The 121,896-nt window shown below is 39.9% G+C and overlaps 2 protein-coding genes across 2 annotated transcripts; one reads left to right on the forward strand and one right to left on the reverse strand.

The window, feature by feature from the left end:
- Positions 1-5,129: 5,129 nt before the first annotated feature.
- LOC134510843 (collagen alpha-6(VI) chain-like) lies at positions 5,130-63,561 on the forward strand. The gene is given in 38 exon segments (XM_063324068.1): positions 5,130-5,220; positions 6,303-6,908; positions 9,159-9,725; positions 10,767-10,786; positions 10,789-11,404; positions 12,412-12,963; positions 14,236-14,799; positions 16,973-17,548; positions 18,366-18,929; positions 20,663-21,009; positions 21,122-21,200; positions 23,332-23,477; positions 23,714-23,806; positions 27,138-27,191; positions 29,428-29,499; positions 29,604-29,630; positions 30,022-30,066; positions 30,153-30,206; positions 31,612-31,674; positions 32,071-32,136; positions 33,525-33,578; positions 33,967-34,002; positions 34,503-34,565; positions 34,663-34,725; positions 39,770-39,832; positions 41,236-41,298; positions 42,274-42,324; positions 43,658-43,693; positions 46,923-46,985; positions 47,866-47,928; positions 49,036-49,071; positions 49,170-49,206; positions 49,868-49,879; positions 52,519-53,012; positions 56,209-56,302; positions 58,149-58,820; positions 59,053-59,125; positions 61,098-63,561. Coding segments are annotated over 37 exon segments (7,167 nt in total). The 3' UTR covers positions 59,118-59,125; positions 61,098-63,561.
- A 6,001-nt stretch (positions 63,562-69,562) lies between these two features.
- On the reverse strand, positions 69,563-97,690 carry PIK3R4 (phosphoinositide-3-kinase regulatory subunit 4). Its single transcript, XM_063325290.1, has 20 exons — positions 97,572-97,690; positions 96,579-97,373; positions 95,094-95,227; positions 94,325-94,907; positions 91,910-92,044; positions 89,781-90,002; positions 87,040-87,213; positions 85,727-85,872; positions 83,479-83,682; positions 82,086-82,287; positions 80,317-80,516; positions 79,111-79,321; positions 76,992-77,157; positions 76,045-76,209; positions 74,652-74,863; positions 74,253-74,384; positions 72,752-72,852; positions 71,653-71,741; positions 71,110-71,218; positions 69,563-70,188 (listed from the first exon to the last, which is right to left on the reverse strand). The coding sequence occupies exons 2-20, from the start codon at positions 97,306-97,308 to the stop codon at positions 70,018-70,020; spliced, it is 4,086 nt and encodes a 1,361-aa protein (XP_063181360.1). The 5' UTR covers positions 97,309-97,373; positions 97,572-97,690; the 3' UTR covers positions 69,563-70,017.
- Between the last annotated feature and the right edge of the window lie 24,206 nt (positions 97,691-121,896).

Genomic DNA, 121,896 nt, shown 5'->3' on the forward strand with positions numbered 1-121,896 from the left:
GTGAACGTGGTGTGGCTTGTTTGCTTCTACCCTGGCTGCCCCTGGATCCAGAAAGCATTTCAGGATTTTGGTAAAGCAAGGCATTAATTTACCATCAAGTTCTTATAATGGTGAAATTTTCTTTGAAATCAATGGAGGTAAATAAGTAGTTAGTCCTGTCAGGCCCATCACTCTATGGGATTATTTAAAAAAAACTTCCTACGTCCTACAATATCATCAACTAGCAATCTGAAGTGGAAGTAAATGTGAGAACAAATAATTGCATTAAAAAATTAATTTTGACCGCCTACAAATGCTCTACAACTCTACAAATATTTTCAGATAGCTGCAAAGGCTCTAGATAGATTAATATATAGATTTTCTTCTTACAGTGCTTGATTTTAGGCATAAACCCAACAGGTTTCTGTGTGTTACATAGACAGAGAGCAACTGCAGCTTTTGACTAACTGTTCATCATCTATATACTAAATCTGTTTTTTAAATTCCTAGAAGTCACTGTGATACTACAGATGTATTGAATTCTGAGAAGTGAAACCATGAAAGTGCAGTCCAAGAATGCAGGACAGCACTCGGTCCAGAGCAAAAGGGGGTGGGAGATGAAGGAGGGAAAAGGGAAAGGAGGAGGGGAAGACAACAAATATGTATTTTTTTTTACAGGCTTCCAAACCACCAGAATGTATTTATTAAATACCATTGTGGGAGGATTTCCCATGTGCAATTAATTGAAACCCTATAAAAGGGTATCAGCATAAGCCACTTAGGAACCCTGATGGTCTGAAATGTTCCATTCAGACACCTTTCCCTTTCTCTGGTAAGTGTTACAAACTGTCTGTTCTGCTCATTGGAAAAGGTTTTCTTTAAAAAAAACAGCAGCAACAAAAAAATTCTCCTTGTGAGAAATTTATCTCTTTGTATTCATTTTCTAATATGTGACTCTGCAAAAGCTTTGATTTGAGTTTCTGAAATTGCTACTGATTTTCCCTAAAAGCTATTGGACTTCGTTTAGTTTGGGTTTGGTCGTGTCCCCCCCCGGCTTTCTCCCTCTGCGCTTTGCATATATATTCGTGTTTAATTGTGAACACATACACACCCAGGCTAAAACTATGCACTCAGGATTTTCAAAGGATTATGACTTGAGGAAAGTAAATGAAGTCTTTCGGATTGTATCTATTATACACACTGATGTAGTTATTTGTGAATAGTGGTAAAATTTTACAGACCTCCAGCACTTAATAAAAGCAGTGTTATTATAGGAAATGAATGGTATCCACTGGCATTAATTGTGTTTGCTGTGACGGCCTAGCCATGAGGACAATGCTGGATGATCCTTTTCTTGAAAATTTAAATATCTAAAATGTAACTGAAAGCTAATTCATTTGGATTTGATAAATAGAAAAAAAATAGTTCTGTGAGTGGGAGGAACAAGGAATAGTCTATATAATAACAATGCATGGAAATCAGTAGTGGGTATCACTTTCCAGGACACCTGACTGAAAAAATGTAGAAGAACAAATATAAATATAGCAAAGAACAATGAACCTTAGACTTACAAATCCTACTCTATTATATAGGGACAATCTGGAAAAAATATCACTTCTAAGGGCACTGGAAGAGCAGAAATAGGTTACATAGGCTGTCTTTTGCTGATGGTGTCCTCCTGAACATGCCTCTTAGAGACTTGTGCTCTCTTGTGGCTTGATAGGGATTCACAAAGATTTGGCCTCTGGTTAGTATGTTTTTTTTAAACAGCTACCTACCTGCTTGCTAAGATCTTCCAGAAGGAGAGAGCATCCCCCACCTTCTTTGCCCCTCTGGAGGAGTTGCTCACTCCAGTCCTGGCCAGTCGACCTGGCTCCTGCAGAGGTGCAGGTCAGCATAGGCATGGTGCTTCTTGCTTCTCTTCCTCTCTGTTATGGGAGGAAACCTGAATGGAGCACCAGAGCTCCCTCAAATTCCCCAGCAAAACTATGGAGAACTTCAGCTCAGTGGTGCAGAAGCAGAGAATCACTTACTCCTCCCACAGCGACTTAGGGCTGACTAACTTCTTTTATTGCACTCCTTCTAGGGGGAGTCTGCTGTCTTTCCAAATTATGCCAATTGTTTCCTAATCATTTGTATACCTATATATGTGTGTATATATATACATATTTAGTAAATAACATACTAATAATCCTGAAAATAAATGTATTATTGCAGCAAGGATTCTGTCATCAGTAGACACATAGGAAACAGTTTTTCTTCTCTATCTCTGTACTTGCCTTACGTGGTATAAAGGATGAAAGAATAGGTTAGAGATGAAAAACAGCACCCTTAAATACAGTCTGAACCTCATGATTTCTAAACCTTGGGAGCACATGTGTGCCTTCACCCTTCCCTTTCTCTGGGCTTGCTCTTCTTAAGAGTAACCCTTAAGAAACAAACCTCCCTTTCTTCATGCGAGTGTGCTTTACATAAAAACATTGCTCAGTAATATGAAAATTCTCCTTCAAGAATCTTTTAAAAGAACAGTAGAATTAACACTATTTCTGTGTCCATACAGAGGGGCAGGCATCCCTAAATTAATTACACTTTTTGGCCATTTGTACAAATATTTCAAAGTTTTACAGTGGCATCATTTGTTGACTACTTTGATTATTACCTTAGTTCACAGAGGATAAAAAATTGAAGATATTTCTATTAGTCCTGCATTTGCTCTGCTACGCTTGACAGCAGAATTTCAATTTAGATATTCAATAACTAAGCTTACTATTTTTGATTACATAGAATGTTTATGAAGTCAGATAAAATGAAAACAATGAAAACAAGCACAGTTTATACTCACTATTTCAGCTATTATTTTGGATTTCATTGATACTAAAACATTTTTAGAGCAAGCATGGGCCAAACAATATTCTCAGTAAATCAAGAGCAGATCTATGGAGGATGGTGGACAATCACTGGAATTTCGCCACATATGTGAAATAGCAGTAAAGTAAAAGACTAACAAGTTGTACAAACACAGTATCCCATTTAAGCTATCTGAAGTGGCAGCAAAGATTTTCTACAGAGCCACTTGCCAAAACTTTCATCACCTGGCACCTGAAGATGACCATTTTCCTTTGGTACTGGGCAAGGACTGCTCCCACTGATGTTAGAGGTTTGTCCACATCAGGTTTTTCAGTGTTCCTCCTTAGAATACAGGGACTGAGAGCTAGCTTTCTTATATGGTTATGCAAGAGACTGTGTTTTATCAATGCTGTCAGAAAAAGGAAGAAATGTGGCTTTCCAGGAATTTTTAGGGGAAAGTGTCTAATTACTTAGAGCTGTACCACAAGTCCCGGCTGATGACGCTGGTCCAAGGGCAGTAGTGTCCTGCGCTGGGGTCCAGATGAGGAAGGTGCCGGCCTGTTGCATGCCTGCAGCGCAGAACAGGGATGGACTGAGGGCGAGGGACCAACGTGCAGTGCAGCCCCCAGAGACAATGGGTGGAGGATCCAGGCAGGGCTTCTTCGGGACCTTTCTCAATCAGCTCTTCCTCGCAGGTGAGCGGTTTTCCCAGGAGCCAGACCCAGCCTGCAGAGCTGCTGGCACCAGCTGTGGGTGTGGTATTTCCGTAGAGCAGGATGTTTACAGGAATAGGCAGATCATGGCCTGAGATTGTGGGGAATATTTACAAGATAACTTAAAATTTATTTACGTGAATTATTTTCCTGATTTGACCAACACAGGACTAATTTCTCTTCTACTTCCTGGGAAAACTGTACTTTTAGAAGACTCTAGTATCTGAATTTGTGAAAATATTTACTTTATAGCCAGCTATGGTATGCAGGCTTCAAGCTCTCAGTGGTTTTGAGTTAGCCAGGTGCAAGGATGAGGAGGAGCGTGACCCGGGCACTTTACCCAAGCTGGCCAACAGGATTATTTCATGCCATGAATGTCACATTCAATATAAATTAGAAAGTTAGCCAAGAAGTTCTCTCTCCCTTGATGTCCGTGATCCTGTGAACTTCTTGCCCCGGTGCTGGACCCCTGAGCCCTTCCCATTCTCCTGAAGCCGTAGCACTTGCAGTGTCCAACATTTACTGTCCACTGCTGGGAGTGCACAGCTTTCTGCTGATAGAATTGGCTGAGTATAATCCTTGTATATTTTATATTGGTATTGGGAGGGATCAGTATTGCTTCTTTTAATATTATTAATGTTAATTATCTAGTCTTACTCTATTAAATCTGTTTATATTTCAACCCTCAGCTTTCCTTGTTTCTCCTGATTCGCCTTCCTGTGTGGGGAGGGATCATTGGGTGATAGAGTAATTGTCTAAACAACAGTAAATTGTTGCGAGTTTCTTAAACCATAACAATTATTTTTGCTTTTAAAAGCCTGCTGGCTGGCAACTGAACTGGCATGTGGAGGGCTTCAATATATAGAGAGGGTCATGACTGACTGATCACTCACAGAGACATTTAAAGTGACATTTTCCATGCAGGGCTGTAAGCCCAACACAGCGCACACTGAAATAGTCTTTATCTGGCACAGGTTTACTCCTGCAGCACTTCAAATTCAGTCTAGGGCAAATAAAAAAGCTCACTGTTAAATGGTACTTTTCCACCTCCTTTCATATTGGCTATCAAGAGCAGGAGCAATGTTCAGGAGAGCAATGACTCCTCTGGTTGTTAGTTTAGTTCCATAAATTTTCATCTGAATATCAGCTAAAATAAGTTCACACAAATCAAGCCTCAGACTGCAGTCTTACTCCCACTAAAATCAGCGGAAGCTGGATCATCTGTCAATATTGTGTTAAAAGCTTCTCACCATGGATTACTTTAAAAAACAGAATTAAAACCTGTTGTGGAAAATAGTAGTATTTCAATAGAAGATACCCAGCCTTCCTCGAGTCACAAACATGCCCATTCATTAAGGGTTAATAGCTTAGTCAATAGTCAAAAGACACTGTTTTTGTAATAATAATTACCATTTCATTAACAAGTGGCTAGTTAAGTGCTTTCTACTTTCCCCCAAATTTAAAAAAATTTCAAAGCAGGATGCATCTGGAACTCAATAGAACTGGCTCTTCCTGATAAACGTGTGTGGTTAAAAAACAGCTTCTTCAGCTTTCTGACTGTAGCCATTCCTTTCATCTCCCTCAGAGAGGATGCTCAGAGGATTCTGCCTTGAGATGAAGATGCTGCTGGCTTTGTTCTTCATCCTCTTTGAGACACATGCATCGATTCCCCAGAGCACCGGTATTTTATTATCTCTTTTTTAAATGCAATTCTTAATGGGGGAAAAAATCTTTGCTTACCATTTTTGCACTGATAGTCACCAGAAGCTTGAGAGCTTAAAGAAACTTCTGTGCACAGTAGCTGAAGCTGTATTTGGATGTCAACGTGTGAAGTTTGAGGTGTAAGATATGATATGGGATATAAGGTGAGAGGTGATGCATGAGGTAACAAGGGGTGAGGTGAGGTTTGAGGTGTGATGAAGTTTGAGGTGAGGTGTAAGGCAAGGTTTGAGAGGTGAGGTGAGGTTTGAAGGGCAAGTTGAAGGGTGAGGTGAAGTGTGAGCTGAGATTCTGGGGGTGAGGTGGAATTCAAGATACAAGCTGAAGTGTGGGGTGTGAAGTGAGGGCTAAGGTGTGAGCTGAAGCGTGAGGTGAGGTATGAAAGGAAATGTTCAGGGGAGGGAAGGTGTGAGGAGTGAGTGAGCTGAGGTGAGGTTGGCCATTTTCCAGAGTGCAGCCTTGCCTGGAAGTGGGCTGCAGGAGGTTGGTCCCTGCCATGACCCCACCATGCAACTCATGCCCACAGACATGCAGCGGTAGTGTAGCTGCCAGTCACCCCCATACAGGGCTCCTGGGCATGTGTAAACATTGTTTGCTCTGGCCCTTTTTGCTGACTTTTTCATGCTAGCAATCTACCTCCTAGCCCATTCCTCCATGTTTTTCATGAAACAGTGAACTCTCTCGTTCTTGGAAAAATTTACCTACATAATGACCTTGTGTGCAAGAGAGACCACCTAGGACTGGTTTAGGTGTAAGCAGGCAAAGCAGAATGGTAGAGGTTTTATCTTAGTCCTTCATTTGTATGTTGTTGGGTTGCTAAGTGAAACTACAACTTGATGGAATATCTGGTTAATTTTGTCATGGTGCAGTTGACTAGATATTTCCCAATCTGCAAGCAACCATTTTTCTATGTGGTCACTATCACACATAAATGAGGTGCAGAATTTCTTTCAAAGTCTCATTTCTTGACAGTTGCAATGTCCGACTATGTTATAGCTCCAGAAGAGAAAGGAGATGTAGCAAAATAAGTTTTCTGTGTTTCAGTCCCTACAGATATTGTCCTCTTAGTTGATGGCTCTGACACTATGGAACCTTCATCTCTTCCCTATGTGAAAAATTTTATGATCCGTATGATTGACAGCCTACCAATAGAGCCTAACAAGTTTCAGCTGGCGCTTGCTCAGTACAGTGATGATTTTTCCACTGAATTTATGCTGGACGCTTACAGAAGAAAGGGTCCTATGGTGAAGTATATCAGAAATGAATTTACATTTAATGGTGGGAGTTCAGTACAAATTGGAAATGCCCTCTATCAGGCTTATGAAACCTTTTTCCAAAAGTCAGCAGATGAAAAAGAAAAGCAACAAATCATTGTGATTTTGACATCAGCACATTCAGAAGATGATATTCAAGAAACTGCCACAAGCTTGCAGAATCTTGGAGTAAAGATAATAGCTATAGGGATAAAAGAAGCACCATATAATGAACTTTTTGAGATGGCCACCCCACCATTCCATTACAAAATTCCAGTGATAGAGGAACTGCCTAAATTCTCAGAATATATGCCACAGATCATTGATGATATTATCCAAGAAGACATCACAGACTTAATAAGTATACCTGATTACAATGACACAACTGTGCAAGAAGGTAAGCTGTGATACTTTTGGCATGAAATGTGTGTGCACTATCATTTGTTTTCTTTTATTACGTATGGCCTTTGTACAGAACCACATGATTTTCCATAATGTGAAAAACAGTGATCTATATATAACTTAGGTGATGCGAACGTGCCAATTTGCTGGATGTTCCTCATAACTACATTGCAAATACTGGGATTTTCTGTTTTTATTTTACATGGCCTTGACTCATTTTTCCAGTTCAGACTTGTATAAGTCTGAACCCCAGGGATACCTCATCCTGGAGGTATTTAAAAGGGGGGTAGACATAGTGCTTAGCGATATGATTTAGTGATGGTTTGTCAGAGTTAGGTTGACGGTTGGACTAGATGATCTGAAAGGTCCCTTCCAACCTAGGTGGTTCTATGATTCTATGATTCTATGACTTAATGTCAGTCTCACAGAGAGTAATGATAATTTTCAGTGTTCTAATGAAAAAAAAAATCAGAAAAATTGGACTATATTGCACTGTATTTCCAAATGTTAAGATAACTTTTGTATAGCATTAAAAAAGGAACATCAGTTAGCAAATATTTCACCTCGGCTTGTGGATAGATGTCTGGTTCTGAAGACTAGTTCAATATTGCATGTGTGATCTGTAATGTATATTGCGTGGTCTGTACAGAGAGGCAGCTGGAAGGGAGAGAGAAGGAAAGAGCACAATGTCACCTGTGGGCTTTTCCTTGATGGTGTAGGCTCCTTACCATTCAGCTGGACTAAGGCAATAGCTCTGTGGCAGATAAAATGGGAAGACTGCTTGTAGTCTAAGCTTTTCTCTCCCCTCTTTAGACTACACCTGCTTTTTAACTGTGTATTGCATTTCTGAAACACAGGTTTTGGCATATGCAGTAGACTGCACCGGAGCTTTAGTGCATGCCATATTTCTTCCCTAATTGTATCCTCAATGAGAGCTGTCAGAGTCAACAGGCATGCAGGCTCTTGAGCAGCACAGTAAATTTCTGGGCTGAAGATCAGACTTTGCTGATGTAAGGAACTTCTTACAGATATTATGACAGTGTATAATTTTCGTATTTCAATTTACAGTACTGGAGTTCCACAGGATGAAGGCATTTGCAGGGAATTAGAAGATATTACTTGGAGATCAGGGCAGCTTTTTATTACTTTTATTGCGTTTAAGATATTTGTCAGATAGGTGGTCCTAAACCATGCATTCCTTGCATGGAATAAACATTATTTTCCTGGAGTTTTTCTACCATCCAGAGGGACATTAGGAAGGGAAGGAGGGGAAGAGTTATGATTTGTTACAGTAGAAAGAGATTGATCATGCCAAGTGATCTCATGTCCAATTTCAGGCAACCCCCATGTGGTTGTGCTGCCTCAGGGTAGTGCGACTTTTACTGCTTTGAGCATTTCTGGCTGGCAGTTGTTTCATCCAGCTGCCTAGATTCTCCTTGGTAAGAGCTGCAAAGTAAAAGAAATATTAATTTTTAGCTGTATGCAAATTTCCTAAATCTGGATAAAACTTTTGTGGAATAAATCTGTTTTTCCACCTTGTCTGAAAGGGCTACAATAGACAAGGATGTGTAGAGTTTCCTTTAAGAAAAATATCACTGAACGTTTTTTTGCTCCATGTTTTATTCCATTCTTTGAAAAATTAGTTTCCATTTCCATAACAACTGATATTAAAGGGTCTGTGAAGAATTAGTTAGTTGTACGAGAACTCCTGTACTGGGTTTTCCTATATGAAATATTTCAAAATCTGAACCGAATCCAGGCCCTTGGTATTTGTAACTGAAAGAAGGCACAGCAATTAAATTGTTTTCAAGAATTCAAATTCTGAAAGAGATTGAATACTTGAAAGCATTTTCTTTACTAGGAGTAATATAAAGAACTCATTTCCTTAATAAGAAATGTAAGATCTCACCATTTCCTCAAAATGAAGTTACAGTCTGATCTCGAGGAATCACAGATGTAGCAGCCACTATTAAAGTCAGCAAGAATTTCAGATGTTGGGCAAGTCAGCATTTGTCTAGAACCCTGTTAGGTAAATGTTGTAAGAGTGAAAAGGCTTTTTTACTTTTAAAAAGTGAAAACTATGTAGAACAGCTTCTAGGTATAAAAACTGTTTAAGCTTTTCTATTTCTCTTCCCGGACTATTGCTGAGTAAGTACTACGTCACTTTATTGCCTCAACATTGTGTTTTTTGTGTCTGGAGACTTAGTTAAAAATTGTTAATGCTGTTTTTGTGTGGCCTCTGCAGATACTACAGATATTGTCCTGTTGCTTCCCGGCCAACAGGACACAGAAAATGACGCATTTTTTTACATGAAAGACTTTATTAGCAAACTGATATACGATCTGCCACTGGAATCTAACCAATACCGTCTTGCACTTGTCCAGTACAATGATGATGTTCATGAAGAGTTTAGACTGGACAAATATAAAACAAAGAAGCATATGTTGATGCTTGTGCAAGAAATGCAAGCACTGCAAGATGGGCCACTAAAAACTGGCAAGGCCCTCCGGTACATTTATGAAAGGTATTTCAAAGAACCGGTTAATGGAGCAGATAGAAATCAGGTTTTAGTTGTCCTGTCTTCTTTGCCTTCTGAAGATGATGTGGAAGAGTCAGTGAAAATGTTACAAGACAATGGAGTAAAAGTGATAGCCCTTGGGATACGTGAAGCTGTGAGACAACAACTGAGCTTGATGGCTACGCAGCAATTCTCTTCTTATATTCCTAAGGAATGGGACCTCCCTATGTTTTCTAAAAAGGTCTCCAATATTATTGCAGAGTTCCAAATGGATAGCATTAAAGAAGTAGAAGGTAAGAAAATCAATAATGTGGGAGATGACATTTAAGGACTTTGACCTTCAGTCTGATGCTAGCCACTCTAGGCCTCATGTACCTTCTCATCTCCAGCAACTTGTGTAACGTTCAAGATACACAGGCTGCTGAAAAACAAAGAATAGGAACGTGTTATCCAGGGCTTTAAATACTTTGTCAAGCCTTAGCATGCTTTAAAATAGGGAAGTAGGAGTATGAATGAGATGGACATACTCTCATGCCCATGAAGTTTTGTGCTTGGAATTATTCTTTAAACTTGGTGCTTTTACATGTGTAGGTGTGTGTGAGACACTTGTACTCTTGGATACTAAAAGGAATGGGGATGAAGTAATCTTTTTTTGCTTTTACTCATTGATATTTGATACAACTAGCATCTGTTAATGAAGTACAACTCCTTATGAGACTATGGACCCTCCACAATTAGTAAATTAATGAATAGTCTTTGACAACCTTTAGCAAGTGTGAATGAAAGGAATTACATTAGACTCTCCATTATCAAATCCTTAATGGTACAGCTGAGAAATTTATACTTTTCATGTAGTGTTGAAAATAGGTTTGTGTATTGGGATTTTTCTTATATATATGTGTGTGTAAATATATATATATATATATATCTCAGGTGAGTGATTAAAAAATAAATAAAACCCCCTGTACTTGAAGATTTTTAGCATGCATGATCCAGCCTGTATCCTTACATATGTATCTTCTGTATCAATACACTAGAAAATACGGGCAAGAGTTGAAGTTACAAAAATATGCTTCATATAAAACCCATAAACACTTCTGCTGTTATATCTCCTAGCTTTTCTGGTCTTTTGGTCTTTTATTTTAACTTAAAATGAGGTGTTATCAGTTTGTCATTTGATAACTTATCATTTTTGGTTAAAAAACATTTTTGCAAACTTGTTTTACTTGAAAATAAAGCAGAAACCCTTGTCTTTTAGGAAAAAAAAAGGAACAACAGTCTATATTTAGTTAATTATAGAAACAGCGTAGAAGATGGCCACTAACATTGTTTTGTTCGCATCCATTTTCCACTGCAGAATGTGACGGAGACTTGGTTGCTGACATTGCATTTATAGTTGATCAGGGTACTTCAAAGTCAAACTTCGAAGAATTAAAGAAATTCCTGCAAAACCTAACATCCTCATTTGATGTGAAGGAGAAATGCATAAGAATTGGCCTGGTGATGTACACTGATGGACAAGAAGTGGTGTCTTATCTGAACACAGATACAAACAAAGCTGAAATTCTGCAGATAATAAAGGACCTTTCCGCTGGGTCAGGAAAAGCCTACACTGGTGCAGCTATTAATGTCACAAGGCTAAAACTCTTTACTGAAAATGCTGGGAGCAGAAGGAAGCAAGGTGTAGAGCAAATAGCTGTTCTGGTTAACCACAGGCTCTCTCAAGACAATGTGACTGATGTTGCTACTCTCCTGCGGAGAAGTGGCGTGACAGTGTTTGCCATAGGTCTTGAAGATGCTTCTGATCAACAGCTGGTCCAGATAGCCTCTTATCCTCAAGAGCAGTATGTTACCAGTCTCAAGGTGTTTTCTGATCTGCAAAAGCAAAATACAATTTTTCGAAAGAAGCTCTTGAATCAAATACAACACGAGCTCTATGTCCAGTCTGAAAGAAAAGAGGTTCTCAAAACAGGTAAAGCTTTCCAGATAACTTTGATTCTTTCCAGATGAAGGGGTTTTAACTGAAGACTGTCCTGAACTATGATTGAGGTTTTGAGAACCTTCTCACATTCTCAAACTGAACTTTTCAGTTTGAACTTTTGAGAAGAAGAATCTATATTTAAAGTTGAACATGGATTCACATTTTTCTCATTAGCATACTGCTAAAGTTCAGTAGTATTAAAAGCCTGTTCATTTGTACCGTTATTTAATAGGAAGGACTAATACTGGCAGAAAGTAAGTTAAGAGTAAGTTAGAAACCTACTAAGGAGCCGTTAGATCTTGATCTGTTGGAAGATGCTGCATCCGAATGAAATTTCCCTAGGAACGTTCACCTTCCAGTCAGTCTACTTTTATTTTGATCAAACCTAGAAAATAGCTGAGAATGTGTACATCCATGGGGTTTTTGGTAGATCTTAAGCCATCAGGGTGTTTGTCCTGGAAAAAATGGAGTGGCTGAAGTTTTCAGACTGGTCTAGAAGTAGTAATAACAATAGAGTAGCCTTAGATATTTTATTAAAAATTGCCAGTGGATTTATGCTTAAGAGCACTTAAAGTCAGTTGTTTCCTGCTGTGGACTATCAGAACATTAAGTGACTGCTCCTGGTCCACGGAACCTTATTCCATGTAAAACCAGTCATACTGGTTAAACGTTTAACATGGCTGTGTAATGATGCATGATGAATTCTGATGACTCAGAAGTCAGGGAATTGCTGGACGTATTTTCTTAAAAGCATTTCAGTGGTGTTTGAAAAACTCCAAGCTATCAGTTTTGTTTTCTGGTGAGGAAAGTAGTCACATAGCCGAAGATAAATAGTGTTTTGTTTCTTGCTATCACACCTAAGATGCCTAGCAGGTTAAGTTTGCCAACTTTTTTGTTACCAATGTATTAGTTTATTATATATTACAAAAGGAGTGGAGATAGGTGATCTGTCCATGTGTACAACAGTGGTGTAATGGAGACTTTCTCATTCCACATAGGATGCCTGGACACAGAAGCAGCTGATATTTATTTGCTCATTGATGGTTCATCAAGTCTTAACTACTTGGATTTTGTGGATATGAAGAATTTTTTGAAGGAAATGGTTAGGCTGTTTGACATAGGAATGAATAAAGTGCGATTTGGACTTGTGCAGTTCTCACACTTCAATGAACTGGAGTTTAAACTTGATAAATACACTTCAGCAAGTGATCTGATAAAAGCGATTGAAAATATTCGGCAAATAGGTGGAAATACCAGTACAGGGGCAGCTCTAGCTTACATGAAGCCTTTGTTTGAAGAGGCCAGGAGACCAGGAATGCCTTGCCATCTAGTTGTTCTCACAGATGGACAGTCACAGGACAGCGTGAAGGAACCAGCCATGAAACTCAGGGAAGACCAGATTAACATTTATGCCATTGGTGTGAGGGGAGCCAATAGAACTCAGCTTTATGAGATTGCAGGAGTGAAAAACAGAGTGTACTTTGTACATGATTTTGACTTGCTGAAAGACATTAAAAATGAAGTTGTCCGAGAGATCTGTACCATAGAAGGTAAGACCATGCTTTCACTTTGTCCTGACAACACAGAAAATAAACAAATTCCTTTTGATTTGATAGAGAAATTATTTCATTAATAACATAAGATACCTTTTTTTCTAGCTTGAACAATTTCACTGTCAGTCGGTTGAGGTTTTCAGAGGGTGATGGTGATTTTTGTGTAGCTTAAATGTTGGCCAATATAATGAAAAGGTCTTATGTTCAGAAAACACCAAGAATCTCTTGCCTGTATATTACAGACTTTATTCTCTGGTTGCCCAGAGAAGTTGTGGATACCCCATCTTTGGAAGTGTTCAAGGTCAGGTTGCTTGGACCTTTGAGCAACATGATCTAGTGAAAGATGTCCCTACCCATGGCAGGGGGTTGAACTAGGTGATCTGTAAAAGGTCCCTTCCAACCCAAACCATTCCATGATTCTATGAAATTGAGTTACCAATGTCCAAGGCACCCAAAATCACATATCACTGTAGAACAACTAGGTCTGTGAATGTGTCTAATTTTGAACATATCTTCCTTACAGCTAGCTATTGAGCTTGCTGTTTTCCTTATCTGAAGCAAGCCAGTCTCTTTTATCAGGGGTAGATAGGTACAGCATATCCCTCAAATAGGATTCTAGAATTGAGATTTGAGAAGTCAAAATAAGACAGTTTTACAATTTGAAGTAATGATGTAGAAATAAGTATTCTCTAAACAGTAGCATTCACCAGGGAACAAGCAAAGGTTTTGTTGCACTAATGCCTCCATCCCTGCTTAATTTTTTACAACCCTATAAAATGTTAATGAAAGAATATGCTTAAATGTGACCCACCAGTATGCAGGCTGTCCATTTGTACCTATCTGTCGTTTGGCTCACCTCTTTCTGTAAAACAAGTTGCTATTTCCTACCTCACTGAAATGAAGAGAAAATTTTCAGCTTTCTCAGGCTCCAAAACTTGACCAGCCACAGGCTTTAGATTTTTATTTTTGAAATTTCTTGCTGATCTTAAGACACTGCTTCCGTTGCTGCTGTGATTTAATGCTGACTGATGGAATTCCAACTGATGAAGATAATAATGCCCTTGGTCAGATCTGAGGGCGTAAAGTAATTTAGTCACAGTCATAAATTATTGATGAACTAATAAAATCTAGAGTTTGAAAAGGCTTGTGCTGAATTTTTTTTCTTTCTTTTGTGTTTCTAAAGTTATTCTGTCTTTTTAACCTGTTTATGTTTTTTCTCAAAAGAAAGTAAAAACCTGTAAGCTTAAAAACCTTTTTTTTCCTTGACAGCCTGCAAAGAAATGAAAGCTGATGTCATGTTTCTATTGGACAGTTCTGCAAGTATTGGAGATGAGAATTTTAGAAAAATGAAAAACTTCACAAGAGAGCTGGTGAACAGAATAGATGTTGGTGCAGACAGAATGCAGATTGGTCTTGTCCAATTTAGCGACAAACCAAAGGAAGAGTTCAAGCTCAACACCTACTCCACCAAAAGAGATATCCTCAGTGCTATTGATAGGATATCTCCCCTTCAGTCCGCCACACTGACAGGAGAAGCACTGAAGTTCATGCTTAAATACTTTCAAGCCAGTAGTGGTTCACGTCATGCGGTTAAAAAAATACTCATCCTGATCACAGATGGGGAATCGCAAGATGAAGTTGAAGCCCCTGCCAGAGGACTCCGACAAACGGGCATTAGTATCTACTCTGTTGGAGTTTTTAATGCAAACAAAACTCAGCTTGAAGAGATTAGTGGGAAGCGTGAGAGGGTATTCTATGTTGAAAATTTCGATATTCTAAGCCAGATAAATAGCAACCTCATTTTTGAAATGTGCAGTAGTCCTCCTGATGACAGTAAGTATGATAATCTTCAGTGAGTTAGTAATGCATGAGCTATCATGGGGTTTTTGTTCTGAACCGATCAAGTGTCACAGTCACAGAGCTGACTGTCTCTCTCTCCTAGTGTTAGTTTGTCCCATGTGAATTTTCTGCATCCCATTGCTCTGTCTCTGAGGGGGACACTTCACAGGTCTCCTAGGGTACCACTCTGGGTCACAGGGCTCTGACCACTCTGTTCACACCCTGGAGATCTAGCTGAGCATGGGTGCCTCTGATTCTTTCCCTTGGGTATATGAGATTAGATACCTGCATGGAAAAGTATGGGTCTTCACTTAGGGCGAATAAACCTTACAGAGAAAAGGCTTCACTCACTCCTTCCTTTGAAGTCTAACTGTCATCTCATTGTGCACACCTTTCAGCTGCTATTTCTGTGGACTTCACACGGGGCAAGAAAGGGAGCTTCTCATGACTCAGTCTGATTTTTTTCTGAGTAGCAGTGTTGGAAGAGCCCACATGGTCACTGAATGCAGTTCTTTGGGGCCAGAGGCAACTAGGGTGCAATCAGTGTCTTTGGAAACAGTGTATTTGTAATCCCGCTTGAAATTCCTTATTCTTCTGTGTTCTCAAATATTGTCTTTTCTGGACAAAACCAATTAAGAATTCACACCATTATCTTCTTTAATTATTTTTCCCCCATATGCACATTAAATGAATGTAGTCATATTAAACCACACTGGCAGGCAAGCTTGCATACAGTATTTATACTCTTTACAGACCTGGATGACTAAGTGAACTGGGTTGGTTTTTCTCTTGGGGTGATACCTTTAGCTGAGGGTGTAAATGGGGAAAGCGGTCAGGCTGCAAAAAGAAGCAGATGGTGTGTCCTGCTGCTCTGGGCTCTCATGGATGTCAGCCATGCTTGTAAACATGAGATAGATAGGATTTTATAAAGCACTTGAGTAGCAGCTATGCATTGTCTAACTCAGTTGCACTAAGGCATACTGTATTTCTGTGACAGTGCAAAAGACTTTACAGGGTGTGTACTTCCTGATCTCTCTCTGCTATGTAAAGGTAGAACATAGAGTAGCTTGCTAAAACTTGGATTCAAAGTCGCTGCCTCAGTCATGGAAATAGCACTCATTTAAAAGAGGTGGGCTTAACTTGAGTTCAGTACTGAAGTCTATCCAGCATCCAGGTTTTGAGCTTTCAAAACTCCCTTTCTTCGCCTAGGGGTGAGGGGAGAGTGGGGAGAAAAGCAAAGCGTTAAGGCATGCAAGGTGATCTATTCAGAGCCCTAAGAGGTCCAAACAGCCTGTGTTCATACATGTGACTATGTCTTTGCGCTACTGCTATACAGAACTTGTAACTAAGGAGAGTTTTTTAAGTACTACTACAATTAGCCAAGATACTAAGCATCATTTTTTCTTCTCAGCAGTTTTGGAAAAGGCATCATAGCTTATGTAGTGAGAAAGATCGGGTGTAAAGAGGGAAGCATGAAATATAATGAGTCACCAGCTATCATCTATGCTGCTTTGTATGTCTGCAGCTGGGAGAATGCTCTCCTTCAGATGGACTAAACTGTTCTTCCTCCAGGGAGTGAGCTGGAGGAAGGGTGTTAGCCCAGCTCTTCAAAGCAATAGTTTACAACACTGAGACTGTAGGAGGCAAACCCACTGCCTCAATTTCAATTCAGATAGGAAATAAACATTTGGATTTTTTTCTGCTAGATGTTAAGTAGGAACTGACAAAATGTGCTGTATGCAAGAGGGAGGAAAGTTTCAGTTAATCCTGTGGAAGGATAGATTTAGGTATTGTAAGCTAATAGAAATATTTCCACAATATCAACTGAAATATGACCATTTGTTTGCTTTATAAGCCCTGTACTGTGATGTCCAGAACAAAAGGATAGCATTTATGATAAGTAAGAAAACATTCAGTTAAGTCTAACTCTGCTCTGATTACCGGAATCATGAAGTTCACTCCGAACAGTCTCAGAAGCAACAAGAATCTGTCATATGTGCAACTTATTGATAGTAACAAGACAGTTATCTCTGCAAACACCATTCAGTTAGCAAAGTTATACAGACATTGCATAGATCTCTGAGAAATGGACTTGAGTTATAATAATCAGTAAGATTCTGCATAATTTTAACATGAGGTCTTCACTTTTCTCAATTTGCTTTTACAGAATGCAGAAGAGTGGAACGTTTAGACGTTGTATTTGTTATGGACAGCTCTGGAAGCATAGGGTCCTCACAGTACCAGGCCATGAAAGACTTCATAATTGCCCTGGTGAAACAGTCTAATGTTGGCCCAGATGGAGTACAGTTTGGAGCACTGAAATATTCTGATAAACCGGTAGAGCTCTTCTACCTCAATAAGTATACTACAAAACGGGATATTACTGAGGCTATCCAGAGAGATGACCCTCTAGGGCAATCAACTTACACGGCAGAGGCACTGTTCCATTCAGAAATGTTCTTCACTGAAGAACATGGCAGCCGCAAGAACAAAGGAGTTCCCCAGGTGCTGATGGTAATAACTGATGGGGAATCCCATGATAAAGACAGGCTGGATGGTGCGGCCCAGAGACTAAGGAACAAAGGAGTTACCATCTACGCAGTTGGAGTTGAAGGAGCAAATAGAAACGAACTTTTGACAATGGCTGGATCAGAGGACAAATGTTTCTATGTGGATACCTTCGAAGGACTTGAGAGCTTAACCACAAATATAACAGATAATATGTGTGATATTTCAGTACAAGGTAAGTATATACTCACTATTGGCTGTTGTGTTCAACTTCCTCTTGCCCTACAACTGTGTTTGAAGAAAAGTTTTGCAAAGGCATTTATCAGATCAATACAGATAACATAATCTGATCTGATTAATGTGATTTAAATTACAGCAATCTCTGTTTCCTGCTTGTTCAGTTCAGCTCTTCTAGTGGCTACTTTTTCCCTCCTTCTCCTTCTGCAGTCTTTCTGAATGGAAGTAGCTATGGCTGCTGTGCTTTATTTGGAAGTTGGTCTTTTTGGGCTATGGTAAGCGCGCTTTAGTTCTCGGACAGTGGAGACACCTCATCTGTGAATCCTGAAGAGTCTCAATTTTGTATATACATGCAGGATGGGATTTATCTTACTTAGCTTTAGCTGTCTATACCTGCCATGTCTAGTCACTGTAGTTTCCCTTTCTAAGCAGCATGGAGAGAAACAGGCATTTTTGGTGTGTGTGTCACCTGACCTCTTTAGACATTTGCATGAGGCTGAGATGAAGTGTGCCCTTGCCTGGTGGACATTTTGTTAGGCCAATGTAATTTTCTTTGTTTAGTAGGTAAGAGGGAAATGTACCTATGGTTTTCTGCAACATACATGCTTACAGGAGTGTGTTTTGTGTTTGGGGACTAGATGTCTGAATTTCCATGTACATTACATTTTATGCGCTTAACTTTCTTTTGTAGATCTATTTGTTGGGGTTTTTTGTCAATATCACCGGTAGGATGTGGGAGGTAGAGGCAGGATTACTAATGATAGGCATAGAGTTATGTACTTTATTAATTATATTTTTTCCTTTATCTTCTGCAGACTGTCCAAAGAAAGCAGATGTTATTTTCCTAATAGACGGTTCCAGAAATATAGATGAAGAAAACTTCAGGATAATGATGGACTTTGCGACAAGTGTAATCAATCCAGCTGTTATTGCTCAAAATACCAAAATTGGCTTTGCACTGTACGGTGGTGTCTATAAAGAAGAGTTCAACCTAGGCATTTTTCCAAACATATCAGAGCTAGAATTTAAAATTCAAAGCATCAAACAAATTACAGGGCACAAAACTAATCTTGAAAATGCACTTGAGAAAGTGAAATTCAACTTCCAACCAGAAAAGGGTAGCAGAATACATGAAAATGTCCAACAGATTTTAGTGGTAATCATGGCTGGACGAACAACCAGTAGAGCTGCAAGAGCAGCAGAAAGCCTGAGGAAGAAAGGTGTTGATATATATGCCATCGGCGTGGGAAATGTTGATCAGTCCCAGCTAACACAGATAACTGGATCATCAAGTAGGAAATATGCTGTTGATGATTTTTCTAACTTGAAGACCATAAAAAAAAGACTGGTTGATGTTATTTGTAAGGATAATAGAAAAGGTAAATATCCCCTAACCAAACTGTTCTAAGATCTGTGTGCTGCTTTAAGTATGCTTCCCAGTTAGAGTGGTTCTTTAGAATACATTTGGTTGATCTTCTGCAACACTCCGAAAACAGAATTGAAAACTTCTTCTGACTCACATGAAGATAATGATCTCTGTGGAATAAATTAACTACATACATTAGCTACATCTCTCTAAAATTGCTGAAAGAAATTACTCGGATGTTTCCTCTTTGCTCCCTCCATAGAATAAAGTGTATGATCTGACAAACAAATAACCACCCACTTCAGTTTGCCTTGTGTTAGCTTCTGCCTTGCTGCACATGCAGATACTCTCCTTCCCAGGTACATAAGGTATTTCCCATTTTCTCCCTTTCAGGAAGGGTAGAAAGACACACGTGAACAGTTACTGTGAATTTAGTAAGTTTTCTACAAGCTCAAACCCTACTGTACTCCTCATTAATTTATCCAGGTACTTATGTTCTCATTTGTGCAAATTTGAGCTGATTGACTGAGATCACACATCACAGGCTTGAAGATTTTAGTTTTAATTGTTTAAACATGTGTCTGAGCTTTAGACTGTATAATTTTCATCCGCTTCCTTACTCAAAGTACAGCTTTTGTACTTTGAGTACTAAAGTACTTTGTGTACTAAAATTGGTTTTGCTTCTGAGTTGACAGCAACTCTGATGCCGTATCATCCAAACACTAATTTGAGAAAGTTAGAAGCAGTTACCACAATTGCAGAGCAGAAATAAAGCGTTACTAGCAATAGGTGCAATTCTTAAAAATGTCTGTTTTCTCTTCTGCTGAGTTGCAGACAGAAATAACATGAGAAAGACATTAATCCCATAGAATACCCATGCAGTGGCTCAGTCATACTACAGATTAGAGTGACCTCACATCTAACTAAACAAGGGACACGGTGGCAGTACTTCTCGTTTTGTGGCATGTGCTTTCATTTTGCTTCTGGTTTTCCCATTACCTCACATGCAGTGAGAAATTATGCTGAAATGCATATTGAGAGTTGGGGGCCCCTGCTCTGTCTGCTAACTGTGCAGAGCTGTCCATGCCACAATGAATGTGCAAGCACAGGTAAAAAGTATAATGAGGGGCAAAGAAGGGAAGTGATTTGGTATTGACCCAAATCTTAAACATTAGGCATAGCATTTTTTTAAAGTAATGAAACTACTACGTCAGTTATGTGTTAACTCTCCAGCACAACATGTTAAAAACAAACAGCCCTCTGATTTAAATAATACCTGCTCAATTGCCTGTAGATGGGGAATAAGGGCAAAGAAGGGGCAAAACCAGATGAACTGAGAAGTACCTCCAGTGAAATAATTTCTGAAACGGATGCTGACATTGCTATTAAGAGGATGGGCTCTCAGATTTGTTATGTAAGGATAATTACAGAACACATTTTCAGTTAAAGGCATTTAGGAATTTTTAGCAGCTTTATCTATCCAATATGCTTTTCATTTCCACAATTTTTCTCTAGAAATTAAAAATTCGTCTGAGTGGGTTTAAGATTAACATATCTCTAAATGAATTAGAGACCTAAAGATTCATTTCAGATCATCTACCTGAGGCTTGGAGATGACAGATTCCAGAGGCTCCTGCCTACTTAGCTGATGTGCATTGGTCTCCCCTTGTTGTGTTTTTTCCCTTCTGTTTTTCTTTACCTGAAATGAAAATTGTTTGATGCATTTCTTTGTGATTTTTCCAACAGTGGCTTGTTTTGTGGATGTCACTGTGGGATTTGACATTTCGTCACAGAGGGAAGGCCACCACTTATTTCATGGACAGACCAGACTGGAAAAACTTTTCCCTGAGATTTTGCAAGCCCTCCTGTTACTAAGTGATGTGAGCTGCGTTGTTGGGTCCAAGACACAGAGCAGCGTGGCTGTTCAAGTGAAGAATAGTGTTACTCCAATATCCACAAAGTTCTACATTGACAGTGAATCTATCTGGCATAACCTGTCTAATGCTGTGATCAAGGGACCGTCCCAACTTAATGTTGAGTTCTTGCAGTCACTTTGGGAAACGTTTCAGAACACGGATGAGACCCGACAAAAGGTAATGTGATGACTTTAGCAAAATCCTTTGGTCAAAACTGAATAAGAAAGATTGAAATACAGTTGTTCTTCGCTTCTTTATGATTTAAATTGTCACTTTTATGTCTTTGTAGGTATTACTTGTGTTTTCGGATGGTGTGGATGATGACTTAGAAGCACTCGAACAAAAATCTGAAGAACTTAAGGAGAAAGGTATCTTTTTTAGAAAAGTCAGAATGTTTTATTTCTCCAGTGGCCTAGCAATGGGGTGAGAGAGGTATTTAATTTTTTCTGCAGAAAGAGAAGAGGGAGTTTAGCAGCAAATAAAAGGAGTTATATGCTCAGTCAATGTAAATCAGAATAGCTCCATTGAAGTGAGATTGACAACACCAGATAAGACTGTCCTCCTACCTTGGCCGTTATCTTTCTCTGTGGCCAGTTGTGGATGGAAACACCTAATAACAGGGCTAAGTAAATAGTAATGCTTCTTTGGGATGACTTCCCCGTTTAGAGATTTTATGGTCTGAAACAATCTTTCTTACAACGTTTAACTTTCCCACAGCCACACGTATCTGTTGTGTTTCACCAGTCGATCATCTGCGTTGTCCTCAGTATCTGTTATCACCCAGAAACCTAGCAGAGTGGGGAGAAGATAGAGTAGTTATCTTCCCCTCTGCCCTGTAGGCTTCAGTGTCTGCATCAGCACCTGATTTCAGAGCCCAGGGTCAGAGAGGTAGGGCAGCAGGAATGGAGAAGCTGTCACAGATGCGAAGCCCTTCTGATGTGTGCAGGAGACTGTCATGCATGAAACAGTGAAAAACAGAACTGGAGATGGAAGGGCTAGATTTGCTAAAGGGAGATGCAAGGGGCTTCTCAGTTGGTACCAGTCCCTTTGGTGTGTGCTTGTCCCTAATCCCATACGGACATCCATTGTCTCATATCTATTGTCTCTTCTCTCTTTTCCCAACAACAACCTTGCAAAGAATTCCTTTACGAAAAGCTGGCAAGTGACAAGAAGAGTGGAGTACAAGGGTGATGAGTGCAGGCAGTAAAACGGAGCACAGAAGTCCTATTAGCGAAGATGCTATTAGCTTCAGAGCAGTAATAATGGGGAAAACATGAGGTCTCTTTTGACACAGTGGCAGCTGTATGGGAAAGATGAGAAGATGTATAGATAATGCCTAACAGCTCGCTCAACCATACCAAAGACTGTTTCCTTGGGATGCTGTGTAGTGTTGGTCAGTTGTCCTATATCAATAAGCAAATTAGGTGTAGAAGTGTGATTTGGGCTTGAGTTTTAAAATAAATTTTAAAATGTCTTTGGTCTTAGGTTTGGATGTTTTTTGTTTGTTTCTGTTGTTCTTTGCTTTCATTTGCTGGGACTGTGCAGCATCATTCAGCTAAAGACTGCTCTCGTCTCCGTTCAAGTGAGTCAGCAGTCTGGCTGCTAGATTCAGGGAATTTAAATCAGAGTAAATTCAGTTTGTTTGGATTTGAATATGCTGATATTACCAGCTGTGTTGTACAAATGTATAAAAGGAAGGGACTCAGTTGCTATTGCTGTGACCAGCATACTCCCCTGTGCATATCTCTCCTTCCCTAAGTCTCACTGTGGAATTGCAATATAACTGCATTTTCAACCAAATTGTTGCCTCACTGTGCTTTTTTTCCTTACAAAAGGAGATAGACTGTTCTCTGTTGTCTCTCTGAATGATCAGAGTTCAAGGGGAGCACTTCAGGACATTACGGCATAGGGTATCTCTTTGCCTCTTTTCTTCTTGCTTTGCAACCTGAGGAGGTGTCTTGTGGCCACTAGCTTACTCTGATTTCACACTGGTGTCATTCTAGATCAATGTAAAGACATACATTCCTACAGTAAAACTGGGCTGGAGAAACAGAGAATTCAAACCTGCAATTTCTCTGGCATCTACCTCAGCTTTAGATCTGCTGTTGTAGCAGATGGAATGATGACTTGGAGCCACCAATATTTGTTATTATTTTAATGTAAAAAGAAATGCACGCTAAAACTTTTATTTTTCCTGAGAGGTACATGATTAAGTGAATATTTATGTCGACACCCAAATCAACCATATGGTTTTGAATCATTAATCATTATTCAAATAGGAAGGTTTTTATGTTGAGCCTTTTCATTGTCATTAGCACCTCATTTGAATCACTTACATAATTGTATACCATCAAAAGTGCGGCTTTTACAGCTGGTATTCCTAGTAGGTATCGTTCACTTGATGCATGGGATAAGTCATATCACGATGCATGTATAGATAAGGTACAGAGACCATTTTTCAATGGAACTTAAATTTATTTTCATATTTATTGTACTTAGGTTTGGATGGTCTTATAACTGTTGCTCTGGAAGGAGCCTCCAACATTCAAAACTTCCGATCCATTGAGTTTGGAAAAGGATTTGAATATGGAACTCACTTAGATATTGGCATGACAGATATCGCTAGCAGGCTATCCAAGTTCTTGGTAAGTTTTTTGATAAAGAACCAATGCACACAGTAAGATCTTATGTAAAAGAACTGTACAATCAGACCGTAAGTATCAAGTTTGGTAAATACGACTAACAAAGGAGTCATGCTATTAATAAACATAAAGTCCAGTTGTATTCTTATGGTGAGTGCTTCCAGTAAGAGCAGGAGCAGAGTCAATGAGGAAATTTTTGGAAAATACATTTTTATCCGCAGTAACTTCTTCTTTTTAAGAACAATATTGCTGAGAGGACCTGCTGCTGTTTGGCTTGCAAATGTGTCGGGGAAGAAGGTGACATCGGAGATAGGGGAAAACAAGGGATAAAGGTAAGAATGCATCCTAGCTTTGTATTGCTAAGTTTGAGTTGTAAATAATAACGTAAAGATGTTTATCTACCTATGTTTTATGGCGTGATTTTGGTATATCTTCCAAAATAACAATATACCCTCTGTCTAACAATGCAGGAGGAGGAATCAGTCATCAGTTATGAGTAGTATGGAGGATGGGGAACATTTCAAAATTGATGAGCTTATCTAAAGATTCTAATACAGGTTTTGCTTAGCAACTTGCCTGCTTTTCCCTAAAATGTGTGTCTTTCAGAGATCTCTATTCAGAGCCATCAGAAAGTTCCAATGACTGCTTGTGTTCCTAGTGACTGCATTATTTATCAGTCTGGGTAGCAATAAGTGGTTTCTGCAGGAGTTCCAGAAAGAGCCCAAATCTGATGAGGGCATTGCATTTCATTTCAATAGTAAAGATTTCCATTAAAGTCAATGGAAAGATGCCAGTGAAATCCTACAGGCTAGGGAATTAAAAGCTAATCCATACAAACAAGCAAAAATACTTTGAATGAAATTATTTGTCTTGGGATTTTTACTTTTTTTTTTTTTTCTCACTAGACTTCCAGTTAAGGAATGCAACAGAACCCTCCTAAATCTCAGACATTTGTGACTTTTATTGTATTCTTTTCCTTTGATGTAGTTAAGAAATAATAGAAGATTCTGTACTGTAGTTCAGTAGTGTAACATTTAATTCTATTCAACTTTAAGTAACTTATTTTGACAGCTTCCATAATAACTGAGAGTTCTGTCAAATGTGTGCATTAATTTTAACTAAAAACATGCTCTACCATGTGGGTATTTGAAGAATATACTTTTTCAAGCTATCAGGAGTGCAAATATCGTGGAAGAATGTCCCCTGTATAAATGAAACGTTACTTTCTATACAGTCCCGATGTCCCTGTGGACATCCCTGTGGATGTTGACTAGTCACTCGGCATTGGGTGTTGCTTCTCACCTGTGTATTTCAGCAGCCATCAACACTGCTGCAGGAGGCTTCAGATTTTCTGCTTCCAGCAGATGACAAAATGGACAGCTCAGGCAGATATAGTGTTAGTTCACATACATTTTTTGCGCACCCATAGCTTTATTTTGTCCTCTTGCTCTTCTCTGCTTTTCCAGAGTTAAAGAATTCCCTTGAGTCTTTTCACACTCATATCTTGTCTCCTGCACAGCATCTCTTCCATCCTTGGTTCTTCTTTCATTATAAATATTAAGCAAAGTCCAAGATAGGTCTGCAGGTGCAGTCTCAGGACAGGTATGCCCTGCTGCTATTTCTAATGCTTTACCAGGCCAGATGATGGGTTCCTGCCTTGCCAGGGCAAACCACAGCCTCTGTCACCTGCCAGCGTGGCATTTGTGATCTGATATTTTGCTTAATGCTGTCAGTTTTTGCAGGAAACTGAGTGACGATAGAAGAAAGTGCTCCTTTGCAGCCTCAGTTCACAACAAGAATAAACTTTGCTACTCCAAAAGTCAAGGTATAAAGGAACCTCTTGCAGGGTAGCACTTCGCAGTGCTGATGACTAAGTGGGGTAAAATTTGGGGGATCAGACACACTCTCTTTTAGCCTTCTCTCCCTCAGGAGAGAGTATATATGAAGGCTTTTCACTTTCCAAAAAGCTCTCATAAAACATTGTGCCAGGGTCAGTGGCTTCTCCCACCTGGCAGCATACTCTAGGCACACAGAAGACCTACCTCAGAATTCAGTATAAAGGCTGTTGTGCCAGGCTAGATTTTTACTCTCCAAATGTTACCCTCTTGCAAAAGAGGCCTCTGAATTCAGGTAGGAGCTTTTTGGCCTATGAATCTTTTTTGCACAGGGGAAGGGGAATGAGAGATTGAAATAATATTCTCTCTTATCCTCTGTGCTATACAACAAGGGTCATTTAATTCTGAAACATCAGGAGCACTCATTAAGCCTGTGCTGGGACTCAAAGCCCAGGACAGCTGTTTCTGGTGCAGCTTTCATCTGTGTGGAATCATAGGAAAATGGAAACGCCCGCCTTGGATTCAGAATGGGTTTTGCTGATTATATCTCTCCTGAAACAGTTATCATAAATCATATACATTTTAAGATACTATCCCCACAGCTTATTTGTTTACTAGTGTCCCTTTTTCCTAGGCGAATCCAGGGCGAACAGTGCCCTCTCAACTCTTCTATAAACATATGTTACATGAACTCCTTCAAAAATAATTGGACTGGAATAAAAAATAATATGAAAGAACAATGTAAAATCAGAAACATTAAGGAATTTTGTAAGGTTTGTGGTTATAAGGAAAATAGTCTGAAAAGAGATTGACTTCTAAAAATCTGCCTGGACTACACAAGGAAGGAATCTACATAGAAGCTCTAAAATCTCTGTCATATCTCTTCAGAAGTATTTCCTGGCTAACATCTATTTGGGGCTTGTTTTTTAAAGTACACCCCTTTCTTACAAGGACAGATACCAGACTCTCGGGTCAAATCTTAGTTTGGCGTATGTCAAAAGTAATGGCTTGGAGAAAGCAGGTTTTATCCTGTGGATGGCAATAGTTCTTTGGTCTTCCTCAACATACTTTCTTGCTCATCCAGACTGACAAATGTGGAGCCATTAAAGCAATCAAGTTCATGCCAGTGTGGAGAAGCTCCAATAATACAGTCGTAGAATGGTTTGGGTTGGAAGGGATCTTTGAAGATATCTAGTCCAATGCCCCTCACCAGCAAAGATGGAAAAACAATTGGTGGACTACTGTTGATAAAAAGACATTCAAGAAGAAAGTGTTTGAAGCAGAAGTAGCCAATGACATTTGCTTTCTACCCAAACCAATGAAACATTCTTCATAAAAATGCAAAATAAGCATTTATGTATGACAGATTATGAATCTTGTACAAGATTTTATTTTTTTTTTTTCTATCAGCTTTTAAAGAACCAGTAATTAAGGTATATCTCAGTGCTGTCTTGAAATGTTTAATTAATTGCTGGAGACACTTTTAACTTCGGAAGAGCTTTTCCTGGGGCCTGCAGTGAAAAAAAATTGTTCACCCTGGAGCATCTAATAAAACATTGCGCAACCTTCAAATTCAAATGTGGGACAAATAATGCATTATTGATGACTTAAACTGTTAGTAACATTAGGGGAAGCGTTAGGAGAAAAATGATCAGGAAAGAAGTTGTTTGTTATTCAAGTTTTCAGCAGTGTTTGAAGCCCAGAGTAAGCAGAGGGACTGAATATGCAAAGAACAATATATTAGCCCATTTAGTTTTTCTAGATTTCCCTGACAGTTTCTCAAGGTCAATCAAGTATTACAGAATTATCTCTCATCTTTTAACTTCAGGGACCCAATGGTGTTAAAGGCAACCCAGGATATCCCGGAGATGAAGGAGTACAGGTAAGTTTTAACACTTTAAAAACCTGTGCTTGTGAAAACTGAAATTTTTGAGCAGGGAAACAGATAAGGGTATTTAAACTAGCTGGATAGTGAACTTACAAAGCTCTGTTACCTTTCAAGGTGAGAACTCCCTCATATCACTTGACTAAAACAGAGACAATATTGTGACATTTTCAGTAACGTTTCTTGGGGTATAATGGACATACATTACAAAAACCTGAATAGCTTATATACGTGGCTGGATGGGTGCCTACTTAGCAAAGTTATTTGGGAACTTATTTTTACTCCTCTAGAAGACTTCTATGAAGAGTATTTTTTTGTTTTCCTCATTATATTTTTTTTGGTGTGTTTTCCTAAGTTAATAAGCCAGTTAATAAGCCAGTTCTGGCCAGTCAAGACCAGCTCTTTGATCTAGGCATCCATGTCTAGATAGTTTTGTTTGTATCTGAATTAGATGTGCTTTTTGAAGGCCATCCAAACCATATCCTCTTGATTTGATCCAGGTGTTGTGGTTTTGGCCAAATTGGCCAATGGCCGACAACAGATGCTCTCCCCTCACCTCTCACACATGGAGAGGAGGAGGAGAGATAAAGAGATTTATGAGTTTAGAAGAAACTAAACTACTTTAATGAGATATTAATAATAAAATAAAAAGGAAATAATAAAATAGATACAGTATATACAAAACCGTATTAAGCTCCCAGGATGACATCACCGGCAGACACTGAGGAAGTCCCAGACTGGACTCAGCAACAGGTGGGAACTGGATTCCAGAGCTGGAGTCAGGAACACACAGATCAGGATGAAAGGCAGATGAACAGAGAAAGTCCTCCTTGGACATCGGCCACTGAAGAAAGAGCACTGACCCTTTCTTTCCTTTCTTTGATCCCTCAGCTTTTATACTGAGCGTGGGGCAGATGGGATGGAATACTCCTGTTGGTCAATTTTGGGTCACCTGTCCTGTCCGCTCCTCCCTGCAGGTGGGACCCATCTATGCTTTTCCGTTTCCAACCCTCCAGCGGGGCAAATAACAAAATTCGCTGACCTTGGTTGTTACAGCAATAAGTATAAGCAAGAGCCTCTCTGCGTACCATTCCTTGGCACTAACTGTAAACAGGTCTTATCACCCTAAGAATGAACAGTTTTCTGCACAATATGCTGTGAATTTTTGTGAGTTGGAAGAGGCCTAGCTAAGAAGTAAAATTACTGAACAGAAAGTTGGTTCTGTTTTACCTCAAACCAGGACACCTGGTTTAATATTTTTTGTTGCTGGTAGGTTACTGAAACCAAAAACATGAAAGGGAAAGAGACTGGGAAATCTACTGCAAGGTGATGACCATCTCTCAGGTTGATGCATACATTTGTTTGCTTCCAAAAGAGCAAACAGTTTTCATCCATAGAGCTTTTGTTTCAAATTTAAAAAAATGTAAATGAGCAAAGACCCATCAGTGGAAACTAAAAATAACTACAGTGACAGTAAGGAAGTAGCATAGCAGTGTAATGGATGTTAGAAAGGAGCCTGGCCCAAGCTGTCATCAGGAGGATGCAGTAACTGTTCTGTTGCTGATGTCGGACAGTTTGTAATAGTTTGTAGGCATTGATCTGGAAGACTGTTTGCTCAAGAGCAAGTCTTGATATATCAAGATGCAGTACTCCAAAGACAGGCCTGCAGGTGTATAATGGCATCATCACATTGTATTTGCTTTACTTTCATCATACTATGCAGGAAGAAATTTTTCATGGAAATCCTGTCAGCCAGACCCACAAATATTAGGTCTTCTCTGGGAGATTTCTGTACTCGTATGTAGTTTCAAATTTAAGAAGAACTAGTATAGTGATACTTTTTTACAGGAGTCAGATTTGTCAAAATGGTAGCTGGAGACTAGGCATTGTAAGTGTAATGTGAATATTAACAGAGCAATGCATATGGCTAAAAAGAAGTCAAAATTATAGCAGGGGAGATTAAAAATATTTTAACATTTGCTAGGATACCACTGATATATTTGATCTTTCCTAGAAGGTCACTGAATTATGAGGATCTTGCAGTTGCACTTTTCTTTATTGTTGCAACCTCTTTAATCTGCAGTCAACCAGGGACTTTACTGGGGCTACAGTTCTTGAGAAGAAGTCTTTCCAGGACTACAGGACCAGATCTCTCTACCAGATAAATTAGCTGCCAGCTTGTGTAAACCTCACGTATATTTAAGCAATTGGTTTCTTCTTTTCTCTCTTTCAGGGCCCAAGAGGACCACCTGGACCTCAAGGACGACAAGGCAACATGGGGTGTCCAGGCAAAAGAGGTTTAAAGGTTAAACAAGAATTCTGAAAATACTGCTTCATTGTGATTTAGAATAATCCTTCAATGTTCTTATTACCTGTTTTTCTGACTTTTGCCATCTTTTTTCTTTTCAGGGATTTCGAGGATTTGTTGGAAAAAAGGTACAGTATGACTCTAGGCAGTCTGAGTTTCTGACTGCAGTATTCTTTAGGGCTTTGTCCTGCACTGAAATAGAGATTTTGACAGTTTTGCAGAGATGTCAGTGAGTGTAAGTCAATATTACTTTTTTTTAGGCTGCTTTGCAGATGTCTGCTGCAGTGCCCAGTTTATGGTTGTGCCTAGGGAACATACAAGAAATGAAAGTTCGAGCATTAATTCCTGTGTCTAGTTTTTCTAATGTTTTTTGGGGTTTTTTTTGTCAGTTTTAGGTTGGGGTTTGGGTTTGTTTGGGTTTTTTTTAATTTTGGTCTATGTCACCCTATTCTTACTGGAGTATGTAAGTGTGCACTTGTTTTTTATGCAAAAAATTCATGCACATTTGTACTATTTCAGGGTGACAATGGGGAAGATGGGAGTGATGGAATTAGAGGAGAAGAGGTATGTTATTTTCTTTCTTTCTTTCGCCTTCTTGACCTCAAAGTTACTGAGTGATAAAAATGAATATACCATATTTTGTCTTTAAGGGATCTCCTGGGGTTCCTGGAAAGAAAGGAGAAAAGGGTGACATTGGATATCCGGTAACATTTTGTTATCTTTTATTGGTCAGGGTTTGGATTTAAGAACAATAGTATGGCTATTTCATGAAACTGTCCCTGTGAGAAATGTCTTTAATAAACTCTCAAGCACAAGGAGCAGACCTTGTACTACAAAGTTATTTGCACATTTTTTGTTTGAATTCCTATCAGGAAGGTATTATAGGACTTCTAGCTTCTGAAGAAGAGCAAGCTACTGATGAATAGCCAGCAGGTATTTTTGTTAATAGGGTATATACCCAGAAAATGGTTGCCTGTAGGATGTTTCAATTTAGAAGAGAATTTGAAAAATAATTAGACCTGTACTTTACAGTCTTCTAGGGTGGCATTTTCTTGTATTTATTGAGGGATCAAGTAATTTCTGCGTACGACTAATTTTTATTTGGCTAAAGATAGATATGAAGCCTCCTACCTCTGTAGTACCCTGTCAGGTTCACATACATGAGACAAGAGAGTTTTTTGATTATCTGTGTTTGCCAACATCAGATAACTTATTTTTCATAAAGTATGGAGCAGCCCTGTTGCCTTTCCACTTACCTTGCCGTCTGAAACAAGGTGTAACTTAGGACTCCAAATTGCAGAAAGAGATACTGCCTTGTGGAAGCTTCAGTGGACAGTTGGAGAATTGACCATTTGTCTTTTCACTGAGGAGATGCCATTTGTAGAATGGCTAACTGAAACAAAAAACCCAGCTTGGTAGACACCAAACATTTTGACTTGGTCCATGTGATAAAAACAATCCTCAGTGGGAACCAAGGTGATCATTCAAGTGATCAGTTACAGTTTAGCCTCCACAATTCAATGCCTGCTATTAGGAACAGCAGGCTGGTGGGCAGCCACCATGCAGGTTTGAGCTTGCAGGAGCAGCAACTGGAAACCTGTTTCAAGCCTGGAAAACAATACTCTCAAATAACTGCTTGGTACTTCACTTCCAGAAGAAAGCTTCTTATTCTTTCCGCCCTTATACAGGTGCCCAAGGAGGCACAGGGTTGATTGCTGCTCAGAAGACTCTGGTTATTCACAGAAAATGCACCATTACATTCAAAACATGAAATGTATGTTAGCATACACCTTTCAATGATGTAGTCTACAAACAAAGTTCTTTGATATTTGGAATAATTTCTGTTTAGTTGCAATAAGTATTTTGAATTTATTCCTTAGTTAAAAAAAACCCCGAAGACAAAACAAGAAACAAAATGTCGAGCACAGTGCCTGTTTCTATATTGCTTCGTGTCCAAGAACCTCCAGGTTTCTGGTTTTTTGGGGAGTGGAATTGGGAAAGAAACTGAGAGTGAAACTACTTAAAAACGAAGGTTGAAAGGTTGGAACTTGGCAATTCCTTCATGAAAGTATTGTTTCAGGTTCCTACTGAGGTATGTTCTGCTTTCAGGGGAGTCCAGGACCAAGAGGATCCCCTGGAGACCGTGGCCAGAAGGGCTTTCGAGGAGATCCTGTATGTTTTTTCAAGTGCATCATTATTTTCTAGATGTTGACTGTCTTCTTATGTGGGCTCATAAGTCTTCATACATAGTCTCCTGTGCACCAGGGCAAAACGGAAGTGTTCTTCCCGTGTGTTCACGTGCTATCACAATGACTGTAGCATGTCTAATACATAGGCTTTTTATTAACCCTTCATATATGTAAATCTCTCTATTGTTTTGCTAAAGAAGAATGTTTTACAGTTTTTAAGAAGTTAGTACTACCAAATCCTTGATCTGTTCTTTCTAAACTGAACTCCTTCTAATGGTGACAGAAATCATATGTATTGACTAAGGACTGACTTGTTTATTTAACATCTCATATTTTGTAAGAATAAACACCCTTACTGGGAGGTGTTTCTTTTTTTCAGGGTAACCCTGGACTGAACAATGCAATAACAGGACCAAGAGGCTTTGCAGGAGAAGAGGGGGAAGAGGTAATTGTTTAGAAATATGTGGAATTTCTGTAGGATACCTGCTTACCAGTTGTACAGTTTCCTCTTCCTATCTGCACTATTTAAAATATATCTTTGCCAAGGATATGGGAACTTATCACTTATGAAGTATGATGCTAACAAACATCTGAAACGCCTTTGATCAGAAATACCACTGGAAAGGAATGAGTACCACTGTCAGTATCAAACCCGCAAGGCAATGACAAACAGCTGATCTGAGTCCACTGTGCAAATCATTGCAATTTTAAGAGAAGATGTTATGGTAGCCATTGAATCCCATGGGCTCTGGGACCTCGGAACTCCTCCTTCCCAATCACTGAAGCCCAGTCAAGTGCACACTAAGACCTAGAGGGTCTTTCTGTCCCAGTCCAATGGATGCTGCTCCTGCAGCTCCTGTTTGCAGCTTTGGCAAGTAATGAGGTTCAGCCTGTATTCTAGAGAGATATGCACACATAGAGGACACCAGTGCAGTCAGACACACAGACAACCACAGAGAGAGCACTGCCTTTAGCAGCATCCACATGTAACACTATCAGAATTCATGTGAAACATATGTACAGATAGCAGAGACATGTTCCTCCATGAACATATGCTCTAACTGCTCAGATTCACAAGCGCAACCATATTCACAGATGCCTCAAATATCGGCATGGCTCCTAAACTCCATCTAAGACCCATGCCTGGACCGTTGGCAAGGGAACTGAATACTCTCCTTTCCTTCTGAAATCAATTGCGGGGGAAGCTCAGCTACCTCCATGGAAAAGGAACAAGCCTGCTTGCACTTAGAGTGAACTAAAACCAGATCTTGTCATGCAGATGAGAGACCTGAGAAAAGGGGCCTGGTGTAAATCCCTTGCTGCTTTCAGGGAGAGTTAAAAGACTGGATGAGCCTTTTTTCCTGTGATATAACAGTACCAATGCTTGCCTCTTGTGCAATGCTTTCCAGCATTGCTCTCACAAGCGGTCTGTGTCATTATCGTCACTGCACCAAAGGAAGAAATTGAGGTACAGGAAAAGGAAGTAACTTGCCCAATATCAAAGAGCAGACTAGGAGTGGAGCCAGGAATCTGCCAACTCTCTAACCCTCAGACCTGTGCTCCTAACAACGGCCTGCAGGAATCTTTCTAAGAGCTGTAATGGTATTCACCAGTTCTTAGATAGTGCTATCAGCCAGGCCCATTCAGAGATGTGTAACTGGTTGCTTTTGATGGTCAATGCTATTTACTGAAAGACTTTGACAGAGAATGTTTTCGTGGGGAAGTCCTGCAAGACAGTTTTTGTCAGTCTTAAAAATTTGGCATGGAAAAACTGACAAAAGAAGAAAGGAGAAATTGCAATGATGCTAAGGAAATTAAATTTTTCGTGTACAGGGTGAGAGAGGACAAGAAGGCTCACGTGGCTTACCAGGAGGCCTAGGCAACCCGGTAAGTTCCTTTAACAGAGAAAGCTTGTACACAGTGAAAATGAAAAATAGTTCTTAACTTGCTTGGGCTTGATTCAGTGGGAGAATGTTTTTAAGCCTCTGCCTTGCATGCACTTTTGATAGCAATATTTAATTTGGTGAGTAGTGATACTCTTATTGTTAAATAAAAATACCTTTTCCTAAGCGATATTCAGGATGGCACTGGAGGCCAAAACTGGACTGCTGTTTTTCTACGTTATTTTTTTTTTAAAAAAGCAAAAATTTTGCATTTTTTTATCTTTTAGCTGAAAAGTTTTAATGAAGTAATTGCAACAAGTTATCCACTTTTAACAGCATTCAGATGATACCTAACTTGGCCTCACAGCCTTTTTTTTTTTACATTGTCTTAGGGAATACCAGGACAAAGGGGACAACGGGGACCAGAGGTAAGAACTATTCTTTTCTTATTTCTGCCCTTTTCCAAGTAGCAGCCTAATCAAGAATTTTGGAGAAAAAGAATTCAATGTAGTTGCAATAGATATGTTTGAGAAACATTTTTTTTAATTGATCCAGGAGCCTTATCTGGACTTTCATGTGTGTGCTTCATGCTATTACACTAAAACACCTGCAGGAGTATGTTCCAAATGTTGCACAGATAATACTGCAAATTGTAGGTATTTATAGCTTGCATGTAAGTATTGTTAAATACATAAAACTTCTTTCCTCATTTTTTTGTATCAGTTTTCAGCAGTAGGCCTTCAAAAGCAGAAGGTGCTGCTTTTAGTGCTCAGCTCCCGGTGACTACAGTATTAAATTATTTTTAGTGCCTCACATATTGTCCACACACATGATTTTATTTCAAGAACATCATCACTGCATGGTTTCAGGAGTACTGTCTTTGGATTATTTTTGCTGTGTTGTGTGATGTGTTGTCATTTAAAAACAGGGCAATCGTGGACAGCCTGGTCAGTCTGGCTTGCAAGGAAAACAAGGATACAAAGGACCTCAGGTAAACTTTATCATTATTCACAAAAGGAAAAACAAAACCCAGCACTAATGGGTTTTGTGTGTGTTAACTGAACTCTTTTGTATACTTTGTTTTTTAGGGACGAGAAGGCATTAACGGTCAAAAAGGACAGAAAGGGAGACCAGGACCTAAGGGTCCTCCAGTAAGTAATATAGTGAAAACATGCCGTGTTGTTTAATTGTAAAGTACTGGATGTGTAACCAACTGAGGATTGCCATCTGAATGCTTTTCATTACATTGATTTTTCAAGTTACTTTTCAGTACATGGTATTGACCAGAAAAGGAGATACATATAGCTAAGAGACAGAAGAAATAAAGAATTTCCATAAAACTTAATTATTACTGATAAAATATTAGCTTTCTAATAATTCCACCTTCCTAGCAGTAATGGAGAAAAGGCACTTCTCCTGCATCAGTATTTTTTCCAAACCGTGATAAATTCTGCAGTTATACCTAATAAATTGTTGTAGATATCTATAACAAGCTATTAACAAAGGACTTGACACTTTTATTACAGTAAGCTAAACCAAAAAAAAGTGAAGAAATGTCACAGATCTGGTCATGCAGAAATTATCAAGTATGAATTATGTTATTAATGTAATAATTATCATAATTTCAGTTCATAGGAATTCTAGTTTGTTCTTTGGCAAAAACCTGTCTTAGAGAGGTTTTCTGCCTTTGCTCCTTAGTCTCCTTTCTAGGTGTAAATCTTGTTCCAATTGCTGTAGCACAGTGGTTTTTTATAAGGGCTTGCTTTCAAGAGCAGTGATGGTATGGATGTTTGTTTTGAGTCTGTTAACCTTTTTGTTGTTCATGCTCTGACTCCCTACAACCTCCTGTGCATTGTCAACCGATCTCTATAATTGTAGTTGAATACTTTAATTCAAAAGCAAAGTAAACAGACTGATTTTCACAATCCAGTGGAATGATTTGATAAAAGTAGGTGGTTAAACACATTAAGTAATATATAAGAACTAATACCTCTCAAGTGTGTGTTCCCGTAAGCCCTCTTATTGACTTCCCGGTGACAGGCTTCCCAGTAACAGACAAATCCCAGGAGGGTCCCTTGCTCGCTCACTTCTTTCTCTGAAACTACCATTCCTTCCTCTGTCAACTGCCAAAAATTTCCCATCTCCCACACAGCTGTGCATTTTCATGAGCTCACTTCCCTTGTACTTCAGATATTTTTAGGGGGATGTGGAGAAAGGGAAGTATAGCTGCCGCCTTTTGCACTGGGCAGATCAATGGTCATGAAACCAGCTTAAGCTCCTGCTTTCTGGTCTGATTGCCCTTGCTCTGAACTTACCGGCAGGGGTGCTGGGTGGAAAGCAGGAGAGGGGTGAAGGATGTTAACTCTCTGAAGGTATTTTTTCACCCAGCTCATTTTTACAGTGTAGCCCCCACCCACAGAAATTTTCCCCCTTCCTGATGAGGACCTGTCTGGTAGACTAAGGAGATGACGCTGATTTCCTACCCGTAGCAGCCTTCCTCATCTCCCTCTGTCCCTCACTTTGCTATTTCCTATTGTCCTTTTGAAAATAAATACTGGCAGAATTCAAACAAATTGTTGCTTCTCAGTAAAAAAGAGTGAAAATACTAGTTGCTCTATATGAGGGAATACAAGCTAAATTGCTTATGTGGCTCCACTTTGTTGAAATGGGAGTCAACTAGTGGCTTTAAGGAGATGAGTCTTGTTTTCATTGTGATGTTGTTCCTTGAGACTTTGGTGTTGAAAACATAATTACATAGATGAAAGGGAGGGGTCATATTGATGAGAGCAGAAGGTTTCTCTCTATTTAGTTACCTCTGTGTTTTCTACCAAATTAACATCTGATTTTTTTAGAACCTCATCCTGTAGAATTTGAAGCTATATTTTAGCTGGGGACAACCTTGGTGCTGCAAAGTCACAGTCTCTGTAAGCCTTTTTTTGGAATAAAATACAATACACTGGGACTATCATGTCCTACCCTGCTTCTGATGTGAGCGCCAACTTTCCAACAGGCTGTTTTTTAACTGTAAATGTCCTGTAGATCACTCACATATGTCCTCTTTGCTATTCTGTTGCCAAATTCCAAGACTGTCATGGAAAAGAAAAAGTGTTTTCACTTTTTCTTTTCAGAGGCCACTTGACATTGAAGTCTAGATAATATTTTTTCTGTTGTGTGCTTATCCATAAAAATGCTGTCTTTCTGTCATGAGAACAAGACTCTTAAAACAATATTTTCTGCAGGCATGAAAGGCTTACTGTTATTTTGGAAACACATCTTGAATGCTTCATTGATGTGACAGTTAATTAATTTTTCATACGCGGTCATTTAAAGATATGTTTCCCCGCAACAATTTACCATGGGAGCCAACTGCTTATCTTTATCTTCCTCTGCCAATAGTGAGCTGAGTAGGCTTCAGTTTGACTTATGAAACACGTCTCTTGATTTAATTTCACTTATTTTTGTCAGTTCTGTCCAGAAGGTGTCCATTTTTCACACTGTCTTCAGTGTTTTGCAACCAGTCCTAGGCATTTTGATTGCACGTACTGTGTAGATGTTAATGTTGTGTTTATTTGCAAGTGTGGTGTTCAGTGACCAAAAAGGGAATTGATTTCTTGTCTTCCAATTAGCACTCAAATTGTAATGCTGTGTGAGGTGGGTCACAACCATCAACTAGTGACTAGGAATCATGTCTGACCACTTTTTTTTCCTTGCCCAGTATTTGAAAACCATTTCTTAAAGAAATCTTGTATCAGAATATTTTATATAAAACATCGTGTGTTGGCATAGGACACCCAGGACTGCTATTGTGTTTTTAATGATGTCCCTCGTGACTCCTCTCCTCCCCCTAGCAGAAGGGCCATTATTCTAGGAAGCGGAGTCACACCCTGTTAGAAAAAACATCTGAGATCCAAATAGTTAGTCCTGGGCTGATCGGCAGCAGAGGAAGGAGAGGCAGAAGCAGAGAGCCAGGGGTAGACTTTCCCAGGAACACAGAGTAGGTCACAGAACCACATTAAGAGCAAAGGCTTAGTCAAATTACTTAATCCATTAGACTGTGTTTTGTCCCACTTTCTTTCCTGCTGTAATTCACCACAAGGAAAATGCCTCTTGTTCTGGTAATATCATTTTCCCTCAGGAATGAATGCCATGTGATTATGCAGTTCCTTATACCCACAAAGCTGCTTATTGCCCATAATAGTTTTGTTACCTGACCAAATCAATTTACTTCTGTTTGGAAAAAAACTATTCAATTTCCTTATACTCTAAAATAGTCTATGCTAGATACACTGTCATTTGAAGCATTTCAGCTGAAAATACAATTCGGTATTACAGAAAGACATTTTATTCTTCTGTTTTCATGGCATTATTATCTGGAATGATTCTAGCCTGTGGTCTTTTAATCTCTTCACTGAAGTTAACCGTTCCAGTTTTCATTTCTGCTTCATGTATTATGTGACATGCTGGTCTGAGCGCTAGAGAATTTCCCTTTCTGATGCCCCTTCCCCTAACAACTCAGTGATATGCAAGATACAAAGAATTTTTAATATTTCTGCTCTGTGTTTTAGAGTACAAATATTTAATTCACACCATTCCAATCCTCACGTAAGTCCACTGAACACCACTCCGTGTTGCCGGGTTTTTGTTATTGTTGTTGTAAAAGAAATAAAGTTACTGCAGTTGTTTGACAGCTTTATGGTGTAAGCCTTACTTAGGACATAGTCAAATCAATTTACAGTCCCACTCCACACATTTGTAAATACCCCAATAGATGATAGAGATAGAAATCTCCACGTATCTGTCCTGTACACAGAAAAATGTGCTTGCCTCTGCATCCATTGTAAAGACAATGCAGAATAGTACTTTTCCTCTTCATTGCCTTATAATGAGACTTGTTCATTTAAAAAGATGCTAAAGAAGTGGAAAGGGCTCTGTCTTCCTATCTGTGCATTTTCTACACCTGTTTAAAGAAATTAAAAAATGCACGTGTGTCTTTAGAAACACATTAGTTTTGGTCTTTGAGATCTGTTACATACAAAGGTTCATGGTCACATTCAGTAACAGACGGAGCCAATCACAGCTTGTGGAAGCCAGCTGTGAAGGGCTGGGAGGGTAGATCTGCCTCTGCTCTGATGTATCATCCGAACCTCACATCTGTTGATTTTCTTCACAAAATGTTTAGAATAGTGTGGCTTTCCTTAGACTAGTGTGGCAGCTGCTCTTTGGCTACAAATATGAGGCCAAGATGCTAACCTGGCTTACTAAAGCAAAGTTCTCATTGCTACTGATGCAGTACAGGCTCTCTTGTAACAGCAGTCAGTATTTTGCCCTGCATGTTCTTAAATGGCCATGTTGATGGACAGCTGCTAGCAATTTTATTAAGATATTTTTGCTAAGTATACAGTATAAAGACAAAGAATAGTACTTGTTTGGAACTGGCAGAAGAAAAGATTGGCATGATGAAGACTAGAAAAAACGTGCCATCCCAATAAAAGTAATAATGGCCTCTATGTTTTTAAAGTTTCTGCTATTTAAGGGAGGGGAAAGGAAGAAGTGGAGTGTGCTACTTTACAACTAGAAAGCTGAGTTTTATTTACATTGGCTGACTGATCCCTGCCAAATGCCTGGAAGAAAGCATTTAGTTGGTACTATATGAGTTGGTTATTGTCATTGTGCAGTCAGATGTTTCAGAGAGAGGATATACTAAAGGATGTGGTAAAGTTTGGTTAAACCGAACTCTTGTTATCAAAAACACCTACATTGGATTAAAGTCCTGGAGAAAATAGGATCCTTTTCTCTGACCCACTTTCAAGACAAACTCTATCAATATCCTTAATTTTAACTTACAAGTAATAGATTAGCACCTACAGTTTTCTTCCATTTAGTTTCCTCCTTCCTAGTAATTCTGTTCAACTGTGGATTGCAGATGAATCCCAGAATCAAACGGGAAGCTTGAAGTCGAGGTAGAAGCTGGTCTTACTGATATTTCGTCTTGTATGTTATCTGGAAGATCAACCTTTTTCCTGGAACCTTGAGGGCTACTCTCTAAGGAGACATAGATAGTGGTTGTGTAGCCTACAAATTCTATGGCATTAGTCAATTTTTATAAAATGTAAATCCAACCTTAAAAAGAATCTGCGTGTTTTATCTTTTTTCTTATTTTACATAAAAGAATTTGTCTCCTTTCATTTATTTCAGAACGAACCAGGACCTATGGGTCTGGCAGGGACTCCCGGAGCTCCTGGGAAAACAGGAATTAAAGTAAGGTTCCCTTAGTTAAATTACTGTATTAATTTTGTCTGTTTAATTCCCTCTCTTAATGTTGTTGATTTAAAAAATGGCTTGCCTATTCTGTTGTTGGGATTCACATCTGGAACTATTTCCCAGGCAAAGGTCCAGGGGACATCTGCAGGATCAGTCTGTTGATCTGAGTAGCAGTTGTGTGTTGAAGTTTAAATAAGCTTTATCATGTTTCTTTTTGGATTGCAGTTTGTATGGTACTTAAATACCTTTGAAGAAAATCCAAGCAAGCACAGCCAGCACAGTATGCATGTTAGCAACAGCTGTGGCCACAGCTGCACAGAGCTTTTCAAGAGTGTAAGCTTCTTAGGTCTGGACTTTCTCTTATTTGAAAAGCTTCTTTCTGCTGAAGTGTGGACTAGAAAGTTCAGGGAAGCAGAGTTCTAAATGAATTTTGTTTCATCTATTAAGCCTTTAGATGTAACTTTTGCCCCCTGGGTCGTTTGTTAATTCTGTGAATTGATAAACTGTTCATAAGCGCTTTATAAAGCTGGTATCATTTGAATGGTAAACCACGTTGTGTTGTGTAGTTCTTCCATTAGGACCTAACGGTTCAAATACATTTCATTTACTCTTCCCAAAAGAAATTGTAAGCTCTGTGCCAGGCTAAAATAGCTATTAAAGGGTGTGGGAGAAAGCTTCAGATAACCAGAGATCAGAAGAAGTGATTCCAATAAAGATATTCTAATGGAATAACAGATGCTCTCCCCTCACCTCTCACACATGGAGAGGAGGAGGAGAGATAAAGAGATTTATGAGTTTAGAAGAAACTAAACTATTTTAATGAAATATTAATGATAAAATAAAAAGGAAACTTGGGTTTAAAGTACTTTTTTACCTGCAATCCTGAGACTGCTTATCTGATTTTATAAATCGTAAGAAAGTATCTTGAAGGTAATAGTGTTGTTACATCTTCTTTCAGATTCATCAAATTCCTTCATATTTGTTGATGATTGTGTGGGGTTTGTCAACTGGTATAGTCAGATAGTTATTCCACAGGATGAAGGAAATTCTTCCATGCCTTTTGAAATTCAGTTGTAAGATCATAAGCTGACTTCTTGGAGCCAGTGATTTTACCCCTTTAATAGTCATAATTTCATATCCTTTAATAGAGGCTGTTTGACCTGACACTCGAAATGTTTTGTTCTTTGGTTTGGAAATCATATATTTTTTTAAAAATCTAGTTGTCTGCCCATATTATGAAAATCTTTCTTTCAGTCAGTATTTAGAAACTTGAAGAAGGACCTTAAATACAATATTTCATTTCCTTTGCTGAACCTAACTTTGAAATTCACAGTACCCCTTTAACCAAGCATGATTCAAATGAGTATGGCAATGGTTTATTTAATTATTTTTTTTAATAGGGACAACCTGGTGATCCAGGACCAAAAGGAGAAAGAGGTCCATATGGTTTGCATGGAAGGCAGGTTTGTACTTTTATTTTTATCCTTATGCTGCTTATTTTGACTACACCAGACCTAAAACAGGAGGGCTGTCCTGCACTTTGGTCAATTAAGACCTCATATTAAGTGTAATAACAGAGATAATATAGATTTTTGTCTTTCAGAGTAACAGAGAATATAGATTTTAAACTACTTTTTGCTGTGAGTCTCCTAACAATTATATTAGAGTTGTTCTAAATGAATACAGGTGCGAATTACAAGTGCAGATCTGACCCCAAGCCCTTGGTACATTCTGCTGTAATGTTACAATATTTTTATTAGTAGTATAGGGAAGAAAAATAATTTGAGTTAGTAAATGGAGAATGACCAGGTGCTTTAGGTTTTCAATTTGAAACTTTCTGATGTTTTGGAATATGGTTCTAATTGTGCTGGTTGTGTGGAGAGCATACACAAGATTTTGATAGTTTTCTAGTAGTAGTATAAAAATGCGGTTCCTTTTGGGGCTAGATTTTCTAAAGATTTGCTTTGAGGTGCAGTTAGAGACAGTGCAGTGGTATTTTCAAAGCAATCAATGAATGCAGGAGGATTTTTTTTTGTGGACTTGGCTTTCTCCTCTATGTGTAATACCTTCCCTTCTGTTAGGTGGGGTCAGCTTCGGAGACAATGTTGTACATATTCTCACCATCCCTCCTGTCTTTGTGGGTCAAGCCAGGATCAGCTTCCACCTTTGTGTTCACTTTTAAGATCTTAATTCCCATGGAATGCAGAGATCTCGCTTCCCTTTGGACCGGATCAGGGGCACAGTGTGCATACGTATGGGGTGAAATGGAGTAGAATTCATCTTGCTCCTCCCCAATGTATTGCGGTTCCTTACATCAGACTTCCTGTGATTCTGTACTCCAAGGCACTTGAATTAACACTTGGTCAGTAAAATAAGGTGCAGATAGACACAAGAAGAGTACAAATGCAAATACTTAAATAAAAATGGTCTGTTTACAGGGAGAAGATGGTGCTTTTGGGTATGGTCTACCTGGAGAAAAAGGAGTAAAGGTAAAACTGAAAGAGGAATCATAAGGAAATTATTACTTTGTCCATTATTTTAGAAGTGATTTACAACAAGAGGGAAAGCTGGGGGAAATGCAAACAACAGGCACCTTTATAGCTATTTGAATTTCATGCTAAGGCATATGGGATAGAACTCTAACCTACACAACTACTGATTTTATTTCTAATTATCACTCACTATGACTAATTCTCTAGCTGTCCTATGTGAGCACATACCTGAGACCAAACAATGAATTGCTAAAATCAGTGTGATTCACAATGGGTTTTGCATCCTTAACCTTAGACTGCAAGGGCCCTGGGGGCATTTGTCATGTTGATAAAGCTAGTTCATATTGTGATTCTAGAATATATTCCTGGTAGTTGTTGTAGGATGCAGGAGGCTTCAGTAAATTTTCAGATGGATCTTGATGCTTTCAGACATGGGATTATATGATGTTTTGGCAGAAACACCAGTCAAATCGCATATCGTTTTTCCTTCTAGTTTTATATTCCTACAATTTATAAGAGCTGGTGGCTGAAAAACTGTCTTTTATTCAGAACATGTCTAAAGAAGCCATTAAGCTCCTTTATGCAAACAACTGAAACACAAATAATGCTATTCAAAAAGTCATTAGCAAGGTCCTGGTGAGAAATGAGCAGCGGTTCCCTTGGGAAGAGCCAGAGACTGTGGCAATTGTTGATGAAACTGTGAACAAGGAATGTGCAAGAAGGAGAAGAGAAACTGGAGATGCTCATCCCACACACTGACAGAACATTATTGACTTTGTCCTCAGAAATTCTAGAGGGAGATTTTGGATTCAGCGATGGCTGAATGAGCCATAAGCCTGTCCCTTGAATTCAAAAAACTAAGAGTTGTTACATCCTTAAATATTGCTCATATAGCACATTGTGTCCCTATAAGACAATGTCTTCAGACCAACACCAAGCTCTTGCTAGTATGTTTTTTGGAAATGAAAAATACAAATTGGCATATCACCATCAACAAATACCAGCCTCTGACCTACATCTAATTTGCTAGAAACGTACCTCAAGAATTTTCATGTGCTAAGATTGGTCCCCTTTAGCTGCCAGTGTAATGACAATTTCACTCTTTCTTCATGACTGGGACAAGCTAAAGCTATAAGCAGATCCTCATCATCAGTATTTATATATATATGTGTATCTTTCCATATATTTCACATATGCAGTGTATATATTATACCTAATTATAGTATTCATACATATACATACAAAACAGCATATGACTTTCAAATGCCAATTAAAAAAACACATTGGGATGACAGTGTGAATTTAAATATCTCTATTCTCTACTTTATAGGGAAATAAAGGATTTCCTGGCGATTTTGGACAAAAGGTATATGCTGGGTTTTTACCTCAACTGTTCTCTGGCTTTCATATATGTTAGCTTAAATAATCTGTTCTTTACTGCATTGTGGTTATATGGGTGTAACTCAGATGTAGCTGAAAGAACTATGCCATTCCAAAAATGGCAGATACGATTGCTAATATTTATTTTTAAAAATTAGAATATTTTTTGTAGATAACTTGCCATGCATTGAGTGAATTTTCCTGGCATTTTGCGAAAAGAAGCAGGATTTGGTTTTGTTAAAGGAGTGGGAGGGGGTAACCTGTGTCTATTGTAAATGACTGAAAGCTTTCGTCTGCCATTCTCCCTGCTCCAGCCAGTGAGCACTAAATGAAAATGAAGGTGTTTTGATGGGAAGAACAATCTGATGCTGGCTGCTATAAAATGAAGCAACTTTCACAAAGACATGGAAAGGGAAGGAAGGTCCAAGTGTCCTGAAACAGCCTGGATTGAAATGGTGTTTGGAAAGCTCACCTATTTTTTGCTTTATCCCTCTTATAGTTCACTCCATAAAGTTGCTCTGTGTGCAGTCTTTTCAGGAAGGTTTGAATTTATTGCATCACTTTAGTAATTTAATTTTTTAAGCAAAGACAGTGTTCGTAGGCAAAGGTTTCTTCTGACCTCCAAGGATCCAGAGGCTGCCACATAAGTGGGACCAGCAGTGTTTTTTTCTACTCCTGAAACTTCAGATGAACTTTTCAAACATTTCAAAACCAGCTTCTAGCTTCCCTACAGTAAATGTAGATGGACGTAGGAGGTCTTGTTCTGCTGCATTGTGTGACCATGTTGGAGTGAATTAATTTAGGCTAATTCTGTGCTACTAATATATGGACAAAGGAGAAAGAATTTTGGGGAGTGTCATGGTTTAGGCCGAATTGGCTAATGACGAGACAGATGTTCTCCCCCCACCTCTCACTCCAAGGAGAGAAGGAGGAGAGATAAAGAGATTTACAAGTTTAGAAGGAACTAAACTACTTCAATGAAATAATAATAAAATTTAAAAATGAAATAATGAAATAGATAGAATACATACAAAACCGTATCAAGCTCCCAGGATGACATCACCGGCAGACACTGGGGAAGTCCCAGACTGGACTCAGCAACAGGTGGGAACTGGATTCCAGAGCTGGAGTCAGGAACACACAGATCAGGATGAAAGGCAGATGAACAGAGAGAGTCTTCCTTGGGTGTCGGCCACTGAAGAAAGAGCACTGACCCTTTCTTTCCTTTCTTTGATCCCTCAGCTTTTATACTGAGCGTGGGGCAGATGGGATGGAATACTCCTGTTGGTCAATTTTGGGTCACCTGTCCTGTCTGCTCCTCCCTGCAGGTGGGACCCCTCTAGGCTTTTCCGTTTCCAACCCTCCAGCGGGGCAAATAACAAAATTCGCTGACCTTGGTTGTTATAGCAATAAGTATAAGCAAGAGCCTCTCTGCGTACCATTTCGTAGCATTAACTGTAAACACAGGTCTTATCACTCTGAGAATGAACCATTTTCTGCACAATATGCTGTGAATTTTTGTGAGTTGGAAGAGGCCTAGCTAAGAAGTAAAATTACTGAACAGAAAGTTGGTTCTGTTTTACCTCAAACCTGGGCAGAGAGAAATAAATTGGAAATTTATCAGCAGAAGCCCTGACCTTCCTTTACTTTCAAGTGCCTAATTTTGCAAGTCCATTACAGTCTGTTGACATCAAATTTTATATGGCAAGAGTTTAAAAAAGAGAACTAAAACACAGAAATAATAATTTTCTGCACATAAAAATATAGTTGGTAGTTTATAAAGTAAGATAACAAGCTAGCTTGTTGTGTATTTCTGAATCCAGCTAGTTCATTCTGGCAGTCTTTATTTAATAAGTTTGTGTTTGATATATGTCAACCATTAATATCCTGATGGGCTTGTTATGAATTTTAGGTTTCTCGTATTGAAACGCCAAAATACATTTAGTTGGGAAAAAAATCTTTTGTCTCTCCACTGTTTTGCAAAACAAAAGTGGTGTTTATAGAAGTTTTGAATGGACCTGTTTTCCTAATAGGATATCCATGATTGCTCAAAAAATTACAAGTGGAGGATTTACTTCAGTTAATTTGTTAAGTAATACAATAATGACAACTGAGTGAAACAAAAAATTTCTATTGCGTGGAAAAACACAATGAATGCTTCCTTTTTCTTTTTTTCTTTTTTCTTTTTTTTTTTTTTTGGTCCCAACTCAGAATCACGAATTTTAAAATCAGACTTTCCAGAAAAAGATTGAAACGTTTTTTCAAGCTGAATGTGAAATACAAAGCCTCATCTTGTTCTAAAATCAATGAAAATGCTGGAAGACCAGACTGCATAAATAGGACTGAGCTGTGAAATTGGTATTATACATTAGGCTTCAGCTACTAGGGCTGCTTAACATCTGTACTCTCTGTGGATGCAGGGCTATGGCCACAGCAAAAGCAGAGTCTCATTCTGCTGATCATGGCTTGGAGACAATGTGGGACGTTGCATGCCAGGTCCCTGACCCAAACCTTCCTGGTAAATGGCCATTTGTGTATGGAGTAAAGAAGAGTAAGGAGCGCCTCATGTTCTGAGAGTTTGCTGACTGATACACATTCCCCCTTAGATGTAGAAAATCCGACAGGGGCTTGTCCTTGTTGCTATCACTGGACATTTTAAATTATCTGTACACAGAAATCGGCTGTTAACATTTTCTCCAATATTTTCACTTACACAGTAAGTATGGAGTGACTAGAAGTTTTGTTAAATAAATTGAACTGCCAGCTCTTCACTGTTCTCATGGGAAATCAGCCTGTGCTTTAGTAAACAAGTAGATAAATCATATTTTGGAAGCAGCACACTTCTGCCATAGAAGGCATTGTTTGGAGGTAATACACCACGGTCAACAGTATGGTTTTGGCAGATTAGAGGGAGAAGTGCTTTCACTTGTGTGAAGCAAGAAGTTGCATGTCTTTTGTTATCTTATGATGTCGCATTGAACAGCTGCACCTCATTTTCTTCTTCCCTGGTAAAAAAATCATTGGCTGGTCATTATGTAGGTTTGGTTTGGTTTGGTTGGTTTTTTTACATGAGTCTATGACTAATTTTTCATATGCAATCTTTCATACCCGTGTGTTTCAGTAGAAAAATGCTGTCATAATTTCTTGAGAAGTTTGCATTTTTATCAGAAGCGCCTTTTTTCACATTGTAATTACATTTTTTCCCGATTAACTAGGGTGAAGCTGGGGACAATGGAATTCCAGGGGAACATGGACTAAAAGGATACAGAGGCAGAATGGCAAGTACCTTATCATTGTTGCTCTTTAACGGATTTTTTTTTAATAGGCTCCTCCTTGATATGTGGATTGTACACTTGTAGTGATTTTTAGATGTCTGTCATTTTCAAAGGCTGCTAATGCTGGCCATGCTCTGTCCCTGTGTCCATCCCACTAAACAGAAGCAAAGACTATTTCTGAATGTCCTACCTGTGGTTCCAGTTCACTTTTGTTTTATGCCTTTTAGATAAAAAAACGCTGTAGAAGAAATTTGCTGGTTTAAGAGCAGTGTGATGATCCCGTTTATTCTCCATTAACTTCTTTGTCCTGCCTTTTCTGGCTTCTCGTGTGTTTCTTTCTCCCTTTTTTCACTAAGCTTTTCCGTGGCTGAATATTAATTTCAGATCTCCTCTGCAATAACAGGGGACAACGAGGGCTGGCAGAAAAGCTGGTAGCTGTGGGTGGTAACAAATCAGGAAGAATTCAGTCCCACTGAACTGTTTTTACTCAGCACTGCTTTTCCAGAAAGGCCAGAAATTAAACAAGGCTCTTGCCACCAAAAGCAAAGATGTGCATGTGCTAATTTTATTTTGTGGACTGTATTTCTAAATGGGCTTTGAACATATTGGTTGAGTAGTACACTTAACAAAAATTAGCTGAACTACTACAAGAAAATAGGTGCTTTGATGCTATCAGGTTCTTTATATCTTAAAAGCGAAAATTATGTCAGACCTGATGCTCTTCTTTCTTACTTCTCGTTTATACTTAAGTGAGTGGAACTTAACATGTAGCAAATAAAGGAAGACAGAAGGAAATCTGTTGATTTCCAATAGAAAATGTAAATTCTATGTCACCTGTATATGTTCTTTGAATACCACATATTTAACATGCTACTATTCACAGGGTATTCCAGGACCTGCTGGTCTGGAAGGCAGTCCAGGAGACAGGGGATCTCCAGGACGCAGGGTAAGACCTAGACTCCATATATTTTACCATATGTAAAATAAGTTTCTTCTTTTTAAATTTGAAGGGAAACTAAGGAATGAAACAAAACATTTTGTTCCTGTTATGGTGGTGTGAAGTGGTAATATGTGCAATGTTCTGATGGTTCTGATGACTGCTGCTGATGTGTTATGCATATATTGTAAATGGCATGATTGTATTACGCTGTGAGCTTCAATATTTTATTAAATAAAAAAGATTGTGAATTCATCTGCATGTAAGCACAAACCAGGTACTTCTGAATGCAAATGGCTAATTGTATACCTATAAATGTGATTTTCATGGGTCACCATCTAAATGCCTAGCCTGTGCATGTTTGAAAAGTGTACCTGACTCATGCTTTGAGACTCTCCTTTTAACTAATGCAAAGGACAATCCTTACTGTATTTTTTGACTGTCAGTAGCACAGTAAATTTTGCAATTATGTGTTTGTAACAAAGCCCTTAGAAGTACCATTGTGGGAGTTCAGTGGTGTGTATCTTAAGCCTCAAATGAAAGAGGCTCACTGTAGAAATATTTATTTCCTCTTTGACTTTCATTTTCACAAATTCAACATGGAATAAAAAAGAGATTTGTTTCATTTTTATGTTGCTAATTGTTACCACTGCTAAGAAGTCTGCAGCTCATGCTAAGCTGATATTTTCCCTGTCCTTCTTTGTCAGATATGAAATGATACACTGTGAATGTCTTATAGCTTCAAAATAGGATCATAGCTGAAATTAGTTGCAACAGCCATGTACAAAAATTCATCAAAGTACTAGAGGTCTGTCCTTGCAAACCAAAATACTGATCTTTTCTCACCTTACTGAAATAAAAATGTACACAGATAACAGGTAGCAGAAACCTTCATTTCCACTGTAGACTTTCAATATCCCCAAATCATGGTAGACACTAAGTAAAATATATAAAAAAGTGTAATGCAATCAGCCCTTGGCTTTGGTTGGGGTTTTTTTGTTTGGTTGGTTGGTTTTGGGTTTTTTTTTATGTCCCTGTGATTAGTAAAATATCTGAGCGATTAGGTGAGATGATGACTGTAATCTTTTTCTTTTTTGTTGTTGACTTTTTTTTTAGGGGAGTAAAGGACCGAATGGACAAGCCTTATTTTCTGTATGTATCTAGCACTCTCCATGTTACAAACACACAAAATGCACCATCTCATTGGGTAGTCATGTGTTCATGTATGTCTTTTTTGTTCTTGTCTGCAGCCATGTGAACTCATTGACTACATCCGCAAAACCAGCCGTAAGCATTCGATCTTGTTTTGATATTGTAAGCCCAAGTATCACTCCTTGCTTTCTTCCCTGTCTTATTAATATCACATTAGTTCTGTGTTCAGCGTGCCTGAACACAGAATTCATGGTCTTAGCAGGCCAGTGCTTGAAAAATGAAGGTAGGGTTCAGAATGCAAAAAAAAAAATTATTTGTTTAGAATAATTTCTTTTGCCAATGTTACTGTAATATAATTTCTTAGAAATGTTAAGTGTCTTGGTATCGATTGGTTCCAGCTAATGTGAAGCAAGTTTGCATTATTTTTTCCTAGTTTATCTATCCTAATTCCTTAGAAAGTGACTGCGCCAAATAGTGGGAGTTCCTACAATTAATGATATGTTTTATCTCTAAACTGTAGTGTAAACCCCTCAATGAAAATGTTTGGTCTAAAGCAGGGCCGTGTCCTGGTTGAACTTTTACTCCGTTCCCCAGTAACACCAAAGAAATATTTTGCAAGCATCCATAGCAGTGGAAGACAATAATGCACGGATCCTAAGTCACTGAAAGTCTTAAAATCTGTAGAACTATGGAAACTAAATTCCGGTGTATGTTCCACCACTGCTTTTGGCTTTTATTTTGAAAACTCTTCAGATGCAAAATTTTTCAATTAAACTTTCTTTTTCTCTTTCTGTAGCTTGCTGGGATGGTGAGTACTGCTTACTCCTATGTTACTGTTACTAGATGGGTAGAATGGTGCTGTTCATTTGTCAAACTGACCTTGCGGAGACCTTATAAGCTGTGAACTACTTTGCCTTTGTAGCATTAGGCTCCTCTCAACCAAACATTCAGAGTTGTGTGTTCTCTTCACAGGGGTTAAATTGTACGTCAAGAGTCATGTGTTTACTGAACTGGAGCTTTAGTTTTTTAATCCATGTGTAGGATGAGATATATCCTCCTTTTAATTTAGCTATCTAAAATGCAAGTGTTTAGTCACCGGATGCTTCCTCTGCAGTTTGTCTCTCTCCACTAGTGACTCAGTGAGGCTAAACATGTCAGTATTCATAGCTGTGGTAGGTGTTTTTAAATAAAACCATCAGATATTATTTGGCCATCGCTAGCTCAGCTTCAAATATCACATCTCTGTGACTGGCTATACCAAGCCTAAGCAAACTAGGGCTTCATAATTTCTATATGCTCTAAGATACGCACACTGTAACACAGACATTTCTCCTAGTATGCGTATGTGCTCTTGCCATCTAGATAAATTCTAGTCCCGTTCTGCACGTGGAGCGGCATGGCATAGAAATGCTAAGCCTAGGAAATCTGTGGAGAGCAGAGAATTAAAGTCTTTAAAGTCCTAGAACACATCTGCTGAGACACCTAGCACAATCTGCTTCCTTCTTCCTCTGAAAAGAATGTTATTTACTCATCTTATTTATTTACTTACCTTCTATTTTTTGACATTTTCAACATTATCCTATCCCCTTACCTCGCTGTTCTGTAAAACTTCTCAAAAGCTTGCATTTCTTTACTTGTGATAAATTTCTCCTGCATATGCTTGGCTGCTGTGAGTTTCAAATTCAAGGCATACCCTTTTTGTTTAACGCCAATACTTGTGATTATCTTAACCACTACTTCATTTATGACCCTCATTTCCATTCCCTGAAGAGTAGGTGTAGTATCTAGCAGTTGCAGATTCTCCCTACAATAATATGGTGCTTGACATATTTGTCCCTATTTTATACCCAGTGCATGTATTTGGATGGTATAGTGTGTTGTGCACTGTTCATGTGAAGGTAGGTAGGAGAACATGAACGGAAAAAGAGCATTTAAAACTTGATGCAGTTCCTTCAAATCTTTTATATATCACAGATTTGTATTTGTAATAGAGGTTCCCAGGCCTTCTTAGTGCCTTGTATCCTTTTGTTACAGCAGTACTTGATTTAACACCACTGTTGGCAATAACAAAATAGCACGAGTTCCTCCTTTGTCATTTTCCCCTATTATCTATGTGGTGATGTTCAGTTCCTGTGCATATTCTTTCTTGCTGTTTCTTTCTACTTGTCCCTGAGTGATCTAGCTAGCATTATCCTTCTCTGACCCTTCATAATTCTAATTATCTTGCGGTTTCAGCACTGCAGATTAATTTTCTTCTTGTCCCTTCTCTGACCTTCTTTGTTCTTAACTTCAGTCCCGCCAGTTCTTCCACTGCTTTATGCTGAGCTGCCAAATAATTTTATTACATGTATTACTTTAAAACTTTCTCCTCTTTATTGTTCTGATTTTAATACTGCTCTCCTCTGGTTGTCTTTTTGCTTCATAACTATCCTCTTTCCATTATGGCTCAACATCACTCAGTACTTGGTGTGTTCCATGCCCAAATGTTTCTGATACCAGTTATGTATAGGGAATGATAATGAAATTTTTGTCCTACACGGAATTTGCCTGGAATAGTGAGTCTGTAATCTCCTCCCTTCATGAGTGCTAGATAAATGGTCCTGTTATTGCTGTAGTTATGTTTCCTGCTATAGCCTGTAGGTTTTTTTTAATTACATTTTTCTTCATGCTGTGGCAGATTATTTTCTTCAACAGAATTTCTGACTGTAGATGTAATATCGTGGCTGGAGTAATTACAAGATGAAATGTGTTTTACTCCAGAAGCGTCACATGCGTTATCAAATCTTAACAGAGCTCCTAAGAGTAATGTAGTAATAATAGCAGCAAAACAGTATCTGAGCCACACGGCAGGCCCACACTGTGCCCAAGGAGAGCTTTAAAAGAGAATATTGTGTGCTGGAAATACAGGATAGTGCTATGCAACCCAATGCAGACTGTTGCAAGCTCGCTTTGAAGTCGGTAGTGCGGGTTCTGCCTCTGCAGGCACACCCAGCAAGGGGGGCACAGACTGCAGCAGACTCGCATCCCACTGGTTCAGAGTGCAGGTGAACGTGGAGCCTGTCAGAATTTGGGCAAAACCCAAGATCATTTCTTCTCCTGGCCCTGTTGTTGTCCTGCTTGGGTGGTGCTGGAAAAGCCACTTTTACTCTCTGTGCTGCAGCTTCTCCATCTGTAGAATAGTACTAATATGATTTAGCACTACTTTTCAAATATCTTTGTGAAACCTCTTCATAAGAATGAGAAATTTGTACTCTTCTATGCCTCACTTCAGTATAAGTTAGGCAGATTTTTGTTTGGCTCCTTCTTTTTCTTTGTGCATGTATCAAGTGCAGGATGTAGTTTAGTATTATGTCATTTTATGTATGGCTTTTATGTGCATTACTCTCCATGTCTGACATGCAAGGGAACAAAATAATTTGGTGGTGGTTTTTGTTCTTTTTTCCCTAGGAAAACCCAAATGCCCATTATATCCAACAGAACTGGTGTTTGCCTTGGACATCTCTAGGACGCTCACTCCTGAGACGTTTGAACTAATGAGAAAGATTATAATAGAGATAGTGAGTGAGGCCAGAATCAGAGAAAGCAACTGCCCAGTGGGAGCCAGAGTTGCTGTTGTTTCCTACAACTCGGTTACCCACCACCTGATCCACTTCTCAGAGTTTCACAACAAGAATAAGCTACTCCACACACTAAAAAATATTTCTTACCAGAGATCCTCCAGTGAGAGGGACACCGGTGGTGCCATGAGATTTATTACCAGGAACGTTTTCAAGAGAACTCTACAAGGTCCTAATGTGAGAAAAATAGCTGTAGTTTTCAGCCATGGACCAGCCACAGATGCATCTTCTGTTAAACAAGCTGTCCTGGAGATGAGTGCAGCAAAAGTCACTCCAGTAGTTATTGCTTTGGGAAACACACCTCATATCTCCCAAGCTTTCCTGGTAAGAAATTTACTAAACTTTTCTTCTTTATGCTCTGCCTTTTTATATATTTTAAGTAATAAAGCTCCAAATTATTAGTAGTCGTGTTGCTCTTAATCAGGGCATTTTGTACAGGTACTGCAGGTAGACTTTATCCTCTAAAATAAATTGCTATATACTGCAAGTTCACTAAAGTATGGATTAATTTTTATTATTTTGCTGTTTAGTTTCTGAAAGGCTGTTATATTCTGATCACTTGTGGTAAAGAAGAAGTGTTAGAAAGGATTTCCTAACTGTAGCACTTCATTTAGTACTGCCAAGTGGTCCTACAGGGAAATGTGATTTGTGTGTTATAAATGTCCTAGGAAATCATGTAATTTCATTTTAGATAGAAAGGTCCAAATTCCGTGACATGTACTTGGCATTAAAGACTGTTATGGAGTGAGGGTGTATTTCTATGGAATCATGTAGAAAAAATTGTGCAATAATTGTAAATTTTGTGTTAAGAGATTATTTTTCTGTCTGATGAGGAATGAGAGAAAGGATATATGAAAAAAGAATTGTGAGGAAGACTTGGAAGATTTTTACATGAAGAAAATGGAGTTATTGGTTTATATTGTGTTAATGTTCACCACAAATAGTATGTGACCTTGCAGAAGTGATAATACTGCTATGTCAGAAGGATTTTATGAATTCAAAGGATGTATTTCTTCCTTTCTTCCCTACTTTATCAAGTAAAACTGTTTTTTTAAAATAGATTAGGTTATGTTTCTCTAACATGCAGTTGAAACTCATGGAGCGATGTCCAAGGTTATTTTAACCTATTAGGTTTTTATTCTGTCTTGCATAATTAAATGAAGTTATCTGGAAAAAAGACTTGCACATCACACGTAGTCTATTAAGAGACTATATTAGGTACAATGAGACTCATGTGGAAAATGTCAAAGGGGAACTGTGTTTCTGATTAAGACTGAATTATTTAGTCCCATTCCTGTGGTTTCTACTGCAGATGAGTTATTTGAAATGGAAACCTCTTCCTTTTCCTCAAGTGTTGTGCTAAGCTTAGAGGTTTACAGATCATAGAATAGTTTGGGTTGGAAGGGCCCTTTAAAGGTCATCTAGTCCAGCCCCGTGCAATGAGCAGGGACATCTCCAACTACACCAGGTTGCTCAGAGCCCCGTCTAGCCTGACCTTGAATCTTTCCAGGGATGGGGCATCTACCACCTCTCCGGGCAACCTGTTCCAGTGTCTCACCACCCTCATCGTAAATTTCTTCCTTATATATCATCTGAGTGAGAGTCTAGATGAGAAACTGAAGCTTACTGAATATCTCTGTTCTTGTGCATATGCCACAGGCTTCCTCATGAGAGCAAGCCCAGCAGGATCTGACCTGCCACTTCTTTCAGATTCACTAGATTTTATTTATTTCCTAAAGCATTCATTGTCTTAATCTAGAAAGTTGTCACTTTACAAAACCAGTGAATTAAAAAATTAACTTTAAAATGTCACTATAAAAGATTATGTAGTGTGGTTAAGGTATACGTATGCTGGAATCCAGCACAGATTTAAACTTTGATCACCTTGCAAAATCCGCACAAGGTACCAGTGATCACTGCTGCTGCTTCCTCTGTGTGAGAAGAGTCGCATCCTAGGCAGATGGGAAGTTAACTCTCTGTCTTCCTCCTGTAAATGTGAGGAAGTTCATTTCAAGTTGCATTTGTTAGAGTAGAGAAAGTGGTGTGAGAAGGCAGACACAGATAAGGTGCAGGCAAAAGCAAAGAACTAGTTTTGCTGTTTCAGATCTTTCTGTAAGGAAAAACAACACTTGTCCAGAGACAAAGTTCATAAGCGAGGATGGAAGTGATCCAAAAAGCTGATACCCAACGACCTGGAAGCCTCCCAGGATTTTTGGCCTAGATAGATGATATTCTGGTCATTGCATTCCCTTTGTTTATGATAGTGAAGCCCAAAATCCTCCCTGTGTTTGTTCTGAAGAGAGGACTTGTTGAAGTAACTCCTGGAAGGTGAACTGTAATGACAGATACTGGGAGAGAAAGAAAGGCAGGCAGGAAGGAAGGAAAGAAAGAAGAAAAGAAATCAGTTGCTTCCCCAAAGTAACCACAGCTCTTGAAAGTGTTATTGGTGTGGATAAAGCTAACTGTTCGTTACCACTGCTTAGCACTGTCCTTCCCTTTAAGCTGTGAGAGAACCCAGGCAGACATACCCATTGAGGGGTCCGTGCCTTGGCACAAGGACACAAGAAAGCTTGGAGCTTTTGAGGATTCTGACAAATAGTACTATAAAAAGCATTCTGGTCTCTTTCCCATGAGGTGCATAAATATTAATATCTAGCAGAACCAGAGTGTCTGTAAGAAAAGGGACTTCTTTTTAGGAGGATGTCAAAGCTCTGTGCAGTTTCGTGTGTATACCAGACTTCATTGGAAGACTTTATGACAGTTTATTCACAGATTAGTAATATATAATAATGTATGGAAACAATACTTATGTTTAAACACATATATTTAAACATATGTATAGATGTTTATGAAATATTTACATTTGTTTCAGTAACATGATTTGATTTCCCTTTGTGTCCATTGTTAGCTTTTAAAAATATTTTAAGAAGAAACAGCTATATTCAAATTCAAAAGCTGAAGTAATATTTTAAAGAGGACAAGAAATCTGGTACCAGAAGCCCTTGGCAGTGTTTTAGATAGGTCCCAGCTTCACAAGGGACTGCTGCCATGTCTGAGACACAGCCATCAACTCAGATTGCTTAGTTTACTTTTTCTGTAGATAGTTTTTCTACATGAAGCTTTTGTCAGACATTTTGACCGTGTTAAATATTTTATATTTGAAAATCTTTGTATGTCATGCATTTTATCAGACTCCAAGAATACAGAATTTCCACTAGGATCTCTTAACTGAGGATCTAGCATAGACACAGATAGATAAGAAGTCTTTTGCATGTTTCACAATAGTGCTAGAAAAATGGTTTTATCCGATTTTAGGGCTTAATTAGGAACAAGTCTATATGAGATTACCACAGCTGGGATATGTGCACTAATTGTCTGCAGAGCATCCCTGCCCCTGGCCCCCTTCCCCACAATGGGTCTTCTAGGTCAAGTCTGAACGCTAAATTTACACTTCATCAACGGCAAGAAATCATAAAACACTTAGCAGTATGTACCTGCCATTTTTATTTTTTGTTTCTAGATGGATGATTCTGGGTTGTTTGAGGTGTTAAATGTTCGTGATGGGCAATATAATGAAGCATTACAAAGATTTCAGCTCTGCACTTTGTGCTATGGTAAGACCAATGCAGTATTTTTTAAATTTTAATTGTCATTAAATTGTCATTAAAGGAGAAATACAGTATTATGCAGAGTTGCCTAGTGAAGAGCAGTATGATAAGGAAAAGAGCTGAGGCATTCCTCTGGCCATACATATCCCTAGCAAAATTATTTGACTTTGTTTCTTATTGAAGTGTTGAGTTCCAAAAATAGAATCTGTTTCCAGTGAAAATCATTTACTGGCAACCTATCACCTGCATTGTCCTAACTGCTAAATCCATTTCAAAGGAAAATACTTAAATTGGAAGAACATGTTTGTCCACCTTAGGCTTCATCAAATGTGGTATTAAACATCTAGAGCCATTTCCTTACTCCTGTCCCTGTAGAAGGGATCTTCTACCTCGAATGAGCACATGTTTTTCTTTTGGGGTATTTGAATCCTTGTGTGACCAGAAAGCCTGGTTGAAAAGGATGCATTTACTTGAGTTGCATCCTAAAAGCAAGTGTTAATTAAATGTAACAGACCAAGGCCACCAGTGTCCTTCAGCTTTAAAACCCTTCATGACCAAGTTTGCTAACCTTTAAGAAGCTGTAGCAGATAATCAATGCCACCTTCTGTCAAATCAGTATCTTCTCAGACTGGTGAAGACAGGTAATAGGGCTAGAGCCTACATCCTTATCTCCTCCTGTCCTTATTCTTCAGAAGATCATTTCTGGTCTTTCCATCACTATGTAAAGCTGGAGACTACCCCTATGTGTTCCTACTGGGACACACATTGGTCAGAAAGACAGGTGAAGGATTAAGAAGGAATATCTCATTTTGTGACTCAGCTAATGGTCTGGCATTCATGGCATGTGAGGTCCCCTGTCTTCTTTATGATGAATCTGTGCAGTACAGCAGCTATTAGCACACCTAACAGCTTGAGAGAAGGACTCGTTATCTGCTGGAACCTGGACAATCTACTCGTATGCTCTGAGTCCGAGTTGGAGTTACTTTTCATAGAAAGGAGTTTCAAAGATTAGCAAATGTTTTAAAATCTTGTCTGCAGTCATTTTGTAATTTTTGCAATATTGATCAACTTTGACTCCTGACCAGAGTCCCCAATAATTTGGTGAAGGTCACCAATACCACAAGGACTCTCTTCTGTGAAGAACATCATTGTGAAGACTGACCCTTTCTTTTGCTTTCCAAAATACTGGGAAAAATTGCAATTCTGAAAATGCCATTTTCTTTTCTTGACGCAAAGTGCTTTTTCAATAAGCATTGATTTCTCATCTTAGTGACATAATATTTTAGGTTTCCTCAAAAGGCTTCCAGCAGTTGTATTAGATAGGAATAAAACTTTTATTTAAATAGCCACATAAATACATTCTGACACGTTGCCCAAACAATAAAAAGTTGCTATGGCTGGTGTGTGTAGTGATCTCTGTCCTAATAAAAAAAAGCCCTTATCAAATACATACTGAACTAAACAGGCGAGTTTTGGGGTTTCATTGATTTTAATGGGAAGTAAGGACCTGGTTTCACATTTTTTCTAAATCTTGCTTTTTTTGTAAACCTGTCAAAAAATACACAGTTATAATGTAATCAACTCTATTCCTGTGATCTTTTTTTATTTCAGTGGGAAATAGAGCATCAATTGTCTTGCAGAACCTGGTGCATAATTATGGGTTTTGAGTCAGCCTTTATTTTCCTAACATGCATTGACATCATTCTACTGGTTATTCTTCTTTTATTTTCCTTTTTTTTTTTTTTTTTAAATGGCCATTCTGACACTTTAGATCTGTGATCACATTCATTGTTGCATATTTACTTTTTGATTTATCTAAAAAAATGCTAATTAATTTTACATTCTTTTGTAGACATATGTAAACCAGATGCTTTTTGTGAACGTCCCAGGCGCAGTTTACCGAGGACATATGTGGATGCTGCTTTCATTCTGGATAGTTCACAGGAAATGAGTGGTGCTGAGTTTGAGCAAGTCAAAGACTTCATGAGCAAAGCAATCACTGCATTCAACATTTCCTCTGATCCAAAAACATCTGTTGTAGGGGACAGAATAGCTGTGGTGAGCCATGCACTACCAGGTTTCAAAGCAGGCACAGGGAAGAGGCCTGTAAAGAAAGAATTTGACTTTGTTACCTACAGCAGTAAGGACCGAATAAGAAGACATATTGAAGAATCTCTTCAGCAGCTGAATGGAGAGGCTGCCGTCGGCTATGCTATGCAATGGACAATTTCTAACATTTTCTCAGCGGCTCCCAATCCAAGGCCACTCAAAGTTATTATCATTATATCTGCTGGAAAAACGAGTCAATGGGACAAAGGAATGTTAAAAAAAATTTCCATGCAAGCTAAGTGCCGAGGCTATGCACTCTTTGCAATTTCACTAGGAAAGTCCTATGACAGAAATGAGCTGGAAGAGCTCGCAAGCACTCCTCTGGAACAGCATTTGGTTCAGCTTGGCAGAATCCACAAGCCTGAACTTGACTATGTAATGAGGTTTCTGAAGCCATTCATACATTTCCTCAGGAGTAAGTTATCACATCACAAGTGGTGGGGTTTTTTTATTTCCCGTTGAATTTTCAATATTCTGCAAAAGCACTGGATAGATAAGATCGGGGTGTACTCATGATGTGCTTTATGATAGGTGTATAAAATTAATGGTCACTTGATTTGCAGCTATTCTTGGATAAAAGGCTAAACTTTGCCAAAATCTTCCAAATCCCACAAAACTAATGAATTTTGTTACTGCCTTCTGAACAGGTGAGAAGAACAACTACCCACCAGAAGAGCTCAGGGCAAAGTGTGTCAGACTCCTTCACAGCTAAAGACCTGTGTAAGTGCATTACATAATTATTTGAATATTGGGGGGTTAATGGTGAATACAATTTGCTTTTGCAGAGCTCTCCTTGTTGGGTGTTTTCAACAAGTTTTTTGTTTGATTGGTTAAAAGTCTGCATGATTAGCAAAGATAAAGAGTGCAACTGGACCATAATAAACACATTAGAAATGAACAGCATACCATGTTATGTTTTTTAAAAAGTCTGAAATTGTTGTACAAAATGAATTATATCCCTTCTATTATTTTTGTGTTTTAAACATACCTTTGTAGTCACCCAAAACTATACATTGTGCTCTTCTGGAAATTTCCAAGTGCCATAATGTATTTTAATATTAAAATGCTACTTTTTTATTACATGAAGGCTTAAATATAATGAGAAAAGAGAAATCAAAATTGAGGACATCAGTCACTGATGTCAGCCAGTTTTGTGACTCCTTCTGCCAAAGGCATTGGTTGGTTCTGAAGCTGAATCATAGCGCAAAGGGCACACTTTCAACGTAGAAATTCACTAGGGAACTGCCCAGTAGTTCACACGCTGGAAAAGTGCTGCAAAAGGACTGTGAGGCCAGCATTCAGGTCAGCAAAGGAAACATAAAGGCAACATGAACCATGAAGGCTGCAAGCCGTCGTCTTCAAGGTTACTTCCCTGAAGCACAACTAAGAACAATGTGAAAGTTCCTGAAATTTTCCTGATTTGCATTACTGCCGTATAGACCATAAGAATCTCTGTTATGTAGGCAGGCACATTGTCAGCTTATATCTACTTGTTATGGCCGCTTTCGCATGAGCGAATCTGAATTCTTGGATTAGAAAAAAATGGGGATAATAATGAGCAAAATCAAAGCTTATGAAATCCTTTCCTCATGCTGTTGGAGGGAAATAACTGGTCTAGATGGACAACATCCACAGCCTTTCCCTTATCCTTTGAGTGGGTCACCTTGTCATAGAAGGAAATCAGGTTAGTCAAGCAGGGCCTGCTTTTCATAAACCCATACTGACTGTGCCTGATCACCTGGTTGTCCTGTATGTGCTGTGTGATGGCACTCAGGGTGATCTGCTTCATAACCTTCCCTGGCACTGAGGTCAGACTGACAGGCCTGCAGTTCCCCAGATCCTCCTCATGGCCCTTCTTGTAGATGGGTGTCATATTTGTTAACCTCTGGTCAACTGGGACCTCCCCAGTTAGCCCAGACTGCTGATAAATGATGGAAAATGCCTTGGTGGGCACCCCCACCAGCTTCCTCAGTACTCTTGGATGGATTCCATCCAGTCCCATAGACTTGCGTGTGTCTAAGTGGTGTCTTGTTTCTGTTTTCTTATCTTCAGAAACACCATCTCTTATTTGCAGTCACCCTGTTCTAGTTTTTTCTAGAAAACTCAGTTTGTGTTCTGAGTTCACATATACATTGCCTTGAATCATGGCTGGTAATAGCAGTTATCATTGACTTGTAACAATCAATCAATCAGCTTTGTTTCTTATTCTCCCTAAAGTCTGTGTTTTCTTGAGAACCATGTATACATTCTTTTTCACTTCCATGCACTGTGCAAAAGCATTTCTACCCTTCACTCACATTTTTTTTAACTATATATAGATCTGTTTTTAAGATTTAGTTTTTTCAAGAGAAGTGACTGCAAGCAGTCAGGAAGGAGAACATTGTTCTAATACCAAGAGAAAATATGTATTTTCTTGCTCTATGTATAAAGAGGTTGCAGTTCTCTTAAATGACATCTTTTAAGGGGGGAGGAAGGGGAAGAACACCACTCCAGATGAAAATTTATTCCTTTTTTTCAGCCTATTAAATTGTAATTTCGGCCTGTTTATATTTCTGTTATAATTAGGCATTCAATTCTGTCAACAGGCTTGAGCAATTTTCTCGAGAAGTTCACTTCCCATCTGATTGAGAATGAGCTACCTGTGAATGTTTCATCAACACACATCCTGATTGTGTCCTGTGTTTCTCTCTAGCTTTGAAACAAAAGAGACGTCTGCAGACCATGTCACCATAGAGGCTACTTCATTCACTCCTCCCTGGTACTTAAGAGGATTGTTGCAGGCTGGTAGAAAATAGACTCCTTTAAGAACAGGAGTTTTCACCAAGAAGAAATAAAACTGGAGTAGAAATGTGAAGCCCTTCAGCCCAGCTGAAGACAGTGGGGACTGTGGGTGAAAGCAGAATCTGTATTTGAAAGAAACAAGCAAGAAGAGAAAATAGTATCATTACACCAACTAGCCTTAGATGGATCCTAATTCACCCTTACAATCCCAAGCGGAAGGAAGGGGATCTCTTCTCCAACCTTGCCCCTGCTCCAAGCTGATCTTTTCATTACTTTTCTCCTTCTCTTTTGGCAAGAGAATGATTCACATAAACCTCTGTCCATTTTCTGACAGAACCCCGTCTAAGGGGTACACCTCTAAGCCTGGTGCTTTCTCTATTCACCTGCTGTATCTTCCCAGCTAGCCTCTGAAAGCACAGAGTTGAATTTTGGTTTCTCTCATCTCCGTGCTGCTTTCAAGATTTAAGTGAATACAGACTGAACTGCAGAGTTAGTATCAGAATAGTCAGTGCTTAGCTAAAAGGAGCTGACCTGGTTCTGGAAAAGCTCCTGCAAATCGTTCTTAGCTTTTTCTTGAATTGAGTTTCCTGAGAATGGGTTTGGGGTTTTTCAATCAAATGTTAAATCGTGCTTCGTAACTTTTTCCTGAATACTTTCTAGCTTTCATGCCTTTCCTGAGGTGTGAATACCAACCATGAAGACACAAAATGGCTTTCCCATGCAATTTTCTGCTATTCATCATCCCTTAAGAATGCATTAGAAATGTTTGCTGAAATCATGATCTGATGATGGCTCTTTTAAAAACTTATTTTTAGTAGTATCAACAATGAAATATTAGGATAAATGCAGAGAGACACTTGGTCAGTCAGAGGCCAGAAAGCAGGGATTTCAGGTCCTTCAGAGAGGGGTTAGAGAGAATATATTGGACTATGTCAGATTAATTGCAGATGGAGTTAATGGATTCTCCATTTTCCATATGCTTAGCTTTTTCATTTTTCCTTTTCTCCTGCATCCTTCACAGGGGAAAGCGGGTTGTGTTTTGTTGTTAGGGACTACAACGCTCCACAGTGATGAGAGATGTTTTATTCCTATCTGTTTCCATGGCAGAGTCCTACAGGAGCAGTCATTAATTCTGTGGGCTCAATCAAGCACGTGACTTGGGAAGAGATTTCCTCAACAAAACGCTTGCTATCTTAATTACAAAGAGCATGCAGAATATGGGGAGACATAACTGAAGAAATAGATTTCTGTCTTCACAAGGAGGTGTTTTAGTTTGCTTTGCTTCTCAGGTATCTGTGAAGGGGAAAAGGAATGTGCTCCTCTTAAAAGACACACGGTAACATGAAGACAGACACAAGCAGTTCATGATTTTACTCTGGAAGTACACTGTATTCCAGAGAGATGTCTGTTTCTCTTCAGTTTTTCAGAGAACAAGATCGCTAGAAAGATACTTGTTTCAAAATTACTGTACCTGTCTCTTGTGCCTCAGAGAATTAGAAGATCTCCACTGCGCTCAAAAACCTGAAAATATATTTGAGTCTGATGTTAATATGTAGCCCTCTGCACTGCACGGATGAGGCTACTGGAAAGCTGTATTCTACCACAGTGTTCAGGTCATCTGGGCTCTTTACTGGTGCTAATTCGCAAGGTGCCATGAACTTTGTCTTTTACTTCTGTTGTTATTAAGCCACATTGCAGGATTTCCAGTTATCTCAATGGCTCTGCTATAACATGTATATACTTCCTTATTAAAATGTTCTGGACAAAAAGCATCCACAGAACAATTTATTTCAGATGAAAGAGAACTGCAAAGTAAAAAGTCAATGTGGTATTTTCATCAGAAAGCATGCGTATATCCTCTTTGCAATTTACAGCATCATTCATGCCTCACAAAATGGAATTGTCCCTCAGAGGTGTAGGAATCTGGGAAATGTGAGGGTAGAGTGCAAGGAAAAAGAGTTTTCTGTATCTTCCAAGAATCGTTGCAAGCAGCTGGGCCATAATGGAGTTCTGATACAGAAAAACAGAAAGGATTTGTGAAGGGAGAACACATTTGTTGCATTTGAGTTATGTAATTTCAAGTCATCTTAAAAATTAAAAACATGACTGCTCAGAAGAGTTGCACATTTCATGACGCTTCAGATAATTATTTTAATAAATTAACAGCTAGAAATGAGCATGTGCCATAGCTCTTTATAGCTTGTTAGTTATAATATGTTCAACACAGAATATTAGCTTCTCTTTATAGATAAACCTAAAAATCTCAGGAAAATAAGGTGTCCATTCTGATATTGTTAAAATTACCAATTACTTTAGACACTAGATTCTTTAATTTGGAATTGTGCTGTACCCAATATGACATGGAAGAAATTAAAATTGTGGTCCAAAACAAAAAACATTTTAACTATGAGAATTGCCAGGAGAAATAGCTTAAATATGTCATATATCTATAATAATGGGTTTCTTGCCGATCAAAACTTCTCTTAAAAATAAGTTACTGGACCTGTTTTACAAAAGGAATCCAACATTAACTTTATAGAAGAGATTCATTTTCATATTATTTCTGTAAAAGAAGAATTGTATCTGGGTATTAATAAAGGACTGGTTACTGTAACTTTTATTAAGCTGTATGAAACTGTAAGGTGAGCATGGGGGAATAAGGAAAGAGCACGCTCTCCATTCTACTGTTCAAGAGGTCTTTTCTAAAGAAGATGGGGTAGAGAATGAGCACCGCAACAGTTGAAGAAATGCTTGCTTCTGCACAAAGTTTTGTTCTTTGTGCATTTAAATGGGAAAAAAAAAAAAAAAAAAGAAAAAAAAAGGGTTAATACTTTAATTGGAAACAGTTGCATCCTTGGCCAGGCTGGCTGGGTAAGGAGGAAAAGGCTGGAAAGGGGGTTTCTCCCACTCTGTTCTCTGACATCATCCCAACCGTCCTGATTCTGACCATAAGCGTATTCTCAGCATCCTCTCCTCTTCTCTCTCCTCACTCTTTCACAGCACAGGTGAACACTGAAATCCATTTAATTTATAGTTCTAGCGGTTCTTGTTCTTTCAAACGCATCTCTTTGCTCTAGCGCAGTCAAAAGAAAATAATGCCAAAAAATGACTGATCACTTATAATAAGAAATTTGCATCTATTTCAACTACTTCACAACAAACAAAACCAAACAAAAAAACCCTCAACAAACTACTTGGAGACATATTAATTCTGTGCCACAGCTGCCATTATGTTGTTGGCTCCCTCTGCTCCTATCTGTGTGAAGCTTGCCATTGACTCTTGCTTCACGTGTCTTAACGTGTCTAGAATAGAAGCACTTGGTCTTTCTTGGCGATGATTGCACTGCGAAACCTAAGGAATCTCTAAAATGAAATGGATGCGTATAATCATCCATTGCCGTGGCTGGGTACGTGATGTGTCTTCTGGACAGCGCGGGTCGCGGCTGAACTCGCACCCTACTCTTCCTCTCAATAGGGCATTAAATTTGTCTCTATCCTCTGTACTGCTGGTCATCTTTGTAAATTCTGCAGGAACTTCACAACTTGGAGACCTCTATCTGTCCATCACATTTAGTTGAAATTGGCCAATGTGTTCACAATTCTACTGTGGCAAGATAGACAGGCAGACACTGTGACAATATTAGCCTTATTTTCATTGGAAAGAAGGCTAAAAAGAACTGTAGAAAAACAGGATCAGTGCACTCCACCCTCCCTTCTCAAAATGGCCAAATTTCATTGTACATACGGGAAAACTTTTTATAACTAACCCACTTCATCAGATTCTGAAGAACTTTACAGGATGTCATATTTTTAAACTAAAAATGAAACCTGGATTGAAGCAGAAAAGGGATTTCCAGCTAATTTCTTTGACTAAACTTTCCAATAAAAGCTGTCCCAGAAATGTATTTCATAATTTATGTCATACATTACTAAGCTTGCGGTTCTGGATCTTTGCTGCAATTCTCCTGTGGGAGCACTGTCAAGCAGCCCAGTGCCATATTCCATGTTGGTCACCTCATTACTTTAGCAGGAAAAGAATTTGTGATAAGAAGCGCGGGAGGAAATTAATGCAGATAAAAGAACAATGTATCACACCATTTTAAAGCAAAAAAAAAAACCAAAACCACAAATTGGCATGGTCTTTCTGACCAGCCCACAAGCTCCTTATGTCCATGGGTTGTACGCATATCTGTTCATGCTTTAAGTTATGAATTTCCTGAGTCCTTCGTGCTTGCTGAGAAGGTGACGCCAGCACTACTTGTGAATTTGATTTCCTGTGGCTGGTTTGTAGTGACTGCTTCACTCTAGCATAGTTTTTGAGAACACATTCACAAAACACAATGCAGCATAAAATGCTCATTTTTCTCCAAACGATACAGCAAAAACAATAGGTGTCCCAGCATAGTCTTTCTTGTACTGTGATACACTGACGTGCATGGACTTTTGTGGCACACGTTACTTTTCAGTGTGAGGAGTGAAGTGGATTTTTGCATGAGGGAAAAGCGTCATTGGGTGCCAGGGGCTTTTTCTTGCTCTCAATCTTTTTATGGCTTAAGATATAACGGCCTTTTCCTGCTTCAGTCTTAGATAAAAATTTTGGCTTGTGCTAGTTAATACAAAGCTATACATTTATGCATGTTACCTTTTTATTGTAAAGTTGTATTTTATTGTAAAATTCATTAATTTAAAAAGTGTTCTGTCTCCCTAGGCAATCCCCTTTTCATTCTGCCCTGTACATTTCACTCAGCTGACATTTAGAAATAGATTCTTTCAAAATTTGCTTTTACAAACTATCCAGGAGAGTTCCCTGATTTTACACATTGTCTTTATTTCTGTTTTCACCTCTGTTACTCTTTTTTTCTTGGTTTTATTTCATTTTTCAGAAACTAAGGCACTCTTACAATTTTTGTTTGAGCAGTCATTCTTTTAAAACGGTGCACCAGCAAGATATCAAAAGAAGGATTTTTTTAATGTTGTTTGAAATATGTCTTTGCTCATGTATCCCAAAATTGCAAGGAGTAATAAAAACAGGTTTGTCCAAACCTGGTTAGTAATAAACTCAAGGGAGTAAAGAATTGAAGATGGAACTGCGTTCTCGTGGCTGCTGCTGGCAATAAAACAGACGCTTAGGGCCCGACTTTCATTCCCAACATTTTTCTAAGCATTTTGCCCTCTTTGGTACAAGCACAGCTTTCACTGAGATCATACAAACCATGTCAGAAGTGGACCCTCTATACCGCATCTCACTGGCAGATCTGATATTTACACAGAACTGCCAAGGTAAATCTCATCTTGAAGAGATTAGTGGGAAACACAAGCTCATATTTTGAATTAAAAATTTTGACAATCTGAAGACAATAAAAGATGATCGAGTCCTTGCCAGCACCACCCCTGAACATGGTAAGTTCTACAATTTACTGGACCTCGTCTTCATCGGTGTATTTATGAATTCATTTCAGATTCAATGGTCAGTATTTTAATGAGGTAAATAATTAAATGTGTTTTGTTCTCGCAATGGCACCTTTTCACACTGTGTGCATGGATGAAGTGCATTCCATTTGCAGTTTAGCCCATCTGACCCAACTGCCTTCAAAGATGTAATATTCTCCTTACGACCATCTGCAACAGTAACATCGACCATTCTTGATTTGGAGATTGAGAGCAAAATTATGTCTGTAGCACAGATTGCTTGCATAATTCTCAGTTCTTTGTCTCCCCTGTGATTTTGAGCCATACTCTTCTCGTCTTCTTTCCATAAATCCTTGAAAGACCATTTTCTTTGGCAGTCCCTTTCTTTTCTATGTACCTAAGATTATTGAATTCTTTCATCTTTATTATGCCAGCAAAGTCTCTTGTGATATAGTCTCTTCCCAAGAGACTATACTTAGTCTCTCTTACCTAATCACTTCTAGGTAATACCCTTGGAATATATTGTAATAACGTTCCATTTCAGGTTCTTCTAGTCTCTGATTCTCTCCTTCAAAACCTAGTTTTTACAGATATATGTAGATGGTGGTTTTATGCATAATTATCTCCTTCAAAGCTGGCCCTTTGAGGAAATCAATGAGCAATGGAAATCAGAAGGTGAGGAGACAGGTTTAATTTCAGTCATTACCCCTACCCTGCAATTTAGAGTACGAGAACCATAATGGTGTCAGCTGAAATAGAAGAGATTCTTGGAGACTGCAATCAGCACAACCTCATCACAGTGGAGGATGAAAACCTATGGTTTTTAACATTTTAGTTTTCCCCCTCCTTGGTGGAGAGGAAAATCTGGACCGTTATTTCCATGGGTAGGAACAGAACTTTTGCTTCTTCTTTCAGACTTGTTGCCAGCTTTACTTCACTTGCAGTGCTAATGGTTTTCCCTCTCTTCCAGAATCAATGGCACCTGGCTGCCTTACCGCAGCTGGTCTAATTTTGACAAGAAATAAATTAGCTGAGCAAAGCTACTGCTTTGCTTTCCCTATGGTCCTGATGAGAATTTAAAATTGGAACTTAAAGTTGAAACCCCCCCACGAGAGTTTAAAGTTGAAGGCAAGGGGATTTGTGATCCTGGCTGGACTTTTAAAATCTCAGGATAGTCAGGTAATTCGTAACAGTCTTCTTAACGTTGAAACACTTGTTTTGATGGAAAACTAAATTCCATCCAGGAAGCTGTTTAAATAAAAATATATTTTTCCTCTTCCATTGTACAGAAACCCGTGCACACAAATATTATTTTTTTTTTCCACAGGCCACCCCTGTTAGAAAATTCATGCTAGAGTTATTGCAAAATCACAGCTTTAATTTTCAACATGCCATTTTTGTATATAGCAGTTTTGTGACTAATAGCCCTTAATGGATTCTTTTTTTGCTCTGAATTTAAGTATTATTTTAATAGCCCAAAGCTTCATCACTTAGTTACATGCTTTATGAAATAGTACCTTCCTTATGAAATAGTACCTATCTCATCTTTTGATGCTTTATAGTTCTCGCATCAGCAGAGCAAGCAAATAGTTATTGCCTATTCAATTTTCCCTGTGTCATTGCTTATTTACAGATCTCTGTCATCTCTGTCTTCGGGTCTCTATTTTCCAGATGCAGACTTCTAGTCTAGTTAATTATTCATTATATGGAACCATTCTTTACCCATAATAGGCTTTTTTTGTGCCTCTCATTATATGTATTTTCATTATTAGGGGGAAGTACCACACACATTATTCACAGTAAGAGGGCATCATGGATTTGTTCACTGGTGTATTATTGTATTCTTTCTCTGATAATTCCTAGCATTCATTTTAACTTGTGGATCGATACTGAACTCTGAGTTAAAGTTCTCATAGGACTGTCTGTTATAACTCCAACACTTTTTCCCTGAATAGGACTAAGCTATTCAGGACTGCTCATTATAAACACAAAGGTAAGACTGGGCTGTGTTTACCATGTGCACCACTTTTACCTGCAAAGGATTTCATTGAACTCATGAAAATGAAATGATAATGAAATCATGAAATCCTTCTGTAACATTTTTACAGTCAGTTTTCGTTCCTACTGTCCCAAGTAACTTCCTGTCTTCAGCCACTTTGGGAACATCACTGTTCCCTTCCCAAATCCACGTGTGTCTCTACTGATAGCTTTCCTCCACTAGGAAAACTGATCTATCCCTAATATCACTTACTGTATTCTAACTAGTATTAAATAATATTTAATTTAATAGCCATATTGAACAATGTTAATCTGTTAGAAGATTTTAATATCAGGTGACAACACTAATTATTTTTGGAAGGCTTTCATTAGAGAACTCGTCAAAATCCTTCTGTCAGACCTGTATTGTTCACATGGCTAGCGATTCTTTCAAAGATAGGCTTATAATAAAAGACCACCTTGTTATCACCTGGTTTTAGGGCTAAATAACCTTCTGTCCCTGTAAAGCGGAACCTGGAAATGCAGGTAAGGAATAAGTTGCCTCATAGGAAAAAGCTTAAGACAGGGAGACCGAAAAGGATTTGGAAATCTGAAAATCTGGGTCAGACAATGGAAGAGTGGTGAGAAAGTTTACTACCCCTGTCTGACCTCCAGAACTGCCTCTCACATGAACACTGCATGCTGAAAACATGCTTCCTGCTGAAAGCTTGTGTATTGGCTATCTCTGATATCCATACTCATTGACAGAACACCATCCTGGTGGCGCTGCCTTAGCTTCCCAGGACAAGAGCTTAGCTTTAGACTCAAGTTCCAAGCAAGCCGGATGAAGGCACAAAGTACAGTTGAGGATCTGACACAAGGTTAAGCTGATCTCAAACTACAATTAACAGCCCAAAGGCTCTGGCAGCAGAGACTACAGAATCACTGCAGAGGAACAAAGGATATCAAGAAACGCAAGTACCAAACAGGGAAGCTCAAGTGGACTTTATTATAATTAGAATGTACAGGGACATTAGTGCACTGGTTCTTATTTCATTTCTCAGACTCGACATAGGAGCAGTCAGGCACTGAAGTACGTGTACCAGCTCTTTGCTTTTTGCACATTTAGAATGTGTAATGTGGGACGTCTTTAAATCGTTTTCTGAAAGATCCTTGAAGAATAATGTAGTCAAAACCAGGCTAAATGATTTCTTCATAGACTGCTGGGTATTTCAAGGGAATGCTATAGATACCAAACATCTTGAATAAAAGAAGTGATTAAGAAGTGCTAACAGGGTGGTAGGATACAGATAACTGATTTTATCATCACCGTTATACTATTTAAAGTCCATTCTATTCCATGATCTGGAAACAGTCCTTGAAAACTTCATTATAACACTATTTCTTTATTACAAATATTTACATACTATATATTAGTACAACTTTTATTTCCACACTTTAACGATTCCATCCCTGGATGCGGTTACTATAAACCCTTGCGTGGTCTGGAAAGTTGCGATATCTGTGATAATATCATGATGACCGACAGGAAGAGACTCTGGACCCTTGCGAGGGGTCTCATCTGTGGGCCCCAGTTTTTGCTTGTTTTGAATTTCCTGTACAAAAACAAAGAAAGAAATACTATTTACAGAAAGGTGAGCATTTGCAAGAGGGAACTGTCACGCATATTAGGCTGTCAGTGTAAAAAGACCAAAAAAAGCTCTTAAAAACAAACAAACAAAAAACCCCACCCAAACACAAAACCTCCCACCCTTTGATAGTTTTCTTAGGATTACTCCATGGTTCATTCCTTTTCATCATACACAACCTAAGTCTTAATCTGAATTGATGTGATAGCTCTCCAATTAGGGAAAGAATGGTTTTTTTACTCATATTTATTTCAATTACACTAACTACAAAGATTTGATATTCCTATAGGGAAAATAAAAAGCTAGAGCGACACATACATCTTAGCTTCCCAAAGGTTTTATGAAAACTGGTTCAATAGCATGAAAGTAATTGTTTAAGAACTTCAGATGAAACACTAAAATATCACAGTGCATAGGTAGATCCTCACTGCATTTTTTTTTCAGTCACCTCTGAAGTAGCATTCATTCAATTGAACTGAAACAAAACATTGTGCTATTCAACAACTAGCAACGCTGCCGGTTCCAAAAGTCACTCTGAAGGATGTCATAAAAACTGCAGAGTTCTGCTACCACATTATTTCGGTGCCAATACATCTCACATTGCCTTGCTTGCTAAGATCCTACACAAAAGACATTGCAAAGACTGATCAAAGCCAAGAGTGTTAAAACCCTGGATTTCAGTATGCCAAAAGAAACATATGAGTCTGGCTTCTGTTTTTTTTTCTTTTAAAATAATTTCTTCCTAACTGCCTGAAAATGCAACTCACTCACCATCCATAAAAGGTAAGAGAGACACAATTATAATTGAAGCTATCAAGGAATTAATATAACCCATGGGGCCTATAGAAGGCAAGCAGAATAAGTTGTCTATCAAACAAAGCAGAATACCTGAACCACCTCCGTGCCCTCAATTATCTTCCTGTAGTAGGAAACAGATGGGCAATTAGAACTTCCGGCAACAACATATGATCTCTCAGGGTAGGCTAGATCCCAAAACCTACACACAAAGAAACAAAATCAAGCTGAGATGTTCCATTTTATCTGCTTAATACAGCTGTTTAAAAGCTGTCTTGCTCTTACGACGAAAATGAGTGGGCACAAATGCTATATGCTTTCTACACTTAGTGGAAGAGAGCGATGCAGAGAAATGAACATTCATATCAAGCTTGCACAAGAGTTATTGTTTTGTTTTTCATCATGCAGCCTATCAATAATTTAAAGAACGGTAGAAGTGTTTCAGAGAAATGACAAGTTTTGCACTACTTTTGCTAAGAACAGTTCTCTCAGCTCACTGACGCTTACCGATGAACACATCTTGAGCATTATTGTTTTGACTTCTTGGAGCTTACTTAGGCAAAGCTTGGCAAAATTTAGTACACCAGCAGGGGGGGAGGGGAGGGTGTCAAACAAAAAAGTTGTTAGTTTTATTACCTTATTTTCATGTCTGAGCCTGCTGTCAGTAGTATGGGATTACCCGATGCTGGACTACAATATATTCCATGGATGCTGTGAGGAGAAGGCTAGTAGGGAAAAGGGATATATAAAAATAAGTTATCACCAACAGCTGTTGCCATGCTTCAGAAAAGGAATGCATTCTTTACCACATTCATCCACTCAATTTTCAAATCTTTCTGACAAATGCCAAGTTACTTGAATGGGCCACATCTTAAGCTAAATTGCTTCCTTACATTTCACAGAGCAATGCAACAGATTTAACTCTCCATAATGCTTTTCGGGAATCTTGGAAGTTACATTCTCAATGATAGCAAATGAGAGAGATTAAGAATCAGGTAGGCCAATCATGCCAAAAAGCATGATTTATGCTATGGAGGCATTAGGGGGCAGACACAGAACAAAAAACTAGCTTGAAACCTTGTGTGCAACGTGTGTGATCAAAATTAACTCAACCTGCAATCTTTGTAGCATGTACAAATTCAAGTTTAGATAGATTCCAGATCTGCATTTCCAACCTTTACAAAAGTGGCTGTGGTTATTTTTGTGCACGTATTTATGTTCTAAGAATGATATCCCAGATTGCTCCTTCCCCAATTAACTCCCTGAAGAAGAGCAACTTCATGCTTTAGACCAGCAGTTAAGTGTAGTAGTGGCACTGTATTACAGAAAGAATGTGCAAAAGAGCAGATACTTACAGAATTATACACAATCCCAAAACCAGCAAGTAAGTACAAGATGCCACACCATGAATTTTGCCTTTGCCCTAATCTTTACAGGCTTGACCAGCTCATTGGTTTTCTAAGCAGATGACTGGATATAACAAGCGAGCGTTACAAGTACATTCCACAGATAGTGGAAGATACCGATGAAGATTCAGGTTACACTGCTGTTTTACAAAGGCAATTTGATTTTGACAGCAAAACAATTATGGTGCCAAAATAAATCCCAGGGCAAGCTCCTGGTGCCAAACTGGCATGGCCACGCAGACAGGCAGCGGCAGTGATGCACAGCATGGAGTCTGAGGTTGTTGCAGCCCCCACCACACAACAGAAACTGGAAGAGAAAGAGACCAGACCTGCAGTTCTGAAAGAGGCGGTGCACTGCTGGCCCACAAAGTGAAGCGTCGATCACCAGTTTCCATATCCCACATGGAGACTTCATTATTGCCTTGAACAGCTACAGGAAAGATATTGCCAATGTAAAAAAAAAAAAAAAAAAAACAACATAAAAAAGGTCGGTTGGCTCTTCACTACCTGTTCTACTGACATGACATAGAGGGTATGACATAGAGACACGTTCCACTTGCTCTCTGCAGCATTTGTGTTAGTCTTGCTTTAGAAGTAAAGCCATGCGTGTGTTTTGTTTTATTTACAGCTTGGAAGCAGCTTCACTATAGTTAAAAGTGCCTAATTTAAGAGAGTTTAAATGAAACCTGCTTTAATTTACAGTCATTTTAGAAAGGTATTAAACCCTCACTTTCCTCCCCAGATAACTTCTCATCCTGGTTTGAGAAGGATGGATGGTCTGCTCAGCAGGGACTTTGGTGATTACTCCTGGGCATGTAAGACAGCAATCCAAAGTTAGAGAGTACAGTAGCTACGGTGATGTTCCACACCCATGTTTAGAGGGGACAGGCAAAGAATTTTGTTCAAGGGACTGTTTACATGCCTGGCAGCAACCTAGCAGGCAATGACTTTTTAATAATATTCCAAAGTGATGAACTTGGTCACTCATTTATTCTTTAGCAGGGAGGAAACAAACTAGAAAGCACAGAAAAGTTTGCGTTACTTGTATGGTTTTTTTCCTACAAGTTTGTTTTATCTCCCAGGATGGTTAATAACTAAAATAAGAAATGAAGCCTAAGAAGCAAGTAAAATGTGAAACTCAAATTACTCTCATTTTACAGCAACTTTATCAATTTTGCTGTTGTAGGATTAGTTTAAGCTACTTGTCCATTTCAGGATGTGTTTCCGACACAAACATTTAAAGGTGCTACATGCAGTGAGGATGAAGCAGCTGTGAGCATACCAGATGAGGGATCTTGGGAGATTTTCAAAAGCTCTAACCCGTGACAAAGCTGTGTTAGATTCAAGTGGGAATGGGACAACCTTTCAGTTTCTGCTCTTCAGAGGCACTGAAGGCAGTGGGAGAAATCCCATCAACTTCAATGTATGTCATGAGTTTGGGCTATATCTTTTATAACTTTTTGTCCTTAAAAAGTGATGTGGCTGGCAGCACGCAGGGAGGAACTCTCATGAGAGTTGTAACACTCAGAAGATGAGAACTGTAAAGGCTGTCTGTTATTTTCATAATGGCTTAAAACTACTTTTTTTTTTCCACCTCCTCTCTCGTTCACTTTTTTAATTTCAAAGAGAGCCAAGAAGATCACAGTGTCAGAAAACAAGTATGAACCTTCCCTTTTCCCTCTCCCCAAGCAAAGCACAAGAAAAACTACAAGGAAGAAAAAAAAAAAACAACACCCCAGCTCCCCCCAGGGCTTGAAGCAGAAGCTGAAACAGAAGCTCCTTTAATCACAACCTCTGGCAACTGTGAGGTAAGTTTAAGACATCTTTTACCTGCAATTACCCAGGACTGATAAACAGGATGCATGAGCAGGCGTCTGATTCGGGCCTTGGAGGGATGAGAATGGCTGGAGATGGGTAACTGAAACCTCATGTCCCAGCACGCCATGGTACCATTGCTTGTTCCTGGTGAGAGAAAGCTCCCCGTAGTCAGAGGGATAAATAGATGGGCTTTTGCCCATATCCCTGTGCTCTGTTCCTAGGGAGATGGACTTCAGCCTGAAGTACTTAGAGAGCAGAATACTTCCACAAATAGATCAGGAGGTATTTCTCTCCTCTTGTTTGAGAACAGCATATTCTAGTAAAATCAGATCAAGCAAAAGCTTGAGCTATAGTTATTGTAACAGAAAACCAGAAGCAGGGGGGTAAAGCTAAGAAGAAATACAGGCTTACCAATACACAGCCAGCATTGGTGTATGTCCACAGCAAATGAAGTTATGAGGCCTAACTTCAAATCATGTTTCAGTGTCCAAGCGTTGCTGCTGGATCGCAAATCCCATCCAACCAGAGATCCATTAACTGTGCCGTAAGCCAGTACTGACTGGGCTCCTGAATTGAAGTGATGCATATCTACCACACAGCCATCATCCTTCAGATCCAAGGACCTGGGTTAAAAACAATAAACTAATTTAGAAACAGATATGACTCCCTCTAAGTTTAAGACTCCTTCCAATAGCTAATGCTGAGGAGCATTTTCCTCTTCATCTCACTTCTCATGGCATCTGCTGGTGAGAAAGAAACAACTTTCCGATTTTAGTATAACAGATGCTTACGGTCTCTCATCTCTCTGCCAATAGGACCTGCAAGTCTTCTAAAGGCTAGTAAAATGCTGTCAGCAGCTCTTTGCAAACAAACATAGCTCTGTGCTCTGGGTCTCCCAGTGTGTTTGATACTTCCCTCCCATTCATGCTCCACATTTATCAGATATTGATCTACCCAGAGTTTATGGGCAGGAACACCCCTCTCCATGTTATACTGCCAGCATATTCGGTCACTTACTGGCTGTGCAAACGGACACCTTCTTCAGGCACAAATGCAGTGTATACCAAAAGGAAAAGTCTGGTTTGTAGTTTCCATCTCCATTAAATTTGCCTTATTTAATTTCTGAATTTGGGATTAAGTAAGAAAGGACATTTGAGACAGATACCTTACTTTTACTTTAGACAGAAAAGAGGTCTTTGAGGTGGCTGCTAGCTTTGCTGGGGCCTGGACACATCCCTCACTCAAGCTAGAAGATTAAGCTGTTGAATCAGTGACAAATTTAAAAAAGCTGCTCATATGGAGATAGGTAAGAAAGAGCTAAACCGTCCCCAAATACTCCCCTAAATAGTATCCCAACCCCCATATCTTTGCCACCTTACTCCAAGCCTGGGAGGAAAGAATTGTGGGCCCAAGGACAAATCAGATGTAAATGTTTATCTAATGACCTGTAAAAAACCCTCCAAAATTATAAGTATTAACATCATAACAGAGGAGGTAAGAAACTACTGATCCCAGTGCGTAAATAAAAAATAAAAAAAAAAAAAAAAAAAAAAGAACTGGTCAGACTGCCTGTTTCAAGTCCAGTGACAGAGGAGGCACCAATAACTTAGAGCTATGAATTCTCAGCCCTGCACGGTTGCCTTTCAACCCTTCTTTATGAAGCAGGGTAAGATCATGGGTTACAGCCTTCCAGTACAGCCTGGGCTCAGACAGCAGAAAGCCTAGAGCAAATCAAGGGATCTAATCAAGAAATATACTAACAGCTTGAGCTCTGCAGTGAGATTTAACTGCTCTAAGTACATACCTGCTTTGTATCGGATGAATTTTAGGAGATTTAGGGAGCTTCGAAGCTTCAATACCAAGAAGCTGGATGGCACCATTATCCGAAGCTATAGCCAAGTAATGTGAGCCTTGGCAGAATGTAAGTGTCTTTACATGTCCTCCAATCCGAGAGTATGTCAAAATTGATCTAAACAGTAGAGAGAGGGGGACAGGAAAATAAAAAAGGAACTTTTTTGTGGCACATTAAAAAAAAGAAAATTACTTCTCTCGAACACCTACTTAAAACCAATGACTCTTGAGAGAGCTCTCAAAATAACATTCTCTAACTGTTCCAAAATCAGAAAGCAACATAGCCTAAGTTGCCTCTGCAAGCTTAATTTTGAGCCTCCAGGTTATGACAGTCTGCAACTGCAGATGCACATGTTTGACTACCATTAAAATAAAAGTTTAACCTAGATCTGTATCAAAGTAGCATACTGTAGTTACTGTTATTTAACTGACACTGCAGTCTGCTACATCTTTTTCAAAATATTTTGAGACAGACATCCTTTTCTCCCAAAGATCTCTCTCTCACAGCCCCATACCACCCATGTTTCAACCAGCAATACAGCTTTCCTGCAACAAGTATCAGTGGATGACACAGTTAAGCATAAAGCTAATTTATTCCAAAAACCTCAGATGGCTTTAAACAGCAGCACCAGAATTTATGTCTGTATAGAAATGAAATCAAAAAGCCTGTAATTACTACAACTGTGAAGCAGTCCCTCTGCATTTGCTAGCAATTTTTTTATTTTATTAACTAATTGAAACAGCAATCTCATTTGCTAGTTGCATGCAAAGAAGAACACCAGTACATTTCATCATTGAAACCTCCAGCACACCCACAAGTAATTCTTATTTTGCTCCCTGCTCTAATTTATTTTGCACTCTAAAACAGCAGCCCCAAAATCCTATGAGTTTTAAATCTACCTGGTTGTAGTGGTTTTTCCTTCCATTTTTTGGCTGTTCCAGATTTTCACTGTGCCATCATTTGAGCAAGTGGCAAAAATGGAGTGTTCATCAGAGACCCGGATGCGGTTCACCGCAGACTTGTGTTCATGAAGGTGAGCTACCAACAATCCTTTGGGACGCCATCCTGCAAGGGAAAACAAAACCATGAAATCTGGTGCTGATTACACCTTAATGGAAACATGAAAATCCCACTGATCCCATTCACTAACAAATATATCAGGATACAGTCATTACAGCCGCAAAGCACAGAAGGCACTGAAAACATGGAGCTAACACATTTTATATATTACAGGCTAAAGCCTATTTGCTCAATTCTAAACTAAACCCTACTGGTAGATCTGAGTAAGAGTTTTCTTTTAGATGAGTTCCATGTATGTTTGGTGAAGTTACAAAGAGCCCTTTTTCATAGGCTTTGTAGAAATACTAGTGCACAGTTCCCCAGCCTCTGCAGATTGCTGTGCTGCAAGTGGCAATCCCATAAATGCCCAAAATGCACACAATGAGCAACACATTTGAACAGATTTAAGTTCCTGGGTTGTCCGTAGAGTGCAAGTGACAGGCTCAGTGTTGCACTACATGCTACATTGCCAGCCTTATGTACCTAATAAAATGAAACAACAGCTCTTCTAAATCCCATAGAAAATTTATTCCAGAACTTCAAAAATAAATGAGGAGTTCAGCTGCCACGCGATAACTCTTGCCAAGAAATTGCCAACATTTGTGTGATATGTTTCCTCCTCTGAAATAAGCAATGCAGAAGTATCTGGCTGCACTTCTAACATGCATCTGCTATAGTGGAGGATTAACAGCAGATTAAGATAATGAAGAACAGACCACAGCAAATTTTAGAATAAGACACAAATTTTAAATATGAACGTTTTCCTGGCACTCACTCAGTTGTGTGTCAGAGCAGTCAGCTGCTTGTATTGGGACATGTTATTTCATAGGTTGTAAAACTGTCCTCAGAAGACAAACACAAGGCTTAGGCAAGCTCAGTCCAAGTTAGCTATGTTCAAACACTGTCTGATTGGACCATTTTCCTGATGATTTTCTATTACTTCCCTTAAATTGGTATGACAGCTGTATATGCCCAGGCGTGTGCATTTATGCTAGATTTACCAAAAGACTTTACCGTCACCACGTTGATTACTGCAAGCCCGGCTGGTACAGATTCTGCTCCCAACATCTGGAGTTTAAGCACATGAACTACCATTAGTAGAGGAGAGTCAGGAATCTCCACGAGATACCCAGCAACAAGTGCATGAAGTGGAGAACACCATCAGAAAATGCTGAGAACTAATCTGGGTCAATCCCAGTCTCAATTTAGAGCTTCAAAATTGGAATTGGGGCCATAGGAAGGTGATTGTGATTTAAAACCACATGTTTTCTGCCAAAGCCCTAATTAGCAAAACCTGGGCATTGCTTCTTTCTGGTAAAGAAAAGGGAACAAGAGGTAAAAATGTCTCTCCTTCCCCTCTGAAAACAACAGTGTAGTATGGGAACATACACCTTCTCTTTGTGTTGCTGTCACCACTGCTGGTGGGGACAGGCTCCTTTGTAAACAAGGGCAGCTCAAACAACCCACCCCAGTACGCACGCCACTGGGTAAGAAAACCTGGCCAAGAGGTTACAATACTGACAGGATGACTGAAAATCTGTAGCCACCCCAGGTAAAACACTCACATTTCTCACCTCCCAACACCGTGTTTCTCCCCTTGTTCAAACCAAGCTACAGGCTGTTCCAGGATGGCAACTTATCTGCCATATACTGGTTACAAACAACCCAGTTCAGAAGACTCACTGGAACAAGGTGCACAACCTGGACTTCAGACCAGCGGTTTGGGTCTATTACTGCAAAGGTAAAGAACTTGGTTCCAGACCTTCTTTCATAAGCCACGCAGATATTGTGCCAACTAGGCGTTCTACATAGTAGCCATGTTTCCTACATTAATAATTTCCTCTTTTCCTCATCTTTCGCATTTTTTCCTTGAGATGATGATGTTTTGACTCAAGTTATATATATATATATCTCTATCTTTTTTTTTTTGTATAATAACCTCGGTGGCCTGTGATTTACCTGGAGGTGGGGGCTTGCTCTCCCACTCAGCGTTCTCCATCATCTGTTTGGCCAGTCTCTCTGCGTTACACTGTTCGCGCTTCTGCTGGATCAGCTGCTGAAGTTCAGTTTTGCAAGTGGTGATGCGTAACTGGTGTGCAGATGGGGACGCTGTACTGCTCAGTACCTGTATGGTGGGTTTCCTGGGCTGAACAACTGTTCCATCAGATGCCTGTTAAGAGGTAAGCACTTAAAAATATATGCCTTACTTTCTACACACAGATAAATCCTGCTTTTAAGACTACTGGGTCACACTGAAGAAAAGGTGAAAAATCTTTTTTATTGAATCAATTAGCAATTAATTAGTGTTAAAAAAATATTCATGCTTGCATGAAAATAATTAAAAATAGTGAAAATTATTATTTATAGAAAAGCTTAACCATTCACTTATTCTACCCTGTTTGCCTAGACTGTTCTGTATTCTATTTGTTGAAACTGTAATGTGCTGTGCACGTGTCTCAATGTGACTATTACGGAAGCAGTTATTGCTCTCAAGACTGACTACAGGTTAGCTCTTGAACGATTATTTGTTTATATCGGGCTTTGAAAATAAAAGTGTGAAGTGTTTCCCTCTTAGTTCAGAGTGGACACTCATTAATGTCTGCTAGTAGACACTCATTAGCTAGCAGAAGTTAATCTCCAACTAGAAACAGAATAGAAAGAAGTGTTCAGAGTCAGGAGGTGCCTCTGCAGCCTGCAGGGCTCCCACCCATCCTTCTGTAGCCAGAACGAAGTATTACAGGTACAGGAAGTCTAAATGCAGCTATGATGTGATACACCAGTTCCAAGTCAAAATCATGACATCTCTTTTCTTCCTCACAACACATATCAGGGCATGCAACTTCAGGAAAAGTCTTTCCTGCCAAAACAGCTTACCTAATTATTGGCTAATCCATAAAGCCCCAATCTCTTCATGCAACGCATCTGTTTGTTAGTGAAGCTCTTCTGTTCAAGTGACTAAACTTACTTTTATCCTCTCTCAATCCCTATTTTAAAAATAAGAACTTGAAAGTCAGCTACTCTGCTGGAGAAGGCACCAGGGAATAGCACCAGTGTAAAATAACCTCCAAACAAAACAAGAATGTCACATCCCTATGGTCACAGCTGGCTTTAAAACAATTGAATAATTTCAGTTTAAGATGCAAAGACAGTATTTCTCAGCAATACCTGTGGGGAGGAAGACAAAGTGGTACAAATGCCAGCTGAAGACTCTGAACGAAGTGGTTTCCCAGCCTGGATGGCTTCAGGATCAGTAGTTTGCCCATGTCCTTTGGGTATTGGCTGGGAGACGTTAGTTGGTTCCAGGGACCCAAACATGCTTTTCCATTCTTCATTTACATTTGAATCTTGCTTTACATGTTTTCTAGCTATAAGCAATCAGGAGGGAAGAGAGGCAGGGAGAGAAAAAAAACCGCATAATCATGACAACATTCACTCAGGCTGGTCATTACTTTCAGACTACATGCGAGTTCAACGCTTACATGCCAATTTATTATTTACATAGTTAATAGAGAACAGCATCCTGCTAGGTTGTTTAAGCCAGCTGACAGGGATTTATGAGGCAAACAGAACACACATAGCAAGTGCTCTGTTTACACCTTCTTAATCCTACAGTTGATTCATGCAATAAATCACTCCAGCACAGGGAAATTTTGCATCTGGAAGGCTGCAGGATTAAACTCCAAACTCCACATGATAATTTTTTCTTATGACAGTTACTCCATTACTGGCATAAGACAGGGATAAACTTGTAGTAGCACAATATGCAAATCATTGTCAAATACCATCAGTTTTCCATTACAATTGCAACATCATCTGTAAGTTCAAGAATGTTATCTGTAAATAGGAAATTTATTTATTTTCAGCATTCCTCTGGCGTCACTTAAAACTGTAAAATGAAAACATGGGACAAATTACATTTGGACAAAGCCAGTGAAGAAGTTTAAGGCGTGAAGACTGTGCAGGTGACAGTTTTGGGTGAAGTCAATCAGTTCAAATACAGACCTCATATACTAACTTTTAAATCCCGTCCACTCCTGACTCCACAGGATGCAAAAAATTGAGAAGTCCTGTACTTGCGTACTTTCCTTTAAAATGATATGCAAAAATATTTGCAGTCTAGCGTGTTAATTCTGTAAATAAGATGGCAATAGCTACCTGGTTGGCAGATATTTCTGTAATTTTACAACTGAAAACACAGAACCTATCAGTGGTGTACGCAGCAGGGCCTTACAAGCTTGGCAGAGCAAAGAGGAAGCTCACTGTCTGGAAGAGAAGATTTTTGAGGATACAGAGAACTGGAAAAGAGTTAGCAGCAAGTGGATTTCAAAGCTGAACAGGGAAATATAAGAGGTTTTTCAAGATGAAAGAAAAGCAGGCAACAAAGTAAAACAGGTGTGGATGAGCAGCTGAAGAATCCTGAGGTCAAAAAGCATGTAGTTGGCGGGTGAGCAACAGCTGGCATTCCTCAGTGCCAGCCTGTTTCAGCTGGCACCTAGACACCTAGGTCTCAGTTTCCTCCAGGCCACCTGAAGAAAACATCCTGGATTTTCAGAGTTAAAGAGCTCATTACTTCTTGTAAGGAAACAGAGATAGCAGAAATGTAGCCTTCACAATTTACACTGTTACCATGGGCCATTAGAGCCCTGTTTTGTCACAATCAGCTAAACCTGTGCTTATTACTACAGCAAATGCAGTCAAACTAATTTAAATACTCCCAGGGGAAAAATATCCCCATCTTTCACTGATCCAGAGAGCATTCCAGCAACTTACATTTCAAATAGCAGCAGTAATTTTCTTATTGCAGACTCAGTGAAGTGGTGATAGTTATGTAGCCTGAATTACTGAGAACACTTGCTGAGTAAATTAAAGACTTAATTCTCTGACCCTGAAAGAAAGGCTGTACTTTATCTATACAGACCACAAAATATACCAACCACGTTTGTCATCAGGTTCCTGCTTTGTTTTAACAAGATCCACTTGTCTCCCAGTTATTCCCAGAGCTGACAAGTCAATCACCCCTTTCTGACTGCTGTCATGCAGGTGGCTCTGATCCACTATATTGGCTTTAGCTTTATTTGATTTTAACATAAAGTCTTTCAGTGCTAACAGTTTATCTTCTTCCTCCTCAGTCATCCCCTATAGAATAAAGGAAAATATATTATTATCTACTTTTGAACAAGAACAGGCATCAAGGCATGAAAATGTAAGAAGCAGTGAGATTAATGACTGGCTCAGAAGTGGAAGGAGAGAGCACATCCCCAGAATTCAAGACATCGGTCTATCACTCATACAAGACTTTGGGTAAGCTGCTGTAGTATAAGAATATCTTTCTTCCTCGGGAACAGGGCTAGGAATAGTGAAAGGCCAGAACTGCATTTAATATTGGATCACTGTCTGGTGCAGTCTGCTTTGTTGCCACTTAGGCCATGCTTACAGCCCACAAGCCATAGGAAAAAAAAGAAGAGAAGAGGAGGAAAAAAAAAAAGAGAGGAGGAAAAAAAAAAAAAGAGAGGAGGAAAAAAAAAAAGAGAGGAGGAAAAAAAAAAAGAGAGGAGGAAAAAAAAAAAGAGAGGAGGAAAAAAAAAAGAGAGGAGGAAAAAAAAAAGAGAGGAGGAAAAAAAAAGAGAGGAGGAAAAAAAAAAGAGAGGAGGAAAAAAAAAAGAGAGGAGGAAAAAAAAAAGAGAGGAGGAAAAAAAAAAGAGAGGAGGAAAAAAAAAAAGAGAGGAGGAAAAAAAAAAAGAGAGGAGGAAAAAAAAAAGAGAGGAGGAAAAAAAAAAAGAGAGGAGGAAAAAAAAAAAGAGAGGAGAAAAAAAAAAGAGAAACACCCCCCCACACACTCAGCTGCAGTCCTTCCTCTTCCCAATTCTCACTACTTTGTGTGGGTGATTCTTAGTATTCCCCTCTTCACACGCAAGCCTCAACACTTCCCAGTTCCCTTTGGCTTTTGCATTATTACTTGCATGTCTACCTCTTCACCAAATGCGTACTCTTCTCTCCAACACAATACATATTTTGTAACACTGATACTATCACAGACATGTCAGAAATCTTACACATAAAACTGAAGTAATTAAAAAGAGAATGTATTTGGGAAACCCAAACGTAGGGTTGACTTATTTCTGGCAGATCTTTTCAAAATCTTCCTTAACTTCTGAACTCTTTGTCCTACACACGTATACTGAAAACAATTAAGTTAATGGTTTGCAGGATCATAACCTCAGACTGGGAGTCCTTCAGAGCAGCAACTGCAAGGTCAGGGTCTGTGGAGACACACAGAGCCCAAGAATCTCAAGCCTGATTTTCAAAGTACAAATAAAAAACAATCACTTGTGAAAGTAGCTTCTTCAACAGCTGTGCAATGGCAGGGTCCTCCGGGGGTGGGCAGTCAGGGAGAGCACCATTCCTCTTCTTCTGACGCATCTGAAGGTGTCGGAAGAGGCTTGTGATATCCTTCGACCTTAAGACATAGTCAAATATGGAACGGCTGACAGGCTCTTTAAGCACACTTAGCAGGACTATTTCTTTATCTATCTGCAATTCAGAAAGAGAGACCAGTCAACATAGAGGAGGATGATATCCATATAAACATTGGGAAATCTCGCAGTAAAAGCGGTCATCTTATGTCTACAATGTTTGCACTTTTTTTTTTCTAGCCTGAAAGTCAGTAACTAGACAACTGCAAATACTCATACAAAAATCAATCTCTTCCTGTGAAGGCACGTTCAAAAAACCAGTTTACAGATAAGTCCTGAAGAGCTGCTTTCAAACTTAGAATAACAAGTCATGTAGGACTTAAAAATTATTGCACGATTCTGCCAATAATCTAGATTCAACTTCTCTCCTTTTGTGAAAATAGTATCTTTCCCCGTGTTGGTCATATCAGATTTTCTCCATTCTCTTTCTCTGTTCTCCCAGCAGGCTCAGAACATCAACTTGGCACTGCTGGATGGGATTAAAAATTCTACTACTACTACAATGATATTTCAAACTTTGTCCTACATTTACCCTATAAAAATAGGGTAAATGTCCTAGAAGAGTAAAACTAGAAGAGCTCTTCCTTCGTGTCAGTCAGATTACCGAGTTCCCTCCTATGTATACGAGGTAATAAGGATGCACAAGCATGTAATTAAGCAATACTCAAAAGCATATTGGGACATTAGCAAAACAGTCATAAGAAACTATTAAGGCATAATATAGAATCATTAACTTGGGCAGTCCTTATAAAGAATGTTCATTGCTATTAAAACAGAAAAAACCAAACAAGTTTCTATTCTCCCTGTGGCGATTCAGTGTCTGTGTCCAGAGAACATGTCTGGACAAAATGTCTCGTAGGCAATCCAGATTACTTGCAGCCCCAACATCCCTTTGAGTTTATACTTTTATTTTAGTATTTGATCTTTGCTGTTTCAAGAGTAGGTCTTAAGATGGTGGGGGGAAGGGCAAGCCATATTCATGAAATAGGCCCCCAGTTACAGTCCCTCAGTTAAACGGCCAAACCTAATTCAGCCCAAAATTATAGCATAAATGCTTATAGAGTTAGAATACTCAAAATAATTAATGGGAAATGGTGGGGTTAGGACCGCAATTTTTCCTTCACAACAGTGTCAGAAGACCTCATTCCTATAATGTGCTTCTCATAGCTGACTGTCTGCATGAAAAACAACTTCAAACTGAGGACTTCTTTATTACAGCACAACTCAATGTTACCCCCTTCTTGCTTACTGTATTTAGTGTTGCGTAGCAAAGAAAAGACTTATATACTCAAATGAAGCAGGAATTGAACCAGACAGAAATTTATCAATCAATCAATGCCTAAAACACAGCACAAGGTGCCTAGGGAGCTGTAAACAAGGAAGAACATAATTTTAGTGAAGTTACCACCTGCATGGTTTACAGGAAAACGTTAAAAACGTGATGCATTTGTCAACGCAAGTACGGCAACTGTTTCTTACCTATTTAAACACCCGAGAGATGCATTCTACAGGTCCTGAAGTTATATGCAAAGATGCCTATATGATCACATTACCAGCATTATGCAGGTCATTCCTTGACACGTGCTGTTATGAAATGACTTAACTCATTCACGCTGAGCACTCTGCCCTTACCCTTGGCAAAGCACTGAAATGCAGGACTAGCACTGCTGAAATTCCAAGCATGGGAATCGCTACTGCTCATGTTTTCAGAGTCCCACAGTCAAATGTGTTAGCAGGGCAGGGCTGGAATCCTCAGTCTTGTACGTGAAAGCACAGAACATAGAAACCTTCGTTTCACAGCCAATTTTTCATGCTTTTTACACTCCTATAAACTAGCGCAACATTGCACGAGTTTGATTGTAAACAAAGCAGAGAAGGGCTTGTTGATTTCAGTCTTTGTAAAATGTTCTGCAGTTTGCACCAAATTTGAGACAACAGTCTTTCAAACATGGAAGACAGTGGCCATTCTGTCAATGTCTGCCAGCAGAGATCAAAAAAACTGTATTGCCTCAATATTCTTATAGGAAGGACCATGGCCAAGACAGACTTAAGAATTATGACTAGTCAAAATACATTCACATTGATATCATTTGAAGTATTACCTGTATTATTGGTTGTGTGATAAAAGGATGGAGGTATGGCATTAGCTTGCAGTAGACATCAGCAATATTCAAATACTGTGCTACCACAGTGATAAATCCAACTGCACCGTAACGTATCCAAAGGTTAGGATGACACAGGAAAGGTGCTGAAAGAAAATCAGGCTGTTAAAATATATCATTCATATTAAAGAGAGGGAATCGTCCTCTATATGGCAGCCTGTGATGTCATTTCCTTCCCCTAGAATTACCCCCAAACTGAGCCTTCCCTCCTGCAGAGGACCGAGGTTAAAACACTCATCCTGAGAAAAATTATTTCATGGACATCACTGTGCCTGTGCTGCTTAGCTTCCTTGCTGTCGCCAAAAAGCATATTTTTCCTATTTATTAATTTCAATCCCTAATTTTGAACTCCAGATTTGCAAAGGAGACTAATCGAAAAATATTCTCAACCTTATTCTGAACAATTATGGAGAATCCTCATACTACTGATTTATTGTTCTGTTTTTAAGTAACTACTTCATTCCTTCCTTCTTCCCCTCTCTTCCTTGAATATTCACTACTTATATTGTAAGTTTATTAGGCTCAGAAGTCCATCTCAGTTATGTGGGTTTTAAGAACTCTTAATCAAAGGACGGTATCTAGTCATGAGGTATAATCACAGATCATCTGCCCCACATTCTGAGTGCGTTTGAAAAGCCATAACATTAGGAAGAAGCAGACTACATCTCAAAAGATCAGTTGGTATTTTCTTTTTCATAAACAGCTAGTTAAATCTTGGGCACGTCTAAATTAAACTGAGAAGCCTCATGAGGAAGGAGAGACCAACTCTGTACTCAAGGTTCTATTGAGTTAAATGGGGTTTTATGGTGTTAGAAATAGGATGAGAAAGGATCATGTATTGTCTGAAGGACTGGATTCCCCCCTTCCTCAATGGCTGATGGGTAAGAGTTTGCAAGTTATGTGCCTGATCAACTCCCAGGAGTAACCAGGACTTTCTCTTTATAGGAGGTGGGCATGAAGAACAAGGGAAGATCTTAAAGCAGAAAGTTTTTGGACTAAGTGTTGCTTGATGCTGTCCTATACAAAATCAGAGAAGATGCTTCCAACTTGTTCCACCAAAATTGTCATTTTAGAGTTCTAAGCACTAACACGGTCCAACCAGCAATAGTTCATTACCACAATTTTGTGTAGATTCTAAAACAGTACTCCAGGTTTGCATACTGGACAGCTAAGCTGACAGTGAAACTTTATGTAGTACTAAGATTTCTTTTCTTAACTAGGAAAACAAGGTATGCTCCAGAATTCCAACTTACCGATATCACAAGCAAACTCATAAATATGGGGCTTTTGCAAGAGCCCCAACTGGCACATACAAGTAAGAGCATTGAGGGCTTTATAAATGACAAATTCTTCAGCATCACTGAGACCTTGCTGAAGCAGAGGTTTCAATATCGATGAGCTTTGCCAGCCAACATAAGCAGCAACACCTGAAACATAAAAAGAACATATAAAAATCCAAAGTAGCACTTCCTTGCCTTTCCTCACCAAAGTTTAAAATTGTTGTCCCACAGAGACATCTCAAACCAGGTTATTAGTCAGTGGAAAAAAAGGAAGCTGCTCTCCATTCAAAGTTAGACCAATATTCTGAAAACTGTGTGATAAAAGCAGATCCCTGTGCCTGCAGAGGCCCTTCCAGATGCCAGGCGTAGATGTCAGCACACAGCTGGCCAGCAGAATTCTGAAACAGCAAGGCAAACCCAGGAGTGCTCCTAAGGCATGGGGATGCAGGACAAGTGAGCAATAATCACAGAATGCCTAGAGTTGGAAGGGACCTTAAAGATCATCTAGTTCCAACCCCCTGCCATGGGCAGGGACACCTCCCACTAGACCAGGCTCCTCAAAGCCCCATCCAGCCTGGCCTTGAACACTTCGATGTGTGTGACAGAACCTAAAGAAAGGTTCTGCAGGATTTTGTCTTTTAACTTGTAATATGAGTATTATTCAGACTCCTGAAAAGACTGAACTGCATACTGGATTCATTATCAGCAATGAAAGTCTACAACGTACATTCACTTAGCCACAAAAGAAAGAATCACCAGTCCAACTTTTAGAACAATCTTCTAAAACTCTTCCAGCCTGAAATGGCTGCAAGACTTGCCCTTTAGTTAACTAGTCTCAAATTATTTACCGCCATGAAGCCACCTTGACCATAGTTTCAAAAATAAATCCAATTTGAAAATATATTTCAAAATCTTAGAAAGAAGCCAAGACCAAAAGCAAAATGAAAGTAACTCCAAAAGCAAAATGAAAGTAACTCCTTTGAAGCTGCTGGACAAAAATACATCAACCGCATCGCCATAAAAGAAACTGCTTCCTTTCCCACGTGAAAACCAGCCACTGGCCACAGGAAACTGTCATCTGGAATTGCTTGTTTGGATTTCATAACCCATGGACAATAATTAATCTCTGGTAACAGTCAGGGAGATGGACCATGTTAGATTTCTGATCTTTCCTCTAGCTTTACACCCATCGAACTAACATTCCTTCCCACTAACAACTGGGCAAGTCCTCTGATCATTTTCAAGAGAAAAAAAATTAGTTTTTCATTGAATAGCTCAGGCTTATTGTTGCTATTGCCATATGTGGCACACAGCATAGACCATAACTGCCTCTGCTTCTAACCCAGTTATTTGAGATTGATAAATACCAGAAAATTGAACGTCTTCACATCAGAATCAAGATTAAACATAAAATAATTTTGTCACTTTTACTCTAATAAGGAAATAATCAATATACTTCCTCATGTATTAATGCTCAACTTTGCAACCAGTTGCTAGAAGGAAGAGAGGAAGAAGGGAAAAATAGCACAGGAAAGAGAAATTCCCTCAGTGCCACTATTACAGAAGGACACCTGCCCACAGCCACAGGCAGCAGCGCCTGCACATACTTACACGAGTTAGCTCAGTTTTTAAGACGTGCAAAAGCTTTAAGTAAATCAGTGTAAAACAAAAATATAAGTTTGAACTTTATCTGAATTCTTCTGTGAAGGTTTTGAACAGATACTGGGGGAGGAGGAGTTAAAAACATAGGTTACATATCTTGACTTTCACACTGAAGTGCTTCACATATCTCTACATGCTAGGGCACTGTGACCCGTGCTTTTGCTACCCCATTGCTCCTTTTAAGCAAATTCTGACAAGTTATTAGCATTGCATCTTGGAAGGATTTGCCAGTGCAGGATTTTGTGGCTTACAGTCATAATGGAACGCGTGCCTACCTTAATGGCCCTGCTGGACGTTTGATCATGCTCTTTTTATTTGCCATGCGCCTGACGTACCATTTTTCCCCCCAGGTAGTGCAATGGGAAAGTTTTCTTGACCCACAAACCTTGAGCGTTGGCTTTCAGCAATAGCCACATGCAATAATTTCCAACATATATGGACCATTAGCTATACTTAACACCTGATGTCGTCATTGGTAAGATTTTTAAAATTGTCATTAAGTTTTCCAAGTTGACAGGAATCTTTAAGTGAGATTTTAAGGCACTAAAAAAAATGTTTCAAATTATAATTTTAGCCTATATCAATACATAGTTTTCATCATATGAACAGGTCTACTGAAGTTAACGGGACCATGCACACACGTGAAGTGATGCATCTACTAGACAACTTGCAGAAATCTTTACTTGTCATAATTTAGCTTTTTGAGTTAGTGGCTTTAGCAAAGGCAAAAAAAACTATTAAAAAATATGTTAAAAAGAGGCATTTCAAGTTTATTCTTTATGTTAACCTAACCTAGATTTAAATGCCTCAGTCTCACTTGTATTAAGTATTCGGACTAAAAGAAAAATATATCTGTATTTACATTGTTTTGTCTTCACTCCCTAAAGAAACATTTACACCCAATCATTCAGCAAAAGTCTTTTCCTATAAATTATAGAAATCTTTATAAGAAAGGACTTTTATATGACTGTTAACAGTTTCCAGGACATGCAAAAATTAATTTATTTACATTATTATCTCTCTACTCTGTTTGGCTGAAACCAAACACTTACCAACAATGCTGTCAAAGAAAGCTCCTCGAAGATGCCAGTCATTCTTATCATTTAAGAAAGTGATCATATGAGATAGAAGAACATCGTTGGCTTTCTGACGTCCAAAAAAGACACAGAGACGTGTTATTCCATTTTCCATCAGCGTTTGTTTCACAATATTCTCCGGGTCACTTAGCAAAGTCACAACTTTCTGCTGGACCATTTCATGCAAGGCTTGCAACTCTGCAAGAGACGGCAGGATGAACATTTGGGTTGGAGAAACAATATGTGCAGGGGTACTACCTGCTGATAAAGGAGTTACACTGATAGGTCACGCTGAAGAACACCCAACTCAGTAAGATGGACAACGCAACAGAACCTCAACAATTCCAATAACTGGCTTATCAAAGACTTCAGACTAAGCAAGAGGTGGTGGCAAAGCCAAAATGTATAGAAATGTGAGACATTCTTACCAGACCAATACATTCTAAAACTGTCATAACTTCAACTAAGATGATCTAGCTCATATTTTATATATATATGAAATGCAGATGTGAAGAAGCATCAGAATGAGTCAGCAGCAATGTTACCACAGTAACAAAATGCTTCAAGGCAATTCTGGTTTGTTTATTTGACTATCAGTTTCAAAATTTGTGAACTGACAACAGATCAAGAGTATATTTTCAGTTAGGTATATAGATTAGCTTCACTAAGGATACAGAGAGGAATAAACGATACTTGAAAAAGCGAGCACTTCCAATTTCATTAAATATCAGCAGTTACCCTGACGATACCAACAAAAAAAATCTGAAGATGACCTTGCCCATGGCTTCTACTCGATGATGCAACTAAAAAAATATTTATATTAAATGGACTGGCTATTATTGAAAGCTGTACAAGGGAGGTTCTCAAACAAATAGCACAAAAATTTCAGCTATTGCTGTCCCAGCTTTAGCAGGGGTGATTACCATTTGCCTGCAGTCAGAAGACCAGCTAATTTGCTTTCTATCGTGACTCTGTCTATCAGTCACATGAAAAAGTTGCCTTCTGGGCTCAAACTTCTCATGCTTGCTTTCTAAGAGGGTAAAAAGAATAGAACTATTCAAACTTCTTTCTTCCTTGCGTTACTTCTTTCATCTCCAAGCTATTTTGAGAGGATAGGGGATGGTGTATCATAGAAATACAGCTCGTACGATGGGGCTTCCTCTCTCACTCCTCAGCAATTGAGCACCCCATGCCTTACGTGAAGGAACTTGAAGGGGATCTTTTATATTTGGTTTTGGAAGGATTGGTTTTGGTTTTTTTCCTAAAGTATAATCCTGCAACTAATTAAGAAGTAATTGAAACATGCCTTTTTCCCTACCAAATGGAGTATGTGTGGGATGTTTACCAATTATTATTAGCCACAGAGTGATCTATTTAGTCCAAAAGAGAAATGACAGTTCTTAACCACAAATTCTTCAAGACTTGCCCGGCATTGTTCCGGAAATCTATGCATCACTAAAAGGCACTGGCGTTGACACACAGGTCACATTATCATCACTCCTTCCCAAGGTAAAGAAAAAGAAAAGCCATCCTTAGGATTTTAACTCATACTCTGTGCTACAGTTACAACAGCACAGTATAATAGCCCAACAGCACCCATACATTCAGCATCTTCAGACAAACAGACAGACAAGAATTGCCAGGCATAGGAAGCAAAAAGGAAGAACGACTGAAAAATACAATACTATGACTATGCCAGAATGTGACAGGTTTTGTTTTTTACAGCTAACGCTGCCTGACACCTCAATGGAAGCGGTATTTGGAATACAGCCATGTTTTCGCAGCTGACTTGTTTACGGGACTGTGAGTGAAGCTGGATATGCAACCAGGCAGCCAGCATCACAGTCAAATATCTTGAGAACTTTTGGATAAAAAAAAGCGTGCTCATTTATATATTTTTTTTTGTCTTTCGCAATGTTCAGAACAGAGGCATCTATTTCTGCATGAAGCTGTAACACACACACTTTGATACTGGTTGAGGCAAAGCATTCTTCCCATTTAACAAAGGCAGGCTAAGCTTTTAAGAGATGAGGAAGATCAGAACTAAGAGTTTTGGCCCATGAATTGCTATTATAAGAAGGCAAGGTAAGTAGAACTGACATTACCTGTGTCATAGTTATCACTAGGGTGAGATGTTTCATCCATTTCTTCACCATTTGGTTCATTTTCCATATTCAGATTTTTCAGCTGTACTAACTCCAGAAATCTCAGAGCTGTTTCTGCCAACAATGCTATGTTTTCTGCAAAGGAAAACATTTTGGTTAAGAATTGTTCTACTTTGCCAATTTACATCAGTCTGATGATCCCCTGATGAGAGATTATAACCACTGGCAATACCAGTCATGATAGGCAAATGGGATTGAAATTACACAGCATGCTCTGGCCAGCTCACTTCTCTTGACACGGACCCCAGCAAAGCTTCCAAGTACATCAAATCATTTTGTCATGTAAACAAATTGAAAAACTGTAAGGATATCAAGTGTAGCAAGGACTAATTTCAGTCTTATAGAACTGGCCCTAAATGCCATCTAATCTCAGGCTAATGACTAAATAACTTGATAGACTTTAAAGGCCAATTAACCCGAACTAACTAACATGCCCACGTGGTAGACTGCAACAAAACAACAATGACAAACCACCACACCAGGATACGTATCCCGGGGAATAACGGCAGGGTTACCCTTGAGGGCTGGATTCCAGTTTTGGAACATTTGCCCCCATATCTATCCACGCGATTTGGCACTGTTCTGCACTGTTTGGAAGCTGCTGAAACAACTCAGGCTATATTATATGGGTCAGGCCACTGCTGGCACAGGAATAATCCTCTTGAGGCAGCAGTCCCACTTCAGCAGCCGTTCTGAGTGTCGCCCAAGACAACGGCAACGTGCCAATGGGGCCTGTCCACAGCCCAAATCAAATCCTGTAAGTCACCAGTCTGATCATTTCCCAAAAGTGTGCTATAGTAACACAAGTTAACTCGGGTATTAGACTACCTTTAAATATATATATTTATTTATTTGAAATTTAAATTGCTGTCTTAAAAGCTATTTGAGATTACGAAAACTTAATGAGATTCAAACATCTACAGTTCAAACAACCCTTTCAAGTTTCAGAGAATATTCTGGCCGTACTTAGTTTGAAAATAAAGTCAAACCACCAAACACAGAAAGAACCTCTGTATAAGCAGATGCAACTGGAGTCTAGGGGTACTGAGACCTGTAGCCTTTTTGCACTTGCAGAAAAGTAGATTGCATTTTATTTCTTTCATTTCAGCTTGTTGAACAAGTTCAGCTTTATACTGGTTCATTTAAAAATTAATTATTAATAGGCTACAATTTTACAAGACTTGTGGGATTTTTTTTCTAATCTACAAATAAAGGTGAGGCATGAAAAAATGGTTCTTTCATAAAGCCCGAAATATGGAAGATCAAGGTGACCAAAAGCAATTGATTCTATTAGTTAATTATACATTGTCTTCAATAATTAGTTTTATCAGCTTACTTAGTAAACAAAAGAAAAACATCACCCAGGACGTTTTCATATGAATTCTGCATTTATAACTTGAAAAAAAAAAAAAGAAAATGAAACAACACACTTAAAAATATGCTAATCATAGAAAATAAGGGTCCATGGTAAATAGCAAATACGGGCATGACTACAAAGCTTCTCTCTGAACAAGAGAGAACTCATATATCTGAATAACATATGAAGAAAACATCTGCTATGGTATAATCCAGTCTATTGCACAGTAAATAATGTAATTTCAGGCCCTGAATATCAAATTTCATTGTGTGGGAAAAATAACTGAAGCATAGCAACACACCAATGCTTTAAGTTAGTTTCACATCTATTCAGTTCAATCAGGCCACTCTAAGCAAACAATCCGAGCTAATGAGGTGTCAATTAAGATAAATTAATAAAAGCAGCAAAGGGTGGGCAAGCCCAGAAAGCCCCGTTCACATACTTAGGTGCACAAAGACCGCTTGGACAAGCGGTTTTCTTTGTTCCGCTCTTGCTTATCCAGGGAATAAAGCCAGGGCTGCTTCCCTGAGCCCGAGGCTCTGATCTCTGACCCCTTCCCTTAGCTGCGGGCAGACCTGCTGTGTGCTACGTCCAGGCCCTAGCCCAATGCACAAGGATGCACTCTGCAAGTTGCTTTTACAAGCGGAACTACAGAGAAGAATTAATGTTAATTTTTAAAAAAGTTAATTCATCTAGCAGAGAGCAAACACATTTTGTCAACTATTTAAGATGTAATTATTTACTTGGGGTACATACCTACACTGGGAACTCATCTGTTAGTATAAGTCAACTCACTAATTATTAAGTTGCTGCCGCCACCTGCATCAGTTAGCTTAAGTGAATACAGGTGTCTTCACCTGCAGTCATTTCTGAGACTTCTGGGGAGATTTACTGAAATAGAAACAGCAAGCTACATGATGATTTTGAGCAGAGGAGAAGACAGTTAAGGAAATACAGAAAAGCCCAAGATTTGGAGTTTTGACTGGATTTCCTCTTACCAGCATATGCAAGTCTGACGATGGTGGCTTCGTCCTGGGCCAAGTGCGCAATGCCTGGCAGAATGTACTCTGGGTAAATGTTAATATCATTACGTGGCACCTCTTTGACGAGAGCAAGAACTTTAGTTAGTGTCCTCACAGATTCTGCCCTCACCCTGGGCACAGAGTCGTTGCTGAAATGTAACAGATAAGGAGTAATACGATCCAGAAGAATCTCTACACTTAATCTTGGTGCTAAATGAAGAATCAGTTCCAAAGCGGCCAGTTTTGAATCACAGTATTTGAGAGTCTGTAAACAGGAAGTTATCACAGACACTAGAATAACCAGCCCATTCTCTTTTGTCTCTCCCTCGGCTTTCTCTGTGCGATCATGCCCACAGAGATTGTGAATGATGTTGTCCAGATCTTTACGTATGACCAATATACGCTCATCTGCCGATACAAACGTTTCCTTGGCAAACTGGGCCATGTAAGGCTGAAGGAAAGTGTAAAATATTTCAGGAAATGCATTGTTACGTTGCTGTTTCAAATAATCTTCAGCTGCTAAACGTTTATCTGGCTCGCGATGGACCATCTGAGTGACCTTGAGAAAGGCAGAAGTAGGAGGGAGCGGGAGAGAAAGATTAACGTTTTAGACATTTGTAATACAAAAAAACAACAAAAAAACCCAACAAACCAACCCAAACAATATGCAGTTTGCCACCAAAGTATGTGAAATAGACTGCAAGCAGACCACAAAAATAGTTCTAATGCTGTAGTCCATCCTTACCAGTTCTCTGATACTGCGGTCTTCAATTTTGTTCAGGACTTGATCAGGGGAAAAGAGGCCATTTCTGTAAGCCAAAAGCTGAGATAAGTCAAACAAGGGTACACCTTCTGTGAAGAGCTCTGCGATTACACAGCCTGGGGAACAAAAACAACAACAAAAGTCAAAGATGTCAGTGGATTATAAACAGATACTTTAACTTTGCTTTCTATACGCAGACAAGAACAAACACAGTGCAACTCTTAGCTTGATTAAAAATAAGGCAAATGAGCTGTCAAATTAACTTGCGGAAAGGAGACAGCATCTCAAGCTCCAAAAACTGGCTTTTACACTTGTTCCCTGAAATATCTCCCAGTATTTTATTTCAAACCTGCCAACAGCAGAGGAGTTTGCAATTAGGAAACATGAGGCAGTGACTTCAGCCACCTGCCAGCTGGAAAATACACCGCCAGAAAAGGAACCCACACCACTGTCATGTGGAAGAAGAGTGACACTAAGTCAGCATGGATGGGGCAGTAGGTCAAAACTAAGCAGCCCTTTTACAGAAGGTAAATAAATAATCTCTACTTTCACAGTGATGCTGGGACACAGCATATATTCACTCACACAAGCTCATAAGCACAGTGAGAAATAACGATTGCCAAGCACAGCCTCCCTTGCTGTGTACATGACACATTCCCTTCAGAGGTCCCACTCCTGCAGTTTGCTCCCAAGGGTCAGCATCTTGCTTTATCAGTGGAGTGCCCTGGAAGTCTGGCCTTAAGAGCAGCTTGTAAAATTAAGGAACCATTATCTTTAAATTCAGATCTTCAATCACTTTAAGAAAAAAAAAAAGAAAAAAAAAAAAGGCCAAACATGGCTTTCAAACTGCTCAAGACACAAGCCAAGCCCGAGACTCAAGACAGGCTCCCACGGACTCTACCAAGTAGTTGCAAGTGGGACTACGACAGGAGCTTACTTCGTTATCCAACTTCCTGCCTGTGGGGAAAACAAAATCAGAAGGGACTTATAAAGCTAATGTTGCCAAATTACCCTGAAAGATGGCTCAGTCCCCACGCAGCTGGAACTTGGGTGAACCACTGACTGATTCCTCCCTTTGGGTCCCATGAGGTATATGCTGTGTGTCACCTGAACCTCAGCCATGAGAAGATGATGGTCTGTGGCTTGCAGAACAATCTCTTTCCCAGGGCAGAGCTGAGCCATAACAGAACTGTTTGTGATTTCCCTCCTCAGATAACACGGTGATGCGCTTAAGTTATGTAGCTTACTGTATTGTGTCTGCACTTTTTCTGTTAATTAAAAGGTTTGGGGTTTGGTCTTATGCTTAAAACAAGCAAGATTTTCCACATGCTGTTCTCTAAGCCTACTGTAAAAACAAAAAAACAAAAAAAAAGGGAACAACAACAAAAAAAAAAACCAAATAAGATTTCTGCACCCCATCACGCAATCATAAACAACACACTGGTCTCTGCTGATGGCTCCAAGTACCTGCAGAAAAGATATCCATTGCACGTTTTAACTCCCCTCTTGTTCGCTGATTGCTATTTGCCAAGTCTACCAAAGGAGTCGAAGGGTCCCGCATGTTTTCCAACTCCGTAGCAAACATACTGCCATCGACAAAGCGCTCGGGAGCGATGTAACACGTTCTCCTGCGTGATGTGTCAAAGAAATAGTTGAAGTCAGCGGGATTGTCTTCAGGAAGATAAGTTGGTTTAAAACTGGCGAAGTCGGTTAGAAGAACCCAGTTCCAGCTGGTGACCATGATGTTCTCCGTTTTAATGTCCCCATGACGGACCCCAGATTTGTGCGCCTGGTCCACCGCGGTGAGGATCTGGAAAGCGATCCACCTTTTTTCAATGTTGTTCAGGAACGGCCTGGTACTAATCCGATCGTAAAGGTTGTCCCGCACGTACTGCCTGAAAAGCATGGCAGCCTTCTCGGAGAGGGTGGCCTTCTGGAAGGGGAGGCAGTTCTGGGCCGAGTGTAACCTTATCTTCAGCTCCTCCAGCTCCTGCTTGTAGCTGGTCAGGGGTAAGGTGGGATCCTGAATGGCGAACACCTTCACGACCACCAGCCCCTCCCGGTGCTTGGCCCGGGCGACCTTGAAAAAGCGGGTGCTCCCCAGGCTCTTGTCGTATTCGAAGTCGTGGATGTCGGAGAAGTAGCTGTCCACCGAGAGGATCTGCGAGGGGGCGATGCCAGCCAGCTGGTTCCCCATGGCGGCGGCGCCGCCTCCTCCCGCCCGCCGCCGCCACCGCCGCGACGGGGCTCTCCCGCCTCAGCCTGGGGAACACAAACAAACAACGCAAGGTGGGTTTCACACCGGCTGCGGCTTCGCCCCGCTCCCCCTGGGCCCAGCCCCGCGCAGCCCCCGGGCCCCGAGAGGGCCCCGCCGCCGCTCCCGCCCTTCCCCAGGCCCCGCCGCCGGGGCAGCGGGACAACGGGGCGCGGGCTGCCCCCTCTCCGCTCCGCAGCACTCACCGGCGCGGCCCGCCCGGCCCGAGGCAGAGCCGGGAACCACCGCCCTGCGAGCCCCGGCGGCGGGATGGAGGGAGGCGGGGAGTCAGGGCGGCGGAACCGGCACCATGAGGCGGGCGGGGGAAGGGGCGGCGCCCTGAGCTCACATCCTGCCCCGCCAGCCCGCCCCGGGACCGGCCGCCGGAGGGCCGAGAGGCCTAGGAGGTTGGCAGGCTGACCCCCGCAGCTTGTAAAGGAAAGCGTTTGGGGCTAATGTCGGTCTGCCCCGGTGACATAATTTCGGCTTTTAGTGTGATCTGGGCTGGTTAGCTTCTGGTGAACTTTTTTTAGCGGGGTATTTTCCCTGGAGGGGTTTCTTATCATAGAATCAGAATGGTTTAAGGTTGGAAGGGACCTTAAAGATCGACCAGTTCCAACCCCCTGCCATGGGCAGGGACACCTCCCACTAGACCAGGCTGCTCAAAGCCCCATCCAGCCTGGCCTTGGACACTTCCAGGGATGGGGCAGCCACAGCTTCTCTGGGCAACCTGTTCCAGTGCCTCACCACCCTCATAGTGAAAAATTTCTTCCTAATATCTAATCTAAATATACGCTTTTTCAGTTTAAAACTCTACTTTATCGCTGCACTCCCTGACAAAAGAACCCCTTCCCATCTGTCCTGCAGGCCCCCTCCAGGTACTAGAAGGCTGCTCTAAGGTCTCCCTGGAGCCTTCCCCAGGCTGAACACCCACAACTCTCAGCCTGTCTTCGTAGGAGACGTGCTCCATCCCTTTGATCATCCTTGTGGCCCTCCTCTGGACCCGCTCCAACAGGTCCATGTCCTTCTTCTGCTGAGGACTCCAGAGCTGGACGCAGTACTCCAGGTGGGGTCTCATGAGAGCAGAGTTGAGGGGGAGAATCACCTCCCTTGACGTGCTGGCCACACATCTTTTGATTCAGCCCGGGATGCAGTTGGCTTTCTGGGCTGCAAGTGCATATTGCTGGCTCATGGTGAGCTTTTCATCCACCAACACCCCCAAGTCCTTCTCCTCAGGGCTGCTCTCAATCCATTCTCCGCCCAGCGTGTATCTGTGCTGTCCTTGTTTTGTGCTTTGTAATGGGAAGAGGATATGATCGTAGCAGTAACAGTGATGTGTTTTAGTTATTTTTGCCTATTTGTTTAGCAATGTGAAGGAAGAGCTGAGGGGGGTACAGCATATCTACTTCTGTACGCCTGGTACTGACGCAGCACAAGCTGTGTGGATCAGATGGTGCGGGGAGGAGATGGGATATGTTGGTAGAAGGGGCCTCAGATGCATCAGGCAGAACCTTCTCTCAGCTGAGTAAACAGGGGAATAGCTGCCATGGTTCCTTCTCCTGATGCTTGGCATTAGACGCCTGTGGGGAGAAGGATTTTTTTAGATGACTTCACAACTAGGTCTGTCCTGGCAGGGTTTCATGTATCTTAAATATGAGAAAAAGGCTTTTCATAGCAAACTCAGTGAAACAAAAAGGGGGCCTTTATTATTGTTTGATCTGAAAGTGCTTGAAGAGCAAGGAGAAGCCCATGACAGAGTTTGCTCACTCTTCCCTTTGCTTTTTGCCTTTGCCATGTTGTTTCTTTGCTACCTGTAAGACATTACTAAAGAAGTGATGTTTGGGTCCCCTACACCACTGCCTGTATGACCAAAACTTACCCAAATAAATGATTTACCCCAGCCATCCATGAGGTTACTTAATCATGTTGTCTCCAAAGTGGTTCGGGTTGTGCCAGCGAGGGCTTGCTGCCCGCAGGACTCTCCCACCAGCAATCAACACCCGGAGGTTCAGCGTGTCCCAGGGAAGAAGTCTTAACCCAGGCCTAGGGTTATGGTTAGGACGAGGACTAGGGTGAGGAGAGTGAGAAGTAGGAAACTGATAGGCATTAGATCAGTGCCTTGGCACGGTTCCTTCTAGAGTTGTAGCTTGCTGTTGTGCCCTTTTTTTCCCCCTTGGGATGCCATGATCTGGACATAACTGTTCGACTCACAAGACTTTAGCTGGATGGCAGGCAGGGTATGCATCGAGTGCTGCCAAAGGGGATCTGGAAGAGAAGGAAAATGAGACAATTTTCTGCTCTGCTTGTGACTTGGGAGGCTGGCTTCATGCTGTAACACTGATGCTCTTGGCCCACACCATTTAGCTCCTGTCATAGCAGCTAGAAAAGAGAATGTGGAGTCGTGACTCCTGCACTGCCTTTTTGAGTTTGAAACAGACAGTAAGCTAATGTCACCTTGTTCTAATCACTCCTAATCCCCTAAAACTCCATCCCCTCCTTTTAGGGTGTGGAGAGAGCTGTGTGGGGAGAAAACTGAGTGTCTGCTGAAAATCTATGGCTAAGTTGGCCATCGATTGTCTTGTCAGTAAGCGGGTAATCAGAAAATCTCCATTGACTTGTCTGCAAAACAATTGTATAGGGGTTGCTCTCTCTAATAGAAAAAGTTAATGGATTTAAAGCAGAAATATTTTCTCAGGTGAATCAGATGGAGTGCAAGTTCAGAAGAAAGTATCTGAGACTGTTTAATAAGCATAAATCCCATGAAAGCTACTTTAATTATTGAACTAAATAATGATTAAATAACACACAGCTCTGTCTGTGTGTTCAGTGAGGAACAGAACCTGCAACTTAATTCCTGATCAAATTATTGAACTATGACTGCAGCCACAGCAGCCCCTAGTTAAGGTTTCAAAACTGTCAGGGTCTGGTCAGAAGAAGGCCAGCCCACCCTGGTGACGTGCTTCTCATGCCGTGAACAGGAAACATTGCTGCTAACAATGTAAGAGCCTACAATAACCCCCAAAACAGAGTGTGAGTTCTTATGTTTCCTCCATGACTGAGCACCCATCTCAGTTGTGAAGGGATGCCAGAGACCGCGTGGTCAGCCTTCAGGTTTGGATGGGGAGGAACATCTGTCAGCCCCCGCTGCTTAGCTGTGCTCTCCTCCCTTTGCTCATAGGAGGTAATATTCAGTTTTCAATAGAGGGTTGTCTTGGTTTGACCAACACAGGACTAATTTCTCTTCTAATATTTGTGAATACTGCACTTTTAGAAGACTCTAGTGTCTGAATTAATGAAAACATTTACTTTATAGCCAGCTAGGCTATCTGGGATTCAAGGTCTCAGTGTTTTTGAGCCTTGCCAGGTGCAGGGATGCAGAGAAGAAAGACCTGGGCACTTGACCCAAGCTGGCCAACAGGATTATTTCATACCATGAACGTCACATCCAATATAAAGTAGAAAGTTTGCTGCGTAGTCGCTCTCTCTCCCTTGGTGGTGGTAGTCCGGAGAACTCCTTGCCCCGGTGCCAGACCCCTGAGCCCTTCCCTTCCTCCCGTAGCCATAGCGCTCGCAGGGTCCGGCATTTGCTGTCCCTTGCTGGGAGTGCACAGCTTTCTGCTGATAGAATGGGCTAAGTATAATCCTTGTATATTTTATATTGGTATCGGGATCAATACTGGTTCTTTAGCATTATTGTTAATTATTTAGTCTTATCCTATTAATTCTATTTATATTTCAACCTTTGTGTTCCCTTGTTTTCCTGATTCCCCTTACCAGGTGGGGAGGGGTCATCAGGCGATAGAATAATTGTCTAAACAACAGTAAATTGTTACGGGTTTCTCAAACAATAACAAGGGTAGGGCTTTTTAATACTGAGGGCTTTTTGTAACTCCTGTAGGCAGACTTTGCTGCCAGCTAAGCTGTCTCCTAGCTGAGACCTATTGTCTGTGCACAAGGTCGTGCTGGGCTACAGTCACAGTTCAAGCCAGTTTTCAATCACTTGTCTTATGGTGAGAGCCCTCTGCAGTACTGCCAGGCACACAGCATGAGTGGGCAGAGGTGCCGAGGTAAAGAACGGTGGCATATTTTCAAGCACTGTAACTGGAGTTAATTCTAGTTATGCTAAACTGGCCACAACAAACGAAGAGGATGCATTTGGGGCTTGTGTGTATGCTCTTCTCCTATCATTCCTCCCATTCCTAAATTATACACTATTTGGCTGCTCCTCCAAATTGAAAACTAATAGAAGGGAAAAACCTGTAATTTCATTGTTGCATCTTTGGTACACATTTATTCAGATGTATGCATAAGGTAAAAAGAGGGACTTAGCGGTGGCTGTTGACCATGTTGAAGTTAATGGAAACGAAATAAGCTGCCAAATACATTGCCATCGTTTTTCCCTCTTGCCCAAATCTGACTTCCTTCTAAAGCAAACATCCATGGGTACCTATGCAAACTGTTTTGCCTTTCATCATGTCTTGAAAATGACAGTACTCTGCTGCTTCTACAGAGCGGAGCTTAGGTACAGAAAAGCAAAATCATTATGTTACCAGTAATCTCATCTAAATCATGGATGAGGATTGGAAATATCCTAGAAACTCATTGTGCTCAGTGCTGTCTCCTATGGACCTCCTGCCCCAGTACCAAGAGTTTACCCCACATGTAGAAATGAGTGGGAAGAGGTCAACATGCACACTCTTTAAAAATAGCAGGTTGTCTGTAACAGTGGGAAGAATTATGTCTGTGAACCACAAAAAGTGCTAGTGCAAGATCAGGCAATGAAGGAAAAGATACTGAAAACAGTGGGGCTCTTTCTTGGCAAGCTTACCATCTTCATTGTAGTGGAGCATAGAACTGACCAAGAATGCCTAATGCAATGCCTGTTAGCCTACTCTCCTATAGATAAAAGGCTCAAATTAATCACACTCAGCTAGATTGTTTGTGTTTTGGGGTGATTGCGTATGTGTCCCTTCCAATTCTTTAACCTAGTAGCTGATTTCTGCCAAAGCTGAGAGAGATGCAGTTTCTAAAAATCAAATTTCTTAAAATGGGGGAGGAAGACAAAAAAACCCTCTGTAGGTGTCCTGGCTGGGCACCTGCACGGACTTCTCAGGTTTTTGCTGACAGAGAATCCCCAGGGCAGACGGATCTTTTCCATGTCTGAGCTGTGGGAAGAACTTCAAGGAAGCATGAGCTCTTGTTGGACACCAGAGTTGATCGACCAGGAGAGACGACTCTGTAGGAAACCCCATTTCACTAATTCTAGGGCTTATGGAGGTATTCATGTTGTCTGAAACCAAAACTGCTTTGAAAGAAAAAAATAAATCTAACAAATCTCCACTCTAAAGCATCTTCGAATGCTTCAAAGCTTTTGAAACTCAAATCCGTATGCTTTACTGAAAAAGGCTTGGGAGGTTTACATTCAAATGATTCCTTATGTACAGTGTTTTGGATAATTTTTTGCTTTAAAAAAGTTCATTAATATATCAGTTGACTTTATCTGAATAGCGCTTTTTTCATTACTAATTTGTAAAGGGATTCAAGATTTGTGCATCTCACCCTGGATTAGTATGTGTAAACATTTTAAAACCTTCTGCAGCACCATTCAGCTCTATTAAAGCTTCGGACTGTCTATCCTGCTGATTTAGCATGGCTTCACTGCATGCGATATGGCAGTGATCCCAGGGACCTAAACGGGTGAGAGAAATGGTTTATAGAATACTTTCTTTAAAAGAACCTAAACTAGGAGAACTGCCTGAAGTTTAGTCTCCGGACTGACATACTGACAGATTTGTTCCTTAGTCGTGTGCTAATTATTTTGGAATGAGAATCACTTGTTCCTGGGTGCTCCTACCAAAGCAGCGTGTACAAAATTAATTTCACAAAACTCACCAAGAAACTATATGGAAGAGGAAAGTGATTTTTTTTTTTAAACAAAGTTGATTTCAGTCACTAACACGTTGTGTTACAGATGCCTCTCCCACACCTTTGGGTTTGCACTCCTACACCACGTACTCGGAAGCATCAAGATGTGTGTGATACTTTCATAAACACTTTTCTGTTAATGTTTCATTCAGGCCAAGTTTAGTATTTCTGATATAAAACTCCACAAGCCACATAATAAGTTAAATTGTACTAGCATACATTCCCACTGTTAGGTTGTACTACTGCAATTTTCTTCTGCATCTGCAGCTACTTTTAACTTTAGGGATTAAAAAAAGAAAGCAGGAAATTGTAAAACCAAGCTTTATTATACCCTAAACACACTTGTAAGCTGTTGATAGTGCTTACCAACCACCTCCTTGCAGCAAGAGTAGAGCAGGAAGAATGTTTTGCTTTTTGTTTTACAGAAATACGGAAATTCACAGGGAGAAATTTCAGCCGGTTTTGAACTTCAAGTGAAAGTTTGGTAACTCTTTAACCTCAAGGACTAACCTATGTAATTTTCCCCCCTTCCTACATTTAATTCCTCTGCATGAGAATGAGAAATGCCTCTTCTGTAGTAGCCACAAGTCAGGTAATGGCCATTTTTTCGTGGCCTGTCAGCTCCAACACCAGCCAAACACCTCATACTCTTTATTTTACTTTATTTTATTTTAAAGACTATGACTATTTAGTTTTCCTTAGAATTCCTGGGTACAAAACCAAACCGGTGCTCTCAGGCAACGCCTCTCTGAAGACGTATTTAGTGGGTCCTTCGATAAAAACCCCAGCCCCCTGCTAAATGAGCTGATCTTAGTAAGATGTGATGCAGGTTCAGCCACCGCGGGGTGGCAGCACTCCCATTATGTTGTAAAACGCATGTGCTTAACAAACTATCCTTTGGTGGCATCTTCAAGGCGGAAGACAGCGCCGAACTGGGGTTGAACATAAAATTTCCAAGCAAAGAACAGCAAGCAGGTCCTGGTTGCTGTGAAATCTGGATCAAATTAAAAGTGGTTCTTCCCTTGCAAGGGAGATGATGATAAGGGCGTGAGCTCTTTGAGGAGAGGTGCAGTTCGGAGAAAGCCTACCAAGTTGACTCGGTTGTTAAGCAGAGTCAGCTTGCCTGGCGCATGGCTGGCAGAAGAATTGGAATGGCAACATCTGGGGAGGTGATGCAGGGCAGGGAACATCTGGTTGGCCAGCGGTGTTAGTTATGGGAATGTTAGGGAAGAGGGCAGAGAAATAGTTAACGGCCAATCCCATAAGTGAATATGACAGTTGCCCTGAAGACCCATGTGTGAGAGCAACCACTTTGACACAGGGTTTGTCCACATGAAAAAAGAGCGAGAACAGTATTGCTGCTCTTCATGATCTCCTCACGTGGACATACAGTATGAAAACTGGTTGCATCTTGTTCTCTCAATAACAGCTTCCTGGCAGAGTCAGCAGCAGTAATGTTTGTACTGTGCTATCACACAGTGTCCTTTCTCCTCCACTCTTACCCTTCCTCACCCAAACACTAAATATCAGGGAAATCCACTCCTAGAGTCTTCTGTCTCACTGGAGCCAGTGATTATGTTTAGCCCTAAATTCCAGTCTGAATACAACATCTAGTATTGTCCAAGATTTTGGCCATTCAAATTTGAGAGGAAAACGGTTGATTCAGGCCCATCTTTAGTGAATGATGTATTATCAGATGCCTGGGATTGTTAGACATGTCAGATACATAATTACATACATCAGTGCAATATTAGGTTGTTAGTCATTCTTGCTTTATGGCAAAATACAAGGCAATTTCTGGTTTTGATTAGCATCTCCTGCTCTCAGTAAACACATTGTTGGCTTTTTTTTTTTAAATAGAAATGTGCACGCATCTTCACCTTCCACACAGTCTAGTTACGCAGCCTGCTTTAATGTGTGCTGCAACTAATAAATGAGCAGCTGCCATGGCTACTGTAGCCATACAAATACAAAGAAAAGCTCTTCAGCTTTTAAGGAGTGGCTGGAGGCAGGTAATTAACCACGGTTTCACTCCTTACACACAAAGCCCGTGGAAAGAAATGCACGGGGCTTCCCTGTGGGTTTTTGCTTTTATGAGCACGTACTTCAAGGATTGCAACATCGCTGCCATTTCTGGGTACAGCAAGAGAGTAAGAAAGAGCGAGGCCGAGTGCTACAATGCTCGACAGAATCCTCTCTAGCAAATCCAGTTATAATTAAGCTGGCGATAATAAAAGGGTCTTAAAAATAATAGCAGATTCATCTCTGGAGAACTTCTTTCTCGTGCTTTCCTTCCCCCATTTTCAGGCTTCTCTCCTTTGCTCTGTTCTCTCTATTGCTTCAAGAAAAGCATCTCTAATGCATCCAGGAGTGGGAGGGTGTTCACCAAAAGATTTTGCAACATTTCTGAGCTCTTGGCTTTTTTCATATTGATGCATTGTCATTTATGCACCTTAATATGCCAGTCCTATATTTTTAAAGAATGCCTGATATTATAGAGCTATTAAAAAAATCACTTATTTAACATGCAGGGTAAATGACAGTCTCCTATGTAGCAGATTATTATTTGTCTGTCAGCTCACAGTAAGAGGTCTGATTTCTGCCCACCGATTTCACTGGGAAGTCCTCAGTTGCCTATAATGAGAGTAAAATTGGGTTCAAGAGTGTTAAATTATATCTTCTCCAGCATAGAAGAGCATACCCAGCCTTTCAGCCGTATCACTCTATTTGCAAACACCAGTGAAATTCTTTTCTGGTCTCACTGAGCCATGAAAACATGATAGTCTCTTAGAGCTATAGATTGGATTTCAGGACAGAAATTGCTGCTACCAGCTAGTTTGAATTCTTGTTGAGAGGGGCAAAAAATCAGCCAGGAACTAGCTGCACGTCCTGGTTGAGTTGTAGGACAAGAATTGCAGCCTCTTCGTCTCAATAACAAAAAAAAAAAAAAAATTACCAGGAAAGCTGCTGGTATTGGTTTGCTGGAGGATATTTTCTCTCTATCTCTCTCTCATGTCCCATTCAGAGCTTACTGTTCCTTACTTCACTTGTCTATGAAATTCAAACCATTAGTGGTTGCTCTGTGAAGGACAACAATAATTTTAAGTTGCTATAAAATTAATCTGAAGCTGAAGTTGCATTTTCATTCATACTTTTGCTGTTCGTCTAGTATATTTTAACGTGTCTGGGGCTTTGGGCCAAGCATTGGTATAAATCAGAATAAATACTTGGCTGGCTTACTTGGGTATCTTCCTTCAGCAATCTGTTTCTAGCTGATGGTTTGGCCTTCTTTGCAGCTGGGATACCTGTTCCTTTTCCTGCCAGATTTTTTTTTTTGTTGTCTTTTTTTGGTGTTTTCTTTTACATCTTCTGTCTAAAGCAAAACAAAGTGTCTTGGTTCAGCAGTCTAACATCTTCGCGATTCCTCAACACTCTTTCCAGTGAGGAGTTTTAAGCTTCTTTGACTTCTGCTCCCACAATCCACCTGTTTAAAAAAAAAAACAAACCTGCTTATTACCAACCATATGTAGTTCTCTATAATTTATTTTCTGAGACAACAAATAAGAGTGTGGGGATAACTGCTGGCATTGACTCCCATTGCTGTTTGTGCCCAGCCTGCCTACCTGTTGACACCAGTAAGGCTGCTAATGTAAGGTTTGCAAGCCTCCACAAGGAAGTACCCACAGCTCCTTCTCATAGAGGCCTTTCTTTTAAAAATCCCAGTGGGTTACAGTTCATCTCTGTTCTCTCCCCACACCCCTCCTGATTCCCCAGCTGTGTTTTCTGTGGCCTCACTCCTAAGGCATATTTGAGCCTTGCATAATGCCTAATTGGAGAGGAGGGAAATAGCGATGACAACCAGCTCCCTCAGCCGGCTGGGGAACTGAGTGCTCAACTTAAGAGAGGGAATCAGCTTTTGTCCTTAGTCTCCACCAGCCCCTTCTACACCAGCATTGACTGGTCTCCACCAGCCCCTTCTACACCAGCATCGACTGCAGGAGACAGCTCAGTAACTGGTGAGAAACGGCAGCTGACTTGGAGTGATGGGATGCCTCCAGAGAGGTTCAATTCTAGATGTCCTCTGGGCTTCTACAGTCTTAAAAAGGCCAAGTGGGATGTTTTGTTGTCCTTCTATTGCTTTTAACTGATTTACATCTCTTTTAAACTTGGAGACAGCATTCGGGTAGGAAGTATAGTGAAATAGTCCTCAGCATCTTTGAAAAATAATACTTTGAAGAGCAGCAGAGAGCAACCTAGAGAGAAGATATTTCCCATGGGACTTGCATATTTTGGGGTGATTGTTTTTGCAGCCCTGGATCGTTTAGCACACTGCAGACCACCAGAAAAAAAATGCAAAATGAGAAAGTAAACAACTGCATTTTCTACTGTAGTAGCACCCACTGGCTGACCAATACAGACACTTTGAAAAACAGCGCATCGCGACTCATCCTGGTCAAAATCTGAGTAGTGAAAGAATAGTGAGAGTGAGCTGGGGGGCAGGCATCGCATCTGCATGGCTCAGTGCTGGAAAACTCGCTCCAGCTATGACACTAGAAAGAGACTTCGAGCTCCTTTTGGGCCATACTTTTGCTGTGAAGCCACTTGATGGCAAAAATACAGTATGGGGGACCACTTGGGGCGGGATGGCAGATAATTAAGAAACGTGCCTTTGTAAGGAAATACCTCTTTGCACCATGGAGGCAGACACAATCCTTGTCCTTGCACTCTTTGGATACAAGGACAGCTTCTGCCTCGTCCAAGAGCAGGGTTGATCATCTCAGAACGTTTGCAGAGGAGCAAAGCACAGGCAGGGCCCACACTCCCCCACGTGCTGCAGCTCAGCTGGCACAGCAGCATTGTGCAAGGAAAACATATTTTCCTCCTTCAGGAAAAAAAACCCCATTGCATTAGAAGCAGCAGGATGAATTCTGCTGTGCTGCCATTTTAAACTAATTGTGTATTGGGGTATACACAAGATAATTTTAAGGCAAGATTTTTCATTCCCAGCTCGCAAAAGATTCCATTTTCCAGCTGCTGGGAAACATCATGAGCTGATCCCGTAATGAACTCTCTCATGTAAGAATTGCCTCATTACCATTAAATGTTGCCAGCTCTTAGATTTGTGTTCTGCTTCATAAATTCCGAAAAGCAGCTCAATGTATTTAGGAGCTATTTCCCTGTTTTAAAAGGAACCAGAGTCTGTTCCAGGACCCAAGCCAGATCCCTTACAGTTTTAATGAAGACAGATTGCCATGAGCTTATTTCAAAAGATGAAGAAAAAGTTTTTGCAGAGCAATTTATTTTTTTTCTTTCTTTTTTCTTTTTTTTCCTTCCTTTTTTTTCTTTTTTTTTCTTTCTTTTTTCCTTTTCTTTTTTTTTTCAGGAACAAGAATTGTGCTTTTTGTGTTTTTGAAGAACCATGAATAAGCCCAGCAAAATTACACTATTGTATGTGCCCACTAGTCAAGTATTAACATTATGATCAATTTTTTCCCTTGGCAGAAGGCAATAAAGGGCCAGAATCCATTCTCCCTGATTCTATGTACCAACTCCATAGGGTTCAACTCGCTCCAAACCAAGGTGGAGCTGCTTTGGATGGACTAACGATGAAGTCTGGAGGATTTCTCCCTTCAGTTGTTAATTTGAATATAATCCCAGTCACTGCTGACCACTTTAGGTCAGCTCTGTTTTGCCTGACTTCTGTAAAATGATGAAAATCTCTTCTAAATCGCGATGGGTGGTTACTGCAACTTTTCCCTTTTATTGGCAGCCTGAAGTACTGAATAGGAAAAAGAGGCAATTTTCTTTTATTACCTAGGAAGGTATCGGCAGAGCAGCACAACAAATTTGTACTGTTATTCATGTTGCATATGCCCACAAGAAATAGAATGGAATTTGCTATGAGCTGCAAAAGTACTTCACAAAAATGAATTTGCCATGGAGAACATCAGTTCTGAACTGTATACCTTCCAAATACCTGGGAAATCTGCCTGGGCAACACAGTATGTTGTATCTTAGCAGACAGTGTTACATGCAAGTTGGATTTAACTTAGAAATCTTTCCCAAAGGAACTGGAGAATGGAAAAAAAGTAAAATGCAGTTGGGCATTTGTCATTTTCCGTTAAAAACTGGCTGATTCCAGCATGTCCAGGCAGATTTAAACAGATGAAAGGGTCAACTAAACAATGATTGTATATGTACATAAATTAAGACATGAGAGCTTCCAGTAATTTATTTTATCTATTAAAATGCTGCTGTGATTTTGACTTTGAGAAAGGAAGTGCCTTAGAAGGATCAGAAGACAGTGTCCCATGACAAACAACCAAAATTGGATGAGTTCAAAGATGCAAGAGGATATGTAGTCAGTCTGTTTAAGGGGGAGCATGCAGCTGTGTCCTAATAAAAAGAAATAATTGAATTTATTTGATCTCCTAGGATTGTTTGCCTCATAATCTATGCAAGAGAACATTTTTTACTGCTGTGACTTCTTTTTTTTTTTCATAATGCCTTTCAAAACAAAGCTCAGTGTCAAGAACCCCTTCTTTTCCAGTGTTAGCCCTGACATTTGGGTATTAGTGTGTTCATTATGCAGGATCCTTCCAGATCGCTCCCAGAGAACTGCAAGGCAGTCGGAACAGCAGACCAGCCTGGAAGGCCATGGCTGGACCTGGACTACGGGTTTCCCACGTGTATTGGGCAGAGGTGTATAGGGAGGAAAAGCACCAGGTCTGACATGACAGCGCTGGGAGAAGCTTCTAGTCTAGTTATCGCTTGAACCAGCAAACCACCGGACCCTCTACAAGGACTTCTTTTATTATCCGAACCCCAAATGCTATTTTACTGGTCATGTCCTGCCTAGAAGTAGTGTACGTACAGCACGCTGAAATTCCAGCTGTGGGTGTATCAAAAATTTAACCTCTGTACCCTATTCAGCCATCTCTTGGTGTTCCTCTCAGTTGTAAAAAAGTGGGGTTTCTTCCACTTTTTCCTTAGAAAATCTGTTAGCAATTATAATTTCTTATTGCAAGAAGGGCTCAAAAATTTGGCATCTGAACATCATCACCTTATGGCATGAGCACCTGAGCAACAACTTTCCCACACACTTCAGAGCAAAAAGCAGAGTCCATGGAAGGAACAGTTGTAGCGCTTTGAAGTGCTATTTATGCTGTCAGTTCTCTCCCTCTAAATGTTTTTAAATCAGGGATTTAAATTAAGCACTCACATGAATCACTCTCAAACTAATCAGTGAATCAATTCCATATCTGGCAGCCAGTCAGTGTTGATACAAGATTTACTGCACGTATACTCCCAAATTTTGTTTTCACAGTATTTTATTGCAAATATGAAAAGGCAAATGCAACTGTCAGTTATGAATGAAATCAAAAAAGGATAAACTGCAGAACAAAACCAGTGTATATACCCTCAGCAACCTGCCAGTATGGACAAAACTACCCATGAGTGGACATCTAGTACTTATTTGCTAGATCTTGTAAATAATAAATCACTTCTTTCTGCAGACAACATGAACTGTGTTCATTGTTTGAGATTCTTTACATGATTAACAGCTTGGCAGGGAGTTCAGAAACTCAGCTGAAGAAAATATTCAGGAGATCCTGTATAGATTCCATGCTGATCTTTTGTACATATGCCTTCGTATTTTACTATGAAGTTTCCGTAATTTTGCATTAGTCGGGAAAGTCATGTTTTTCTACTTCTTTGGGGCATTTCCATACTGTAAGTATTCTGAAATATGATTTGAGTAACAAGAATAATAGAATCATAGAATGGTTTGGGTTGGAAGGGACCTTAAAGATCATCTAGTTCCAACACCCCTGCCCTGGGCAGGGACACCTCCCACTAGACCAGGCTGCTCAAAGCCCCATCCTGCCTGGCCTTGGACACCTCCAGGGATGGGGCATCCACAGCTTCTCTGGGCAACCTGTTCCAGTGTCTCACCACCCTCATCATAAAAAACGGCTTCCTTATATCCAATCTAAATCTTCCCTCTTTCAGTTTAAAACCATTGGCCCTTGGCCTATCACTACAGGAAGGCTGGAATCTTTTTTATTCCAGTAATGCATACAGTTTGCTGTGTACTTTAGAAAGTAAGACATTTCCATCAGTGCTGTTACACTTTTACAGCTTCCAGAGCTGATGTGCCAAGGTGTAAATTCCTTCTCAGGAGCAGTCTGTCTCAACATGGGTCCTAAAAAGCCATGGCAAAACAAGAGAAGAAAGACGAAAGGCAAAATGCAAAGAGCATACAGCCAACTCCTAAGTGACTGGAGAGCTTGAGTACAAAATAATCCTATTCCTTATCTGAAGACAGTAACACACAGAAATCTGTCTTTGTAGCTAAAGCTGGTTACCTTCTAGCCTCAACATGCTTCAAAAAATTATTTGTCTGGTGTAGCCAACAATATCAGGCTATTATCTGATGAAGGCAGTGGTACCTTAAGAGCCACACTGACTGATGCAGAGCTGGGCTTGCATGTTTACTCCGTGAAATGCCAAAAGACAGGATGACCCTGTATAGGAAGGAAATTCCATATTCTCATTGGAGGAGTTCAGTGGCCAAATAGAGGAAAACAAAAAATCTACTGTGAAAGAAGAAAAGAACTCTGTGGTTTGAGAAGCACAAAACAAAGTCTTGACGATGTACCCCTTTCTCCCAGTCCTTTTCATTATCTGAAATACACCTTCACAAATTAGAGAATGAATTTTTTTCTGCATAAAAAACCTACTAATGGGTTCTATTTTGTTATTTGTTGTCCTAGGCTGACCAAGAGTATGCAAGGCGGAGTGTGCAGCACAGCCCTCTGCTTTCAGAAGTGGGGAATACAGAGGGTTGCTGGGGCAGGGAGAAAACTCATCAGGAAAGGGTTTGTGTTCAGGGCACAGACCTCATGCCTTTTTCTTGGAGCTGTAGTGAGCATGGAGAGGGTGGGCACAATGACACAGGCAGGGGTTTATTGCGCTACGTCCTCTTCACCTTTGGCCATAGCAGTAGAAACCCTCTCGCCTCACACTTTCAGTACAAGACCCAGGGTGGTGAGGGCCCTGGGGCAGGCATAGATGTTTCAGCAAAGATGAGGACCATCCTGTTCTTGCACTCCCTGAAAATCTTCACAGGAACAGCCTGGTTTGGCTTTAGGTCTTGAAATTACATGTGGGCTGCTGAAAGTAAAGCTACTCATTAACTGTTCATTAATTCCTTTCTTGAAGTAATTTCTTCTTTTTTTTTTTTTTTTTTTTTTTTTTTTTTTGTTGTGGCATGAAGATAACCTGCAGGGATAAATGGAAATTGGGTTTTTGCCCTGCTCTCTAGAGTGATTTGGATTGGTGCTCTGTCACAGGAAAAAAAGCCATCCTAGCTGCTAGGCAATTTAATAAGGATTTAGACACTTTTCCCGTATTTATTGTGGACTTCTTTCTTAGTTTCTCATTTTCTTTTTCTTAACATAAATATCCAGTTTATAAATATATAATCATTTAATGTAAACAGAACAGATTTCTTCCAATAGCGATTTGTAATGGTGATCTAAAATTTAAAGGAAGAAAAGCAGTCTGGTACACTAAGGAACATATAATAGCTGCAACATATCTTCATTGCTCTAAACTATACTCTTCAACATATAAGCTTTGTTTTTCCAACTGAAGGACCTGCAGGAACACCACACCTGCACATCTGATTAGCTAAAGCTAAGCAAATCTGGATGTTAATTCAGTAGGATCCCCTGAACTGGTAGACAGCCAACTCAATTAAACAGCTATCCTGATAAGGAGAGACAAAAATGCTTCTGAAAAAATTTGCCATGCCCTAAAGTACCCACCAAAGTAAAAATACAGCAGTAAGGAGGTTATTCACAGCATTTCATTTTTCTTTGGCATTTATTTCCTTATTACTACAGGAATCTCTGTGATGGAAGTGAAGTTTGGCATTTCACGCTGATTTAAGAGCTTGCTAATACTTAGCTCCCTGTGTCACTGAATGACTATATCCCTGTTAAGCAGTTTCACTGTCATTAAGTGTAATTGTGCTAAATTAGCAACCATGGAGATGTCCTGGTTAAGACTATCCTGGTTAAAAGGTTTGTACTATACCAGTGATTATATACAAATAACATAATTCTGACAGAAAAAAACACTGAGCAACAGCCATGAGAAGGAATTTGTAGTTGCTCTTTAGAGCACCAGGCAGGGAAGTGTCTCCACACCAGCATCTCCTGGGGCAGGGACGACTGCTTTTCTCAGCTAACTCAGCAAAATGGTCATGGTCCCTAGGCATTGCTGTTTGATACAGGTGTTTCTCTGAGAGAGATGCGTGACCGTTGCAGACTGAGGTTTGGCAGAATCCTGATTTTCAGCATGCTGGGCTCTCTTCCTGGCTGGAAATTACCTGCAACGTTGGTGTTTCTCTGGCTTCCTCTGAGCACTGTGCACAAGAACAGTTTGCTGTACAAATTCTTCAAACGATCCTCTCATGAATTATGCTGAAGACGGCTTTTTCCTTTTTGAGCTGTTATGCTTAACATCTAATTAGCCCACAGCGTCAAGGCTAACGTGATAATTCTGTAGGCCAGACATTTCTCATGAGGAGTAAGGAATAATTTAAAATGGTCATTAGGAGCTGCATGGTCTGGAAAATAGAAATTCTTTTCACTTTATCTATAACTTTAGATAATCTCGCTACAGTATTCCTTCCAATTTAGTGCTCATGTCTGGAGTTAGTAGGTAAAATAATAAGCTGACATCTGTACTGTATGATATGCTTGATTACCTGTATGCAGAAAGTGGCCAAAGAACAATTTCAGATAAACAAGTGATTTGATGCTCGAGGGAAATTTCAATATAATTAATCAGCATCTGGGGACATCAACCCGTTTGCTTAAGAAAGCTTTTTTGTTAAATGAGGTTCACAAACTAAGGTTATACAGAATGCAGAGCAACATTTAATTCAGTCTTGAAGCCTTGCACTGAAGGGTGTTTCAGAGGATTATTTGAAAAAATGTTTTTCATATCTAATAATTTTCCTCTTAACCATCCTTAATTACTAGCAATTTGATTATCTTCCATCTCACGTCCGGTAAGCTAGACAGACAGAAAATTATCTCCCTTTTTTATATAAAAGGAAGAGTAAGAGTTGGTCCTTACCTACATACAGAGAATCTTTGAGTAACAAATCTTTGCTTCCACTAGTGCTGAAGCATGTTAAAGTATTATTAATTCGTATTCATGTGCACACAACAAACATATATTTTGAACCTATACTGATATAATCTATCTTCCACAGCCTGCTTCAGTCAAAGCACCAGGACTGTGTTAGACAGAAGGAAGAATCAATTCCAGACGGAGGAATCTCCACTGATCGTGCCCCTTCACAGCCTCTAGACATTCAAACCCAGACACCTGCAACCAAGAACTTCACAGCTGATTTTTGACAACTAAGCAAAAAGAGTGATGGACTTTCTCAGGTAACCAGGCAAGATGAGCTGTATTCTCTGGAGAGTAAGGGATTTGTTTTTATAGCACAATATTGCCTCCCAGAGATGACCATTTTGCTACTTTTACTGGACTGTTCCAGGGATAATATTACCATATAGCAAATTGCTTTTTCACCAGCAGCACCTACCTCCCACGTACCACACCTTCATTTGTACTTCTTGGCAACTCCTGCGCGGCAGCACGCAGATCCCCGCGTTGGCCTGGCATGCCAGATGGGATGCCTTGGCTTGGGCTTAAGACTAGAAGGCAGGTTTTGTAACATTTCGCTGCACGTTTTCACGTGCTAGTAACAGGAACATGTGATCCCTAATTCCTGAGGTACAGCATCGCTCCTACTCCCATGCCAAGCCTTTCTGAACAGGCTTGGCCAGCTTTGCAACTGCAACAGTGATTTCACTCTGATACCTACAGATAGGGACTAGAATAATACTGTCAAACCGCCTTTCAGATCTTGTGAGGAAAGAAGGATCTGCAAATGTGAAAGGCTAGTATCATAATGTCTTCTAACGCCATAGTATCATATAATGCTAGTTCCTGGGTATTTGATTTAATATCCTAGTACCACAAGATTGCTTTCAGGGCATGACTTTCAGGGCAGTTTTGATTAAGGTCATTAAAATTGTCTCAGGAGCTAATGACTTTCAATATTTCATTCTTTTATGTTCAGGTTTTAATTATCCCTTGTTTAATTCTCTCTGAAAATTAGTGGTTTTTTCCAGCAAAGAATGAAAGAACATGGGTTATACATGGGGTTTATATCCTTATTTTCATTTTCTTAAGAAATTGCTCAATGAAGGGATCACAGGGGCCTTGTTTTGACCAACAGATTACTCAATCAGCTCAACCGACCACTAGATTGGTCCATGTGTTCCTCATGGAAGTTGTTGAATTTCCATCCCTGAAAGTCTTTGGTTACAGAGCAAACAAATGCTGTGAGGAATAACATATACAAAAGTTCGGACAGGGCAATAGTCAGTGTCAATGTTTCTCAGCCTTTTTTAGTTGAAGTGCAAGCCAAACTTTAAGCAAAGAAAGATATATCTTACTCGGTTTTGTCATAATTGTTTTCTCTTATAACTAAACAACACATGGGCTGAAATGGCTTTAGGTTTTTTGCTGTCATATTCATTTGTTCGCTTATATTTGGCTGTATATTTCCATAACATTATGGGGTTTAAAATCAATTGGTAAATGTGCCATCTAAGATCTGATGAGCCAGTGGTGAAAAAATGTTGAGAAGCATTCAACTAGGTAACTTCTACAGGTCCTTTCTATCCATTTTCTTTACAACTCTTTGATACGTAAGCATTTGCAAGTAGGTGTTCCCTGGCACCCAGCTTGCACCCTTCACTCCGGAGCAGTAAGACTGAGGATGCGAGATCTGCCCCTCCATTCCTCTGGTCCTGTTACACACACTGTTGAGCTACCAGGGGCGAAGAGAAATGTTTACTGCTGCTGTCTGCAGCCCATTCATCCAAATTTCATTCTACCCATGACCTTTCTTGTAGTAGCTGTGTGTAATGTTTGTAAACGCAGCAAATTTTGAGGCAAGGGATTTGTCTATAAATTCTCATTTACTTCTGCCTGTTTTATTTCTGATGAAAGGTCCTGATTGACAAAACGAGGTGTAATCTCTTTGAAGACCAGCCTAAATAGATACTGCTTTACAGCTAATATTTCATGAGGCTTTTGTGAACTCCGAGTCAGTATGAATGTCAGCATGGGAAATACATTTAATCTTTCTGCACAGCTGTTTTTATCAACCTTCTCCTCAACCATTAATAAACAGCTGATAAAGCTCTCAGGGGAACTTGCCATGATGCATACTAAAATTGGCTTGTCCAACCTGTCCCTTCTGTTGCCTAGTGGAAGGTTAATGCTTTAAATTGGTCAGAGGGTTTCAGAAGACTTGGAAAAATTCAGGAGTGGTTACACAGGTGCCAAGAGGTCTGACCTTAGCCCACCATCTCCTGCGAAATGAGAAGTCAACTCATTTCACTGGAAGCGAGACCACTTTTTTTAATGCTGGTCTGAATTTTGTCATTTGTTAATTTATATCAGTCGCTTAACTTCTCCAGGTGGAAACTCCAACTCACAACCTGGGGGACTGCAGATGAAGTGAGGGCAAAGCACTTCCCACCCGGCTGCAAGCTCTGAAGGGAGGCTGTAAACAGAGTTACTTGGTAAATGCTATTCTGGAGTAATGCTTTAAAAAGACTGGGCTGAAAAGCTTCTCGCAGTAAAACTGATACAGGCATTTCCATTATTTTCAGTACAAGCAGAATTTCATGCTGAAGAGGGAGGAATGTAATTTCAGAGTGACTTCCCTGACAGTAAAGACCATATGCCCATGACTTACGTAGAAAGTTATTTTTCTAGTGCTTGGGAATTTCTGTTTTTCGTTTCTGTCAAAATTGCTCTTGACAATATTTAGTCATGACACAGTGCTCTATCTATAGGACAGTCTTTGTTTGCTGTGTTTACCTGACAGAAGTAACTCAGTGGGACAATTGTGCCATTGGGTAAATGATATTTAGGGTAAAATGGTTGAATTGTCCTTTGGCTGGAAATGCACGTGAGTGTTGCTGATTGTTGTTCATTGTGGCTATTTTGGAACTCAAAAGGTACTGAGGGAGTGCTTGAGTTCTGAAAATGCATATGCTTTTGAGTGAAAAAAGGATAGTATTATAAGTGAACTTTTGTATTGGTGTTTTGTGACCTTGAAAGTGGTATCACAAGTGACAAGTGTTTTCCTGTGAATTTATGGCCATGTTCATAAATGGCATCTTATAGTGTCCCAGTGTAAACCCTTAGAAGCTTGACATTACTTTATTGGAGGTACTGTGGATTTACATCAGAGCGAATTCACTGGAAAGTGCCCTCTGATACGTCCAGTCTGAACTTTCATGTTATTTTATAATTCAATATGGTGGTTATACCAAGGAGCTGTAACACCAGCTGCGGACATTAAAGCCTTTCATCTGCGACCAAGGTGTAACATATGCAGTGCTCTTATAGAATGCCTGTTTTGCCTTCTAGTGCCCCTTCAGCTTTTGGTAGAGGATCACAGCTGAATCTAGGAATGGAGGTAATGCTTGGTTTTCATACTTTTTGTGGAAAATGTGTGCAGTAAACACTCCTCTTAAAGTGTGCTTCATCTGTGCTGCCTGTATCTACATGCTCATCTCTGGACAAAATACATGAGGTAATTTTGCAGTGGATAGCAAGTGGCTGAAAGATGGAAGCAAGCACATCCTGTACTTTAATACTACACTTTTGTAATGATTTGTTTTAAATGTTTAATAACAGAGGCAACTTGCAACTACTTATTAGATCCTTAGAGCACTGCAGGTTTGTTTAATATCCCAGCTAGTCAGTGTAACCATTTTGTGGTTTCCGAGTGGTTATTCACCAGGAAGATGGGGAGGCAACCAGAGGAGTGAGAGTCCAGGTGGCATGTCTGGGAGGCAAACATGTCTGTTCTGTCTGTGTCCTACACCATATGTATGAAATGCTCAAACAGATCAGTTACCAAACCTTTAATAGTTAAAAGTTAGAATCTAGGCCAGTGGGCAGAAAAGGTTTTTGTATATGGCTATTCTATCATGAATATGCAATGAATCAGTGGTGGTAAAATCCATTTTATAGAATACTAATGTTCACTTCATCATGACGAGACTGACTAGGTAATGCGACTTAAAGTACCTCTTACCCTTGGGTGAGATTTGGCCTGTATTTCCAGCTGCCTGAGCTTCATGTCTTGTGAGAAGAGAACTCCTTGCAAATGTGTTGGGTAAATTATGCACAAATACTCTAACCAAGACATGAAAATGGATACAAAGACTGCTTTCCTTTTCACCAAAAGCATTTGGTTTTATCCCCACAACCTTCTTCTATCTCACACAGTACGTTTATTTTGTTTCCTTTAACAGGCACTCTGTGCACCCATTTAATCAATGACATAACCCAGTACTGTTGAATCAAATTCTGATATAGTAAAAATAAATGCAGATGTTTCCTATATGCAGGCTTCCCAGGTGGTTAATGGACAGTTTAGGCAAATGTTCTTTTCTTGCATTGTTAGTAATTTTTTGTTAAGTGTGTCATAATTCATTTATTTACAAAATATAACATATTGACAGCAGGGAGTACAGTGCGCTTTTTCTAAAGTCAGTCTGAAGATTGTTATTTAAAGCAGAATCAAAGACTTACGAAGAAGTTAGGGAGTTAGCTCCCATGAGGCGATAAGGGAAATTGCATTGCGACAACAGAGCAGGAGGTTAGCTTCCTGTGCTCTGGAATGGAGAGATACGAGAAGAAAAAGGGAACAGCAGTAAATCATGAGGTAATGGCATCACGTTATTTCATGAGATGCTGTGGAAAAAACAAATGGACGGAATATTATGTCTTATGCATGCACTGTAAGCATCTATACAGTGATTGAATGACCCGTGTGCGGATGATGGGCTTTAAATAGAAAAATGGGGGGAAGAGAGAGGTGAGATGCTCCAGTAGTGGCACCACTAACTCCACTAGAAACCCTATCTTGAAATGGTCTCCTGAGACCATGAAACATAACTTTTTATTCTCCCATCCAAAAATCATAGCAGCTCAAAAGCATTCAGTAAGTTGATTGTTCTGTGTAGAGGAAGCCCTTGAGGTAACTCTTGCAAAGAAAACCCTGAAATGGAGGCTTCCTTTTTCATCACTGTTTTAAAGCCAGCACAGCACCACTGGCATCAGCTTTCTGCATCACATGGGGAGGTGGGTATCTTCTTTTCCAAGTTGTTGTTGGAGAGCAGCAACACCCTGAAGTTGCTTGGAGCAACTCAAGATAGGCTGGAAGTGCACTGTATGTGACGCCTTAAACTGAGCCCTACAGCATATATGCCCAGCTAGCTTTGGCAACAAGCTCTCAAGAGCAGTGTTTGAAAATCATTCCTTCAATTGAATGCATGTAATGCCAAGAAAAAATATTCAGCAAGTTTTCCTACACTTCAAAAGGCAATGTGACAAAGGTATAACAGCACAGTATCCTAAGCCCCAGCACACATGTTCCAATTGCAGAGACATGGGAAAAGTCCCTGCATTTGATACCAGCAGTAGATTATATCATTCTCCTGATGGCCTGATCTGTCCCAGTTCTGCAATGTTACTTGTCAAATTTTCTCCATAATCCATAATGAGCACTGGGCTGCATCAAAAGAAGCATGGCCAGCAGGTGAGGGAGGTAATTCTGCCCCTCTACTCTGCTCTCGTGAGACCCCACCTGGAGTACTGTGTCCAGCTGTGGCATCCTCAGCACAGGAAGGACATGGACCTGTTGGAGCAAGGCCAGAGGAGGGCCACCAAGATGATGAGAGGGCTGGAGCACCTCTCCTGCGAAGACAGGCTGAGAGAGTAGGGGTTGTTCAGCCTGGAGAAGACTCCTGGGAGACCTTATAGCGGCCTTCCAGAAGGGGGTCTACAAGAAAGCTGGAGAGGGATGTTTTGCAAGGGCATGTAGTGATAGGATGAGGGGTAATGGCTTCAAACTGGAAGAGGGTAGATTTAGATTAGATATTAGGAAGAAATTTTTTACTATGAGGGTGGTGAAGCACTGGAACAGGTTGCCCAGGGAAGCTGTGGATGCCCCATCCCTGGAAGTGTCCAAGGCCAGGCTGGATGGGGCTTTGAGCAGCCTGGTCTAGTGGGAGGTGTCCCTGCCCATGGCAGGGGGCTTGGAACTAGATGATCTTTAAGGTCGCTTCCAACCTTAAACCATTCGGTGATTCCATGATTTCCCAGTTATATACTGCAGTGAATAACCCAAACATAGTTTTTGTACAGTAATTTTCTTTTTTGACTGTCAGATTGTGTACTGTTTCTCTATCATGAAAACTCAATTGAGTATGGAAACCGCATTTGTGCATATTCAGTGTATCATATTGATCATAACAAGGAGAAAGCCAAGAGAAGGCCTTCTGCATAGAAACACAAGGTTACAGTGGGAACGCTGAGGCTTCTCTCGGTGATAAATGGCACTGACACTGTGATTGCTCTGCTCGTTTAGTCTCTGGAGGTATCTCTGTGCAATAAAATTTTACTAACAAGCCCTTTACTTTCCTTTTTAATCTGCTTTTTTAATCGGACAAAACATTTTGGCTGCCAGGTTTTACAAAAACCAAACACATTGTATCATTTCTTTCCAAGAGTCCCTTTACTAGTATGTCTAAGCCTGAAATTTTGTATTTGCATGTGACACGGTAGTATCAAATCATTCAAAGCAACTGATACTTCTATAGCTATACCAGATCAAGGTCTGTTCTCAGTTACCCCCAAGAATTCAGCAGCAATTCAGCTACATATATATATATAGTTATTTGCTTTTTAGAGTGATTCATAAAGGAATTCAACAGACGGAAGAAAGCTAAGACGGGGAGCTCACTGCTATAGGATGCTTTGTGTGCCAGCAGTTTATATGGGCTCTTAGAGGAATTAGACAAATTCATGCACGAAAAATTCATCTGGGCTGTTACACCTAAAGACACTGCTTCGGGTGCAGGAAATCCTTGACCTGCAGATTGCTGGAAGCTGATGAAAGTACCTCAAGGAAGCGATGCTATGTACCTGCTCCGCTGTTAGTTGGTTCTTTGTGTGTCTGCGACAAGCCACTGCAGGCAGCAGCTCTCAATGGACACGTACCTGCTTCATCACCCATGGGCTTGCCTGATGACCTGGGCTCCAGGCTGTGCCTGGCTGCCCCTTTCCAACCTGCCCTGCTTCCTCCGTGACAGCAGTGGGATGAGCACCGACTGGTGAGGCTATGCCTTCCCGACCCGCAGATCACCCATGGCTCACACCTACCTGCCTCTTAGCTTTATGTCTCACTCTGCTGTGCCACACCAATGCCTGTAGCCTACTCTGAGGTCTGACATGCAATGACCAGGTCATTGACCCAATCTGTGATCAATTAACCATTGAGCAGGGAGTAGGTGATGAAAGGTTGGTGTTTTGTGCATCTATGTGCACAACTTTTTAGCAGGGCCTCTTGCAATAGGACAAGGGGTAATGGCTTTAAACTAAAAGAGGGAAGATTTAGACTAGATACAAGGAGGAAAT

Source organism: Chroicocephalus ridibundus, chromosome 2, assembly GCF_963924245.1.
Source record: "Chroicocephalus ridibundus chromosome 2, bChrRid1.1, whole genome shotgun sequence".
Classification (NCBI taxonomy): domain Eukaryota; kingdom Metazoa; phylum Chordata; class Aves; order Charadriiformes; family Laridae; genus Chroicocephalus; species Chroicocephalus ridibundus.

Excerpts from the sequence above, each read along its gene's own strand:
- PIK3R4 (XM_063325290.1), bottom strand. The coding sequence starts at position 97,308 with ATGGGGAACCAGCTGGCTGGCATCGCCCCCTCGCAGATCCTCTCGGTG. Across the intron at positions 94,908-95,093 it reads ACCGCAGTATCAGAGAACTG|GTCACTCAGATGGTCCATCG; the intron begins GTAAGGATGGAC and ends GCCTTTCTCAAG. Across the intron at positions 87,214-89,780 it reads TTTCTTTGACAGCATTGTTG|GTGTTGCTGCTTATGTTGGC; the intron begins GTAAGTGTTTGG and ends TTTATGTTTCAG.